We start from the raw sequence: 144,179 nt of genomic DNA, 5'->3' as shown, positions 1-144,179 counted from the left end.
GGAAATGTTTTTAGTGACTGCCAAACGCTTTATTTGCCGTTTCGACCGTTCATCAACCTTTGGAGGACGTCAATTTCTTTTTTTTGTACCATAAATTTCAGGATTTTTTAAAAAGGAACATATTGTTTTCTTGTTGCGATGTAATTTTTCAGCTATATCCCTTATTGTAGCTCCACATTCCCGCATCGTTTGAATTTTAGTGCGCTCAACAAGCGATAAATGGGTTCCGCGAGGCATTTCTAAATTAGTTACTAAATTAAGCTCGTTAGGATGGATAAATATTTTTTTGATTATTTATTTAAAACATACTCACTTTAAAAATCCTTAAAAATACAGAATAAATGGTACGTCTTGCCGATACGGAATACTTTTCCTTATTGTACGCTATAATTATTTCGCTCTGAATGTACAAGTGCGCAAATTAAACAGAAAGTAACGGTACTACAAAAGTACCGGTGTCACTAATAAGTACTGATCAACAATGAACAAATAGGTCGCAATTGCTTACATGCAATCATTTAAAAAAAAAACGCTTTTATACTTCCCAAAATTTGATTTTTTAGTTTGTACACTATACTTATTTCGGTGACTGTAGTGTGTAGAATACGTTTGGCTTTCTGAAATATGTACATAAAGTGCATTCGGCGATTTTTATGATAAGTGAAATTATTCAACAAATAAATTCCATTAAAAGGTGTGTGCGGAATAAAATTTCTGGTACCGAAATGTTCGAAATATTGGAAAAGGCCTTCGGTGTTATTTGTTTGTCGCGAGCGGGTGTTTTTGATTGGCACAAGTTATTCAAAGAGGGTCGAAAACGCCACGAAAACAAACCACGTCCAAGAGGACCTAAACTGATGATCAACACGTCAATAAAATAAAGGAATTTTGATTGAGAACCGACGATAAACAGCTTCCTTGGAATATTAGAGGATCAGTGAAACCATTTTGAAATATCATTTGGGGCTCAGAAAAGTGAAAGCAAGATTGGTTCCAAAATCATTAATTTTTTCGAGAAACAGTGTCGCGTTAACGTCTGTGAAACAATGCTTTCCGACTACCAGGATGCCATGAAACATATTATTACTGGCGAGGAGTCCTAAATCTATGCTTACGACTCAAAAACAGACGATCAATCGACCGAATGTCGTGACAAAGGTGAGCCGAAGCCGAAAAAACCACGTCAAAACAGGTCAGAAGTGAAGGTTATATTAACAGATCTCTTATCGAGATATGTGGCAATCCTGAAACCTTCACACCGGTCAAAATGTCGATAAGGAATACCACTTGAGTGTTATGTGTCCTAAAACTTGACCGGAATTATGGGCAGAAAACAGTTGGTTTTTGCATTACGATAATGTCGCGCCACAATCACCGAATTCACCTGGTTTAGCCCCGTAAATCGCTACGTGCATTGAAAACTGTTTCGAGGACTGGAAAAAATGTTGGTACAAGTGTTATTTGGGGGTTATTTTGAGGGTGATGACATAGTTTTATGAATAAATTAAGAATTTTAAAATTATGAGCAAAGTCTTACTATTTTTTGCTCATACGTATATATAAATGTTCAGGCTTATGATCGAGACGATTTGAATTCCGAGTAATTTTTGTTTATCCGTCCGTCTGTGCAAGCGATAAATGGGAAGTAGGCGTGGTTATAGTCCAATTTCGTTTGTTTTCCCACTGAAACACGGGAGAGTCAAGGAAACATTCTATACCAAATTTGGCCAACATCGTGTAAGTATGTACAGAAATATGGCTTTTCATCGTAATGTGGTCAGTAGCAAGCCTATCGTCTATTTTTGACTCAGACCCATTCGAGGTGTAAAATTTAATACCTCTAGAGTATTTATAAATGATGATGAATTATTGATAAATGATGATTATATTACGGGACGGGTTATCACCCAATTTAAATTTTCCAACGTCGTTTGGAGTGCATAAATCATTTGTTCTGATTGAATTTGAATATTGTACTCTAAGTGGTTTAAAGGATATATAAACTAAACCTCTTTAATCGTGGAGTTCAGTCCACAGTTATGCATTACTTGGTTTTACTTTCTTTTTTTTTAATATTACAAATCAGAAATAGCTTTGTTGATTCATGCTATACAAAGGTACTTAAAAATATTCATGCAAAAAAGGTATTTTACAGAAAAACGGGCTTAAATTTTAAGTTAACACTAAACTGTTTGAAATTCATGGCAAAAAACCGGATGTTAATTTGAACTTAATGAGACTTTTGAAAAATTCGGTTAGCGACATTTTTTTATTTATAAAATAAACTAACGAAATCGGAAAAAAATTAATTTCTTAAATTTCAAGATTAGAATGCCATTTGAACCAAATATACTATTTGCTAAGCTGTTCAGAACAGGTTTTAAATATTCAAAAATATACGAAAAGTTTATCTTTATTAGCGTTACTTTCCCGAATACCGTAGTGTATTGGTGCTCACTGTAACTCTCTTCTCTCTCTTAAATAGTGCTTTTCAAAATTTTCATGAAAAAACTTTTATCCATAATGTGAAAAAGCCTTTGCAAAACCGGTTGTTAAAGAGATGCCGAAGAGCTGTCATTCGCGTCTCTAAATTGGCATGAATTCAGCTTCGAATAAAATTGGGCTTAATCCCTCTTCTGCAATGCTTTAAAAAAAAATATTAAATAAAATAAATACTCTAAAGTTCGTCAATTTCACGAATTTTCAGTTCAAACAAACACACAGTTTTCCGTATGTACTATGTCGGTAGGATCCATGAATGCGAGTGCCTTGGCATTTTTCAGCATTTAATTTTGTATATTTTTATGTTATATATTTTTCAGAATTTTTACATAAGTATTTGGAATGCGCTCGCACGCTCTGCAAAGTAGAATAAATCGAACTGATTTACCATATCACATATTGCTTTGCTTAAAATGAAAATTACACAAGTGTTGTTGTTGTAAGCAAGTGCACCCTTGTTAATCCAAGTAATGCAAGAGTAGTGCAAACGCATTTTTACATTCTCTGCTGAACGGTTATGTGTTTGTGAATATTTAATATGAAAATTTCGCAAATAACAACTGGTTGCACAGCTGCATAAATAGAAAATATTATTGTGGAGTAGTATCTATATATATGTATATATGTATGTACATATATAAAAGTGAGCACAGAAGTTGTTTGTTGCACAGTTGAAATGAAAAGTATATAATGGGTTGTCAAAAAAGTCTTGCGGTATTTTTATTGAATTTTTTTTTTATTGAAATTGAAATGAATTTTTGATGACTCATACCCAGCTCTTCACTGATGCTACGCCTGTTACTATGCCGGTTTCTTTCGACCGATTCAGCGATTTTATCGCAATTTTCGACGAAAGGCCTTCCGGAGCGTGGCGCATCTTCGACCACCTCTACACCAGAACGAAAACGTTGAAACCATCGTTGTGCGGTGGAAATAGAAACTGTATCGGGTCCATAAACTGCACAAATTTTATTGGCGACTTGAGATGCATTTTTGCCTTTATCGTAGTAGTACTGTAAAATATGCCGTATTTTCGCTTTATTTTGCTCCATGTTTGCGCGACGCTATAACTCACGAACGACTTAAAAGAAAGGACAATCAATCAAACACGTGTTAGCGCGTGAAATGAGCTTTCCAGAAAGGTATAGCATGACCCGATGCGACGAATAAAACTGGAACCACGCGCTTTTAGCGCCAACTAGCAAAAATACCGCAAGACTTTCTTGACAACCTAATATAAAAAAAAAAAAATTATTTAAAAAATTAGATTTAAGATTAAATTTTAAATTAAAAAAAATACATTTTTAACAAAATTTTAAATTTTAATTTAATCTAATTTTTTTAACTGTTATAATTTTTAATTTTTTTTTTAATATTTTTCTTTTAATATTAGAAAAATTGTATTTTTTTTAATGAAAGGACTTATAAGTGGTTTTTAATACTTTTTGCACAATTTCTTTGCAATTTCTTCATACAAGTTTATGAATCTTTCAACGCGAACACTCACCATATAAGCCTATTTAACTCGCCTAGACTTATTTGATAATATTATATGTGGCACACACTATCACTCTTCTCAAGTAACTTGCATCAACTGCAATAAAATTTAACTGCAATTTGAAACTCTTCAGTTAACATAAGTATGTATGTATCTAAATCTTACTTACATATTTATTACGTGTAAATATGAAAAAGTTGTTATGCGTACATTTTCCACACAAAAGTTAGCATCCTAAACTACTTTTGTATACCTTATGTGCTTAAACAAATTACAATTACTTAGCGTTGCTTCGTGTAAAGCTACTCTAATAGGAACTTTGTGTGCGTTTTGCACCGCAGCATCTAAAATGCAGATGCAATTTCCCAGCGCTGCACCCTCTACACCCCTCACATCGCATGTTAGCTGCGTTTACTTACATTTACTTCACTTAGCCGCAGCCACAGCCGCAGTCCCATTCTAATTTTACTTTTATTTGGCCGCCCCCTAGGTTTTACACAGCCACTCAAGTTACGTATACGCACTGTGCTCCGCATAAATCTGCTTTGTCTCTACTCAAATATTCATATGTGACTGTTGCGTTGCACACACTTTAAATCTTTACTTATGACAACTATTATTATTGCATTCTTTATTTATGCATTCTCATTTTCGTGTTGTTTCCGAAATCCTTGCAAATGTGTAAGTGCCTCAAAATATAGTGAATGAGTAAATTGTGTTAGATTCTCTAAGATGCCAGATCAAAAAGCATGTGAAGTTCTTTAATGCGAAAAAGAGTATTCGCTGTCTACGGAAGGACAAATTTGAACACTCTGGTTGAGTTAACCACTATAACGGGTGTTTTTAAATGTTGTTTAGTGTTGTTGCAAATGTCGTTCACTTCTTGTTCAGTCACGATAAAAAAATTCTTGAAGGTAAAAAGATATTTGTTCACACTGCAGACAATATTTAAAATTTCTTTCTTTTAAGAAAAATCAAGATGTAATAGTAATCTAAAATGACCTTAAAAACGCGTTAAGAAGGGCTAAGTACGAGAGTAACCGATCATTTCATATGTACTTTTGCAACTTGCTAGGATGAAAGCCAAGGAAGTACTTTCAGGTGCAAAAGACTTTTAAGTTATAAGAATTGTACGCATTAGAGGTGCGAATATACGAATGTAGTTAAAAGTATGAAAGCAACATTACGGTATATAAAAATGAAAAAAGGGTTAGACAATTAAAAAAAGCGAGATTTTTATTACAAAAATTCAATAAAAATTATTTTAATAAATTTATACAAGTATAATATAAATAAGGAGTCTAACATTAATTCTAACCCTAAACCTTTTAGGAACTTTGCAAAATCTAAAAAGACGTATTCGGCCATTACCTCCGTTTCACGCTTCGGCACTCACTGCTGGTGAAATTTCCAACTTCAGCTTGGAACTACTCTTGGGATCATGGGATAATCTTTGACAATATAACAATTTGTTTCAGAAACCACATCAATTACATCACTTCTAAATCGCTTTCTGTCTTTGGCTTTGTCCGTTAAATGTTTGTTGACCACATACTGTTTTATGAAACTCATTTATTGTTATTACATCTTAAATAACTTGAAAAACGATGGTCCGTTCTCTGCCTTTCAAGAAAAGTTAATTCCTCAGCGTTGACTCAAATCTATTTCTCAATTTTACTGTACGAGAAAACTAAGTGTGCAGATAATGCCCCTCTCAAGCATGTAGTGCGATTTCTTAGAAAGTTCTACTTGATTTTTCTCACTCTGGGGTTTCCATCATTAACACCCTTAAATCTTTTTTTATCTAAGTTGTCTATTTGTTAAATTTTAATTTTATTATTTTATAAATCTAAATTAAGAAGTCAGTAGAGTAATCTGCCTTTTTGACATTTTTTTTATAGAAATTTTTTTTACAATAGAATTTTTTTCGCATATAATGAGGTATATCGTAGAATGTAAAAATTAATTTTTTCGGAATTTTTTGATGGCATCTATCGGAGAAACGGCTGGCGGAATGGGATGCGTTTTTTCACAGGCAGACACGTTTTCTCATGTTTCGAACCTCTGAAACAAAAACCCAATTTATTCTTAAAAAATACGTGAATGGTTATTATCCTTACTAGAATCATGAAAAAATATTGATAATAAAACAGTAATTAACTTCCTTTTTTTAATTTTTCCACATGTTTTTTTACATAAATTTTGTCATAGCATTGCCAATAAATTATAAAAAATTGTTAATCAAGTAGGGACGATAGCCAGGCGTTTTGTGAACATTTAAAAATAAAATTAGTCAAAGCGGTTGATTAGTTCGACCGGAATCATGTCCGCCAGTTTAAAAAAGTGTGTTTTGAGAAAAACGAGTTTAAGGGGGTATTCTCATGTAATCACTTCGAAAAGTCGATTTTTTTTTATATATTTGACAGTAAAAGCTATTGAAAACATGCTGTGAAAAATTCAGACCGAAATGCATAGTACTTGATAAGTTACAGCTTACAGTCGCCGATGTGTCGTAAGCGACTGTCTACCAGGCGCCGTGACAAGTCTCGCATTTTTCTCGAATCATCATTTTCTGAAACTGTCATGGTCCAAAAAAAAAATTATTCAACCGATTGCTTTAAAATTTACATATGTTCTTTTACTCATTGATAGTTATCGTCCCTACCAGAATTGTTTATTTTCGAAAATATTTTTTTTAAACGATTTTTAAACGATTTTCGTGACTTTTTTTGAAGTTCGACATTTCTTTTTTAATGAAATTGATTATATTTGGTAGGGACGATAGCCGCAGAACTACAGAATAATAATCCATTCCACTTTTTTATTTCTGACAACATGAACAGCCGCTATCACCATGACCAGTGAACTACTTTTTTTGTTGGAGACTACTTTGATTTAAAAAAAAATATATATATTAAAACTGCAAAAAACGAAAAAGAATTTTTGTTGTACATTTCAAAATACAAATAAAAATATATTAAAAAATTAAAATTACTGAATTTTGTTGTCGCATTTCCTAAAAGTGGTAGCGTTCACATGAGAGTACCCCCTTAAAGTTTGAGGTGTGCACTCCGAGCGCTCCGAACGTTGAGCGGTATTATTATTTTTGGACCTTTTTCGAAACTTTCCAATGGTAAATTGGGTTTCTACATTAATTCTAAGGGTATAACGGATCAGAAAATACAAGAAAAGAAAAAACATTTTGAAAAACTACTGACCCCTTAAGTCACAATTAGTCTGTAAGCATTAATGCTCATATACTTAATTAACTAAATAAATAAATTCCGACTCGTTCTATGTTTATAATATTATATATTAAGTATCGTGTAAACACGATTATAAAAAGCTTTTCTTTGGCTCTGTCAAATTGCTCGTTTCGGAAGTATTTTCCGTATATAAATATATTTTGTCTATAATTAGAGCTGAAAGAAATTATAAACAACGCCATTAAACCAATTATGAAAACAGTTCCCCTTACCTGTCAGTGGGCAATACAACAAAAATACATTGCAAATCTCTAGATGATAATAAAGGCATGGTAAGCAGGAGAAGGTAAAATTCAACTCATGGTCCAAAATGACTTTCATGAAAAATGTACTTCCGTTCAAACTATCAAACAAAACATATTTGTTGAATATCTTTAATATTCGATCTTTTAATACTAAAGTCGTTCAATACTTTTCAGGAAATATCAGAGCAAAACCATTTATTTTTTTTGTTTTCATTTATCAAAGCAGCTCAAAAAATTAATTTAAAAGTAAATTTTTGCTCGCATACAAATACTGCAAAGCAAGAAAAACAATAATTGAAAAGGCATCATTGCGTTTTACTTGTAAATATTCACATTTTCTAGTATATTTTGTGCAGCATATCATTTACTCATTTACCTTCGCTGCCCGACACAGTAAGATGTTAGTTATGTCCCAAGTGATTTTTTTTAACGACGCCAACTGAAGTTTAAGGTTTTAACATTTTTCAATATTTGACCATTTAACATTTTCTTGTTTTTTCATTAACATTTCCATAAAAACTCTCCTGTAAGATTTTCAAGCAGTTTAAACATCAAATGTACCTGGCTCATACAGTACACCATGTCGCATGAGTAACAAATAATTCGAGAGGCACTTGTATGAAGGCTCAGTACGTTTGATGTAAATATTTCTTTGAAAATTAAAAATCTTTTTTCTGACAGGAAACGATCTAAATTGAAAACAAAAAAAAAATTGTTAACTTCGTATGCTCCAAAGCTATAATGCTTTGTACAAATACAAAAGATTCCTTAGATGAATTTTGTTTTCATACGATAATTTCTATGGCTGCTGGTCACAATAGAATGACTCGATCTGCGCAACCGCTTCGCAAATTGTACTATTGGCATAGCAAGTAACCCATGCTATATATCTTAAATATATCTCGCCAACTGAAAATTTTTTTCCCCCTTTGTACATATATAAGGTCTTCGCCGTTTCCTTCTGCGTGTTAGAAACCTCGTGGTAAACTTAATATGCTCTGTTCAGAAGAACAAAGAGATTGTTTAGGTTGCTTAAATTTTGTAAGACCAAAAAAAATAAACCTGGAAAATAACGGACACCCTAATGATGCAGTCATGGCAAAGCTCCTCTATATCGCTCTTCATAAATATATCCAAACTGGTTGCTTATGCCACTTTGGTTAGAATTAATTCTTCTCTCTTTCACTTTCCAAGAATTTTCAAGTTATGTAAAACCCTAGACTCTTTAACTCTAACAAATTGGGTTATTCTCGTATGAATATATTTGTATAGTTTCTTGTTAGCAACTAAAGAACTTACATAGAATCTGTTAGCTGTTGCTAACAAACAAGTAAATATGGTATATGATAACTGCAGCCCACCTGTATGCGCTGAGAAACACCTGCTCATCTATTAATATAAATATACATACTACATATGTGTATATGTTGCTGCAACATGCAATATGTGGTTGCACGCTGTCATATTTAACTGATAAGTTTTGCTTATAACAACAAACACACACATATGTAATATGATGCGGCTGGTATAGATGAGCGTCACGCTGATCTCACGCAAGTAGGAGTTGAAGCTCTGGCTGCACACACAACCACATAAATATGCAACCATTGTCATACAAAATTCAAAAGATAGGGACATACACAGGTAGTGAGTTGGCTTTGCTTGCTTTCGCTCGGCGCTTTGGTTGCTTTGGTTACCGCTATGCCTTTAACTTGCATTTTTGTGGCTAAAAGTTAGCTATTGTTATTGCCTACCACTGGCAACATATTTGCATTGCAATTGCTTGTAGTGGAGCCCAGAAATTACTTATTACCCTTGATGCTTTTCGTGCATATTTTCAAGGCACAGCAACAATTTCTCGCCGCCAAGCTGTGTACTCATGCACACACAGGCATAAGAGCCTAGCCAAAGAGTGAGCTATTGTCGCGTAACATACTCAAGGCGTCTCATCGGCATTTGACATCATTCTACCATTCTACAACAATCATCGCTGCCGCGCTGGTTACATTTCTGCCGCTTCTTCTTCAAAACCATCTATGCTTACATGAATGGGTGTGTGCATGTACTACTTCATAGTAGTGTCTGCGGCACGTAACTTTCCTTAGACAATTTGCAACTTTCTTGTTACAAAAGCAACGCTGGCATAAATTCAGGTTTTGCTCTTCTTCTTCTTTCGTTTGCTGTAGAACAGAGAAACCAGTTCATATCTTTGCGTGTGTGTGTTTGTATGCGCGCGGCATGACTTACTCAAGTTGCACTTGCTCCACTTTTGTATCTGCTCTCCCATTTAAAATTCTCTTCATGACGAGTGCATTAAAATTCAATTTTCCGGCAAGAGCGAGCGCGCTCCCAACAACCACAACCACTGCAATAAGACAGTGCGTAAGCGAATTTGTTAGAGCACGTGCGCCGCTTGAAATAAAAATTAAGCAGAATATTGGTTAAATAAATTTGAAGATCGCATCATTGCAGCTATGAAGATTATTGCGGGGAAATTTATTTTTCCTGGCCCATAATGAGATTGCGGCGACTTATTTGACACTATTATAAATCCGTACTCAAATTAATTATTTCAACAACGATACCTGCATCGTAATATAAGTCTCAACCAATGTATATGTGTACAGTTATATGGTGTTTCTCATATATATACAATTTTCTAGCATGGAAGCTGTTCGTGTTTCACATTTATGTTCAGTTAATTTGATTACTTTTTGCGAAGGTTTGTTAAGTCTAAACTCTACAACTAACCAAATGGAAAACTGGGCTTATCTAAAAATAACCCTTAAGGCCTCCGTAAAACGCACTTGCTGTGATCTTATGCTTGGAATTCATCAACTGAACTTACTAATTTTTATACTCTTGCAACATCTTACTAAAGTGTGTAATAGCTTTGTTTAAAGTGGGTGGGCCTCTAACAAATTAAAAATAATTCTTTCTATTATAACAAAATTCGCACAGTACAAATCTTTTGGCACCGCTACCCACTAAAAATGCAATAAATCAATAAATAAATGCATCAGAGATATTAAATTTTACAAATGTTATGTTATAAGTGTGTTTTATTGTAGCTAGACAGGTTACCTTTCATACTTCGGGATTTGACAACCCTAGTGTTGCAATCTGGCAACTTACAACTTTACGGCATAGTTCGACATTTTTGATGGTATGCGTACCTAAATCGTTTTGAAATACGACCGCTATTTGGTTGCTTACAGTAACTTGAAATAGACATCTCGGCCAAAAATTCAATTTAATCACTAACAGCGATTATTTTATTATTTTCGATGTGGATTAATTCAGTAAAATTATCTCAGATTTTGGCTGTGAACCTCCATCAAGAGCAGGTAAACACTGGTGGTATGAAGAATTCAAGCGAGGTCGTAGATCACTCCAAGACAGATTTCATGAAGGTCATCCAAAATCAGTTCTGATACGGAAAACTATTGAGATAGGAGCAGCTATAGGCATTAGTGGGACTAGCATACATTCAATATTGCATAAGCACTTGACTCTAAAAAATAATTTTACTTTACACACCCACACCATTTGTCGATCGCTCAAAAAGGCTCGTGTCGATTGATCAGGAAAAATGTTAAATATGATACCTGTCGTTCAGAACACGTTAATGAAAACGTTAGAGGTCAATAGACATGAATTTAAGCGTATGAGAACCATAGTAAGCATCAGTCGACAGTATGCGTGTTTCCAGATGAGACGAATCCAGCAAAATTTTTTCGTTCATAAAGCACTTTCAAGCAAATAGTTGACAGTTTTTTTACAAAAACTTAGCATGTCGCAAACACACCACTTGAATAACGCATAACAATAAATTCTGAGTGATACACATCCATATGTTTACGAGTTGTCCTTGAAAAAATCAGAAAAACCAACCACCGGATCATTTTTCACCACGGCAATGCAAACTCTCACACATTACACACATTGTCTTGACTTGGGACCGATTGACTTACTTTGATTTCCATACGTAAAAGATGAACTAATAGGCCAACTTTTTTCGGCACCTGCAGAGGCGGTTGATGCATTTAGGAGCTCGGAAAAAATGAGTGATTTTGGAACCAATCGTGCTTTCACTTTTCTTAGGGTCAAATGATCTTTCAAAAGAGTTTTCACGGATCGTTCCGATATTGCAATGGTTCCAATATTATCTCTGACTGTTAATCGTCGATTCCCAAGCACCAATTCCTTTATTTTATTGACGTCTTGATCATAAGTTCATGTTGATGTACGTGTTGACGTGGTTCGTCGTCAACTTGTTCTCGACCCTCTTTGAATAATTTGTACCAATCAAAAACACTTGTTTCCGACAAACAGTTATCACCGAAGTCCGCTTCCAATATTCTGAACGTTTTGGCAAAATAAATTTGATTCCGCACTCAAAATTAATGGAACTTTGTTGATTAATTTCACTTATGCATGTACTTAAGAAATACAAGCGTAAACTAAACACTAATGGATATTCTAAGGTGACTTTTGGCACACGAAAATAATATTGAAAATTCTAAATCATATTTTGTGTATAGCTCGTTTATGAGATATGAAATTCTATAAATTGTCACTAGGTCAATAGTGTTAAATATTTGACTTGAGTTCGTCATGGTCAGAAATTATCTAAAAAATCCCTGACCTGAAAGTGGGCGGTGGAAGGCCTTAAATTGCAAATGACAATTATGATAATGTAAAGTTTCTATGAAAATTTTTCAAAATTTCGATAAAAGTGAGAAGGTGTTATTGAAATATGAACTCTAATAATATATTTAGGGATACGATATATGTATGGGATAAAAATGTAAAGCCCGAATGGGAATATTTTTGTGTAAAAAAATTATTTTCTTTATAATAACTCACTTATTAAGCTGCTTCGATGCGTATAAAATTAAATTGCATTTCAACGGCAAATGAATGATGTTCGGAATTAATATAATAGAAAAAACTGCTCTAAAATCGTATAGACATGTGTGCACTTTTAGCCCTGAAATAAAATAATATATATCATATACAGTTGCATCCATATAATGGGTTGTCAAAAAAGTCTTGCGGTATTTTTATTGAATTTTTTTATTTTATTGAAATTGAAATGAATTTTTGATGACTCATGCCCAGCTCTTGACCGATGCTACGGCTGCTACTATGCCAGTCCCTTTCGACCAATTCAACGACTTTATCGCAATTTTCGACGACAGGCCTTCGGGAGCGTGGCGCATCTTCGACCACCTCTACACCAGAACGAAAACGTTGAAACCATCGTTGTGCGGTGGAAATGGAAACTGTATCGGGTCCATAAACTGCACAAATTTTATTGGCGGCTTGAGATGCATTTTTGGCTTTAACGTCGTAGTACTGTAAAATATGCCGTATTTTCTCTTTATTTTGCTCCATGTTTGCGACACTATAACTCACGAACGACTTAAAAGAAACGACCATCAACACGTGTTAGCGCGTGAATTTTTTTTTTTTTTTGTTTTTAATAATATTATTATTATTATTATTTTACATTGGACCTAGTATATAAAACTAAAATACTAACAACAATTCTGGTCTAGATAATTAGAAGAGATACTTAAAAGCTAAATGTTAACAAATATATTTGCTGCTACTGTTGTCTTACTAGGTCGGAAGGCTTCTTGCGTTTCAACCGGATTTCTCACCCAGCAGTTTCGATGAGTCTGGAGGCTTCCTCATTAACGTGCTGTCTAAGCCTCAGTTCGTGAGGCTTTGCTAATTTGGAGATTTCATTTACCACTGAGTTCACGCCTAGATCACGGTGCAGGTCAGCAGATCTAATGTACCAAGGAGCATTAACTAAAGACCTTACTTTGAAAGCGCTGAATGGTGGCAATACAGCTTTGACTTGAGCAACCCCATAGTTGGGCTCCGTAGGCCCAAACTGGCTTTAGGATTTGATTATATAATAACAGTTTGTTTTGTATTGATAGCTTGGATTTCCTGCCAACTAGGTGGTAAAGTTTGCCAAATTTCATATCAAGCTTGCTCCTTATTTTTTTACATGCTCTTTCCAGCGTAGCTAAGCATCTAAGGTGATACCTAGGTACTTAGCACTGTTATGGTGTGGTATAGGAATGTTATTTATATAAATTGGACAATATGCCGGCTTTTTCAAGGTAAAGTCGACATGAATTGATTTGGTGTCGTTTAATTTTATGCGCCACTTAGATGCCCACTTAGTAATTGCGTTGATTGCTGTCTGCACTCGTCGACTAGATACTGAAGTTGACTCCCCAGCTGCTAACAAAGCTGTGTCATCCGCAAATGTCGCTGTCATATAACTGGAATCAGATGGGAGGTCACTGGTAAAAAGCAAATAAAGCATTGGCCCCAACACGCTTCCCTGGGGAACACCGGCTTTTATCAGTTGCAAGTTTGAATATGCATCCTCTTGTTTAATGCGGAAGTATCTATCTTTTAAATGCGAAGCAATTATTTCACAAAATTGTTTGGGTAACATGTATTTTAATTTGAGCAGTAGACCCGTATGCCAAACTTTGTCAAAAGCTTGAGACACGTCCAAAAAGGCCGTTCGTTACAAACGTTCTTTTTATCGATTGTATTTTCTACGAAATCAACGATTCGATGTACTTGGTCAATTGTTGAATGATGGTCACGGGAGCCTAATTGATGTGTTGGTATTAGGTTTTTATGAGCGATTATTGGTTTGAGCCTATTTATGAGTACATTCTCAAAGATTTTAGATAAGGCTGGCAGCAGCGAAATTGGTCTATATGATGTAACAGCGTGTACTGGCTTACCCGGTTTGGGTATCATTATGAATGCAGATACTTTCCAAAGCGATGGCACGTATCTTAGGCCTAAAGCACTGTTTATAATGTTTACAAGTTTTTTTATACAATTCTTTGGTAAATTGCGTAATATTTCTCCAGTTATTAAATCGTACCCAGGTGCTTTTTTGAGTCTTGTGTTCCCGATAAGATTTTTAATTTCTTTAATAGTAACGGGAGAAATGCTTATGTGTGGATCCATCCAACTATTTTCACATTTTATTTCATACCCATCGTTAGGCGTAAATGTATTTCTCAAATGATTTGCAAATACGGCAGCTTTCTGTTCATTCGTTTTGGCCCATGCAGTTTCAATATATTTTTAAATTTATACCAATTAGTGTGTTTATTACATAAAGTTGGCTTGGCGGCCGAAATAATTGGCTTTTCATACAGAGTTAGTAGCACTGGAGAATGGTCAGAGCTTAGGTCTGAGCAATCTTTTATACATAAATTGAGTTTCGGTATTTTGTTGATTATAAAGAAGGTCCAGAAGGTCTGGCAATTTCTGACTATCTGTAGGCCAATAAGTGGGTCTCTCTGTAGAAACAATACTATCTACATCCAACTGCTTGTATAGCTTTGAGAAGTTCTCGACCTTTGGTTGTGGTTAAACGAGATCCCCAATGAGTGTGTTTTGCGTTAAAGTCGCCACCAATGATGTACCTTCCGTCATATTTTTTTAATAAATTCATATAAGTTTCTATTTTTATGTTATGTCGAGGTGGACTATACAGAGCAATAAGATACAATGGGTGATAGTGCAATTTAACTGAAATTGTTGTAGCTTGAATTTCTTCCGACTTAATTGGATCTTCCTCGCAGTGTTCAATATGACTTTTGATAATTATAGCGCTCCCTCCTGGTGCCGGGTGTGGTGTGTGAGATAATTCATAATTTTTAAATTTTAGAAATGATTGGTTCGTAAAATGCGTTTCAAATAATAGACATATATCAATATTTCTGTCGTGTAGAATAACTTCTAATTAATTTTTACCTTTGGAAAGACCATTAGCGTTCCATAGCATTATTCTCAAAGAGTTACTGTTCATCAATAAATAGTAGATGGTACTCAAGAGCGTTGAGCCGCTGATTAAAGGACTTAAATAGTTTCTCTTGCTCATTTAGTTAATCCAGGATTTGGGATAACGGACTACTTTTTTGAATTGTATTTGTATGGCCTTGTTTAGCTATTTGCGCAAATGAAGCTTTAGAAACGGATCGAAGGGCGTGAAATGAGCTTTCCAAAAAGGTATAGCATGACCCGATGCGACGAATAAAACTAGAACTACGCGCTTTCAGCGCCAACTAGCGAAAATACCGCAAGACTTTTTTGACAACCATTAGCCATTAAATACTCCACTCGACCTCGAAGAAAAATATTCGATAGAACTTTTGAATTACTCGCAGCGAGACATGTTACCTCTACCTTATGTATTGAAACCAAATATATTGACTCTATAAAATGTTTATAAAAATGAATAAATTGACGAGTTGAATCTGTATATAGGCTAGCTAGTCCCTCAAATTTTGAAATATCGATCTAAAATTTTACATACGTCCTTTTCTGGCCAAGAAGCAGCGATTTGTAGGAACCGCCGATATCGGTCCGTATATGAAAAAGTTTTTATTGGACGAGATATCTGCACGAAATTTGACATGGACTTTTACCAAAGGCTTCGCTTTAATCTCCGAATATGTAATCGTGATCGAATCACTTTAGCCTTATAGCTGATATACAAAGTTCTGGTATGAAATTTTTTATTCAGTGCAGCCAACAATTTGTTAATAGAAAAATCGGCCTGAATTGAATATGTAAAAATGTACACACACATATAAAAATAATTTTGTTTAATGGAAAAAATCGGTCTGCATTGAATATATAAAAATATGAAAGCACATATGCTTTCACACAAATAATTTTTCGTATTTTTCAATATCACTCAATAAAAAGCCTTAAATGGCGCAGTCGCTATGCCTGAACGCTATTAACTATTCGCTGCAATGCGTAAACAGTAAATTCACTTGCACTGCCCACCGCTTTGCACACACACTACGAACACTCGCGTTTTATGCCATAAATACGCAAACATTTAAGCTTTGCCATGAAAATAATTGTGTGCCACACTGCGTATGAGTACTTTTTATTTACGAGTGCGCAGGCGAATATTTACGTACGTGTGTTTATGTGTGTGTGGGTGTTTGTAAAATATACTCGACGTTCAGTTGCCCGTGCTGCCGCGCTTATATAAGTTATTGCGTTTGTTTATCACTTTTAATTATTTACAAGGCTAAAGGGGGGAGGAGAAGCGCGGCGAGCGAAAGTGGCAGTGGTTGGCGACGGCAATAAACAACTGCCCGCTCGTTGCAAACAATGATGCTTTATTGAAAATTGAACATTTCCGCAGCTTTGAAATTTCTCCGCAATTCTCTGCTGTTTGTTTTTGTTGCAGTTGATTTCAACGCCACGCAATTATTGTTTGTTGCAACGCTGTGTTTTGCCACAGCTAATGGCTGTCGGCAACTTTCGCTTACTGCTGCCTGCCAAAGCAATGTTTATGTGTTTGGACTTGCAAATAGTTTGTTGTTGGCGTTGCGCTGCCCTATTTACGTGCCCATGCGTGCATGTCTGTGTGTGCTCAAGGACGCGCTGTAATTGTGGTTATATAAGTGTTTTATATGTGTTGCCGCTGCAAATTAAAATGCGCTCAAATAACACACACAACAACAAACACTTAACGCAACACTCAACTGCCATTTATGGTTTTAATTTGGCAATATTTTGGCGAAATATTTTACATTTTTCGTTTTTTGCTGGCAAAACTTCTATAAATTTAAACGTTTTTCGCATTTTCTGTGTGTGTTACTGGAATTTAGAGAAATATTGCATGCAAACACTTTTTGCCGTGCCCTCAGTGCAGTAGTGGCTAAGCGTTTGCTGAAATTCAATTTATTTCCAAAATAATTTTCACTGTTTTCTGGCTAGTTTTTAGCTATTCAATTTTCTATAAATAAATTTGGTTTCAAAGCCTGTAGAAATTTCTGGTTAATATTATCAAACATTTATTATAAAGCAGTTGAAATTCTTTTAGTCATTCAAATACGCCAGAGGGACAAATGCAATATTTATTGAGTGGCAATATGCTCACAATTGTTTAAATACAATTTTTAACAAACAATCTCTTTCGTTAAGTGCAATATTTTTATTTTGAAATAAATTGCTAAATACAAATATTTTTTTTTTTTTAATTTTTGTCTCTACTACAAAAGGATTTGCTCCAGGGTATTCAATAAATTTTGAAAGTTTGATTATTCAACAGAAGCAGCACCGCAAATTTGTAATGTTCAAAAACTAGCGACTTATAATCTATATATGCATTTTGCCAAACTTTAGGGAGTCGCGAAACGAACATAATATACAATTTACCCAGTAAATAAATTAGGAATAGTTCATAGGGAATATAGTTTACTGTAGTCGCTAGATAACATGCCATTCAGCTAGAGACTTCCATCGAACTTTAATTTGTTGAATGCGAAAACATCTGCCGAAGTTATTGAGTAGTATGGACTTTTTATATGATAATTATGGGTTGAGAATAAAAATTTTGAGATTTGAATTTTCGTATAAGCCACGTTCTCTCTTCTATCAAATTCAATAGACCGACTATGTTATCTCATCTGATACTTATTAACTCACGCATTTGCCTTTTAAGGTATTTTTATTTCGATACTATATACGAACTAAACCACCTTTCTTCTTAACTGGCGTAGACTCCGCTTACAGGGTTATAAAAGAATTTACAACAGCGCGGCAGCCGTTCTCCCTTTTCGATGATTGACGCCAATTGGAGCTGGAGTGGTTTGATCAATTTGGACGACATGACCTAGCCAGCGTAGCTCCTATTTCTTTATTCTCTGATATATATGTATATCAATGTCGTCGAATATCTCGTACAGTTCCATCGTTCCATCGACTGCGGTATTCGCATTAGCCAGTGCAGAGAGAATCTTAAATCTTCCGCAAAACCTTTCAAAAACACGTAACGCCAACTCTTCAGATGTTCTTTTCGCCCATGCCTCGGCACCATATATCAGGATGGAGATGATGAGTAACTTTTAGAATTTGGTCTTTGTTCGTCAAGATAAGACTTTCCTTTCCAATTGCCAACTCAGTCCAAAGTAAAACATATTTGTCAAGAGTTATTCTGCGTTGGATTTCGAGGCAGACGTTGTTGTTGGTGTTTATATGTATACTGGTTCCAAGATATGCGAAATTATCTACGTTTGTTTTATGACGGGATATATTTTGTTTTGTCTTCGTTCACTATGACGCGGATGCTGAGGCCAATGATACCTATATCGTCGGCGTACGCCAGAATCTGAACACTCTTATGGAAGATTGTATCTGTTCGATTAAGCTCTGCGAATTATAATAAGGATAAGGAGTCCCCTTTTTTGATATCGAACGGCTCCGAGTGGTCCTTGCCGATCTGACAGAGTTTTTGATATTGCTCAACGTCAGTTTACAGAGCCGTATTAGTTTTGAGGGGATATCAAGTTCAGACATAGCGGCATAGAGGCAGCTCCTTTTCGTACTATCGACGGCTTTAAAATCGACGAAGGGGCGTGTGTGTTGATCCGCCATTCAACGTTGTTGACAACGTCAACATATTATATATCCCCTTTTTGTGGATTGGGCAGAGCACACTTAAATTCCAATCGTTGGGCAAGCTTTCGTCCGACCATATTTTACAAAGAAGCTGATGGATGCTCTTTGTCAGTTTTTTATCCCTCTAATTGGATAGATCAGTCGTTAATACATCAGCCCGCGTTTTTCGGACGAGTAATTGCTATTCGGACCTCATCATAGTCGGGCAATGAAACATCTATTCCAAAGTTATCGATTGGTAAGTTCACCATTTCGTGGTCTTATGCTTTCACTGGCATTCAGCAGGCTGAAGCAGTTTGCTCTCCATAATTTTGTTGTATTCTGGTTATCAGTCACTAGATCACCTCCGGGGGTTGTGTATGAGTTAGATGGAATTACTATAGCACATAGCTATCACATATACTCGCCAATCACAATCATTTCTTTGTAGGAAAACATTTTTCATTTGTGAAACGTATTATAGCGTCGGGTCATCCGAAGTTGGCGTTTTTCTTGTTTTGAGGTTCAAGAGGTCTTTGAATGATTTTTGAGCAAGTCTCTGTCTTTTGTTGTTGTAGTTGTTGTTATAAAACTATATAACTAAGAGATCACATGCGTTAGTTTTACAACCTGGTTGTCGATGAAATGTTGTGATTCGCATAATTTTTCTATTATAAGAGCTCTGAACAGCCTTAACGCAATATTGCACCTAAAGGAAAACTACCTGATCCATCATTGTCATCCGTATTATCCGTAAGCACGACGTATTATATGTATTATGTTGAAACCGGTTTTCATTGAAACTTTGCTGGGAATATCATCAGGTCTTGAAACTTGTGGTAGATTGTAGTGCGTTGGAGGTTAACATTTTAAAGGTGTTATATACAGTTAGAAGGCCGAAAAAAGCGGGTGTTACAGAACTTTTTCGCATGAAATTTTATTCATCGACTATAGCGAGCATGTATCCATTGTGTGTCTTGCTAGTCCAACAGCTTTTCAGCACTTTAAGAATGGTTTTTTTTTTTTGTAATAGTGCCCTCTTGTAATTTAGTAAAGAAATAATTTTTATTCTTAAAAGACTTAAAAAGAAATATTAAAACTTGCTGTAGTTCATTTTCAATAACGAATCACTGAAATTAGTAAAACAATTACATTTATAAACCTTTCTTTCTTGCAATTATTCATCAACCAATAGCAACTCTTCATGCATGTTGTACTTCAATTAGCATCTGTTGGAATTTTACATTTCAGTTTTCCTTCCTCTTGTAGTGCTTTTATGAAAGCAAAATATTCCGTTTTACCACATGCATTCAACTTGACAATAAAAATGCAAAAAATTGGAAATTGTTAAGCAAATGGAAACACAATACTCGTGGCATGCGAATGGAATTTGTTCACCTTGAGTTACCCGCACGCGTTCACATCTTTCTTATATAATTGATTGCTTCCATGTTCTTCGCTGATTTCTGAAAACAGCACTTTTTTCTAATTCGCCTCTTTCGTTGCATACTTCGAGGCGCTGCATCAAGCTAAGTTAACGATCTCATGCAGGTATCTTCGAATAGCGCCCGAACGTACGAGCGACGCGAACGCACAAGCGAATGCGAACTTCATTAGAAATATGTCAATAGCATTCTGCATAACATTCCTGCTTCGGCGTCAGTTTCAACGTCAATTTCCTTTCTTTTCGTTTCGTTTCTTTTTCCTTTGCTTTTGTTTGAATTGCATTTACATATGTAATGCGTATTTATTTGCATATTTCTGCTTAAAAACGACGATGGCGCATATTCGAAATTCTTCTGTTGTTTCCCTCCGCTTTCTTTTGTCTTTGCTGTCATGGTGCCACTGTTGTCTCAGCTGCATTGTGCAATCGATGGAGTGTCCCATATTTGCATTGCAACGTGCGTCATTTGTTCAAGCTGCCGCTGCCGCTGCCGCGTCATATGCCAACCTAGCGATGGGGTGCTTTGTGTTGTCACAACTCGACTTTTTATATATATTTTTTTATTTTATTTCGCGCATTTTAATGCACGACCGAAGCGCTTTGTATGCGGTGTTGCAAGTACAGCTGACGCACAATGACAACTGCTATTTTTGTGGTTAATGTGTGCAACGTGTAAGGCATTTGTAAAAAAACCGAAAAATTGTACAAAGTTGGTTCGAAACTCTTATGCTTGCAGGTTCAAAGTTTAAAATCGATTTTCTTGAATAGATTATCGTTACAGGTTTTTATATAAAATGCAAAAGGCTGTTTAAACAGGGCAATAGAAAAGTTCGCAGCCTGGGAGATAGATGCTGCTATTAGAGTTAAATACGTAAGATTTTTAGTTAGCCCTACGAAAACAACAAAAAAAGTCCACAAGATACTTTAGAAGACCGTAAGGTGTAGTTGTTCGAGATAACAGGTACTTTAAAGATAACAACACAATGTGCACATCATATCATTCATGAATGGGGTATGCGAAAGCTGTATGCAAAGTGGGTGCCGCGCGAGGTCACTTTTGATCCAAAACAACGACAACTTAATGATTCGGAGTAGTTTTTGAAGATGTAAATGTAATAATCCCAAGTTTTTGCGTCGATATGTGACAATGAATGAAACATGGCCCATAATTTCACACCGAAGTCCAATTGACAGTCATTTGAGTGGATTGCATACGATGAACCCGCTCCAAAGTGTAGAAAAATACTGCAGTCGGCTGGCAAGGTTATGGCGACCATCAACAGGGACTTTTATTTTATATATTTTCGAGCTTCCGATTGGCTTTATACCACATCTATAAGTGATTATGTAATATATCTAAAAGAAGCTCAGAAATAATCTAGTCCTCACATAACTAATATTTGGGTTTCAAACACTTTATACCTTATATCGTATATTAGTCAATCTGTGTCTGTGTAATTTGCAAATTACGAGAATATGGAATGATAGTTATACCTGAACTTGGCCCTTCCTTACATGTTTTCTTTTTATTCGTGAGTGCCGCAATTACTTCTTTGCGCGGGCAGTCTGATGAATATTTAGCCTGAATCTCAACATAGTATCATTTTTGTTCGTTAAAAATGCTTCAACTGCTTTAACCTGTCTGAAAAAAAAGTTGTCTGGGATAAAAAAATGCACGGCGCAATAACTGGAGAGTACGATAAGTGGATTAGAAGCTCTACCCGAATTCGAAGATTATGGCAATGGCTATATCGAAGGTGTGCGATATATTTTAGACAATTTCATAGCAACTGCATATGGCTCATATAAAAGCGGTATGCGAACACTTTCAAACTCTTTAAACCAATTTTAAGTGGTCGCCATCGAAGGAGAAAGCTCGATTTTGCTTCCGCAAGCAACATCGATTCGCCGAATATACTTACTTGTACGATACTTGTCCGCATTTATTGCTCATACACGTTCAAATCATTGCTAAAATTCCAATTCGGTTAAACCTTTAATCATACGTACCTTGCTACACAAGGTAATAAATTTCTCACGCTATAGTAACGCTATTGGACTGTGAGGTTAAATTCTTACAAGTACCCAATCCGAATTCATAAAAGGCATTTTTGCTTTTGCTGATTTAAATTTTTAATTTGTTTCTGCAGCTAAATTAAATATTTTGAAGGATATTGATATAACTAGCGGTAAGCGCCAGTGGGCAATTTTTTCTTCAAAGCTGCCTGCATGAAATGCTCAAGTTGATTAGTAAACCGATAATTAGACTTTGCTGCTGAAATACTTTTCATATCCGAGTCTAGTTAGGTTAGGTTAGAAGGCTGATCAATAATTCCACGTGGACTACTATAGGTATGGTGTGAGGTCATAAAAATGAAGAACTTCTGTGTTCGAAGTAGTAGACAGTAAAAATTTGCTCAGGCGTTAAATTTTCATTCTCGACAGCTCGGACGCGAAACAGTCTTCTTCCATACAGCTTCTGCAGATGGCATCTGGTAGGATTGCCACCCTTACTGTGTGGACGCCAATGGAATAATGACCTGTTAAAAGACCCAAAGCTTGGGACGGTCCAGCCTTACTGAAGGCAAAGAGATCACTAAATCACTTTTGATCGACCTTGGGCCACATGGTAGCCCAGCGGTGGCCAAGCTTGGGTGAAGCTCAGTTATCTAACAACAAGAATATACAGGAGACCCGATCCGCTCCCATTCTAGCGACAGCGGTTCTAGATCGCCTCTTATGGCTACCTCAACAGCTTAACAGTCTTTTGCGATTCCGCTTTGGTTTGGCCCCCATACCAGTCTTATCACAATGAAAGCGATGTTATTTATCCTTTGACCAGCCTTGAACGCACTGTTAATGAGTTCAATGCTAGTATCGCCTAGTAACTGAGTAGATAATCACTCCTCTGAAGTAGACTACAATTCGGAGCAGTAAATCTAATGCCACCTTAGTGGCTGCAACCTCGGTCTGGAAGACACTGAAATGGTCAGAAAGTCTGAAAATGGAGTTGATAGAAAGCTCCTGACAGTGAACCCCCAACTAATCTTCCCCCCAAACTTTGACCCATCCGTGAAGACGCTAGCAGTCCCTCTCCTGCAATGGCTTTTGCTCTTTATTGGATAATCGGCATTCATTAAAGCTTCCTATCCAGGATGAGTGCTAGATAATTTTAATAATGTCATTGATTGCAGACGGATGTATGTATTCTATTTGTGGCAACGCTGCTGCCGGAATCTTATATCTTATAGTGAATAAACCCATCTCGGTATTATTTAGTTGATGACGAGACTGTTTACGACTGTCCAATTTGTTACGACGCTGAGATACTCCTGCGTCAATTCGTAAACGGTACTCAGGAGCTTTCCTTTGGCCATAAGCGCTATATCGTCTGCATTGGCAACCGCCCGACAGCCACGCTTTTCAAGTTTGTTAAGCAGGTCGTTAACGACCAGGATCCACAGAAGCAAAGAGAGACCTCCACCTTGTGGGTTTCTCCTACTCACATTTCGTCAAGTACGTGTGTTTCCCCTTTTCCGTTTCTATCACTCTGCCACACAGAAGACTGAAAATGATGTGCTTGAAATTTTATTCAACCGCAAGACTGTTCAGAGCAGTTACAACTGCTTCCGGCAGGGCGTTGTTGACAGCTCCCTCTATATCAAAGAATGTTTCAATAGCGATATCCTTAACCCTAATGGCCTTCTCAAGCCAGGACACGATAGTAAGGTAGGCATTATTCACTTAGCTTTGTAATAAACATGTTGCGCTACTGATAAATCGTCCCTCGAAATGCGCCCCTTTATGTACCAATCCATCAGTCTTTCCAGAGGTTTTAGTAAGAAAGAGGAGTGACTGATAGGTCTAAAGTCCTTGACGGTCGCGTGAGAGTCCCTGCCTGCCTCCGGGATGTACGTGACTCTGACTCATCTCCAGCCCCTAGAGGATAATATACGCTTTGTTCTATACTTTGTGTTAACTCTGTTGGGTATGTGGAGTCATAATACACTTTTACATAGAAATTCGAAATTGAACTGCTGAATTAGTCGTTCTGTACTAGTTATACTCCAAAATTTTAAAGCCAATTAATAGATATAATGCTTTCTTGGTGATAATAATTCATGAAAATGTCGAAAACAACATTTGTAGTGTTGAACTGTGTAATTATGGTAATTCACATACTTACCTTTAATACTTACATATATTAAAATTAGCAATTACATGTAATTGCATGTGGTTGAAATGAAATACACCAACAAAATTCATTATTCGAGGAAAATATATTATTTATTCGACAATCAATTTCAATGCACATCACTTACACATTCCAAATGGTTTCGCAACCTTCCATCAAAATGTTGCTTGATCCTTGACAATGCATTATTTCACTTTCTTGCCATAGTTTCTTTCATTTTTTATGGTTTTTTTTTTAATTACAATTATTTGTTTCACCTAAATTTCATTTATAACATAAAATTATCATTTAATTAGCTCAATTATGTCTTAATTATTGATTTCTGGTTGAGTTTTCGTATAGTCTCTAAATAAATCCAATTTCATTAATTACCGTCTATAGTTACAAAACTTAGTTACTAGACTTTTGTTACGAATATATAGAAGTATGTTTCATAATTACATTACTTTAACATATGTGTACATTAATATGTGTTATAAATACATACATATATTACATAAGCACTTGTTGCTTATATACATACTTGCCCTAGTGTTAGTATCTAATTTTCGTTAAGTCTTTTGAAGTAATTAGTAATTGCTAATGCATTACTTCTAGTGCCCGTTTGCAAATTTAGAATTCGCAAAATTCAATGACAGGTTGTGTGGCTAACGTGCGGGATTAAAAGTAATTAAAAGAAGGCTTTCAGAATGCTTTAAATAAAATATTGCTTTTGCTGTTATTAAAATATACTTTCATAGGTTTTTAGGGGTGAGCCGTTAGAGTAAAATTACTTTGTTCCTGCGACTAAAAAACGTGAGGATATTTTGCAAGATTATTCGAATTACGATATCTTCTTATCTTGAAACGAAAATGCGGAGTCGACAAGGCTAGACGTGATCGTCGATAAACGAGCTTTGGAGCAAATTTCGACGGAATAATTGTTTCTTTTTTATTTGATAACGTAGCATCACTTTTCATAAGTTTACAGGCGGAGGAAAAACGATATTATAGAAATCACTAATATTGAAAAAAAAATTTGAGTTTTGGTTATAAAATGGTTATATATTGGTAACCATACACTCATATTGAAAGAATATTAGATTTTTTGTTAGAAAATTGTTATATATCGGATATTATTATATATCTGACTACGATTTTCAGTTTTTTTTTCTGATACGTTGTTTTGGATTTTAGGTGACGATATGAGTATAAAAATTAATAGAAGAGATTCTTAGCGTGAAGACTATACTAATTGCATGGACTGCATTATAAGGCCGGCCTCTCCCTTATGATATTTTGACACTTTGATAACGTTAGCGTAGTGTTTTTATTTTGAAGAAGCTAGATTAATCAGAGAATTTATTATTTTTAATTTATTTGGTATATTTAGGCCAGCATTGAGGATTGAAAACTGAGTTAGAGGGAGTTCGTAAGCCAAAGAAGTTGCATACTTGACATACACGTGAAATAAAAACATTTTTGCTTTCCCAAAAAAAAAAAAATCACCGACATACAAAAACAAAATTATTTTTCTATGACTCACCCGGTGTTAGAAATTAGAAGCTCTTGGAGCCACTATATGCTATTTGTATACACAGACGTATATTATTTTTGGAAAAATATTTCAATGTTAATTAAAATAAATATGCATAAATATGTGTTGTTGCAAATTTTTGCTTTTTCCTTTCGATAACTTCTATTTGCCCATAAATATGTAATACTATAATTTGTATATTCATATTACATAAACGAGTCTATATTTACAAATACTTGCTTCTGCATGGAATTTTCACATATTTTAGCTCTCGAATGCAATATAATAACATAAGTATGCATATTGTACATATATATATGTATATATAGTATATATTGTTAAGTCTAAAATTACTTGCTATTATTTATACAATCACCCCTACCAGTACCAGTACCAGTAGCGCTTACAAATAATTCAAATAATTTTACATTACACAATTTTACTCTAATGCAACTATATTCCTTTTTTTCTGTATACATTTTCTATTTTATTTCAGTTTGTTCTATTTCAATAAATATACATATATATCTAAATCTGCAACTCATTATATTTCATATAACAGCGCAAACATTATTTGAAATATTTTAATATATGGAAAGTACAATCGTATTTACAAGGAATTCGGTTATTTGTTGCTGAAATTTTCACATAAATTTTACGTTGAAGTTTAGGAATCGCAAAGAATAAAAAATTTAAGCAAAATAAAATGCATTAAAAATTTTCACCTAGCAAAGCCAGTCTCTAACATTGCCTTAAAATACTTTAACGGCAACTCTTTATGATTAGTGACATTTTCCTAGTGCTTACTCCGCTCTCTGAGAAGTATAAAGCCGTATGCTGCGAACCGGAGCACATGCATCTGCCCAGACAAAAAACCGAGCATTTTCTCATATTGTACTACATAATGCTTCATTTTGAGAATGTTTCCTGTCAAATAAATCTCAAAGAAACAGACATATTGATTTCATATGAAGCTTTCCTACAAATGAACAGGGGTTTTCAATAAAAGTGATATGACTTGTTTTGAAAGAAATGGAGGTATTGGTCTCACATAAAGCTTTCCTATTTATGTACAGGGTTTTCCTATAGGAGTGATATGATTTCTTTTCAAATAAAAAACACACTAATTTTTAAGGAAATTCAAATGTTTTTTTATTTCATGTGAAATACAATCGAAACAATTAAGATCCAAACATAAAAGCATTCAAATGGCCTCCAAGAGTTCTGTTGCAGGAACGAATTCCATGAACGCAATTTTCGAGCACTTTTAAACCAAATCAACTCGTATGTCTGAGGACCACGTTCAGTCTTGACTACTAAAGCTTAAAAAGAGTCTGGATTCTTGTTAAACACTAATGACTTCAAATAACCCCACAAGAAGTAGTCTAAAGGTGTTAAATCACAACTTCTTGGGGCCATTAAATGTCACAATTTTTTTTAATAATCGAATCTCCCATAAAAAATTTTTTTGCAATAATTCGGTTTTTGCACATGCTGTGTGGCACGTAGTCTCGTCTTGTTGTAACCAGATCTTGTCAAGATCAACTTCTTCCAATTGCGGCCATAAAAAGTAGGTTGTCATCGATCTGTACCACTCTCCATTGACAATAACGGTGTCACCAGTTACATTTCGAAAGAAGTACTGACCGATGATTCCACCAGACCAAAAACCAAACCAAACTGTCAGTTTAGGTGAATTTAATGGTTTATGAAGAGTTTGTGGATTTTTTCGCACCAAATTCGACAGGTTTGTTTATTTACTGCACTATTCGGATGAAAGTGAGCCTTATCGGAGGAGATGATTTTCTTAAAAATACCGTTACCGTTTTCATGTTGTTCCAAGGCAGATAGCAAATTCACGACGTTTACGGTGGTCCATTGGCTACAGTTTTTATGTGAGAATAATTCTATACATATAGATGCAAGACCAATTTCTTTCTTAAAATTCCAGCAGCTTGCGGTTTGAGACAGCCCCGATTCTTGAGAACGTCTTGGCATCGACAAATTGCGGTCTTCAGTAACACTTGCCTGAAGGGCAGCAATATTTTCCTTACTTTGAGCGGTTCTTTGAATTATTGGCAATTCAACATTATGTAAAGAAAATGTAGGATCGAAATTTTCAATAATTCGACGAATAACGAGCCCATGTGGACGATTATTACGACCATAAAATGACAAAAGCACACGAAAATTTGCAATTGGAGAACGTTTATTTTGATAATAAAACTGAACAATTTGTGAACGTTGTTCTTTCCATGATGAAGTTGTAAATCTCCGAAACGCCACTTCCAAATCATATCATCGCTATTGGAATACCCAGTATAATAATAATAATAGCTGATGAAAATCTCTATAATCTCTTTAAAACATTATATCCTCAAAACACTATGCGAGACTTAATTTAACTTAATAGTACGAAAAAAATTAGCAATCAAGTATTAGCTCGAATTAAAAAGACAATAAACAAACTTGCTTGCTTACTTATTCTGAAATATCAAAGAAGACTGGGATTTGTTAAAACACACTTAGTGTATTGAAATGTTTAATTTGTAATATAATAATTATCAACTTATATAGTGTACATATTATAGAACACACGACATATAACTAGGTTAATAATGCTATTTAAATTATATAAAGTAAATATTTGGAAACGATTATTATTAACATGCCATTATGTAAGAATATTAGCGCGAGTATAGGAACCGCAAGGCAACTGCAAACCCAACATTCATTATACAACGCTAACTGCTTACAATCGACTTTAGGTCGCGAAGCAAACCTCATGGATTAAATATCGGCCACTCAGGCTCTTATAGATTACAAAAATGTTAGAAACAAGAAACTCCTCAAGACCAGTTCCCTAGAATAATCTGCAAGTTTTGCAGTTTAAATATATTGAAAATATGTATACCTTAGGATAAACAAAAATTAAATTTCTTTGAATTTCAACATTTTAAAACTCAGTGTTGATATCTGCATTTACAATTAAACTGAGATCAATAGCCATACGCAATACAAATTCCAGTTATGGTAGCCAACTTCCAAAATCAGCTGGCTTACCAAAAGCAGGGTAAATTTCCTTTTAAAATTATTTAAAATACCAAAAAAACTCAACTTTCTCTTGAACTTCTTTTGCAATTTCGTTACAATTGTCGCAATATTTACACACAAAGGAGTTACCAATTAACTCTACCACACACAGCAGCTTTCTTTAAGAAATCCATTTTGGCTGAGCTCCCACTCGGTTGTAAAATTGTCTATGATTATTGAAGAGATCTGCAAAGAATTTGAAATAAATAGAATTTATATTGGTTATAAAAACTTTAATTAGAAAGATATTTCAAATTTATGTTTATTTAGCACCATAAACACAACAAGTATACTTATTATTTTAAAAACATTTTTAATTATTTGAGGAATTGTGCTGAGTTGAGAAGAAGCTTGACTGATTTACAATATTGATTGAGCTTTAGAATGGTGGTAATGGTGAAGTTGGCTTAAAGTTGTAAGTAAGAGCTACTAAGTAGGCAACTGGCTAACAGCTCCAGCACTCACTTTTTTGTAAATAGTTATACCCATAACTACGAATCGTCTTCTATTATAGATACTTATATGGTATGGAATATCAACCTAATTCTGAATTGAATCCGTGAACTTTCCAATCGCCAGTTGGGAAGAATAATTATTTTTAAAGAGACAAAATTTAATATAGCAGCGCAAGTCACTAGTCACTCCTAGAAGTAGCAATATCAAATTTTGTCACTTTAAAATCATAACTATTCCAAATTGACTTCTTTTTATATCCTGAACAGGGTATATTAAGTTTGTCACGAAGTTTGAAACACCCAGAAGGAAGCGTCGGAGACCCTATAAAGTATATGTGACCTGGTCTACGAAAAGGGAGCTAACGTGCGAAAACTGGTTTTCTGGGAAACAGCTGTTAAAAATAAACAACTCTTATCTTCCATCCGTAGACCAGGTCACATATATATAAATGATCACTATGTTGAGCTGAGTCGATAAAGCCATGTCCGTCTGTCCGTCTATCGAACTAGTCCCTCAGTTTTTAAGATATCGTTTTGCAAACGTCATTTTCTCTCCAAGAAGCTGCTCATTTGTCGGAACTGTCGATATCGCACCACTATAACATATAGCTGCCATACAAACTGAACGATCGGAATCAAGTTCTTGTATGGAAAACTTTCGCATTTGACGTGGTATCTTCACGAAATTTTACAAGAATTACTGCTTAAGGTAATAACATAATCTCCGAAGAAATTGTTCAAATCGGCTCACTATAGCATAAAGCTGCCATACAAACCGAACGATCGGAATCAAATTCATCACTCTGAACCCAATTTTCGACGGTTATCAAGCGTAAATCGGCCGATACAGCAATTTTTCGTTCGATATTAGTACGAATCAATCGTCATTGGCTTGTTGGCATAGACCATAGACTTGACGCAGCCCCACAGCAAATAGTTTAACGGCGTCAAATTGCGCGACCGAGGCGGCCAATTGACTGGGCCATTTGTGAGATAACTCGTTCACCAAACTTGGTTTTCAATAAATCAATTGTGGCATTCGTTGTGTGGCTTGTGGTGCCGTTCTGTTGGAACCACATATTGGCCAAGTCTATATCATGCAATTCGAGCCAAAAATAGTTGGTTATCATTGAGCAGTTGCGATTTCCATTCACAGAAGAAGTACGGCCCAATGATGCCGCCGGCCTATAATAAGCATCAAAGCGTAATTTTTTCAGGATGCAATGGTGATTCATGTCGTACGTACGAATGCACTTTCACAGAAATAAAGAATTTCATTTATATCCCAAACCGTTTTTGTTTTATTAAAAAAAAGCTTTCTTATTGAAAAACCCAATTTTAAAGTTGAGGCCACTGACTCCGAATTTCGGTAGTAAATTTGAATAATTTCGACTCATTGTTGGATCGTATATCTTTCCATTATAAAATGGCAAACTTTACTGAAGGCAAATGTCGAAAGAGCGAGGAAAACTTTGTCGTTTACTGTGTCTATAGGTCTACTTTTGCAGCATCTCTATTGAAGACCTATTGTATCTAGCTTTGAAATTACTTACATATGTATATGTAGCTCCGCTCGCTCACTACCGTTTTATTTCAACTTGAATCTTGGTATCAAAAACGAATATAATTTTGCATTTTTCATTTAGCTAAGTTTAGAAAAATCAAACAATTTAAACTCGAATCTTTTTGGGTCAGAAAATCGCTCGGAGGTTAGCCATTGTAGTCGAGAGTAAAAAACAAGAAAAACATTTAATTATAGATAATTTGAAACCAATGGCAAACGTTTTGCTAATTCTTTCTTGCACACGTTTTGAAATATAAACCTTTAAGTCGAATTAAAGTATGGCTAAGTTAGGTTAAAAGGTCGATACTGAACATGTATCGCACTTTTGCAGCTTAGAACGCCAGTCCTTTGTCCTGTCTAAAACGTAAATGTAACAGATTTTAACACCCTTACAAATCGATAAAGCTCTTTGAGCCTCTTGCAAATGCATAGATCTTTCTACCTCAGCCTCCTCTACATATACAAATTTGTGAACTAGCGACTAACAAAATTGTTTGCTTTATCGAATGAATGCCTATTACACAGTGTCCTACGATTGCGTTCAACTCTAGGGCAAAACCAACCACTGCCGCACAGGAGCTGCTCTTCGAAAGAAAAAGCCGCCACGAGTAGCCTCTGCGACGCCAAGTTTTCGGAGGTTCTTTTTTTGGACTCGGGTATTTCTAAAACAACTAAGCTCAAAAATGGCCCTCTTGAAATTAAACATTGTTCGCAATTCGAACAATATTTCTTATGACCGGCATCGTCTACTGATTATATCGATTTTGGCATTATATATTCTTACATAAATATGTATATATGCATGTGTATACTTCCAGCTGCTTATATGAAAATGTTTTCATTTCCAGTTGCACTGTGTCAAACAGCCGTAAGTAACTTTATTTATCTAATTTTGACTTTACCATCTTCAATATCGGCTGCTGCAAAGTAAGGTTATCAATTTCTACTTTGCTGTGTTATGAACCTTATCTAGTTTTTGCCTTCGTGCTGCACCAAAGCTCTACTGCATCGATTTTCCGCACACCTTCTGGTCGCCCCTCTATGTTCCCCTCCAACCGTTGTGCTGCTGTCAATGCCATTTAGATTTTCAAAAAGTCACACATTTTTATGTCGCTTGTGGCAAGCTGTTGTTGTTAACACACCAACAACAACACATGAGCTGTGCGTCGTTTGCAAGCGACCGTGTTGTACAAGAACAACAATAAAGGGTTCATAAAAAAAAACAAATCGTTAGAAAAACGCAAGCAATCGGAGCGCAGACAATCGAGAAAACCGTTGAGCAGCTAAAGTAAGGAGCCAAGTAAGCAAGCAGACAAATGCGAAGGCAAAAACAACAAACTAGAAAAATAACTGAAAATTCGGAGAAAGCCAAATTCGAATTCAATTGTCAACAAATGTTGCAAATGTGGCAAAATAGCAACGACATGTGTGCTTGTTGTTGTGGCTGCTGATATCAATTTTACCCACTGTCGCGTAGCTGGCTAAAAGCCTGGGAAATCACTAGCAAATTTGCTGTCAGCTGTGCAAAGACTGTTGCAGCAGTGCTGGAGCAAAAAGTGGCAGTTATGAAAAAAGTTTTGCGAATATGTGGCACGTTACACATACATACTTATACGTGTGTATGCGATTGTGTGATTTTTGCTGTTTACCAACCACAGCTGTGCATGTATTTTTGTCGTTTTCTTCTTGACTTTTGCTGCAACTTTGGGCGTTATCATTTCTATTATTATTTAACTTTTTTATGTTCGTGGTTGTCGCTGTTGTTGTTGTTTTTATTATTTCCTAAATTCAAATGCAATGGACAACATTCTGCTGGCAGCTTGCACAATTCACAGCTGCCTTAACAAATCCCAACTGCCGGATATGCAATCGTACATGCTCACACCAACGCAAATTCACACCACACACACACACACCAATTTATACAGTCAAGTTCATGCTATCGCCAGCTCCGCTAATATGTGCCAGATCATAATTTCGTTTTTTTTTTCCTTTTATACCCTAACCAGGAAGTTTGTACCACTGGGAAGGAAATGTCGGAGACCCTATAAATTACATAGTATATACTATACTATATATATAATTGGCTTGACAAGCTGAGTTTATCCAAGCCTCTCTGTATATACGTGCTGGTTCTAGAAATATCGTTCTAAAATTTTGTATAAATACGTTTGTCCCTATGAATTATGATAGAGTTAGCTAACGCGGGGTATGTGATCGGATAGGCAGAATGGGCCCAGGAAAGGACGCAGTGTAGAGGATGCATGGTTTCATGTTTAGAATGTCGTTTGGGAGAATGTCAACAAGTATAACCTTTAGCATATTTGTTGACTTCAAAGGGGCATTTGACTTCCTAAGCTGGGATCTAGTGATGCAACGGCTGGAGGAGCTTGGCTGTCCCAAAATCACTCTTTGGCGGAGTTACTTTTCGGACTGAAAGGCCTTTCTAGTCGGCATGAACGGGAGTGTGGAGATTGGAGTTGTTCGTGGGTACCGTCTGTGGTACGCATATATGGAATCCTATGATGGACTCTCAGTGACAATGTTGCTTAATGGCAGATTGTCGCCGGTTCGTCCACCAATTGTCCGGGTGAACGGGGTCAGGATCAGATGTGTGACACCAGACAAGTTTTTCCTTTAATAAATTTTCTTTACAAAATTCGTCAAGGATTAAGTATTGTTCAGATCGTAACGAAATGCAATTGTGAAGGGTATTATAGCTTCAATATTGCCGAAGCTTAGTTTTTCTCCTTTATTGATTACGGCATTTTGTTGTTGCTGCAGCGTGTGTGTGCAAATTCAATTGTCATTTGTGTGACACTTCGGGGTGAGCCGAGGGTGTTAAAGCTGACTGCTAGCGTTTGCTGCATTTTGAACACACACTATCTTAATTTTTAGTGTTGTTGTCATTGCTGTTGTCTTAAGTATTTTTCCAGCAGCAAATGCAATTCAATTCAAAAACTCATCACCAAGTCAGTGAGACAAATTTCCATTTAAAGTGAGTTTGCTCGACGAGAAAAACGTTCTCAGCACACTCTTACACACACACAGGGTGTCACTCACACATTCACACACTGAGCGACTCACACTTATCTGCACTTATGTAAATTCAATAAAGCGTTGTGCTGCAAGACCAACACTTTTGCGCTCTCATCATTCCTCCTCTCCCCGACGCACACATAGTTTAATCCTTTTCTGCAATTCTTAGCATTCAAATTGATAGCAATTTGATTCACTCACTTTGTGCTTTGTTTTCATAAGTGTTATTGGATATGTCGAGGCATCAATGCGTAACTGTCATGTGGCGTCATGTGCGAGTGTGACAGTGACAAGTTGGTGCGCTGGCAACAAAGCAGGAAATGTGCAGCTGATAAAACACCAGTGATTCGAATGATTTATTTTCCGTTTGCATACATTGGCAGTAGCAGTTGCAATAAATTGGCTATGAAATCAATGCTGGGATGAGCGGAGAATATCAATTTCATGCCGCAAATAGTTTTATTTAAAAGTCTATGATACACATACATTATTTATGTTATGCTAAGGGCAAAGGATAACTACAAGTGAGCAATAAAATCTCTACAAAAAGTTCAGAATTGTATCTTGGATACATAAGTAAATTATAGGCTTGACATTTCCGACATTTAGTACTTCCGAAGTGAAATACTTTGGCTATTTACATCCCGAGTTATTTCTGTGGGATAAGCAGTTAGTCTATATTCTTAATTGTGTGTCACAGTTTCACTCACAATTTGCAGAAGTCAAAAATATGTTGCGTTATAATTCTACATGCATATTTTGTAGAAACCAAATAAATTAATATCATATTTGGTATTTTTATTAACTTATATTAGACTCACCTAGTTTCATTACTATATTTTGTTAGTCCGAAATCCTTATACTAATATCAAACTAATTAACTCATATGCGATAAATTTAATATGTGTGGTATGTGAAGAAAACTTCAATGTTACGAATATGAGGATTACATTTCTTTCGTTTTCAGCGCTAAATTATATTATTTTTCAGAAACTTCTATGCCTGATTTTATTAAAATATTATACAACAACATTTTGACCAACATATACGATCAACTTTTACGTCAGAACTGAAATCACTACAAAGGGTATTTTGCGCTAGGAGAGGATCTGGACTGATTGCATTATTCAATTTTGTTTAGGTTAGGTTAGATTAATCTACTAGGCCAATAAGCCACGCATTGACCAATTTGGTCCTTTGCGATACTAGATGGAGTTCAGTTGCTAAGCCCAAGAATAGTAGTTATCGTTTAGGATGCTTGTGTTTGACGCGAATTTTAACACTATCATAAAGTGGAGACCCCAGATGTGACAGCGTAGTCTTGCCAACGCTGGATAAGTGCGCAGGAGATGCTCCATTGTTTCCCTGGTAGTAGACATTTCCTGCAGTCTTCTCGATCTCTCAGCCCCATCCTGCGGGCGTGTGTCGCCAATAGGAATATTGAGTACTTCCGATCTACCGTTTTGCACATGACTTTTGCAGTTTTGCAGCCAGCTAGCTCGTTTCATCGGGTTTTGATTTTATTTACCATGCTTCTGTCCAGATAATCGTATGGACAATTCATGGGTTTCTCAATGTTGATCACGTTTTCGGGTGTTAACCGAACTCCTTTCTTGGCAATCTCGTTCTCTATTACAGTAGAAGTGGGGTTGCTTGCTTCTGGTAACACTTTCCATTGCTGTCCTGTTTCCTGAGACACTTCTGGCGCATATGCGATACGAGTTTGATGTTTGGTTGTGTACGTAGATGTTGAGTCTGGAATTGCCTGCAGGTGCATTAAGCGGGGAGCCTGCTTTAGAAACTTAAAAAAATCGATTTTTTTTTTACTTAAATCTCTTTAAAAATAATCTAAGAATATGTCCCCAAAGTTGTAGATGCGAATTCGAAATATTTTCGAAGCTATAAGGGAAATAGTGACCGAGCGTCTAGCAGATATATTATATTAGCGCTTGGGCAAAAAGTGAACACTTTGATGCGCGATTTCTCGGTTTTTCATTTTTACGAATTTTTTTAATTGGCGGGCAGGATAGAGAAAACGCTAAATGTCGTACGGAATTGGGGCAAAGTTTATTATCTTTGGCATTAACTTATCTTCTATTTAAACTAAAAAAAACTAAGAAAAGTCAAGGTTGAACATATTTTTAAACAATATAAAATAAAATTTTTTTTGGTCAAAAACCACTTTTTTAAATTTTTTCAAAAATTAGTAAAATTTTACATTCTTTTGTGAAATTTTTTTAGTTGAACTAGAAGATAAATTATTAGAAAATATGAATCTCTTTGAATTTTCTGTTTCCGATAGAAATTACGAACTGTATCCTGGCCCCCGTCGGACAAATGCACATGCGAGATGCATTGGGCAATCGCTTCCCAAAGGCAGAATATCCCAGATATCGTATCCACAAAAGTTGTGAATGATGTTTAAATATGTAGATATAAACCCTAGAAATTTCGCTTTAATCAATCATTTCATTCCCTCCCAAAAAATCATCAAAAAAATCGAGTTTATGAAGCCTCTAAAGGTCAACTCCACGGCTTTCCCAATTGCAAAGGCCTCAGCTTGAATTATGCTGCAGTGGTCCGAATGTGATTGTTTTTTGCCAGTTGAAAAGTGGGGTCATGTAGTCGGCGTTTGCTTAACCGCCATTACCAACCGAGCTTTGTCCGAAGGTTGTCTTCCAAGTTGTGCTTCCTCAGCAGTTTGCTTTCCAAGACTACCCCAAGAAACTTGGTGCGGTCCTTGAGACAGAGTTGTGTCCCATTTGTAGAAAAGAACCTACATAGAGGAATTTGGTGCTTTCTTGTGAACACAAGCAGATCCGTTTTCTCCGGGTTCAACCCAGATCCGCATGCGATGCCCAGTTCTGGACTGTTCTGAGAGTGGTGGTCCTAAAACTGTTAATTGTCTGTAGATACCTTCCCGTTATTAAGATGGCAATGGCGTCCGCATATGCCACAGTCTAGGGGTTTTGCCTTCCAAGTTCTTTAACAGTTTATGCACCACTAATGTCCATAGAAGCGGAGAAAGCACTCCATATTGGGGAGTACCTCTACAGACGTCATTTGTCATTTTAGCGGATCAACACCTATTGACTGAATACTGTTCAGAATAGATTCCATCGAGGTGTTGTAGAATGCTCCAGAAATGTCCAGGAAAGCTCCAAGAGCGTATTCCTTATATCTAAGAGTCCTTGTGGTATTAAATACCAGTGTTTGGAGTGCAGTCTCCAGTGATCAGCTCTTCGTACATGTGTTCTGTGCCTTGGACAATCTTCTGAGAGGCGCTGCGGCGATAATGTGCGCATCCTCGACATAAAGTCTTCATTGTATGCAGTAACAGATCAATTGAAAAGTCACGGGCCTACCATATTAAAAAACGTGTTTTGACAAAATTTGTTTTTAATTTATTCTTTCCAGAAAGCATTATTTTGAGATCTAAAAACAGGAAATAGTCACTGGAGCCAGATCAATTTCAAGATTAATTTATGCGTTTTTGCCTTTTCAATTGATATAATAGGGGTAATTCGTGGACCGATTTCACAGTTTTGGCTTCAAACTATACATATTTTTAATTACATTATCTTAATTTTCTAAGGTAACTATAACACACATCTAAATAGATATAAATTGAGCTTAACACCACGATCTAAAGTCTATATTGTGCCTTCCCTTCTGCCACAAATCCTCACATAGGCGCAGCACACTGCTAAATTCCAGTCTACTGTTATGAATACATGGATCAAAGTGCTTTAGTCATGTGTCTTAATACTGCTGTGTAGTATCCAGTAGCCAGAATTTGCCTCTCGAGAGGTTGATTACATTTCTAAACTTAGTGAGGTTGTAACCACCCATCAGCAATTTGGCCTAGCGCATACCTTGCAGTTGTTGCCAATAAGTTTGCCTGTCTACTGTTTTCTCCTTGCGGAGCAGCATCTTTATAGTATGAGAACCTACCACAATATAGGGTTCCCGTCCTACCATCCTAGTAGCACTTGCAGAGCAGGCAATTTCGGCTATACCCTTGTGACCTGGCACACAGTTAAGGAGCAATTGGTTACAAGGTGATCGGCTATTCAGTAGAGATTGAATCTCATAAGCTGAGATCGCTTTAAGTACCACTTGGCTATCACTGAGTATGGCGATATTCTCATTGTGATAATTTCGTTGTCGGGCACGGACGCATTGCACTCGATGCGCACATGCAGGCAAATATTTGCAGTTTTGATTGTTAAAGTCCTACCAAAGTTAGCGTTAGGTCACCGCTCCATGTGTAGCAATTTGTCTCACGCTCAAGGTGTACAATCCCCTGATAATTCTTAGCTTGCAACCCTAGGATTTCTTAGCAATTTGTTGCACACCAAAAGTGTTTTTGTAGCTTTTCACCATGCTAAGATCGAAGTGCTGCTTCCACAGAAGAATGGATGCTGAATTAATAGGAAAATTTCAATGAAACATCATATATCCTTACCGCACCATATAATCTGTGAAATTTAATTCTTCTTCACACACTTTTTTACTGATTTATTGCAATTTTAGCAGTTTGAAACATAATCGTTATATAAAATAAATGTATATACATATATGTACATCCAGATTTTGTTGTAAGGTTTTTAAGTTGCTACCGAAGGACTAATAATAGATTATCCTTATTGGCACTAAAGGCAATGTTGCTTTGAATTCTATTCGGAATCATTGCATCATCTGCTGAAGTCGCCAGGTTTCATTTGTACCAGCACTCGCTCTAACAAAAAAAAACAATTATCTGGTGGAATGTATACAGCTGTTCTGTAAAACATATGTTAACCCAACTGAGATATCATCTAAGCTGCTTTTCCTTCAAAAGCTCACTGAATGAAATCATCATATTTCTAAAACAAAAACTTTTTTCATTTGCTATTTTGAGTTATTCTATTTATTTATGCACAACACGCTGTGGCCCATACATATATTGGCGTAATATGTTAAGTGGTAAAAGTTTTTACGCCTAACGAATAATACTCAAGGAGAGAATAAAAGAATTGCCACATCAGAAGATCAGCCAGCTTAAATGGACATAAATAAACGCAAGTGGCGGCAGGGGAAACACAATAGAATTATTTTCGTTTGTATTTTCATTTTTTTCATAAAAGTAAATAACAAATAATAACAAAAATATTATGTGGAAATAAAAAACGCAGAGGCACCAAGAAATAGACAAAGCCGCAAATTTCTCTAACGTGATATGCCAAGTAGAGGAGCTGATAAAAAATTAAGTATTCCATGCAGATGAATAAAATATGCGTTTTTAAAACATTTCAACATTTAACCTTCAGTAAACAATAAAACTTTGTTGCCACCAAAAGTGAGGGTTCGGCGCTCCTCCGTGAAATGAGGATGAATCTTATTTGGTTCCAAGCAGTTTTGCCGTCACCACTCCGCTTCTTTCCCGCCCTCAGTCGCTCCCACGTTCACTGACTCTTCCGCAAACCACTTCATCTAACAATTTCTATTATTGCTCGCTCAAACAACAAAACCAACAAACATCCGCTTCCGCTAGTCTTTGACAATGGCATTATACGCGCACAGCGTATGTGTGTGTGCAGCGTCATTTGTAATAAATGCCAAAAGAGAAATCGGCGTGCAGACGGAAACTTACGAACGGCACAAGCGTATTTGCGCGCACCCACTTGGAGGCATGCTTATATATTTAGCGAGATTGAATGAGATTTCTTTGAATTTTTCATTTCTTCACTCATATTTCCCCTGCTTTGCAATCGCACTAGTTCTTCTTTTGCTTGAAAAATTTTACTATATGTATATGTATAAACTTGGGTAACTTTTATCATTACGCCGTCCATTGTCTGCCGCCTCACAGCTGTTTCCTCTGCGGCAAGCGCGCTTTTCATTCATTACTTTCCATTTCTGTATATTTCGCTCTCTATTATCGTTATTTCACTTTCTTTTTTTATATTTTATATTCTTTACCTTTAATATTTTTTTCTTTTTCTTCAATATTTTACCTTATTTTTCTGCATCTTCGTTTTGATTTTTTTTTGTTTTTTTTTTTTGCTATTTTACTTTCTTTGACGTTTTATTTCGTAACTCAGTTCCGCTGTGGATTTCCTTGTGCGGAGTGCTGACGCTGAGCTACTGTTATTTATAATGCTGCTGATATATTTGATACCTTTATTTGGTTTTGATTTATTTTGTTTCATTTAATGTGTTCGTTTGTATGAATAACAAGCAAAACAGTTACCAGAGCCCAAAAAAATTAATATCTAATTAGCAATTTCAGTGAAAACAGACAAAATTTAGACCTGCTGCAAGTAAAAAAGAGGTGTCCAGATTATTTTCAATAAGTTTTAGGAGTATCTATAAATCTGAGATATGTTTATCTGTGTTTTTTTTGGTGAATTTTGAACTTTTTCAGCAATTGAAATAGAGCAATAGACAAGAGTCAATGGGTCATCTCAAATAAAGGATGGTATTTTTATAATCATGAAGTTCTTCAGACTGAAGCAGTTATGTATGTGTTATATCATTAACAATCGTAGTGTATTTTACGCTTAATTTTTGTACCCTGAACAAGGCAAATTAAATTTGCCAAGAAGTTTGTAACATCCCGCAGGAAATTTTGGACACCCTATAAAATATATATCTAAACGATGAGCATGACGAGCTGCATCGATTTAGCCTAGTTCATCCGTCCGTCTGACTACACATACGCGAACTATGTAAACTCCCAATCTTTAAAAGGCAAATATTTTAGTGTTATGACCAAGAATTTAGCAGTATTATAAAGATAAAGGTTTTTCCTAACGAATGACTCGAAAAAATTTCAGTGGAGCAAATTTCGACCACTTTTAGCAGCAATTGAAACCGTATGCCAGCAATAACGCGTGGAATATTTTCTTCCAAGTCGTCATCGTCTCGAACTTATTTGTGTAGACAAGCGACTTCACAGCTTCCCACAAAATATTCCTACGGTGTTACATTGCACCACCTTAGTGGCCCGTTACGCGAAATAATGCGTTCACCAAAGTTTTCTTCAATGTATTGATTGTTTCGTTTGGCTTATGACAAGTAGCGTGTTAGAACCAAAGCTCGTTTACTTCTACATCCACCAATTCAGGCATGAAATAATCATTAATCATGGCTCTGTAACGTTCCCACTGGCTGTAACATTATGGCCGGCTTCACTTTTAAAGAAATTAGACTCATGATTTCCTCTGCCCGTAGATCAGTGGCTTGGGGATTATCATCACTCCAAATGCGACAATTTAGTTCATTAACGTACCTATTCAACCAAAACTCTGCTTCATCACGAAATAACATTTTCTTGTGAAAAACAGAATCGGTGGCCATCTCGTTGTGAGCCCATTCACCGAACGTGCGACACGCCTGATGGTCGTTCGCATTCTATTCTTGCCCGATTCGGATCTTGTAAGCCCGCACACGACTATACTTCTTCAATAAAGAAGATGCGCACAACTCCAGTTGTTGCACGTGGCGGCAAATGGACTCATTCGGGTCTTGTTCGTTACTCTGATCCACAACAGCAATAGCGTGCTAGGTGCATACTGTACGTCATATATGAGGATGAACACATAAGTAAGCATGGTGCGACACCGATTCATCGTTGCTCGATCTGCTGACTTTTATCTCTAAAGTAGTGTGTTCAGCAAATTTTTATGATTTATATGAAATATTTTTGGGAGCACCCATCTTCTACAAAACTTTTTAATTTGACATTGATCTTTGAGCCCTTCTTTTAATATATTTTATTCATATTTTTCATTTTATACCAGATTACAAATGAAGGAATAACTTTTTCAAAGCTATTCTGTGTTAAAACACTCGGGTGTTTGTGTACAAAGCTCTCTTTGCTTTCTTTCAGAGAGAATTCCTTTAAAATTATTCGCAACTAAAATTAAGCATCTTATGTATTAAAGTGAACATTTACAACATTCTTTTAAATTTTTTGTTGCTCATACGACATGGCGTACTGTATGAATATAATTTAAGTAGCAGACAATCGGTAAGGATATTCAAAGAGTAAAATTCGAAATGAAGATTTGGAATGCTTTCACCACAGCATGATATTTGCTTTATGCGTTTTCGGAATGCCTAATTTCATACTGACTAGTTTCTTTTGAGTATTATATAGGAGATTGTAGTCGAAAAAGTCTTTTCGTATTTCTAATCAAACTTCAACTTATTTTTTTAATATACATATATGCTAATAAATTAATAAGCAAATATATACAATATTGGTTGATTTCCTTTTGTAATTTTTCCGCTGGAGACAATATTTCATCAGTGTAAATCGCAATATCGAAATTTTCAGAACGGAAGCGAGCGAACCATTGTTGTGCTACACGAACTGATACAGCATCGTTTCCGTAAACTTTACAGATTTTATTAGTGGCTTGCGTGGCATTCTTCACTTTTTGTATAAAAATTTCAAAATTTAGCAAATTTCTTCATTATTTTCACTCATTTTTGAACAGCTATAACTTTTTTTAATTTTTAATTTTTTTTTTTGGTTAAATGAAGCTTAAAATCTCGCCTTTCCAACACTATATGATATGACACAATGAGATTGGTGGCACTGGAGATATACGACTGCAACGACATCTACTGACAAAATAGGAAAAGACTTTTTCGACTACCCAATATATTGTATGTATTATAAAAAGGTATACAGCTGAGTCCACATTTATTACGTTGCTTTTAAAATAATTAAATTTAAATAAGGTTGACGGTACTTCAGTGCTATTTCTTGCTCAGGCTAAAAAAAGAAAGCTGCGAAATACAATTTCACCTTCCCGTTGATTGCAAAGGCATCGCACTTATTTTCAACCGCACTGTCATTTGTCAAACTTCCAAAGTATTTCTTTTCTAATTTTTTTCTTTTAGTTTTTTTTCTCAGAAATTCGATGCCTTTTCAAAATCTTAATTAATTCTTTTGTCACCTTAACTGTCATGCTCTTCACTCTCGACCGTAAAAGAAACGTGACGTATATGTAATTATAATAAGTAGCTTTATATTGCCTCTTGAGTAATCCGGCAATGTCTAAGTAGACGTTTCAAAGCTATTCAATAATTAATTACTGATTAAGGGTTACTGCCATTAAATTCGATGACATCGGTTTTTTATGTTACAAAAGGTTGCGAAGGTGAACGACTTTTGTGCGCAGTTCACTGCCACACACTACTACATATAGAATGCATTATACAGATTTTTACTTTGATTGAATATATTAATTGCAAGCGGTTCTTTTTTCAGTGGCTACCTTTATTCTTTTTATTCTGAAATCGACGCGCTTATTAGTTATAAAATCTGAGTTTTTTGCTTTAGCTTGAGCTGGCACAATATTTTAAAACCCATTTAATTCAATAATATATAATTATGTTTTTATTATAACTTAAGAAGAGTTTGCGTCCATGATACTTTATATACAAAAGAAAATATAATCATTTGACTTCGGACTTTTCTAACAAGTCTCAGTTATATTGTCTTTTAGAAAGATACTTTCTTACATTTACATGTCAAGCTTAATACTATTTTAGCTTGAAATTTATGACATCCAGGAGAAATTCAATTGCGAGAGGTCTTGCTTCTGGGAGTCCAGCAACAGTCTTTCACAGCTAATAAGAGTAAAGCTTGTTTGTAGTCGAGTAACCGATTTACTATGTTGAAGGCTTTATTCAAGTCGCAAGCATGCTGTTTCCCAAGAAATTCTGTAGCCATCGATTTATAAGAACTGTACCGTGAAAATCTTAAGTGAACCACAGAGTAGTTCGAATTCGGTATTAAAAATGGAAAAATTAATCGAACGCATGAAATGAGCATTTCACCATAGAAAATTATTATAACATTTCAAGTAGGAAGATTGGATCTCTATCCTTAACTAATGGTTATATGACATGGAAATGAAATTGCCTTTCTATTAGCCATACAGGGAAGTGATCGGGAAGTAATATGACTGAATGGATTTCAAAAAATTTATTGAACCAATCGTTAAAATTTTTTAAAAATTTCAAAATAGGCTCCGCTGTCAGCCCGATTTTCAATTATTGAAAGCGTCACGGAAGGCATTCTCCGGAATAGCCTTGAAAGCCGAGGCACATGCTGCTTCGATCTCCTCCGTTGTCTCAGAATACTTGCCTTTCACCAGCCTTTTCAGGCAAGGAAGCAAAACAAGTCCGGTAGGGCCACATCTGGCTGTAGGGCGACTGCGGAAGCATTGGGATGCGGGTCTTGATTAGGTAGCTGTTCACAAAAAAGGCGGTATGAGCCGGGGCGTTGTCTTGGTGCAACTTCTAATCGGCTGCAATGTCTTGTCGGTCCCGATTCATCTTTCGCTTGAGTCTCTTCATTACTTCCACGAATACTCAGTCGACGATCTGAGTTCAAAACTGTGCGCACTCGAGTCACAATGTCGGCGTATGTCGAGGTCGCAGGTCTCCCATCCCAGCACGGTCTTCATCAGTGACCTCTTCTCAGCACTGCAAAAAGGTCTGGTGCCACCGAAACACACCACTTCTAACTGTAAGAAGAATAAATCGGTTCCACAGTAGTCGCCTGCTGACTGCTGCTACTGAGGGTTAGTCAAGGCTTACCAAAGATACCGAAGTAAAGCTCGCGTTTCGTCGGCGATATTATTCGTTAAAGAAATCTCCTTTTTAATATATAAGAACAGGGCGTAGTTACTCGATTTAGGTCACTTTCTCAAATTTATGTTGTGCAATGTTCATTCACAAACTGACGATACCAGCTTGCTCATAGTAACTGTAGAACCAAATTTCTTCTGATTTAATTACCAAAACATAAAATTAAAGCACAATCTACAAATATCCGTTACATTTAAAGGGCAACTTATAGTTATTCCTTTTTTAGCGACAGCCGCACCCACAGCTTTCTCGGAAGTAATTAGAGTATGAAAAAAATATAGTGACGCCAACGGAGCATCAACTACTAATTATACGATTCCAGCTGAATTCTCTCAATTGCGAACTGCACAAATATTTCCGTAGCAAAGATTGCAGCACTCGCTTTTGTGCATTGCGTGAAAATTTTAGCAATTCCACTTTGCTACACTCCGGCCAAAGAAACAGCGCTATTACAGCACCATATACACACACACCACGCCAACCCACGGCTATGCTTACACATAGTCGCTTTGTACACCGGTGCAGCGCAATGCATCGGCAGTTTATTGCCGACTGTAAAATTGACCCAGTTTTTGGCGATATTCGCAACGCCATGAAAATCAAACGCCACCATCAGCAAAGGCAACACACCGCGCCTGGTGTGTAGTTTGTTGGTGTCGGTGTTGGTGTTGGTGGCGGTAAGTGGAACTGTAAACGCAAGGCATTCCTGCAGTTCTTTGGCTGACACCCTATCTGCTCCAGCTTTGCTGCCATGCATCGCACTCTCATCACTCGCATTTCGGCCATTTTGCATACCTTTGCAAAAAGCGTTTGCATTGCTGCTCGCAGCGGCTGTGTGGCTTTCAAATAGCGCCGGCAACCGCCACACAATGAAAACACACACAACAAATTCTCCGACAATAACAGTCAATGCCTGTTGTTGTGAGCAGAGAGTGCAAAAGCAAAAGTGAAATATCGCCGGAGTGCAAAATGAAATGCGAAAATGGCGTTGCGCTCGAATGGTTCAATGACAAATCAGCAATGCAAGTTACCGCGTTTTGCTGTTGTGCCATGTTGCAAACGAAATGTGCAATCGTCATCATCATCATCCGCAACACACCCACACACACACACTCATCTACTTGAGTGCATTCGAGCACTTGCACTCATACAGAAGCACATACTTACGTGCCAATAACTGCACCCGGCTCAGCTGAACTGTCCTAAATATGAGCGAACAACATTTAGATGAAAGTGTTTTGCTCAACAAGACATGTGTACATGCATGTGTGAGCGTATAATCTTGGCTAAAGATATCTACAGGATATGTCGTTTGTGATCTGTTGCAAGTATGTTGCAAATATATGCTAAATATTGCGCTCAAAGGGATTCCACAAGTGTGGCAAGGGTGCGAATACATTTCCTTTTTTTTACTTTTAATCTGCTTTGATGGACCGATATAGAGATTGACATGCTGGTATATATACTCTTATGCATATAAAAACCTATGTGCCCGTCTCTCAGGACTTATCACTTTAGATCACTAATGGCCTCAAGTAATAAGTATTTTTGACTTCATCTGCAAAAATGAAGCTATCATGTTGCAGAGTCCAAGATTTTTGTTTCACTAAGAACTGTTTTGGAAATCTCTCAAAGCGAAATGTAAATAGATTTACATGCATTTGAAAAATATATTCATAAGAGGCATATTTGAGACAAAAGTGGTGACTCGGTGACTTCCACTCAAGTAATCAAGTAATTTTAATTTATTTGTCATTTAGTGTCAAGTTGTGTGAATTAAGTTTTGAGTATAATATCTTTCTAATCGCCTTCACGACTTCTTTGGCAGGCAAAATTCGATTAACCCAATCTTTGGATATTTTCGATATTGATTTTTACAGCTTGAAGAGAGTTTAGTTTATTGCTAAACACCAATGATTTCAAATAATCCCAAAAGAAGTAGCTTTATGGTGTTAAATCACAACACCTTGCAGGCCATTTAATGTCACAATTTCTTGGAATATTCAAATCTCTAAGCTTTTCTTACAACAATTGGGTTCCTGCACATCCTATGTGGCACGTAACTCCGTCTTGTTGTAACCAGGTTTTTGTCAAGAACAACTCCTTCCCATTGCGGACATAAAAAGTAAGTTATCATCGATCTATACCGCCCTCCATTCACAGTAACGTTGTCACTAGCTTCATTTCGAAAAAAGTACTGACCGATCATTTCACCATGCCAATTTGTCAATTAAGGTGAATGAAAGGTTGTTTACAAATAATTTCTGGATTTTCTTCGCCCCAGAAGTTTTGTTTATTTTATCAAAAATTTTGGTCACCTATCTGATAAAAGCAGCCTCATAAGAAATAATGATTTTCTTAAAAAAATAGTTTTCGTTTCCAATCTGTAAAAAACCAAAATCAGGAAACTCACGACCTTTTCGGTAGTCTAAATGCTTCAGCTCTTGAGTGAAAACAGTTGCATACGCATGAAAGTCCAAATTCTTTCTCAAAATTCGCCAGGTTTTGGTTTGAGGCATTCCTAATTCTTGAGAATATTTTGGAATCTACAAATTGCTATCATCAGCAACACTTGCCTGAACAAGAGCAATATTTTCTTTACTTCGAGTGGCTCTTTGTCTTATTGGTACTTGAACTTATGTAAATAAAACTTCAGAAGGTTTATCTCTCCTAAACCACTGAAGAGAAAAATACCAAATTTGGTGGGAACAAATTCTTTTAGCAACGTACACCATAAAAATTGATGAAATCGGGTTTGTTAAAAACTACTAAAAGCGCATTAAATGATACATTAAATCTTACATCAGGGATTGTATGAAATTACTTTATAAAAGCCGTAGTCAGACAACAGGCGTCGCACCGCCCAGATTTAAATGAAAACCCTTATCTTATGACCTTCTCTACCGATATTCACCAAATTTGGTACATAATATTATTGTGAAATTTTTATGTTCCAGTACGAAAATGACAAAAATAGGACTACAATCACGACGACTTTCCATCTACACAATTCCATTTAATTCTTTCACTTTCCAGTATGCAAATCTACCACCAATGAATGTATCGAGATACAATTTTGCCGCAAACCCGCCTTCTAGTTCCCACAGCAAACATTTTATGGAAACTATATGTCAATCTGTGAGATATTATTGAAATTCGGAGAAAATCGTTTCTTGATAACGGCATGCCTACAAGTCATAAATGGAAAAGATTTTCGAACATATGATTATTTTATACCACGTAGTATTAATCGGTACATATGTGAGCTATCTGAGTGAAAACGAGAGAGCCAGTTTTTCTGATAATAATGTATCTTTGTGCCTAAAATGGATAAAATCGAGTTAAAACCTGACCTAGCCACCATATAACTATTCACGATTACATGTTCAAATATTGAAACTAAAACTAACCGTTTCATATCAAATTTAAATGAAATAGGTATAACGGGTTGTTGATGGAAATTATAAGATATAACTATTTCATTTCCATAACAAAAGAAAAAATATAGTGAACAAATAATGAAGTGGTGAATTCGGGTGAATTCGCACATTTTATAATCTTGCAACTTGCCAGAATCCAAGCCGAAGAAATACCTTCAGGTGTTGGCAGAACTTTATATTAAACAAAATTGTGAATGGATTATGATCAATATCGGTATTTTGTTAAGTTATATTATGGGTCATAGACTCACTGAGTTATATGGCTATACTTTACATCTCGCAAATTTAATGTGTAGAGTTGATTTGCGAAACTATCAACTAGAAAATCGGACTTGATATTAGGGATATGACGTTACCATAAATAGGGAGCGTTATAATACCATATTGACCGACATTTTTGGCGGAATTTAATGAAATCGACGCGGACGATCTCCATTTTCAACCAAATCGTGCGCCGTCTAATGTTTTCATCTAAAAATGTGCAGATTGCATACAAAGTTTGGCCACACGTTAATTTCGAGAAATGGCCCAAGATCATGCGTTTTAAGACCTCTAGATTTTTTTCTCTGGTATATGTTAAGTCGAAGGTGTAGGCCAATCAACCAGCAACACTCGCTCGAAGTAACGACTCAGGGCACAATAGTCAAAATTCCAGGCGAAACGATGCTTCAGATCATCGGAAATTGGCGTAAAAGGGTGGGGATATGCAAGCGAAATCGTAAACCATTAAGCCGACAATTTGTGCAAATTATAAATGACATAAAATTATGTGCATAACAAAAAATAACCAGAACCCATTTGCAACAAATTTGAGTGTCTCCTTTTATGTTACACTATATAAGTCGTAAAGTCAACTGAAAATATGAAAATTCTGATTTTAGTTATATGGGCATAGAGCAAGTTTGTATCCGATTTTATCCATTTTAGGCACAGAAATGCACCGTTAGGTGGAATAAATAATTTAATAATTTGAAAAGCTCTCACTTTTAGATATATAAGGGCTAAAAGAGATATTGACACACAGGCATAGTATTATCAGTATGGCACATTTGCCGATATTTTTGGTAAAAAGTCTCACATGGGTCTTATGGACTACACTTCCGGTACATAGAGGTTTAAATAGTTATGGTTTGATTTTGACAACTGTTAGACCTAAGATGGCATACCTTAAAGACACTATTTGTGCACTTAATTAATTGGTGCTTGATTTGTGTACTGGAAAGTGAATGTATCAGGAATTCTCCCATTTTCGCAATATAACATGGGAAAGACAAAACAATCCTTGATACATAGAAAAGTGATCTAGTGGGTCCGGAGACATGTGATTTCAGCTAAATGTGGGCGGTGCCACGCCCATTGTCTAACTAGCTCCAATAAAGATCTATTCACCGTTAAAACTATTGTACTCTGTAAAAACATCTTCGGTGAGTATAACAAATTGGGTTTTTGATCTGAGCAAAAATCAAGTTTTGGTAAATGAAAAATATAACAATTTTGGGTACAATTTAACTTCTTTTTCAGTTTCGAGAAAAATAACTTAGTCTAAAATTGTCTTTTTTATCGAAGTAAGAGTGGATAGTTTTTATGATATTGATATCACCTATGCTAGGGACTCTGAGTTAGCATAAAAAGTGCACGTATTCTTTAGTTAATGGGTATCTACGATTGTCGATTTATGTGCCAGGTACTGCGAAAAACGGGATATTTTTTATACTCTTTTAAATTGCATCTATTTTAGTAGAAGGTCAGAACCAATATTTTTTTAACAGTCCCTTTTTAATGAATTTATTATAAAGTTTCACTTACCATGCCATTCTCCAGTCCGCAACCGCCTGTACAAATCACCACAACGGTGCGCGTCGCTTAGAGCAACCGCCCGATATTCTACCTCAGCACACCCGCCTGCGTCGACAATCAGAGCAGCTGCCGTTGGGGCGCCGCATTGCCCCCGTAGCCAGTGGTCGTAAGGAATTGTAGTGATGAGGATGCTGTCACAATGGTCTGACGTGCGCCATCGCCCATACCAACACCGCCCCCACCACCATAATTACTGCCGTTTATTGTCTCCCGATAGCCAAGGTCCTTCGTCGCGCTCGTTTGTTCGTTATTCGGCTCACTGTTGATGCTGGTTCGACGCTGTAACAGCTGTAAGCCGCTCGCAGTGCGATGCGCCGAATTGTAAGGTGGCGGCGGTGGCTGTCGATACTCGTAGCCATAACCGGTGCTGCTGCTCGACACTGCCGCTGTCACAGCATGTGTATCGGTGGGTGTGCGCGGCGGCAGCGCAACTGATTTACTGTGTCGTTGTAGCGTCGAGAAGCCACTTTCCGCTTGCGGCGCCACGCCACTGGACGCGCTAACAGTCGTCGTTGGCATTGAACCGGTCGTGGTGAGGGCGATGCTGGTCGTCGCCACCGCAATCACGTCACCGCGGCGCAATGTCTTCTCGTGCGGCTTGCTGGCGGCACCATACCTGGACTGCAAATACTCTTGCGCATTGATATTATATTTACTCTTGGCCACAATGGGTTGTTGTTGTTGGTGTTGCTGCTGTGACATTTGCTGGTCATCGTGCAGATTTATTGTCCTCGTTGCTTTTATCGGACTATAAAGCTGTCCTTGCTGCTGATTGCTGACCGCACTGTTGGCATGACCGTTAATGTTACTGTTGCTACAACTATTGTTGACGGCTTTGTGGGTGCTGTATGCGGGCAGCAGGTCAGGTTGGTATTCGCCGGCGCGCCCACCGCCGCCCAGTTGACCTTCAGTGATCTGTACTTCGGTGCGCCACTTGCTACCACCGACACCGGCGTGCGCACCTTTGCCGCCAACCGTCATGTCCAGTGTTGTTGTTGATGTCGCATTGAGAAGACGATTTATATCCGCTGCGGACGGTCCATGCGGGTACTTGATGTGGAGCGTATCTGCGGCAAAGAAAGAAACAATGACAGTGAAAAGCAGTCAGTCAGCGGCGCGCTCACATTCAGCTGAGCTGCGTGGGTTGCACGAATGAAATTATGTGGCATGAATGGCCATGCAAAGGCAAACAAACAAAGCGTATAAATAAAGACTGCCACAAGAATGGTTTGCTGCATGCAGCATTTCACATTGTTCCATAAATAGCTTTAGTTGTGCGGCTTTTACATAAATCTTTTGCAAATATATTCTCTACACTCTTTTTACTACTTGATCACCACAGTACTCTTGCAAACACACACCTAAATATATAACAGTGAGTCATGATTCTACTCTGAATATATATTTTCGTTATCCTTGGTTCTTTGCGCTTTATTTTATTTGCTTGCATTTGCATGTCAGGCGTAAATTTATTGTGGCATCTTGTTAAATATCATCTCGTTAGTATTGGAGCAGTTTTGCAAATATTTGCTACACCATATTAAATCGCTTGCTTACATACACACACAGGCGTGCAAGTGGTTGCGTAATCAGCCGTAATCGCATAACAGAGCATAGCGCCGACATTTTAATCAGCTTTTGAATCGTTAACGGCATCGCATTAACACATACCTGCATAATCTAAGTACATTAGGGACGTCCTAAAACTATTCTCTAAGGTGGCATAACTTGTTTATTATTACCACAATAATTTTTTCGCTGAAATATGTCAAACTTTGTGCCTCAAAAAGTTTTTGCGGAAGTTCTTCTTCAAGTTTATAAAATAAAGCTAAGCCGAAAGTCATAGTATTTTGGTGGAAGTTTATGGTGGTCTTGCTCTAGCTTCCAAAACCGGTTAGCAGCATTAAAAAGCGGCCGCTCAAGAAAGTTTTAAGATGAAGAACTGGAACATTACACGACGAAGATTTTTGCCAAACACATGAAGAGTTCACAGAAACTTTTGGAGTCCCTCAAACAAAGATTTCAAAGAACTCGAGAGCAAAGAAATTAAGTTTGGAAAGTAAATTGGGTGCCATTTGAAATGAAGCTAAGCGACGTTGACAGCCTATCTTTTATGTCAGAAATGCTGATGCTATAAAAACAACTAGTTTTTCATTGGATTATTACTGTCGAGAAAAATAAATCCATTATGACAATCCCAAATGCAAAAACCAACCACAGAAACGGTAAAGTAAAATATCCATAATACAAATAAGAAATATATGTTATATACTATATAAATAATATTCCATTTCTGAAAGGTTTATCGAATCAAATGTACTGCTCCGTCATACCAATCGATATTTGGAACTAAGCAAAAACTTTTTCTACATTTTAGAACTATCCTAAATTATAAATAAGTACACAAATCCTCACAAAGCTCTAATTCAAGACTCATCTCTCTCGTTATGTCATCCAACAAATAATTGCTTTTATTACAACGTACATATGTGTTACTATATAAATACGTGCATATGTAAGAATGATAATTTATCGTCACTTAAAATGCAAAATAACATAACATCACTTTTACTAAGTTTACAGGCGAAGGAAAAACGATACAAAATTTGAGTTTTGGTTATAAAATAGTTAAATATTGGTTACTTTATTTGACAGCGTTTTTCATTTTGTGTGTTTTTTTTTGATGATCCATTATTTTGCATTTTAGGTGACGATATTTTATGTATGCTGAAGTCAAATAAATACTAGATGAATAAGATTATTTTCCGTTTAAGTAGTAGACTTCAACTCTACCATTTTTAGGGACGGACTATCCTTTCAAATAAAGAAAAGCAGTGTAATTAAATTTTTATATATGTATTAAACATAACTTATACCTTAGAAAAAATGCCTGGTCGCAATCCAAGGTACGGGAGCAATATATATTTTGAGTATCTAAACGTAAAATGGCCCCTGTATTGATAGTTAGCTAATAATACTTAATGCTTAGGTCAATTTAAGGCCTTGTTACTCTTTTAAAATGTCTTTTTCTACCAAACATTGTAAATAAAACTTCACTGTCTAACTAGAAGAACAAAATACGTGTAAACCTCTACTCGCCAACGCAACTCTCTCGACCGAGTATCATACTCGGCCAGAATACTGTCTCGCCACTGTACACGTTACGTGTAACAAGAAAATTAATATTAGGTTGTCAAAAAAGTCTTGCGGTATTTTCGCTAGTTGGCGCTGAAAGCGCGTAGTTCTAGTCTGATATACCTTTTTGGAAAGTTCATTTCACGCGCTAACACGTGTTTGATTGATTGTCCTTTCTTTTAAGTCTTTCGTGAGTTATAGCGTCGCAAACATGGAGCAAAATAAAGAGATATACGGCATATTTTACAGTACTACTACGATAAAGGCAAAAATGCATCTCAAGCCGCCAATAAAATTTGTGCAGTTTATGGACCCGATACAGTTTTCATTTCCACCGCACAACGATGGTTTCAACATTTTCGTTCTGGTGTAGAGGTGGTCGAAGATGTGCCACCCTCCGGAAGGCCTGTCGTCGAAAAATGCGGTAAAATCGCTGAATTGGTCGAAAGAGACAGGCATGGTAGCAGCCGTAGCATTGGTCAAGAGCTGGGCATGAGTCATCATAAATTCATTTCGATTTCAAAAAAAAAAATTCAATAAAAGTACCGCAAGACTTTTTTGACAACCCATTATATAAATCTAATTATTAAGCTCGGGAAACTACAAAAGAGTTATATACAGTAAATCAGTAAATCAAGATTAGTATTTATTTCACTCCTCATTATATGTGTGCTTAATAGAAACTAATCAATACAAATATTAAAGAGAGACTAAAGGCCCAACACTCGCTATTTCTCAATTTATTACCTTTCTCACTACATACTATAATGAAAATGATCCTCCATTTATTCCTCCTTTCGACTACTTAAAATAGTCAGACGAATTAACTTATTGAAAGCACCTGGAAATTCCCAAAGTTTCCAAATAAATTTATTAAAACCTAATTATACAGACACTACAAAATTTGAAAGGCTCTTTACTCGCAATGTAATGTTAACCGGCATAACAGCCTGTAGAATTAACATCATTTAGGTACATAACGTGCATGTAGCTAACAATAAATGACAAGACAACTAATCTAAAACCTTTGTACAATACGATTGTACCAACAAATCAAAATACTATTGCATAATTCAACAAAACACAATGATATGAAATCGAACGTTTGTTGTTTGACGTTTAATTACGTTTACATAATGCTAATTATAGATAACACATGAGCTTATGATAGAAAGCAGCTTTATTTAGCATTAGTCAGCGCAAATGTACGGCATACTACGAAAACATAAATTTGTTAAGACACTGTTAAAATTACCAATCAGGAAGCCTTTTAAGCAGCCAAAAATCAAAACTGGCCCTTCTCAAAGGCACGCAATTACTTCTAATAAGAAATATTGTTTTAATCCAATTATTAGTAATTTTCAGCAAATTAATTAAATTGACAAGGCAATTAAGAAATGAAATGATAAATTGATCTTTTTTATATACAATTCATGTTACAAGAAAAAACGTTAACTTCGGCTGCACCGAAGCTAATATACCCCTCACAGGTGCATTTCCTTTGTGATAGTTTATGGTGATCATGTTCTAGCTTTCACAAGTGGTTTCCAGGATTTAAAAGCGGCCGCTCAAAATGTTTGAACATGAAGAACTGGAACATTATTCGACGAAGAGTTCACAGAGTCTTTTGGAGTCCCTCAAACAAAGATTTCAAAACACTCGAGAGCAAGGAAATTAAGCTTGGAAAGGGAATTGGCCATTTGAAATGAAGCTAATAGTAGGAGATCCCACCATAGTACGACCATCACCCATCGTATTACGGGATGAAAATAATTTTTATATAAAATTTGTTAAATTAAAATATTAATTTCGAGGAGGTTGCCTGGAAATTGTGATGCTAAGTGTAATTAATTCATAATTAAAAAAAAGATTTTTTTTTAACATTACACCCACTCTCTTACGCAATAAGCAGTAGACTAATCGAAAGCATATATATAGCTTGTAGAATATGAAAATACTGGGTTGCCTTCTTTTTCCCGGTGCAATTATTGGGTTGCGAGGTACATACAGGTAACTTAAAAATAGTGATTTGCACCTATCGACCTGCGAAAAATTGGTGCTGAATCCCGGTTGCCGAGTTTTAAAAAACGAAATATTCGTGCGGCTGAATACGTGCGAAAGATACGTCCGAGGAGTGGATGTGGAGTGCATTAATTGCACTGAATTAGCGTTGAAGTTGGGATACGTATACAAATTTTGCCTAAGTATTCCAGCTTTCCATGCATTTACAGGATGTGATTATACGGCTGCATTCTACAATAAAGGAAAAGTGAAACTATATAAATTATTTTCCAAAAACGAAAAGTATCAGACAGTTTTTTCATCATTGACAAATGAACTGATGTTTTTATCAACGAAAAAATGAACACAGCTCAAGAGTTCACAGCTAATATGTATGGTATAAAAAACTGCAATAGGGTGAATGAAGCGAGATATCGAAATTTTGTGAAAAGTTATTCTTGAAAAGAAGACAACGAAAAATTGTTAAAAAAAAATTAAAAGTTTTGACTCAAATACTATACCACCGTGCTGGATATCACTTAAACAAAAAACTTTAAGAACAATTTTTGTGAATTCTAACCAAATGCCTTTAACAGTACAAGATATTGCTGAAATGACAGAAAAAGAAAATAGTGACGACGAATGTTCAGAACTTGAAGATGCCAGTTTTTCTTCGGATGAATCAGATTTTGAATAATGTAAATTAATTAAAAAATATTTTTAATCACTATGTTATTGTATTTATAACAAATGGCACTGAATACGTTCCTCGGACGTATCTTTAAGCACCAATTTTTCGCAGGCAACCTTATATCATTATACTCGCAATAAAATTATCTTAATTTTGATATAAGGTTTATCGCGTAAGTCGATAGGTGCAAATCACTATTTTTAAGTTACTTGTATGTACCTGGCAACCCAATAATTGCACCGGGAAAAAGAAGGCAACCCAGTGTTTGCATATTCTACAAGCTATATGCTTTCGATTAGTCTACTGCTTATTGCGTAAGAGAGTGGGTGTATTGTTAAAAAAAATCTTTTTTTTAATTATTAATTAATTACACTTAGCATCACAATTTCCAGGCAACCTCCTCGAAATTAATATTTTAATTTAACAAATTTTATATAAAAATTATTTTCATCCCGTAATACGATGGGTGATGGTCGTGCTATGGTGGGATCTTAGACTATAAGCGACGTTGAGAGTTGAAATGATAAATTAATCTTTTTTATACATAATTCCTGTTACAAGAAAAAATTTAAAACAATAAAAAACGTTCACTTCGGCTGCACCGAAGCTAATATACACTTCACAGATGTATTTTTTTTAGTAACTATGTGTTCAGTTTGTATGGAAGCTATACGCTATAGTAATCCGATCTGAACAATTTTTTCGGAGATTATATTGTTACCTTAAGTAATAACAGTAATCCATGTCAAATTTGTGAAGATACCACGTCAAAAGCGAAAGTTTTCCATACAACCCCTTGATACCGATCGTTCGGTTTGTATGGCAGCTATAGTATGCCGATCTGAACAATTTCTTCGTATATTACATTATTATCTTAGAAAATAATCTGTGCCAACTTTTGTGAAGATACGTTGCCAAATGTGAAAGTTTTCTATACAAGAACTTGATTTCGATCGTTCGGTTTGTATGGCAGTTATAAGTTATAGTAGTCCGATATCGGCAGTTACGACAAATGAGCAGCTTCTTGAAGAGAAAATGACGTTTGCAAAATGTCAAAACGATACCTTAAAAACTGAGGGACTAGTTCGTATATATACAGACGGAGAGACAGACCGACGAACATTGGTAAATCGACTCAGCTCAACATACTAATCATTTATATAGTATCTAGTATATACTTTATAGGGTCTCCGACGCTTAATTCTGCGCGTTAAAAAATTCGTTTATATCCTGTTCAGGGTATAAAATGTGAGTGCGCTCTAATACAATACAACAATAAACATGTATAATGAAAATCTCTAAGAGAATATGAATGTGGCAACCTTAAGCTTCTTACAAATTTATAAATTTTCTGTTTCTCGGGTCACCTGCTTTGTCAGCATTCGCGCATCTCATTTGAAAATTTTAACTTTTCCCTTTTTGCAAAACAAATTGAATTTGTTTAAAAATCTTTGCATCTGCTTATTGATTTAATCGAGCGGTTCATAATTGATTGACCATATTAAACACAACATAAAGCTAAAACCCATCTGCAATGAAAAAAGGAAAAAAAATCAACATTAATAATCATTATGCTAATGTGAAATCGACTGAATTAATTCGAATGCCAAAAAGAAAAAAATGCAAATTGCGAAAATCAAAACGAAGAAGTCACTTGTGAATCGAAATTACGCTGGAAATGAGGGGAAAGTGTGCGAGGCAAGCAAAAACGACAGACAAATTTGGATTTATTTTTTTTGCTAAAATTTGCCACCACACAAGCACCGCAAAACGATGTGGGCCTTGAGAGTGGCGCGGTGCGCCACAGATTGCCGACTCAGCGCCAAGCAGGCCGACGCCGCCAACTCACCAGCAGTCTGTGCCTAAAACATTGCCGAAGGTCGCATTGCCGAGCTATTATGGCTGACTTGCTTCGTTAAATTGATAGGCCATCTAGCTGCTAGTGCTGGCTGTTGGGGCAAATGCGACTTGTTGGCTGCGGCAAGGAATGATTCCGATTTCGGCCTAAAGTGTTTTGCGCGAAATAATTTGCAAATGTGTTATCAGCTGATGAAATCCACATAAATTTGCGAATGCTTGCATGCTTTCGGCGTACACACAGCGTGGCATTCAGAGCAATGTAGTAGCTGCTAACCACGAGCGCGTTATTTAACGTGCACTGAATTGAAGTCTGCTTTTGGGCGCGTATAATACTTCGTCTCGAAAATTATTTATTACGCTGTCTATGTGTATGTGAGGATTTCAATAAACGAGTACATTTAGTTGAAGGGCTATCCTTTGTCACACACACAAGATCACACACACACATTGCTGGGTATATTGACTAGCAGTGCTTTGGATTCGGCGCAAAAAGAACAAAGCAATGCGCTAAGAATTCAAGCGGAGTTCGAAAAAGTGGCGCGTGTAACCACGGCGGGAATAAATCAAAAATTTAATGAGCTATAAAAATAGCAATTTTAAGGCGAGAATAAAATAGAAATTCTGTGATGTGAATAAAGTCACCGGCAACCAGCCTTTGCTGAGGCGGCAAACCAAAAAGCCGACAGGATATGAGTAAATCGCCTAAGTGCGCTGCAAGGAGTATGTATGTGCGTATATTTATGTGCTGGCGTGTTCGTGTATGCCTGCTGAGCGGCTTTGGAGTTGGTGTTGTTATATGAAATCGTTTAAGCGCTCGCTGTGCCGCTTCGACTCTCCGGCGCATAAACTATGCATGCAGAAATCTTCTGGATTTTGGCGCAAAGAAAATGGCGCAAAGAAAATGGCGCAGAGCACGCGTATGCAATTTTTTGGCATTGTCGAGATTCGCCTGCTGCTTGTGTGGGTTAGCTACTTAAATTCTATTTTGCAGAAGAATGGCAAAATGAGAAAATAATAATAACAATAATAATGGCTAAAAGAAAGCTTCGAACGCGCGGCAAAGGCAGCTGGCTGCCATCGTCGGATATGCAAAGCAGCGCACACAGTGAGCCCTTTTCGCAAATGCGCCAGACATAAATAATAGCGATAATTAGAATTACAAAGCGATGGTGCGCATTTTATGGTTGGGAAATGATTTAAGATAATGGAATTGCAAGCAACGAAATGGCATCACGTGTTTAACGAAAAACAAAATATTATTAAAATTGCCACACTGTGGGGCACTGAACGCAGTGCTATAATTATACTCATTTCCCAGACTTTTCAGCAATAAGTTTAGCATACGTAGTGTCCTTCCATGGGGTCCACTTCAGAGCAGGCATGCTGCAGGTGGACTGAAAGGACAAGAAGTCCGTTACCTGGCTGCGGAAGATAGCTCCCAAGAAAGGCCCCGCCCTCCGCGCAAAAATAGGAGAAGACATCACGTCCACGCATAGCGTGACGGCGTTTCTCCCAAGGTGCGCAGGCAAGCCATACGAGTATGCTCACGGATATCAGAATGAGTGCCTTAGCAGCTCGATTTTGCGTGCACTCAGGAGCAAAGTGGAGGGCTCCGGATGGAAAGTAAACCTCTGTACGAGTAGTATGAATACATCCGGGGAGCAAGATTCCGCCTAAACTATATCATGAGGTCTTATGAACCTAAAATGGCCACCGAGAGCGAAGTAACTGAGCAGAAGCTGGCAGGTGAGGTTGGCACTCATTCCCCCTAGCACGTCAAATCAAGCTGCGACTGCTGCGAAGGGAGCTACCCTACATACAGGAACTTCTAAAGGGACTCGGGGACGCAATGGGTGGGAGAGCGGCCGACGCCCTGATCCTAGGAAAGGGATAGCAAACTGGGATAACTTCCGGGATACGCTAAGAAAGAATGTGACCGGGGTAGGGGAGTTTAATAGATATGTTACGCGTTCAGGACTAGAAAGCAGATTAACTGTGCTAAACCAGTGCATCATAGACGCGTACCACTGCAGTTGCCCTCCAAAAGGCGGCCAAGCAGACTCTCAGATATTGGGAAAAGGTACGTAATCTCTTCAATAAGGCGAAACGTATGGGGATCTGAGGAATATAGAAAACTTAACCTCACATAAAAGGGATATTAGGTATGCAAAATAAGCAAGCTTTAGGAAGTTCTGTGAAAACGTCACATCTACACCAGAAGCAGCTAGTCTACAGAAGCCTCTGGCCAGAGGCAAGACTGACACAGTATTGTAGATCAAGAGATGCGACAGGATTTGGACGACCAGTGCGGAAGAAGGAGCTACAGCACTTCTGCGGGCAAGCTTTCCGAAAACAATTTGGGAAGATTAATGTTTATCCGTAGCTGAACACAAGCCGTCTTGAATCTCTCTCTGTATAAAATCGATCCCATAACTTTCAAGGAAAACCCCGTTAAATATTATATATAGATTGTGTTAATCAAAGAACAAATAGAAACTTCATATGATCAGGCAAAACAACGGCAACGTTTCTCAGACACATTATATGATATAAACAACCTACAAGTCGAATCAGGATTACATAATTAGTAAAAAAAAAGAACTGAGCATCTATACTCATATCCTATATTTTCTCCGATATTGGCTGTTCTGGAACAAGTTCGTGTAATACAAACGGACACAAAGACAAACATGCGAATATAGCTGAATCGACTCAGTGGGTCACGCTGATCTTTCTGGTTCATATACCGTCATTTCTTTCAGCTTATTACAAACTTATTGGTATAAATATGTTTATCACACACTAGACTAAGTCATGACTGAACCTATCGAATCTGATATTCGCATTAAAAACGTTCTTTGAAGTTACGATTTCTCAACAATTCCTTTAAATACGCTGGGCCTATTCATAACCGCAGACGGTCATTAGGCCCAAGTAGTGAGAATAGACTCGAATTTATAGCCGGTCACAAACTATTACCTCAGTAACATTTTCGTTATAAATATTTTACACAACTAGAACAAAAGCAACAACGCTATAATTTTATATAATTCAGGTAGCACACACATACTATGTAGAATATGCTACCACAATGTGGGTTCGAGTCTGTGCTAAATATGTAATTTAAATCTTTCAAAAAAAAATTTTTTTATTTGCTTTTTCGATAACTTATATTTCCACAAATATCCTGTAAAAACGGGAAGATCGTATCTCGAATAGTTTTTCGATGGCAGCGTTCTAAAGAGCGACCGCTCGGAGGAGCAAACATATATATGTAAGTGAAACTTAAAACGCGTTTTTCTCAAAACGACACTTTTCAAAATTGCTGGTGTCATAACTCAACGACAAATTAACTGATCGACTTCAAATTAAAACTGAGTGTTTTTGGATACATTTACTTTACAAGGACCTACGATCTTTTGATCTTTTTTTGATTGGTTGAAAATCGTCAATTTTCCATTAAAAAACGTTCATTTTTTACATAAAAAACGATGTTTTTTTCAAAATTACGCTATTTTATTAATTTTTGTTATTTTTCAAAGATCGTAAGTCATTGTATAGGAAATATCTTTAGATTTAATAAACTTTTCAATTTTTTTTTGTTTCAGCTACTCGTTCGGCCGGAATCATGCCAGCAGTTGGGGTATTTTTCAACATTTTTGTACAAAAAAATCTTAAAATATAGCACAAAATATACCTTATTACGTTCAAAGAAGTTCGAAATATTCAATAGCGTACTTTCTTTAAAAAAATTCACGAAAATCGCCTAATTTTTCATTTGTTACACTGTTATAGCCCCTTAAGCTATGTTAATATCTACTATAAACCAATCAAATACGTCTCATGGCGATATATATAAACTTCATAAGGTACACTGATCAACTGAACAATTGAAAATCCTGTACCTTGTATAGAGGTCTGTAATGCAATCTAGAAATCAAGCCCTGTAGATATTTTTACAAAATTTGGAGGTACGAGTATGGAGTCTTACTACTTTTTTATTGATTGGAACAGCAACGCTTGACCATTATTGGTACTTTATAGTATTCACATAGAACTTTAGTAATAAAAGTAAGACTCCTGGTATTCAAGCAATAATATTTGTGGAACTTTATGATTCGGCAATGAGATTGGGTTGTGGGCTATATTGCCTGGGTTTGAAACAAGGATGTATGAGAGAAAACGGAAAATCTCATTTACGTTTAGAAAACATAGCGGATAAGCACTGACCTCAACTTATTCTAAAAACAAATTGCAAAATGGAAAAGCTAATGAAAAACATTTAGAGGAAAACAGAATGACAGATACACCGTGAAGACTTAAAATGTTGGGGGTGTGATGGCAAAAAATATTAAAAAATTTGAATTTTGAACTGCTGCTTACAACACTGTACGTCAAGCATGCCACACAGCAAATATATGTGCACTTGTAATTATTTTGAACGAACAACCAGGAAAATAAGTCTGTTTTTGTAGCAGAAGCAATCTGAATTCACCAGAATGCTCGCATACATTTTTCATGTTTTCATTCCAGCCGCCTGTATGGGAGTGCATGTTGTAAATTATGCAGAAATATGGCAACACAGGCAGCACAAACCGCAACATAGCACGGCACCGCACAGCGCGGCAGAAGGCAATGCCAGTGGCGTTGGTTGATTCGTTTCTGCACAGCGAATGCGGATACCGAAGACCGCAGAGAGATACACACACACACACTTATGCATATTTACCCATACACACACATACACACTCTTAGTCAGCGCCATATTCCACGGATTGCTGGTGATTTTTGCAATGCCTTTGGTAACAACAACAAACAACAATTCTGTGCTAAAACAAAGCAACACTTGCCATTTTCATTGTTGTTGTGGGCGGAAATAAATTTCATTGTGAACGTAAATAAAAAGTTAAAAAGAAAATTCTACAAAAGAAGCGCAGCAAAAAGTATGCTGAACACTGTAAAAGTGGAAGCGAAAACATTATTTGAAAGTAGTCAGCAAAATTACATAAGCTCTTTTATGTGCTACGCCAGTGTATTATTTCTTTTGGCTTTCTTATGGAAAATTAGATTTGGAAATTGCAACGCGAGCGGAAAATTTGTATTCAATGCATTAAATATACGAAATGGAATTCATGATGAATAATGAGGCGGAATGTGCTGAAATGGCGAAAAGGCAGTGCCCCACAGATTTTTAAGACTAATGTACGTACATATGTACATATATGTTGGTGTACAAATGAATGTGGACTGTATGGGTGTCAAAAATAACTCCGTGTAGCCAGTTACCGGGAGATGACGTTGAAAGAGTTCCATATCACATGTAAAGCTAAGCAATGACTTAGGTTTGTACTGGAAATTTTATCCACACCTATTATGTGTGACTACTAGCGTAAGTATAGTAGATGTTAGCCAACGCGCAACAATTGAAGAGCAAGTGAGTGCCACTCACTACTTTTGGTGTTTATATTACCAACATAGTTTGTGTTCGTTTGCAGGAAGTCAAACTCAGGCAAAGGAAGTCAAAGTCGGTTGCCTACATATAGTTAAGTGCGTGTTTCATTGTTCACTCGTCGGGACCGCCAATATCGTATCACTATAGCACTGTAATAAACTCCGAACCATAAAATTATATTCTTCAAGAAATTTGGCATGAAACATTGTCCAAGGCAACGATATATCGGGTGATCCAAGTAAAGGTACTTTTTTCAATAACCCTTTTTGACAGATCACGCGTGAGTCTTGTCAAGCTTTTATGTTATTTTTATTCAATATTTCTTGGCATTTCATCTTGGAAAGACCTACGCCTGAACAACGTTTACAAATAGTTCAAGTTCATTACGAAAATTTACGTTCAAATGTAATGAATGTGTTTTGCGTGCGTCGCTCATCTTACGGTCAGCATAATCGACCTACTGAGCGTATTATTCGTAACACCATCGTCCATCTGGAGACCCAGCATTCAATATTGGATAACATTCGACCGAACAGACCACGTTCAGCATGCAGTGAAGAAAATATAGCAGCCGTAGCTGAGAGTATACACGAAGACCGTAGAAAGTCAGTTCGATGCCGTTCGCAACAAATCGGACAGACGTATGGAATGACTTGGAGCATTTCACGTCGAACTTACGTTGAAATACAGCTACAATTGAAGCCGCTTGACCTTCTCAAGCAACATCACTTCGCTATATAGGCTCTTATTCAATAATGCTTGAAATTGAAGCTCGTGATTTCGGTGACATTTGGTTTTAACAAGACGGCGCCACTGCCAACACATCATATCAATCAATGAATTTATTGAGGAAACACTTCAGTGAGCAGATAATTTCAAGGTTTGGGCCGGTCGATTGGCCACCAAGATCGTGTGATATCACTCCGTTAGACTTTTGCCTGTAGTGATATGGAAAATGTCTGAAATTTATACGGGCAATCCCGCTTCGATTCAGGCCTTGAAGCAGACTCTTCGAAGGAGTGATCGAAAATTTTACTCAACGTATGGATCATCTGAGCTGTTGAAAGCGATAATCTTCAAAACATAAATGCCAAAGAATTTTCTTTCGTATGATAATAAATAATCCCCATTAAATTTGAAGTTTCTGTGTTTTTTCTTTAAAAAAGTAGGTAACCTCGAAATGGATCACCCTATATTTAAAATTTCTTTTTATTAAAGGGCACACCTAGTGTGAAATTTTGCGAAGTTTTATGTCCGAATATATGGATGGTCAGGTTCATTAGATTGTTTTTCAACTCTTTTCTCGAAACAATATCTATAGAACTTGCTTGAGGCATATGATCCGTTCACTTTCCAATCAGATTCTGCATGTTCCGTATATACATGTACGTAATTGTCCATACGGTGTTTTGATCTGATCAGGCAAGCCAAAAACGACAATAATATTGGGTAATAGGACGCCACTATTTAAGCTATTTAGAAACTCTTCGACTAATATTTCATTTTTTTTTAAGTTTTAATCCACGGATAAGGTCGGAATCACGGCAGCGGACCTTTTTTTTTAGCGCCGTCATATAACGGGTTGTCAAAAAAGTCTTGCGGTATTTTTATAAATTTTTTTTTATTGAAATTGAAATGAATTTTTGATGACTCATGCTCAGCTCTTGACCGATGCTACGGCTGCTACTATGCCGGTCTCTTTCGACCAATTCAGCGATTTTATCGCAATTTTCGCGACAGGCCTTACGGAGCGTGGCGCATCTTCGACCACCTCTACACCAGAACGAAAACGTTGAAACCATCGTTGTGCGGTGGAAATGGAAACTGTTTCGGGTCCATAAACTGCACAAATTTTATTGGAGGCTTGAGATGCATTTTTGCCTTTATCGTAGTAGTACTGTAAAATATGCCGTATTTTCTCTTTATTTTGCTCCATATTTGCGACGCTATAAACGCGTGAAATGAGCTTTCCAAAAACGTATAGCATGACCCAATGCAACGAATAAAACTAGAACTAGCCAATTAGCGAAAATACCGAAAGACTTTTTTGACAAACCATTACTATACGCTATACTCGAAAAATATTTATTTATTTTTTTCTTCAAAAACTAGCTATTCTTAAAATATTTGTAAAGCTAAAAAATAATTTTTTTTTAATTCCTAAAAATCGCCTTGTTTTAGGTTGCCATACTAGGTGTGTGCCATAATCAAGGTCTCTATCATAGTAATTTTTTCCAGCACTTATAACATGTTATAAAGACAATTAACACAAAACACTGCAATTTTTTTGAAAACCACTGCATACATATTATAAACATATTTTATTTAATTTGTAAGTATATTTATATTATTTTAGCATTTTATTATTTCTTAGTAATACTTTAAATCTTTAATCCACACACTTAACTCTCCCATCGCACACACCATTATAGCTTATATTGACGCACACACACGCTCGCTTCTGCGCATAGGAACGCGCGCAAATTACCAATTTTCTTATTGCCAGCCGTAAAAGTTATCGCCTTGTTGATTGGCAAGCACACGAAAAATTAACGACCTGCTTCCTCTCTCCTCTACATATGTATATATACAAAAGTGGAAAAGAAAATGAAATTCCCTCCATTTTAATGGACACGATTATGCTGAATTATTTCCAGCATTTTAAGAATCTTAGATTGCGCTTGTTAGCACGCGGTCGGCTCTACGAATCGTTGGTATTATTTTCCGTGTTTCTCACATTTGTATGCCATTTTCTAACGGCCAAAACAGCACGCACGGGCATTCACACGCACACACGTTTACGCATACACGCAGGGCATCCGCTCATAGGCCATAAAAACGTTGCAAAAACGGCTCAAGTAGAATTTGCGGAGTGCGGTCCTAAAATAATAATAACTCAGCAATAAATCCAGCTTGAGTGTTTCGTTTTGGTTAACATGTAGTAAACAGCTGTTGGCCGCGAAATAAAACGCAGACGCGTGCTGTGCATATTAATTCATAATTTACACTGCGCGCCTACAAATAAGATGTTCTACCGACGGTGACAGCTCGTCAAATATGTATAGAGCATTAACTGCTTTTTTTGTATTTCTCATATTTTATGATTTAAAATAAAAACAATTTAATTACGCGCATATAAAAACGTACACCGGTAATATTATTTCTCTTAAAAAATAAAATAAATATAATTTTTAATTTCATCTGGTTTAAAGGAGGGAGCCTTTTTGGAGGATGCTAAGTGATATACTGATTAGAAATGAGGATGAAATTGAATAGATAAATAAGTTATAAATCTCTATGAAAGCTATCTTTTGGCACTGCTCTCTGATATATCTTTTCAAAAACTAGATATATGAAAGCACACACCATTAGAACGAGCAGAGACCAAAAAAGAGAGAGACCGAAATGCGTGAATATGAAAAGCTTGACAAGCTGGCCGACAAGAGTAATGCTCGAAAATTCTATGAAAAGATGCAGCGACTAACCGGAGGTTTAAAGACTGGAGCATAATTTTGTAGAACGCTCAGAGGTGATCCTGTGACTGATGCCCAGAACATACTAAAATTATTGAGGGAACACTTGCCGAATGGCAGTAAAACAATAACGCCAGCACATGGTGAACCCGATTCCCGAATCGGTGACGATGGAGCAGATGTTCCATTGCTTGACCATTAAGAAGTTCGAATAGCAATGACCCGTCTGAAGTATAACAAAGCGGCGGGAGCCGATGGATTGCAGAGCGAGCTATTCAAACACGGCGGCGAAGAACTGATAAGGAGCATACATCAGCTTCTTTGTAAAATATGGTGGGATGAAAGCATGCCCAACGATTGGAATTTAAATGTGCTGTGGTCAATTCACAAAAAGAGAGACCCCATAATCTGCGCCAACTACCGTGGGATAAGCCTCCTCAACATCGCGTATAAGGTTCTATCGAGCGTACATATTATGTGAAAGATTAAAGCCCACCGTCAACAAACTGATTGGACCTTATCAGTGTGGCTCTAAACCTGGCAAATCAACAACCGACCAGATATTAACCATGCGCCAAATTTTGGAAAAGACCCGTGAAAAGAGAGTCGACACACACTACCTCTTCGTCGATTTCAAAGCTGCTTTTGACAGCACGAAAAGGAGCTGCTTTTATGCCGCTATGTCTGAATTTAATATCCCCTGAAAACTATTACGGCTGTGTAAGCTGACGTTGAGTAACTACAAAAGCTCCGTCAGGATCGGGAAGGACCTCTCCGAGCCGTTCGATACCAAACGAGGTTTCAGACAAGGCGACTCCCTATTATGTGACTTCTTCAATCTACTCTTGGAGAAACTAATTCGAGCTGCAGAGCTGAATCAAAAAGGTACCATCTTCTATAAGAGTGTACAGCTGCTGACGTGTGCCGATGAAATTGATATTAGTGGCCTCAACAACCGCGATGTTAGTTCTGATTTCTTCAGAATGGATAAGGAAACGAAACAAATAGATCTGGTGGTGAACAAGAGCAAGACGAAATATCTCCTGTCAGCAAACCAACAGTCGTCGCACTTGCGACTTGGCACTTTACTTGAGAAGTAAAGTTCTCTCTCGACGAACAAAAGCCAAACTCTACAAGTCCTTCAACATTCCCGTCCAGTTATATGATACGGAGGGTACAATGAGATCATCTGATGAGTCGCCCTTTGGGCATTGCCCACGGCGAATATCACATTCGATGTAACGATAAGATGTACGAGATATACGACGACATTGATATACAAAATGATTTCCAAAGGAAAACAGGACTTTTTAAATATAGCGTCCCGTGGTGGCACCATCCGTATGTCGTTAGAATCTGCTATCCTTATCAATTGATAAGTCCAGTGAGAGTTTCATGACATTTCATGGACTGGAAGTGAAGTTATTGCTTTTTAAGTGTCAGTATGTTTGTGTTATCGGTGCGAAAATGAGCTTCGAACAAAGAGCTAACATTAATTTTTTTTTTTTTATATTGGTAAAACTTTTACCGAAACGTTTCAATTGATAAAACAAGTTTATGGCGATGATTGCCTATTCCGTAGCAGAGTGCACGAGTGGTTTCAACGTTTTCAAAGTGGTCGTGAAGACATAAATGATGATCAGCAGGTGGGTCAATCAAAATCCGTGATCACCGGAAATTCCATCGAAACTGTGCGTGAATTCATCAAAAATCAGCCGAAATCATTATTGAAATTCATGGAAATTCTTCTTCTGTTTTTTTTAAGTCCTGTGTACTTTGGAACGCATTGTAGCGAATGTCAAGTAATTTTCGAGAATATCATAACGTAGTCTTATTGTAAATGTTTGACTTTCAATGCAATCTTTAACCATTACTTAAATATATGTATGTATGTGACTTATTTCCAACGAGCCATTACACCTTTTGATTCAATATCGCGCATATTAACCTCATTAACCACTGATTACTTAAGGCCGAAGCGAACAACGTAAGGAACTGTTGGCAGATGAAAATAAATGCAAATTGTTTGCAAACAGTGGAGACAAAACGATTTGCATAATGCCCAGATATATGAAGTTTCTTGTATAAACAAATATAGATATATATATATATATAATTATGGGTAACATTACATCCAAGAGACAGATAGACAGACTAATAATGAACCCAGTGCAATTCATCTCGACGGATTCAACCGTACCAAGGCACTTAAGTGGTCGCGCATGATAAATGTGATAATTACAGAGGCGTGCAAGAAATATGCATTCGAAAAACAAAAATGAAAAAACGAGAAGTCCACATTGTATAAGTGCACAGCTGCGAATCATTATTTCGGACATTAAATAAATAATATAACTTTTTGGTACGAATATTATCTCCAGCTTTGTGTGCGCAAATGTGAGGGCGATATGTTATTGTTTAAATTTTTATGCCACAACAAACCCAAGCCCCTCGAAACCCGCTACAAACCGTGAAAGCAACGCTGAACGGTGAAAAAAGCCATAAAAATTTCCCACCAAAAAAGACTTGGAGCGTGCTGCTGTTTAATTTTTTCGAAAGTAGGGCGCGGCAGCGGTGAAAACATTTTCATTTTCATTACGGCATTTCAACAATTCGCTGCGAGAATTAATTACCATATTTATCATTGAGACAATAACGCGCCACCGGACAGGCGGAAAAGACTGGAAAATAATTGTGTGCGCATTGTTGAGGGCACAGCTGTGTATGTGTGTGGGACTGGGTCCACTTTGTGTATGTGGTGCTTCTAGGGGAAGAGTTGTGTGCGAATAAATTGGCGTGACGTGGCGTGCCATTGCTTGGCTTGGCTCACTTGGCGTGAATGGTCACGCCATAAACGAAGGATTTACGAGAAAGCCACCAACTACAGCAATAATGACGACAATGATCACGTCAAAGAACACGAATGGCGACCGCAAACGTGAAAACCCCATTACGACTGCAATAACAATAAAGTCGGTGGTGAAAGACAACAAAAACAGCTGCGATAATAATAAAAAAGGTTGGCTTGGCAGAAAAACGTGAAAAATTACTTATCGCAACAATTGCATAAAAACACCAACAAACTGCAACAATAATTGCAATCATTATATGCGAGCTCAAGTGTTGCAAATGCGATGGCGCATCACAAGGAAAAAAGATAACAGAATGAGAAACGGAAGGCCACAGGTTAAGTTGCATGAAAGCTTCAAGTAGTATGGTACACCATTCGAAATTGTAAGAACAACATTGTCACCACTAAGTAGCAGTTAGTCTATGTAGATAATTAATGATTATATGAGCAAATGCTTTAATATTTTCCCACAAGTACTCCACTTATTAAGCAAGTTAATTTGTAGAAGTAAAGCGAAAAGAAAGTTGGAGTCATGTGTTGAAGTTCACGCAAGTGAGAAAAGTGCTCTGAGCGGCATTTACTTGGGAGTGGCCAGAAACGATTCTGTGATATGGCTCAAGCAGCTCACGACTTCTGGTCTTAGACCAAGTATACTCTGGATAGCCAAAAGACATCCGCTTGAAGGCTGGCTAAAGTGAGGTTGTGCGCTGGGGACGCGTGTCATAAAAAACCCCTTCCTTAAAAGAAATAAGGAAACCGAAAACCGAAAACCAAAACAACAGGGAATAAGAAATGATCTCTGACCTATTCATTTTCATAACTGCTTTGCTGATAGAAATTTCGTTACATTTCCTCTTCGGAGAATCCTGTGAATGTTAGAAAAAATCGGATGGTTCAGGAAACGCTGACCGTTTGGAGCGGATTGTGGTACGGCGGCTTCATCGGGCCTAACTTTGCGTGGAAAGTTTGCCGACCCATTAATTTTCCTAAATAGCCTAAAATCATGCACTTTAACGCCTCTAGTTTTTTTTGCACTGGAACATCGAAAATATACGTAAACAAGTGGAGATATGCAGACGGTGCCATGGCCATCATTTGGCCGACATTTTGTTCACATCTTAAATAGCATAACATTATCTGCATAACCAAAACAAATGAAAAAAAAACAAAATAGAACCAATTTTTACCAAATTAAAAACACTCAAATTTCATTTCATTTATCATAGATCCATAACAAGGGTTTCACTTAAGCCAACAAAGTTAATTGCCTCGAAAGCTGCATGTCAAAAAGCGTATACAGTAGATTGCTAAACTGTTACGAAATTTTAGAACAAAATTTCTAGAGTTACACATAACTACAATAGAAATGCCTAAAAGATAGATGTCCTCCTAAGAATTTCACGACCCTTTTTTAATGTATACTCTGAACAGTGTATACTAAATTTGCCACGAAATTTGTAGCAGCCGGAAGGAAACGTCGGGAACCTCACTAAGTATATACATAATAGCAAACTGACCGATCGAAATCTTTAAACAGAAAGTTTTTGTATGGAAAGCTCTTTGATATGCCAAGATATTCTCACGAAATTTGGAATGTATTATTTTGCAAGCCAGCGCTACAACTTGCGAACAAATTGTTCAGATCGGACCAAACTATTGGGTAGTCGAAAAACTCTTTTCGTATTTTGTCGATAGATGTCATTGCAGTCGTATCTCTCCAGCGCTAGCAATCAAATTGTGTTATACCATATAGTGTTGGAAAGGTGAGATTTTAAGCTTCATTTAACCGAAAAAAGTAGTAGTAAGGAAGTGGAAAAAAAGTTACAGCTTTTCAAAATTGATTGAAAGCAATGAAGAAATTCGCTATATTTTGAAATTTTCGTATAAAAAAAGGCGAGAATGCCACGCAAGCCACCAATGATATTTCCGAAGTTTACGGAGACGATGCTGTATCAGTTCGTGTAGCACAATAATAGTTCGGTCGCTCCCGTTCTTGAAATTTCGATGTGAAAGATGCACCTCGCTCTGGTCGATCTATCGCTGAAAAAGTCGATGAAATTATGGAAAAGATTGACCAGAACCGTCATAGAAACAGCCATGACATCGCTTAACATTCGTCATCAAACGGTTTTGAACCATTAAAAAAAAGGCTGGCTACAAAAGGAAGCGCGATATTTGGGTACGACATGAATTGTCTTTGAAAAATTTAATGGACCGAATTAATATCTGTGATTCTTTGCTGAAACGAAATGAACTCGAACCATTTCTAAAGCGAATGAAGACGAAAAGTGGATCAAATACGACAATAATGTGCCAAAAATAACATGGTCCAAGCGTGGTGAAGCTCAACAAATGGTCGCAAAGCCAGTGTTTGGTGGGATTGGAAAGGAATCATTCACTATGAGCTGATTCAGCCTGGTCGAACGATTGACTCTACATTTTACTGTCAACAACTGCTGTGATTGAAGCTAGCAATCGAAAAAAACGGCCAGAACTGATCAACAGAAAAGGCTTCGTCGTCCATCAGGGCAACGCTAGACCACCATAGAAATCAGAAAGATTTACACTGATGGAATAATGTCTCTTGCAGAAACATGGCAAAAAGTGGTCGACTAAAATGGCACATACTTGGTTCATTAAAGTTCATTATATATAAAAAAAAATAAGTTAAAGTTTGATTAGAAGTACGAAAAGACTTTTTCGACTTCCTAATATAAAGCTGATATTCAAACCGACTGATCAAAATCAAGATATATCTTTTGACGATTCTTTATATTAAACATCTTGGCTAGAAAGACCTAGCCAATTGGTGGGCCGTTACGTTCTGATGTTAAGTTATTATAAGAAATGCACATGTAAAAGGTACATAATGTTTTTTTCTTGTTTTATATAGTAATATTTAAATGCAGTAAAACCTCAAAATTCCCATATACTATCTTCAGGAACGGTTAAAAGCGCGTCCCACATAATTAATTATACAGATGGGTCCTCAAACAGTTCGCACTGTCAAATAAAACAATGGTTTAGAGTGCGAGAAATAAAACGCTAAGCTGACTAGTGCTTTGTAGACACATAAGTTTGAGTCATAATTCTGGCATCATAATGTAATATGATAGATTTGATATGTAGAACTTCTTGTGGATAAACCATAGAAAATAATCTCACTTCAGGTTTCACAAATACTAAGGAACTGATTTAGATATTCTAGCAACTTCATCTATATAAATTCAAAAATGTATTTTCACTGCATACAATTCTATAGCACACACTCACAGATAACTTCACTGGTCGTTATGTATATACATATTTCAACATATTGCGCAACAATGTTCCATTAACTTAGCCACTTACCGTCATTGCCTCGCTCCAAGTACATTTTGTCCGCATGTGGGCCACTTCTGTGCGCACCAGTGCCATCCACTCCAACATTACGGCCGCCGGCGCCTGACAGCACGCCGCCATTATCCATCACAGTCACGCCATGTTTTATCACCTCCGAGTATTTGCCACTACCTACGCCACCACCAACACCACCTTTTCCTTCAACTACATCACCATTCGCATTCTTCTTCTGCAAATGATGTTTATAACTGCCTACTGTATCATCCAGGCCGAGCACCACATCAGTGCCACCGGTCACCGTAGTCGTCGTCGTATGCTGACCATCCATGCCGGGCGTCAATTGGTCTGCGCCATCAAGATGGTGATGATGATGCCGATGACTTGTGGGACTCATTGCCTTAAAGCGCTTATAAATGCAGCAAGTGACGAGCGCGAGAAACACGGATACGCCGAGCAGGCCAAGCGCCATCAGTGAAACAACAACGACTAAATTGCCTTGCAACAGCAGCTCGCGCGGACTCGGCCGTTGCACCAACAGATTAATTTGCACTGCATCCTTGCCACCGGCATTCTCCGCAGCGCACGTGTACGTACCTTCATCACTCTTTTCAGCCGCCACAATGGTAAGACGCGATATGAATACATCACGTCCGAACTCCTTCTCCTTCGATTGCTCATCGCGCAGCAGTTCTATATGCAAACGCTGCGCCTGGCCGTTGGCGCAACAACTAGCGCCGCTGTTGGTGGTGACTGTATTAACGCCGCTGCCGCCAATATTACTGGTGGACGAACGATATTGTTGGCGGTTGTAGTCCCAGGTTATGTGTGTATTCGGCGACGCATGCACGCGACACACCAGCGTTACATTCTCCTTCGACGTGCTGATGGAAGCACCGCGCGCCGGAAATATGATGCGTGGCTTACACGCAAAAGCCTCGGGCTGATCTTCGACCCACAACATGCCACGCAGATGTATGGGGTAATAACAGGCCGTCGGCGGTGTGTAGAGATTGCGTTTCAGCACAAAGTCACGGAATATTTGCAGTTCGCAGGTGCAGTTCCACGGATTCGAATCGAGAGATAGCGCTGTCAGTCGTTTGAGCGATTCGAAAGACTCCTTACGCAGAAAGCTCAGACGATTGCCATCCAAGTAGATCTGCGATAGGAGCGGTACATTGTTGAACGCCTGCTGTCCGATACGCATCAGCCGATTGTGTTTCAGCTCGACCTTATGCAGGTACTTGAGGTTCTGGAAGACACCATCAGAGAGCGTCTCCAAGAGATTACCATTCAGCACAATTGCGCGCACTTTCACCAGTCGCGCAAAGACATTCGCTTGCAGATTACGCAATAAATTATTGGAGAGGTCCACTTCGATCAAGATCTCGAGTTGGGTAAACGTGCGCGGGTCGATTTGTTGCAGCGATGCGTTACGCATGAAGAGCTTGTGTAGATTATGCAAGTCAGCGTTGAGAAAGGCATTCTGCTCCAGTATGGCAACACGATTGAAGGAGAGATCCAGCACCTGTACCTCATTGCTCAGGTTCTCCGGCACGGCGTTCAACGTAAGATTCTTACAATCGGCGGTCTTCTTGCCGGACTGCCATTTACACAGGCAGTCGCCGCAGTCCATCAACCAGTCGCCATGCGCTTGCGGCGGCATCGTGCAGCAAAGCACGAAGAGTATGAGGAATCGAGGAACGGTGTACAGCAGCGGCTGTGGAAAGTGTGATGGCGCCGCAACAGTGCGTGTGTGGTGACCACTCCGAGTTGTAGAAAGTTGGTTTACTGTGGGCTTCGCTGTGTGTCTTCGCTCTGCCAAAGTAGTTTCTCTTAGTTTAGCTGCTGCTGCTGCTGCTTCTACCGCAAAGCGCGTCCTTTCCCTTCTCACACGTTCAATACTTGGCTGCCGTTCAATGAATTGCTTGACTTGCTGTGGTTGCTCTCTTTGCTGGCTGTTTTTATTACCTCGTTGCTGGCGATTTATCGCTGCGTCGACTTCGTTTTCGTTGTTGTGTTTACTTTTATTGCTGCATCGTTGTTGTTGCTGTTGTTTTAGTTTTTGGCGTTTATTGCCCTGCAAACGCATTTTTCCTCAGCTTACACATTCGTTTCGATTTTACACTCACGCACAACAACAACTCTTGGTAAACCCGCAAGTGGTCAGGGACATTTTGCGCTCAGCTGTGGCTAAGTTGTCTAAGCGTCGATATAAGCGCGAATGTTGGATATAACTGTTTTTTTCATTTGTTTTAGGCTGCACACTTTTTAATTGCAACCAACTTCCGGCGGTGTTCACAGCATTTGTTGGCGGCTTTTGTTGCTTTTTTCGCTTTCTTTTCGCTTTGCTTTTATTGCGCCAGCAAATGCTGTCCATTTACTTCGTTTATAAGTGCGGTTTCTTACGTAATCATTTTTAAGTAGCTCCTTTTATTTTGTTGCTCCTATTAACGGTATCTTATTTATGGTCGGACTTACCGTTCGTTAATATTTTACTATTGCCAATTCATTTAGCGTCTTTCAAGAGTTCAAAGTTAATTGGATGCGCACTGGATTGCTGAAAAGACAATAGAAAACAAAAATAATTATAAAGGAATTTTTAACTAGTTTCCATGTCCAAAAATTAAAGTTCCCAAATTATAATAATTAAGCGACTAATTTAATTTTTTTCACCGACCAAAAATTTATAAGTTTCTTTACATTGTCATTTGCGCATTTTTGTTGGCTCTTCTGAAGTGAAAAAAACAACATTTTTAACACATCCAGGAAAGGTCACCCCTAAATTAAGAATCATAATTAGGAATATTTCCATCAGTGCTAATTAATTGAATTCATCAAATTAGCGGGACAGTGTTCTATACACTATAAAATTGCCTATAAACTTTTGTGTTAACTCATCATTAGCTTACTGTCTTTGCTAGTCATATTAAGTTAGACGATTTTAAGCCTTTGGGAATCGTAGATACCATTTCATTTCGAAAAACGTTGTATAACTTGTAAGCCAAAGAAACTTCGTATACATCAATTTTTTTAACTTTGACAACAATACAAAACCTTCTACCGAATTCTCGTCATGAAAAGTAGTCTCATCTCATCATAAAACCATTCAGGGTCGATTTTAAACTTGTAGGATCCTCTTTTTATAGAAGAACTTCAGGGCACATTTGTGGGGGGGCCGACCTTACATTAAGACTAAAAAGCCCCGGAAATTGTAATTAAATTTCCCCAATTAATGATATTTCCAAAAAATGTATTTTGCTAAGTTGGTAGGACTGTCCTTAGTTACTACATATGCCGAATAAGAGCGCGACCTGTCAATCAGTTAGTTTACAACAGCTGCTTAAGTCGGTACACCTCAGTAGTGCATTGCGTTTTTAACAATGAATAAAAACATCGCACAAAGAATTTATATAAAATTTTGTATTTCTAACCAAATTTCGTCTGCGGAATCATTGCGAATGTTGGAAAAGTTAGTCATGCCGTTTTATCGAAAACACAAACCTATGAGTGGTACAAAGCCTTGAAAGACGGTCGAAAGTTTGTTAAAGACATAACTCTTTTAGGACGACCTCCGACTTCTTCAACTGATGAAAATATTAAAAAAGTGAATAAGCCTGATGATTTTCAAGCACAATTAGTTTATGAGTTTAACATGCAAACAAGTCAACCACCATCGTAATGAAGGTAAAAAACGAGCCGAAGAAAAAAAAACAACTCAAAGCAGCATAAAAAATCAAGGTGATGCTCATTGTTTTTCGAGATTAGTGGTTTGGTGCATTTGTGAATTTGTTCCGGAAGAACATACGGTCAATAAGGAGTTTTATTTGATCATATTGTGACGTTTACGTGTTAGCATTCGACGAAAACAAAATAATTCATTGATTTTACGAGTCACAATTGTGACCGAATAAAGCCACAAAGGCAGATAATACTATCGGTCAATTACCGTATTCACCAGATTCGGCTACATGAGATTTTTTCTTGTTCCCCAAACTGAAACTGCTGCTCCGTGGAATCAATTTTCAGTCGATCGAAGAGATAAAACAAAATTCGCTGAAGGAGCTGAAGGCCATCCCAAAAAGTGCCTTTAGAAAGTGTTTCGAGAACTGGAAAAATCGTTGGCATAAGTGCATAACATCTGCTGGGGATTATTTTGAAGGCGACAAAATAAATATTGATGAATAATTAAATATTTTTCGTTTTATTTACAATATCCGGGTACTTTGTATATTATATATCTGGCAGTGGAGTAAATTTAAAATTTATATAGTAATTAACCTTTATTTCTTCCATGTTTGTATTTTATCCAAAATACTGATGTTGTTGTTGTAGCGTCAGGAGAAGGTTCTGGAAATGAGCGTTCACTAAGGTTGGATAATTTAGAAATGGATGGAGGACTAATATATTTGGAAGGCAAGCATAGAGGTGATTAGTGTGAAGCGGGCACTCCTAGGCCGATTCTGGATAAATAGGAGTTTGATGTGGTATCGAGAACGATGTTGCAACTTCAGCTGTTGTCCTTGCAATAGATTGTGATTAAACTCCAAGGACGATATTAATATTTGTCGGTCTGCTGTGGAAATCGTTCAGTACATGACTGAATTTTTTCACGAATGAAGTTTGGTCGGTGAGGTGATATATACAGGCAAGGAATGCTCCAGGAAAGCAATTGCAAGGTTGATTTGTACAAAAACACCAGAACTGACACTGTTGAATAGAAGTTTATTGTGTACTTTACTTGGAAGCATACATGACTCGATATAAAGAGGATACCAAGATAGAACTGATGACTCTCAGAAGACGGGCAGATGGCGTCACAAGGACAACAAACTACATATTCAAATTTTGCAAAGAAAAAGCTAAGAAATTAATTGAAACGTAGACTTTTCATTTTACGTTAAGCCTACAACGTTTTTCAACACACACAATATTTGCATTACATTCGAAAATAAGACGTGCTTTGATTAAAATACTGTAAAAATGCTTTCCAGTCTCTCCACAGTTAATCGAAAATAACAGTTTAGTAACGGATCCATTTTTTAAATCTGTGAAAGGGTCGACTATATCTTTCAACTATCTCGTTTTGGGTTCTCGGCAACAAAAACAAAGGAAGCAGACAATTTGTAGCTACAGACTGACGTATGAAACGACTTGAAGCATTTTACGTCAAGACCTTAAACTGATTGCGTATAAAATACAGCTTGTGTAAGAACTTCCCAACCGACTTTGCTTCGCTCTATGAGCTCTTGAAAAGTTCCAAGAAAACCGATGTGTTCGAGTCAAATTTTGAGCTTCCCAATCCTGGCTCAATTGGTATGCAAAGAGGAACCTGAAGTGTTTCAAGTGCGGCCAATTACCCAAAAAAAAAAAAGGTTTGATGTGGGTTGTAGGCTGGTGGAATCATCCGTCCATATTGCTTCAAAAATGATGCCGTTGAGAACGTAACCGGTAATGCTGACCGTTATCGCATCATGATAACCGTCTATTTGATGCCTGAAATTGATGTCGGTGGTCTCAGCAATGTTTGGTTTCAACAAGATGCGCCTCTTCCCACACATCGCATTAATTAATGGATTTATTGAGAGAACACTTCGATGTGCAGATAATTTCACGTTTTGGGCCGGTCGATTTACCACCAAGATCTTGTGATATCAAACCGCTAATAATTTTCTGTGAGGATATACAAAGTCTAAGGGTCTATGCGGACAATCCCGCTTCCATTCAGGCCTTGAAGCAAAACATCACACGTGTCATTCCCAGCTAACAGTCGAAATACTCGAACGAGCCATCGAAAGTTGGACTAAATGGATGGATCATCTGAAACGTAGCCGCAGCCAAAATTTGAAAGAGATAATATTAAAAAAAATGCAAAGGAATGTTCTTTTGAATGATAATAAACATTCTCAATTAAGTTTCTGTGTGTTTTTTTTAATCAAAATATCAATATTGATAAAAATATTTCATACTTCCAAATTTTTCGTAAAGCCTGAAAATGACAAATTTCTTTCCTTTTGCTAAAATAAACTGTCAAATTAGGTTCTAGACTGACTTAACCCCTTAAATGAACTTAAAACTGATAAGATATTATTGTTCATTGTATTTTTATTATTTTAATTTCTGATAGCCAAATATTTATAATTAGGTCATTGAAGTGAATAAAAGTATCAGAATAGGAGATGCGTGTAACACTATTTTATCTTACAGCTAAATCTTTGGTTATAAATATTTTAAAAGCATTTCGTCAAAATATTTCATGAAACTAAGATTTCAAATTTGATTTCTGAGTTTCGTGAATGAAGCAAGCACTTGTTATTATAAAATTCAAGCTATGCTAATCTTTATTTTTAATTTTTTTTTTATTAAATATTTCCTATTTTTTTTATAAAATTATTTTTTTTGTAAATTCATTTTTTTTATAAAATGAAACAATTATTGTGTGATCGGGTACTACTTATTTTTCAATTCAATTTCATTTCTCTAAGTGCAATAAATTGCATGGCCACACAAATATTTATCGTACAACATTAGCCTCAAACACGCACACACAACTGCTTGAAACGTCATGTAAAAGTCTTAAAAGAAGTTTTTCTGCAAGAAATAACTAAATCAATAACTGCAGCATTCAACTTCAAGCAACAGCATTATGAACAGAACTAACACTGCCTTCACACCAGTGAGTCATTGCCGAAGATAAATTTTGTTTTATACCCACCTGAGTCTGGGCATGGGTCTGTACGATTTCCATTGACTGTCACAAACACACACCAGCACAGAAGCATAGCACATACAGGCGCAAAACTAAAAATAAACATTGCAAAAATGCTTTGTGGTTAAGTTGTTTGTTGTTGTTGTTATTGCTGCTAAACGAGTATACGCCAGCAATGCGTCTAAGGACACAAACGCAAACACAACCAAAAGAAAGAAGAACACATAAACAGAAGCCGTATTATTTAGCTCTCAACTATTTTCCTACTTTCGCACAACTTTGACTGCACACGGTCTGCTTCCTCTTGCGCAGCTCAAATTTGTCCCATAATAGTTGTTTGTATACTTGTTTATATATAGTGGGCATGTCGCTGCCGGTCTTCTTCTTCTTCTATTTTTGCTTCCATTGTCTATTTACGCGCTTGACTGCGTTCCACTCGTAACCTACATACGCGCGCCTTAGCTTTTTGTTTGAACTCGCTGACTGCCACAAGTCGTGTTTGCTTTGCCTGTCGGCGTGCGCTGCTTTGGCTGGTAACTCATACGCCATGGCATGTCTGTCGCACTCTTGTTTGCCTTGTCGGTACGGTGCAGTTTGCGGTGTTTTGGTGCCGGGCACCAAAGAATACCGGCCAAATGTGCTAGGAGTATTTTCAGTTGTATTTTTCTTTCACTTAGATAATAACACGAGCAACACACGACAGCAGCAAAGCGACGAAAGAGGAGTGTACACCAGCGAGTGCTTTTAACCACGTCGCCAGACACATGTCATTGCTGTAAGTGTACTTAATTTACAGAAACTTGTAAGAAAAACAGACTTATATTTAGAAATATTTTTTGTCAAGATTCTCGTTTTTCTTTCTGATAATTTCTTTTCTATACTTTTTCACTAATACTTTAACTTTCATAGCTCCTTATTTACGACTGCGTAATTTATTGATTTAATTAATCATTGATAGGTGTCAGTATATTGCATTATTATATGTATACACATACTTGTATAACATATTTACATCTGTGAGCATATACAAGCGACCACATACTATTTATTCAAATACCATTAACATAAAGTGGCCTGCGGCATTTGTTCAACTCCCAAAGGCCCACAAAGCAATTACGTTAAAAGAATTAATTGTCTGCTTTATTAGCTACAATAAAGCTTAACTTGAGAGCAGATCTTTATATGCATATGTATGTATGTATATATAGTATAAGCAGCCTTTTCGACAAGTACTTATGAAATAGAAAAAAATAATTTTGTCTTTATGGCATACAGGGTGAACCAACTTTTTGTTTTTAAATGAGCTGGTGGTTACAACTGCGAAACAAGTGCACAAGAGATGCTCCATAGTTTCCCTGGTGCTTTGCTCTAGACATTTCCCGCAGTTTTCCCAATCTGTTAACCCCATCCTGCGCGCAGTAAACAGTTAGTATTCCCATCCTAAAGTCTCTTCTATCGAGTGCCAATAGGAATTTTGTGTACTTTCGATTTACCGTTTTGAAGTTTCGCACTCAAGTAGCTCGTTCCATGTGGTTTTGAATTTATTTACCATGCTTCTTCGAGATCGTCTTATAGACAATCGATGGATTTCTTATGGTTGATCAGGTTTTCGGATGTTAACCGTACAACTTGGCAATCTCGTCCTCTATTTCATTGCTTTCGTTGCCTTTGTGGTCTGGCACCCAGTAAAAGTGAAGTTGCTTGCTTCTGGCAACACTTTCCACTGCTTCCCAAGACACTTTTGTTCGATATGCGATAAGAGCCCTGATTGCTGCTTGGCTGTCTACGTAGATGTTGACTCTGGATTTGCCTGCAGGTGCATTAGAGGCTAGCTTTCTTTCCCAGTTGAAAAGTGGGATGATGCAGTCGGTGTTTGCCCAAACGCCATTACCCACCGAGCTATGCCCGAAGGTTCTATATGTAAATTCGCCTCTAACCAGTAGTCGTTCTGCCGATTTTGCTGCGCAGTATTCAGCAAAGAGGCAGGTTTAGTACCAGTTCAAGAGCCGCCGTTGCAGTTGCTCTTAAAACTCCCGTAATGCACAGCCCAGCGAGCCTATGGACCCATTCCATAGGCTTCCGGTAGGTGGATTTCCGTACGCCTGTTCACCATACTATTGCACCGTAGAGCAGAATTGATCTAACAATAGCTGTGTAGCACCAGTGCATGAGAGAGGGAGAGAGCGCCCAAGTTGTGCCGAGCATCTTGCTGACTATTCTCACTCTTTTTTCCACGGAGAGCTTCCACAGCAGTTTATTGTCCTTGACTACCCCAAGGTACTTGGTGAGAGAGAGAGTTGTATCAAATTTATCTAAGGGAAACTCCATAGAGGAATTTTTTTTCTCCGGTTTCAAACCCAGACCCAATGCCCAATTCTGAACTGTATTAAAGTGGTGGTTAAGTGGTTCGAAATAATAGCAGTGTTATAACCAGCAAATCAAACGAAGAATAAATAATAATGTATTTGATTTTTTATAGTTCATTATTATTTCATTTAACTTGCTGATATTCAACTTGCAATGATTATGGTTTTTTAAAAAATAACACGAAGTGCTTCATTAAATAAATAACAAAATGTGTGAAAAAATGTTCAGACAGCTCATAACCTCAACTCTATTTGAAGTAAATCAGTTTTTTGCCAACTTGCTGGTATGCTTGGCGTAGCAGGGGAGCATAGCCGACTCCATTATTTTAACGTACAATTTGGCATACATGTTTTCTTTAAGCGAATATAGCGGACCTGTACAATAGTAAGAGAAACCGTTCCCACGACAGTCGGGTCTAAGTAATCAGAACGGACCCGAATTTTTATTCGGCCAAAGACTGTGAACCCGGCACCATTTTCGAAATTACTTCAGGACTTTTTTCCGCCGCTACAACAACATAGTACGAGAATTACCCCTATACTTTGGTATTGTCACCTCCATGTTTTACTGTCTGACGTCTGGGATCAAACCAAGCGTTTTCTGGCTTACATACCTACTCTCGGCCCTCTCAGAAACAACATGAAATTATTTTCATTTCGTCGGACCACAATTTGTTGCTCCATTTTGCAACTAACCAATGCAAGTGCTTTTCAACGTATTGTGTTCGGCTCTGCACATAGGGTTGAGGTAGTGGCTCCCGTGTCCCTGACGAAGAGTTTTTTTTTTTTTTCAAATAACTCAGGAACATGAAAACTTAACTTATATTATAGTTTTTGCTAAACATCAAATGGCTTTTCTGGGGTTAAAACCACAACTATCGTCAACACTGATTGCCTCTTTTCCTCCGCGTTTTTCGTGATTTGCATTCCATTTTTTGCATTCGCGTTAACATTTCAGTCAAAATCTTTCTAATAATCTGACTATTTCTCCGCCACTGTTATTTTAAACCACAGCAAGAAATAAGAATGTAGCACAAAAAATAAAATGACTCCATGAACCAGATAACTACCATAATACAGAACTCAATTAGAACAATATTTGATGCTCTCTTCTGGCATAGAAAGAATTAAATGACAAGAATCCTTTAAGTGCAAAAATAATTTAAATCAATTTTCACAAGCCACTCCTATTATTTCGAACACAGTTGTATAGCAGCAACAAGGCCTGAAGCGGTGTGGTTACAAAAAAGCTTAATGGGAAGTCAGTATTTTAGCATCCATCAAGGGTTGTGTAAATGAAGATGTGTTAAAGAAATTATATCTAAAATTCGACCTTTAACTTATTCAGAAATTAATGTTATGTAGGATGTTAGCTGAATAAGGTTCCGAAAGACTTTTATTTGTATTAAAAGTAAAAATTGTCTACACTATAAAAAAGTAAGTTTTCAGACGAAATGGAAGTTTGGAGTATGTTGACGACATCGAATCCTCAGGTTGTATCATTTGTCAGAAATAGATTAAGAAATGTTATTTTTCAAAACAGGAATGGTTGACAACTGGTCATAGTGACATTATTGAATTTGTGGTAAAATTTTCAAATCCTTAATTATCATCCATTAATCTGTAGTTTATTTAATAATTAATGTGCATTAATAGCATTTATATATCTAATCAACAGTTAGCATGCCAATCACGTCAGTGTGGAAACTGCATTCTTTGGCGCCTTCCGTTATGTCACCAACATTCCTACCGCATTTGCGTGGTAAAGCTCAATTAATGCTTAAATATTTCGGTTCCTACCACAACGCAAATGGCAAAATATTTACTACGAAATTATAAACAGAGTAAAACCACACCATTTGCATGGGGTTAACAACCGAATTTATTTCTCTAACTCATTTATAAAAAGTTTTGCTCTCTTTTATTGAGCCGCGTACTTGTTATTTACCGTCTTTGCGGACACATTACTGCTTGGCAGTCACTCTGTCACTTGTCAAGCTTATTTGGTTTATTCCATTAGATTCTTTGTACTTTGAACAGGATATATTTCATTTGCCACGAAGTTTGTAACACCCGACGGAAGCGTCGGAGAAATCAAAAGTATAGCTACGTCTCTAAGCCCATCCATAAGATACATAGATTGCTAATGAAACGCGTGATGTTTTGCTCCAAGGCCTGAATCAAAGCGGAATTGTCCATATAAACTTTAGACTTTACATAGGCACACAGGAAAAAATCTGACGGTGTGATGTGACACGTTCTCGATGGCCAATCGGCCGCCTCAAAACGTGAAATTATCTGCTCACCGAAGTGTTCTCTCAATAAATCTATTGATTGATTGATTCATCGCCGAACAATATTTGGCCCGAAAATGTCGAATTTTATTGGAACTTTTCAAATCTTCAACGAATTTGGCATGGGATATTGTCCAATATTCTTCACAAGATATCTTCTTGATATATATTATTGTCCATGGCAACGCTACAATCTCCGATTCAGATCTGACAACTACTTATTACTGCTGCAATTCAAACGGACTACTCAGAATATACGATAAGGATCTTTTTGTACCCTTTTATGCTATAAGAAATGCACTTGTTAGGGGTATAGCTTCGGTTGAGGGAACTTTTTCTCTCGTTTTTCGTTTTATCTCTTACTTAAATTTTTGTTTGTTGTTTATTTCTTACAGTTACTTTAATATGCCTTTTTGTTACATTTGACTCTTGTTCTTCTTGTTTTCTCTACACTTCATCATTTTATATTCCAGTCATTTTTCTATTCACACTTCTTCGCTTCTTGCATCATTTTCATTTACCTTACCGCATTTCTTTACCATTTTTTATGCATTTCCTCTTCCGCTCACTCATTAAAACTTTGGCCCGCTGCTTGCAACTTTTGTTGTGTGTGCTTTATGTTGACATTGTTTTATGTACACGCAGTGGGCATGTAGTTGCCTCTTTTGTGCTGCATGCAACAGCAGCGTTTTCACTTTGTTGCCACGAGTTTTGTTTGTGACTTCAAGTTGTTTGCTCTCGCCGTTTTATTTAGTTCGTGTGTGTGTTGCCACTTTTGTACTCACGAGTGTACATATTTACAGAAATACATGTGCTTTTTCATTACTTAAGTGTTGCTCTATAAACATGTAAGCTTGTACTTACGTGGGTCATAAGATGAAGTAGATGCCCCCACATGCCTAACATGGTGATATTTTCTTCAGACGATCCGGTTGTTTTTTATTTATAGCTTAAAGCTGCCTGGAATGAAAAGTGAATAGGAAACGAATTTTATTTATTAATAATTAAATCAGTAAGGTAGTGCAATTTGTCTGGAGAAAAAAAATGTATAATTCACGTTCATACGTATACCTATATATAAAATAACAAATTCTACCTATATATTTAACATTTTTATTTATTAAGTTTCAAACGAGAAAATCCTCGGAAACTCAAGAATACTGCTATAGTTTCAAGATATTTCCGCCAATCGTTCTCAAGATATTGGTTGCAATGGAAACCGGAGAGTATAACGGATTCGAATACACTATAGTCGGTTGGTGAGGTTTGATCCATTTTATCAAAGTTATAGGGAGGATAGCGCGGCAAACATCAATCAACATCTACACGAACGGATCTAAAATGTGTGATGGAGTGACGCTGGCATTTATTTTTGTCAGGCGACCCGCCAAACTGCCGGAATATTGCAGTATCTTCATGGCAGAGCGGTCATGAAAGTAACTAACTAAGAACAAAAACCAATATAAAAGTCAATAAAACAATAACGTCGGATCGCACTGTGTCAGAAAATGTCTTTAGAAGCAGAAAAACAGTAGATATAGTGGCTGACGGAAAGCGATTGCAAATATACTGGTTTCCAACCCATACAGGCTTTCCGCGAAACGAAATATGAGATTGCCAAAAATGCCATCCGCCGGGCTACCGAGCCAGTTCGGGAAATATGGAAGTCGCTAAAAACGATACACAATAAAATTTCCCAAAGGGCTGACGTATCAGCATCAGATAGAATACTTTAAAGGCATGTAGAATACCCAAAATCATATATAAGAGAACGAAATAGCAATCTTAAAAGTCTTAATAAGACTGAAGGATGGTTATTGGCCTAGTCAAAGGTACGAAGATGCTAGCATCACCGGCATTTCTGTGACCCATACGGTCATTATTAACTTGTGTCACATGTCGAAAGTGCAAGGAAATAGACGTGAGAGAGACGCTGGAACACCTCCTCTGCATCTTCGCAGTTCTAGCGACTGTATAAAGTATCAGATCATCATATCAACTCTATATTAAACTCAACATTATAATATTAAATTTATATTCTCTTTTCATATATATGATGGAAAAGTGGTGATGAGGCTTCTGATGTGATGATCGAAAGAAAAATTCTATTTTCTATGCATAAAACTTTTATAAGAGGCTGCGGTTTGTTAGAATATGAAGGATACGAAAACGTGAGGCACTTTTAATTAGAAAAAATGTATCGCAACGAACTTTCAGAAAGTCACTTAGAGCTTACACAGTAAAAAAATAAGAAAATAATTTGAAAATAAAAATGATTAAAATATTAAAGGCTTAAAAAACAAGAAAATTTGGCTTTAGATGGCTAAGAAAAATTATATATACTTAAAATGTACATATGTATATGATTTACTTTGCTAAACATTTTCTAAGAAAATCATCGTTCAGCTTTATCATATCCTCTTATCAAAAAAAGGGAAATAAATGCCTTGGTACACAACAAACTGCCGACTCTTTTTATCCAACTTTAAAACCAAATACTTGCACCTTGTTTAGCTTATGTACTTGTAGATATATAATAAAAACTAATGAAATTTAATTTTTATGAAAGCATATTTTACTTAATAGTTAAGGTATTCTTATGAGCTCATTCTGCTATTCATCATTTATGCAAAAATGTGAAGGCTCTCATGCTACTCAAGTATTACTAAATTCAAATTTCTTAATAATAAAATACTAAAATATCAATAAAACAGCTTTAGTTAAGAAATTGTTTCGAAAGAATTTTATAACGTGTGTCAGTATGCTCTAGATTCACAATACGTCGTAAGCACGAAATTATAATTGGAACTATGAAGTTAGGCAGCGGCACGCAATAAAGAACTTTCAAAGAAGAATTAAAAACGTATGTTGTTGTAATTAATAAATGAATTAGGTAATCGTTACCAAACAGGTACTGAAATCATCGATAGGGGCGATCAACAGCTTGAAGGCGTATTCAAAATAATGATTAGCGGACTACTTCTAGAGTTTTATAAAAATTGTATTGACTTAGGTATTGAAATAATATGATAGAATCTATTAGCGATAATCTATACCATATCTCTTGCGCTTTGAGAAATTTTATCATGCTATTTGCTCATTACAATAATTCCCCGAGAACTCTTCTCATTATACTCTCGCAACAATGTTGCTAAGGAGAGTATTATAGTTTTGTTCACATAACGGTTGTTTGCAAGTCCTAAAACTAAAAGAGTCAGATATAGGGTTATATATACCAAAGTGATCAGGGTGACGAGTAGAGTCGAAATCCGGATGTCTGTCTGTCCGTCCGTCCGTCTGTCCGTAACTTGAGTAAAAATTGAGATATCATGATGAAACTTGGTACACGTATTCCTTGGCTCCATAAGAAGGTTAACTTCGAAGATGGGCAAAATCGGCCTACTGCCACGCCCACAAAATGGCGGAAACCGAAAACCTATAAAGTGTCATAACTAAGCCATAAATAAAGATATTAAAGTGAAATTTGGCACAAAGGATCGCATTAGGGAGGGGCATATTTGGACGCATTTTTTTTTGGAAAAGTGGGCGTGGCCCCGCCCCCTACTAAGTTTTTTGTACGTATCTCAGAAACTACTATAGCTATGTCAACCAAACTCTATAGAGTCGTTTTCTTCAGGCATTTCCATATACAGTTCAAAAATGGAAGAAATCGGATAATAACCACGCCCACCTCCCATACAAAGGTTGTGTTGAAAATCACTAAAAGTGCGTTAACGGACTAACAAAAAACGTCATAAACACTAAATTTTACGGAAGAAATTGCAGAAGGAAGCTGCACCCAGGCTTTTTCTAAAAATTGAAAATGGGCGTGGCCTCGCCCACTTATGGACCAAAAACCATATCTCAGGAACTACTATACCGATTTCAATGAAATTCGGTATATAACATTTTCTTAACACCCTGATTACATGTACGAAATATAAGTGAAATCGGTTCACAACCACGCCTTCTTTCAATATAAGGCTATTTTGAATTCCTTCTGATGCCTTCTCTGTATAATATATAGTACATTAGGAACCAATGATGATAGCGGTATAAAACTTTACAAAAATACGGTATTTCAAAAATATGTAAATGACGTATAATGAAATCTTGATTATCACTTTATCATGCCAGAGTATAAAATGTTCGGTGACACCCGAACTTAGCCCTTCCTTACTTGTTTTGTCGTGGGTTTGTAATAGTTAAATAAGGCAAAAACGTTGCCCTTATTACCTTTTATTATTCATAACCTAGCTTTTTCGTTGATTGCTAAAGAGTTTGCTAAATAATAATAATTGTTTGCTAAAGAGGAAAAAATCAAACTCAGAAAATCAAAAATACAAATAATGTTGCTAGAACGAACGAAATACCAATTCTTTTATCGACATGACGTAATGAAGAATTATTTCAAGTTCGCTTCAACTGAAGCAGTTGTCAATGATACTGCATAAACACATCAAATTGCGCAAACAATTTCAACCACATAATAAATAAATTCGAAGCATAAAAGGAATAACAAAAACAATGCAGGTGGAATGTTCATACCAATGGTTGAATCGATACAGCATTAATAATTCATGCAGCAATAACGGAACTTAAATGGTAATGAGATGTAAAGCAGCGGAAAAAATTGAAATATTCAAGAACTTTATATGAACTGTGTGTGTGTTCCAACGAGCGGCATGTAAGAAGAAGAACGCTACAAGTAAATTGCTTAATATGACAAAGAACTTTATAAAGTTTAAATTGTGAAATTGATTTTAGAATAACAAACACGAAATTTACATATTGGTTGCTGCAAATACACTTAGAACCGACTTGAGGCATTCGGAGGGTATTTTAAAAATAAACATGTGGCACGAAGTCTGCATGCAAAGAAGAATGGCTGAGTAGATATCTGACAAAGGTCACACACATGAAGGAGAAGCCTCTCTAGGAAAAAGGTACACAAATACTAAGCTCGTGCTGTCCGTTGAAGTTGGCGCTGGCGACTGCATTAGAGAGGATGATGTCATCTTCAAGAAGAATGGAAAAGGGAAGCTGCGGCCATTTCTGCGGTTCTCGTTGGTACGAGGGAACCAGGGGCCACCTCCAAGGTGTAAAAGTGCCAGGTGGCACAATGGCTTCCACAAGTTTATACGGTGTGATGATGAGCGATAGACAACTCTCTATAAGAAGGCAATGTCTCTTATGGAAGAAGTATTGAAAGGCGTCAGGTTGGAGGCTCCACAAAAAAATTGACGAGTGTTCAAAGGGCTGTTCTTATCAGTATTTGTACTAGCCAAACTAATTATGACTGTGAACGCCTTGCTGCTATAGCACCAATGGAGCTAACTTCAATGTGTATGACCGCGCATGCTGCCCTCAGATTCAGATAATCTGAGTACATTGTCGGAAACTTTGTTTTAGGCTTTCTGATCACTGCAGCGTTTTCCAAGCAGATGTGACTGCCATTAAGGTAGCATGAGATCTTCTGCTAGTAGCGCAGCCTCCCTCAGAGTGCTGACTATTCACTTTGATAGTAAGACAGCCATAATAGCCACGAACAGTATGAGCCCTACGTCGACATGGATACGGATAAGCGGATACAAATCCAACGAATGCAATGGTTAGGCCATGGCTTTGCATTGAAGATGGTGCTACAAGGCCAACTGTCGTGATCCTATAAGGTTTTGAGTTCTCGACGCAAACTAACCCACGGTAGTAATGCCAAAGGAAACGACTGGTTTTTATATCATGCGATCGCCTCAATTAACTTGTTTCAAGGTAGACGTATGAAACGACGACCGCAAAAGAACAGGGTCAAATTAGAATGAATTATCTAAATTATATTATACATATCAGGGACTTACACCTTTATTTCATAATTGCCTAACCTTAAATTCCATACATATTCTTGACTTTAATATTGTTTTCCAGCAATATTCAGTATTAATCACTCGTGAAGAGTGTAAATAAATATTTATCCATAATAACCACAATATTTACTTACTTACATGCGAGCAAAAACAAAGTAAACACCAATAAAAGCACAAATGTCAAAGCGGCAAAGTGTATAAATAATGCAGAATGCTTTTGGGAAACAAAGAAAAACATGAAATTAACGCCAGACGGTAGACAAAATACTCAAATACGTCTAATGACGGCTCAGAATGTAGATGGTGAGAAGCAAAAATATTAATAAATAAAACAAAAATGATATGGTACAAAAAATATTCGGTAGATTCAGGCATTGCACGACGCAACACCATGATATTGTGACGCTTTCGAATGCTATATTTTTTTTTGGTAGCAGGCTGGTGTACATGAAAATAGGTGAACATAGGAATAATACAAATGTGGGTCTATACGTTTGATCCTATAAATGTCAACATGAATGTCAATATAAGTACAAATGAGAAGAAAAACAATGAACCAAATATGACCATGAAAAAGATAATATGAGGTGGAATACGGTTTTAATATGTGAGTAAGTGTATAGATAGGTATAGTAAGTTGTGCATTAATAGTCATAATATTGGATCATTATCCCAACTCTGCAGGTATGAAAATATAAAATTGAAAGAGGATATCATTATGAATAGTTATACATACATATGACTACGAAAACTATTAAGACTATGACATGAATACATAGGTGAATATGAAAGTAATGAAAAAATATGAATATGAATATATCAATAATAATATGACCTGGGATATGAGCATTAACCTGAAGATGTAAATAAGGAAGTTAAGGCGACTCCCTATCAAGCGACTTCTTCAATCCACTCCTGGAGAAAATAGTCCGAGTTGCAGAAATTAATCGAGAAGGTACAATCTTCTGTAAGAGTGTACAGCTGCTGGGCAATAGGAAATATCTCCACGTCACTGTTGACAGTCATAACTTCGAAGTAGTAGATAATTTCATCTATCTTGGAATCAGCAATGACACCAACAAAGACGTCAGTCTTGAAATCCAACGCAAAATAACTCATGCCAACTGGTGCTACTTCGAACTGCGTAGACAATTGAGAAGTAAGGTCCTCTCAAGACGAACAAAGACCACAGTGCACAAGTCACTCATGATCTCCGTCCTGCTAAATGTAACAGAGGCATTAAAGATGAGAACATTCGGTGAGTCGGCGTTACGCGTTTGCGAGAGAAAAGTTCTGCGGAAGATGTATGGTTCTTTGCTTATTAGTAACGGCGAATACTACAGTACATAGATGGAACGATCAGCTGAAAACACTCCGGGTCTCAAAAGGCCTCCACTCCGTTGGAAAGACTAGGTGGAGAAGGACTGGCTACACTTGGAATCTCCGATTAGCGCCGAGCAGCGAAAAAAAAGACCGACTGGCACGCTGTTCTAAACTCGGCTATAACTGCGTAAACGGTGTCCACGCAAATAAAGTAGAAGAACAAACGAAGACCAAAGACCAGGAAATTCTCTCAGTTACGTAAAAAATCGTGCGTAGAATTAATATGCCGCAATCACCAATTGAGTAAAGTCAGCGGGATGTTTGAAAATTCTGATGTTGGTTATATGAGGGCTAGGTCAAGTTTTCGCCCAATTGTACCTATTTTAGGCACAAAGATATACTCTTTTGTATTAAATACGTTCTCTGATTTTCATTGAAGGAAGTTTCAAAATCCATGTCCACGGAAATATTGACATGATTCACTCTTATCATAATTTTAAGTAGAATTATAAAAAATCTGAAATTCAATTATTTTTACCCAAAAATTGTAGAAGTACTCTTGTTTCTACAAGATAAAACATTAATCTAAGCAAAAAATGTCTTTTACTTTTGATGTGGGGGAGACTGAAATTTAGCATGCAGAAGTCAGACCCCTAAAATTGTGTTGATTTGTGTAAACGACGAGTCATTTTTAAAACCATTGGGTTCTCTTGATCCCATAGTTGAGCTCCATGAGGACCTCGAAAAAAAGTCTTTGACAGTGAGGACAATGACTCCACTTAAAATTATCGCAAATCCAAAAGAAAGATTAATAAGAATTTAAAAAAAAGAGCTTGTTTGTGAAAAAATTAACACTTCAACGTGACGTAAAAAAAATCGAAATTATTATCACAAATCTTAGTTCTACGAGTGAACTTTTCAAAGTAGTGAAATATTCAAGTCAAGGTTTTAAGTCGTTGAAAACAGCGCTTCGGGAAAAACGCGGTTCCAGTTCTAAGCGACCTCGAAACTATAACGCAGATCAGCTTGAGAATTTAGGACAATATTCTAGATGGATAAAATTAAATAAGATTGTACATAAAAAAAAAATTGTTTAAACCATGAAACCCATGTTACCCCGTAAGTTTGTTGCACACACATAATTATTAAACTGTAAGTATATGTTTCTATATATATGTCAAACTTTGAGTTTTCCAATGACCAGCATAGAAATCAACAAACTACTTTCGCACATGGAATTCCGCAGCAGAATTCAACTACCGTCTAAAATGGAGAAAAATTTGTGGGTTGGAACTTCCGCACAATTAGAGAGAATGACAATTTGCCATTAGCAAGAGCGCAGGCGATGACTTGATAGTTACTTTCGCTACAGCTGCGAGCATGTGAGACAAAGCAAGTGAGACAAAGGAAAACCACAAGCAGACAAAATAACATTAGGAGAGGATAAATAATCAGTACTATTTAATCGAAGAAAGTCCCTTTTACTTATTGTGGATAATAGAAAGGCACACAAAATTTCCGCAATCACTTCAATTGTTTGTCGTAGCAACAACAAACAAACGAAAGCAAAGACAAAATGTGTAATTGTCATGAAAAAGCAATTGGAAATTCACCAAACGTATGCGCAATTTCCAAACGATGGCAATCATTACCTGCCGAACGCATCTTGATTAGGCGTCTGCCGGTCCCCATACATACGAATAGGTAGGAGCATATAACACATGTACTATATGTATGTATGTACGCGCTGTCAATATGTAGCAAGAAGTTTAGAGCCAAAAGGCAAAGTATTCGTATGTAACAACAATAACACAAATCCCGAGCAGTAAGCAGCCGCAAAATAGCAACAACACGCGTAGTGGCAAAAGTCAATTTGCCAGGCGGTCGAGTGTGAAACCTACGGGAGCAGGAAATAAACTATTCATTGCCAATGCGGCGACCAGCGCACTCACCGAACTCAAAGAGAGTTGGAAAAGTGGCTGTTGTTCAGCCGAAAAGTAACCACAGTTGCAGAAACCACCGACAGCCGCAGGCACCGCATATAAATATTTGCATATGTAGGTATTTAATGTTACGTATACGCCTGGACTGACTAGCCTGCAGCCGACTTGCAAATTTAATCCAATGAAAACGATGAAGTTTTGTTTGTAGGGAAACAGTTGCTCTTATATGCATATATATGTAGTGCGAATGACAACAGTTTTAAAAACTACGAATTTATGATTATTTTAGTGCATAATTCTTGAAAGTTTTAAGGTCATGGCCAGTTCATATTATATGTATGTAAAATAAATAATTCGTACATTAGTTAATTTGCTTTCATTATAGTGATAATGGATTGTATCATATAATTAGAGATATCATCTCGGAATTTATAGTCGAAAAAGTTGTGAAAAAAAGTATATATAATTTAGGAATAAACGCTGTACATCTGTATCTTTTATTCGGCCGAACTTCGTTGGTTGTTAGCGCTTTGCCAGCAAGAATTAACTGGAAATGAATTTTAGGATTTTATAGAAGTCTGCTTTACATATTATTTGATAAAATTACAACAACAACATTAATATATGCTAATTAAGGTTGATTTGTTGAAATATAAGCCACTTAAAAAAATCAGAGTTAACTCCACAAAGCAAAATTAGCAATGCAGAAAAAATATTTCTGAAACTTTTATAAGATCCCGATTGTTGTCGGAAAATAGTAATAAATTGAATTTCACTTTTTTTAACTCAGGAAGATGGCTGTCGATTATGAAAGAATGCGATTCATATAATTCTTTGAAGTTACTAGACCTTCTTTAATAGTACAGAAACAAATATTTTATTTAACTTAATATTTGCAGTTAGAAAATTCCGATTTCTGTCAAATATACGCTATCTTCGCTAATCTGTTGCCATTTTGAGATAGTACACCTCATTCCTTAGGCCAAAAAACTTGTGTATAAGCTTTCCTTGAGGCGACTTTTCCACCAGCAAAATCATTCGCCTTAGACAGTAGTAAGTAATAATCATTTGGTGTCAGGCCAGAACTATAAAATGTATGCATAAAAATCTCACACCCAAGCTCATGGTGCTCCTGGGAAGTCACTATCGATATCTGTAACCTGGCTTTATTCTGATGGAACACAATTTTGCCCTTATTGGCCAAATTAACCACTTCTACTCGTAGGAGATTGCTTCCTTCAGACGGTTCAATTATTGAATTACGACTATCACCATAAGAGAGTAGCTAGAGCAGACCAAACACATAGTGAAATTTTCACGATCCTGGCTTTGCCGGCTTACCGCCATTTGACCGATACCGTTTTCGTTTGATGCTGTCGAAAGTGACTCACTTTTCATCACCAGTAAGCATCCGCTTTAGAAATGATTTAACAACATATCGCAGAAGTAAATTCAGTTCATGAGATTTTTTTTCCTTAATTTCTGTGACTTATACAGCCAGGGGGAATTAAAATAGTGCTTAGATAATGGCCGGACCCGAAGATTTCTATTACTTTATCAACGATTTCTATTATCTTCATATTGCTATCTAACTGTATTCCTTATGGCAACATCTTCATTCAAATGACATTGAAACGGACATTATGAGAGAATTAGAAAATTGTGTTTTGTTATCGTCAAAGAAATATTTTACAAGAATGCAAACGGGATTCAGCTCCAATAAAAAAAAAAAAAAAACAGTCACAAAAATCCACAAATCAAATTTAATATATATAGATACCCTTTACATGGTGATCAATTACGAGGTGCCCTGCTTCTTTAAAGACTTGGTGGCTAATAGACCAACCCAAAATGTGAAATTATCTGCCCACCGACTGTATCCTCTCAAAAAATCCATTGGTTGATGCAATATGTGGAAAGTGGTGCCGCCTTGTTGAAACCAAATATTGCCGAATTCCCGAACTTCAATTTCAGGCATTAAATAGTCGACTATCATGGCGAGATAACGGTCGCCATTGACAGTTACGTTCTGACCCACATCATTTTTGAAGAAATACGTATCGATATTTTTTCTTAAAAAAATTGCAGCTTTTGAATATCTTTTGGCTAATCTTCGTCCCAAAAACGATAAATTTGCTTGTCTACATAGCCATTGAGCCAGAAATGGGCCGCATCGCTGAACAAAATTTGATTCGAAAACGTCTGACCTTCTTGGAACTTTTCAAAACACCATAGAATGAGTTATGTTGCTTAGGAAGGTCGAACGACTGCAGTTCTCACAAAAGCTGTAGCTCAGTCCAAGTTGCTGCGAACGGCGCCGAATCGACTCTCCACCGTCTTCGTGTACACTGTAAGCTACGACTGCTATATTTTCCTCACTGCGTGCTAGACGTGGTGTATTCGGTCGAATATTATCCAGTAATGAATGCTGGGTCTCAAGATGAGTGATCGTGTTGCGAATAGTACGCACAGTAGGCCGATTGTATTGACAATAAGTTGAGCAAAGCACCCGAAACACATACTTTACAGAACGTGATTTTCCGTAATAAAGTTGAAAGATTGGTAACCTTTGTTCAAGCGTTTTGTCTTTCCATAATGAAATGCCAAACAATACTGACCAAAAATAACATGAGAGTAACGACTCACGTGTGATAAAAAAGGCACCACTACTTGGATCACCCATTATTTTTCCGAATGAATTCGGTTGTTGTTAAATCGAAAGTAAGCTTAATTTAGAACTGAACACAGCTTACCAAAATGGGCTACAGTGGCCGGAAAGTCGCAATCAAATAAAGACTACAAGTTATCGTCTACGTTGTTGTTGTTAATTATAATGTCAGCAACAGCTGATAGCGGTCTAAACACACAGGAACCACAGAAAAAAAGCCGCAGGCTTGCAGAGGGATCGAAAGGGCTCGAAAGATACATATGCAAATAGACAAGTGTGTGTACATAGGCAGATAAATGGAATCAGCAAATGCACGTTGACGTTACGAAATGACGCCTCGGGTCGAATGTTAATCGGACGAGCAATGTCTCAGTTCAGTTGTTGTTTACATGTAGCTTTCCTACTCTGCAGTGGTTAAGCAAACTTTTGCGAAAACAACAACCAACAAGTCACACACACACACACACCACTTTAACGTTTGGCCACACACACACACACACATGCAGCGACATTTTGCATGGCATAAACAAATTGACGCCCATTTAACACACTCCCAAGGGGACAACAACAAACAGCTGTAAGCAACTGAAGAAAAAAACACTACAACAAAAATGTTTGGGCGCTACGAAGGGCGGACAAGGGCTGACAAACAAAGCATTTGCGTTATCAGCCTCGCCGCAGGTTACCCGCATGGGAGCCGAATACCAACAGAGCATGCCTTCGCCTTACGTAACCTTTTATCATGGAGTTTTTTCCGTGATTTGTGTGTGTGTGTGTGGCACGTTGCGCCTGTCAGATTAGTGTAGTATTTATAGGCTAAGCCTGATTGTTGTCTTTATGGAAGCGTACGCATTGATAAGTGTGTGTGTGTGTAATTGCGTTGGTGTTTGTGGCCTACTAAAGCCGTCCTCGATAGGAATGCTATTAAAACCTTTTGGAAATTAGTTTACGCCTTATGTCAAATAAAATTCTTGTTTCAACCGCCCAACAAATGACCCAAGGATGTTCGGGGCGGCATGCCTTGCAGTCGTAGAAGTCACATGGGACGAACTTGGACATGATAACATACAGGATACATAATTGAACTGGCTTGAAGTAGCAAACTCTGCACAGTAGCAAGCGGCTTCTATCACCACACATATATGTATATTAGGGTGTACATTATTTCCCTAGTATATTTTTAGACGCCACCTGAACTTTCAGTTTTTGCCCTAAAAAAATATTCAACGTAAACTAGCTATTATATTGAGTACTAACCATGCCTAAATCAGGATTGACGCCACGAAAGGTTATGTTGAGTGTTCGGTGGGATTGGCAAGGAATTATCCCTTATGAGCTACTCCAGCCTGGTCGAACGATTGATTCTACATTTTACTTTTTCAACAACTGATGAAAAAACGGCCAGAACTGATCAATAGAAACGGCTTCGTCTTTATCAGAACAAGGCTAGACCACATACTTCTTTGATGACTTGGCAAAAACTGCGAGAACTTGGCTGGGAAGTTCTGATGCAACCACTATATATCCCAGACTTTGCACCATCGGACTACCATTTCTTTCGGTCAATGCTGAACTCCCTTAATGGAGTAAAGTTGGCTTCAAGAAGAGCCTGTGAAAATTACTTGTCGCAGTTTTTTGCTAAGAAACCAGAAAAGTTTTACACTGATGCAATAATGTCTCTAGCGGAAAAATGGCAAAAAGTGGTCGACCAAAATGGTACATATATGAACTAAATATAATAAAGTTCATTATAAATATGAAAAAAAATTAAGTTGACGTTTAATTAGATATACGAAAATACTTTTTCGACTACCCAATGTATGCACATATTGTTGCCAAGCGGTTTTGAAATCAATAAAGTCTCTTAGGATTTCATCAAACATAGTGAAGGAATGCCTTGATTTGAAATGACTACAAAACAAAAAATCAACTTGGGAAATACGAGCATCTTAATGTGTATAAATACGTATTTGGTAGAAAGCGAAATTTACACTCCGATGAATCTGACAGCAAACCACTGATGATCAATGATTTCTCGTTATTGATGGCAGCGCTGAAGCCCGTGACCTTGGTCGGAATTCTTATTGAAAACGACAGTATTTGCTAAACAAAAATTTTTCTTTTCGTTGTTAGGGACCATCAAAGTGTCACTTACAAATCACACTCACACATACATTTATCTACAATTATACATACATATATACATATAAGAACATGTGTAAGCATCAGCTCACACTCACACTGTGGTTTTTCATCTTTTATTAATGATTTTCTGATGCGCGTGTACTATATATATTGCCAAATCTGGTTTCTGGGAGGAGCAAAGTAAAATATATAAATAGCAGAGCGGCTCAGATTTCATTGGGGTCCTTCAACCGTTATATTAAGCTACTACACACACGCGCTCGCTTTCTGTTACAAGCTCGTGTAACGAAAACAGCACTGATTAGCTCCCACACACACACGCAAACACATGCATACTGATATGCCTAACATATGTACACTTGCTTGAACGACAGCCGCTTCCACACATTCCTGATTTAATTAAAAATTCCGGACAACGCATTTTTGGCACACAGTTTTCAAAGCGCAACTTATGTATGTGTTATATACGAGAATACACACACATATACATGTGGGTGTTTGTTTAGTGTAACTCAACTTTCACACAAAAAACTAATAAGAACAACAATGCTGGCTAGTACTTGTTGACCTAGCATAGTTTTTCGCCTGTCAAAGCATACTTTTCGGCAAATAATAATGGTTTATTTTAGAAAAGTGAAAGCTCCGAAATCCTGCCCAAAATGAGTTAATGAAAAGCAAATTTTGACACTGAAGTTGTTAATTGAAATTGCGCAATATACACTTGAACACACAAACACTTATACATATGTATATATATTTATTGTGTATTAAAACCAAAATTAATTTCGGTTTAGCATTTGTTGGGTTGTGAAAGTAATAACAAAGCTTTTCAGTGAATATTTGAACTATGGCTATAGATGCATTAGAAAATGTAATTTATGTATTTATATAAACTATTTAAAACCAAAAAAAGTTATTTGAAATTATATAGCATTTCCTTATCAGTTTTTTGTTTTTGTCAAATAGTTTATTAAAATCCATCACAAATGCACTTTTAATTATTATAGATATTTTTCTTCTTATTATTACATATTCCGGATAATTATATCAAAAATATGCCATCTACAGAATTGCTTTTAAATTTTTCAGCCATTTATATACCAGACTGATGCATTAACCACAATGAAAATATGTTTGCCAATATACCAATGAAGTTATGAAGTATAATGCAATATATTAGGAAATAAGAATTAGTGAAAGATGAACCCATTTAGTCTAATATTTTAATCAAAATATATTTGTTTTTATTCTATTGAGTTGCCTCTTATACTAGCTGAAAAATGAGTGCTCAACCTCCAAAAAATTGGTATATGGAGTGTAAAATTATCGATGAAACTTGGTGCGAACTGATGTCCTTCATTCGCCGTTCTAAGAACACTTAAATTGAACAATTTTATGTAACTTTGTTTATGTATGTGCCGAGATCACTATTACCTTTCAAACTCTAAACGATATATGCTTCTCTAACCACTGTGTAGGTTTCAAATAATGTGACTAAATTTGTAATAGAGTATTTTGCAATAATGTCGTTATTTTGGGAGAGATATCAACATGGGGAGCCAGGAAACATTTAAAAAGAGTTCCATCTTGATATCTAAATGCTAGTGACAAGTGGAGCCATCCCAAAAGATCTGCTCGCAAAGGAAAGAAGGCCACCAAGGCTATTGAAGAAGAATGGAATTGAAATACACATGACGACAAGCATCAGGCAAGGATGCAAACACATTAACGCTGTCAAGATCGGTGGAAAAGGGAACGCAAAGGAAAATTGACCGCTAAACTAATCAAAGATATAGAGATGAGGCAGAATAGGAAACACGGCGAGGTAAGTTACTATTTAGCACAGATGCTCTTCTGTCACAGGTATTTTCGAAGATATCTGTACAACATAGGAAAAGCAAAAAGTCCTGCATGTATTTACGGAGATGAACCACTTGTTGAACCAAACCACACCTTTTTTACGTTCCGCTGATGGAGAGATGCACGGAGAACATTAAAAAACAAGCTTGAACAACTCAAAACAGAAAATCTAGTTAAAGAAATTGTAATCAGTAACTAAAACTACCAGCAAGTAGCCTCGTACGAACAATATGTACTATTCAATGGACGCAGACTCCCAAACCCCGGATAATTCCAGTCAATAGAGGGTGAGCCAAAAGGCTTAATGCTGGCTACAGAGCCGTCGACATCCTTGGATGCAGGGTGAGTAGAAACTGACCTGCAATAAGTACACCTTGGAAAACGTGAGAAGACATTTCAAACCCATCCTAAAAAAAGAATAGTGTTCTCATTTAACTGAGATCTTATTTAGTAAAGAAAAAAACTTCATACTATTTTCAATATAAAAAAAAGAGCAAAAATGCTCGTGATTATGAATGATTCGATATTCGATGCCTGTCTGTCCATTTGTTTGTGTGCGAACCAGTTAGTACCTCATACAAACTGAGCGATCGGAATTAAGTGCTTGTATGGAAAACTCTTTCATTTGGTGAGAAATTGTCAAGAATTTTGACGGGGTCTATTGCCCAAAGAAATGTTGCAAATTCCGAAGAAATTTTTTAGATCGATGAAATTGATCGATCAAAATCAAGTTTTAGTAAGAAATTTTTTGTATATGTGAAGGGTATTATACTTTCGTTTCGACAGAACTTAACGTTTTTCTTGCTATTCGTTATTACGGACTATCGTTTTCTTCCTTTTGATTGCCTTTCATTTTATTTAATCTTGCTTTACCTCCTCGACCTTTAATTCTGTTTTTCATTCCTTTTAATCTTGCTCTTCTTTTTATTCTTTTTTTCGCTCTTTTTCTTTTTCTTCTAAAATAATAAAGTAATTCCTGAATCCTGAAAGAAGAAGAAATCCTGAATCTACAATATTTTTTCTTCTTATTCTGAGTGAAAATAATTCAGTCACAAGCAGGCACTTTTGGCAGTCGGTTCTTCTATTAGAAGGTACATAGTTCTCAATCCTAGATCCAAAATTGTAACTATTAAAACAAGTAAGGAAGAGCTAAGTTCAGGTTTAATCGAACATTTAATGCTCTTGCAACTTGCCATTAACAAGAAAGGTTTATTTCTAAATTTCAATTATGTACTATCTCACACACTGATCGATATTTTCAAAACTTAAATATTCTGTATACTATATAAGGGCTTGAACAATTTTTTACACATCTCAAAGGAACAATTCGTGTAAAGTTTTATCTCGATATATTAATTGATCTGTGATGTGTAAATTGGAAAGTAAAAGTTTTAAATGGAAATTAAAACTGTGTTATATGGGAAATAGCGTGGCAGTGGTACGAACTGTTCCATTTCCACACTATAACAAAAAATGTCAGATGAATGTCACGTACCAAATTTGGTGTAAATCGGTCAAGCGGGTCCCGAGTTAAGTAAGTTATTTCACCTAAAAGTGGGCGGTACCACACCCGTCTTCCATTTTTTAAACCGGCTTCATTCGAGCGCTCTCATACCATATTCGGAGTAAAATTTAATGTTTCTGGCAAATTTAGCAATTGATTTATAGCGCGTTTAATAGTTTTTTCGCCGCTATATGGCGAGGAGGGGTTATCATCCGATTTAATTTATTTTCCCGCTGTCGGTAAGAGTTTCTATGGTATTTTGTTCCAACTTTTCTGCACACAGTTGCCCTTGCAACTGCGATCACATGTGCGAATCTACAGTTCGATATCCTAATTTGGTGCGTAGGTATGATACTTTATAGGTTTTCGGTTAGTGATCTTTTGGGGGCGTGGCATTGGTCCGATTACGCCCATCTACGAACCCGCCCTATTTTGCCAAGGAACCCACATACCAAGTTTCATTAAGATATATCGATTTTTAATTACAGCTTGCACGAACGGACGGGCAGACAGACAGTCACCCGGATTTCAACTCTTCTCGTATTTTGATCATTTGTATATACTATGTATATATCCCTATATCTATCTCGCTTAGATGTAGGTCAGACGTATAACCATTAGGTGAACAAAACTATTATACTCTGCATCAATATGTTGCAAGTGTATAAAAAAAATAGTAATGCATAATTTTAATTCTATCTTAACTATTTCATCATATACGAACTAAGATTTAAGGTATTTGGGAATTTTCACGATAATTCATTAAGCTGTAAGTTTTATTAAGAAAATCTTAATTAAGCTAGAAAAAAATTTCATAAATATATCCAAAAGTAGAATTGACTGATGGAAAGTTTGAGCTCTAATTAACATACTCATATAAAACATTGTTGAGGCCAACAACATAATAAATATTAAATAATCTACAACAATTACTAATATGACACACTCCATAGCAACATTTGTTGTTACGAAACTGAACTGTGCGGACCGGTAAGAGCACATGTAAGTAGAACATATTCTCATTCTAATCGCCTTATTTACATACTTTATTACCTATTTAATACAACAAATGAACATTATCCTCACACACAAGCATAAATTTGTATAAATCCGCCTACGAAACGGAAAATTATATGTTATTGGCACACACTTATACTGCCGGAAGTACAATGGACACCAGCCAATTAAGGTAAATAACGGGCATGTTTTTCCTTAAAAATATACGCTTTTACACATGTACATTACGAAAGCGTTGGTATCAAACAATTTCAGCCCTATTTCAAAAATAATTGTGATGTTTCATTAAATATTTGATATTTCGACACGCACGCGCTGCTAATGACCGGAAGTGGCAAATGCTTACCAAGGACAGCACTTCAACTAAACCGCCAGTAAATACTACTTATGAACGTTAATATGCCTGGGGAGCTGGGTAGATAGTTTTCGAGAACAAACAAAAAAAAAATCACAGTAGATTGAAAAACACAAGAAAAATTTAGATCAAATAACAATTATTAAGGGAAAAATAATTTAGGGGTCATCTAAGGTCGGGAAAAGCAAAGAGAGAGCCAAAGCTCGTCATGTTGATCATTTAAATATGTAAATATTTTAGACTGCGTTGTGTCCTACTTGAAGTTACACACTTAGAGGCAAAGTTAGTACACCCTGTCCACGGTATATGAAAGTCAATATACCAAACAATCATATAACCCTTTAACATAAGCCAACTGATTGTAATTAAAATATTTGTAGGTATCATTTTCCACATAATTGTATGTTGCCCTACTTTCAGCAATCACTCCCCCAGTGCATATAAACCCAGTTGTTAGGTGATACCGTTCCCAATTACTTTTCTCATCAATGAGATTGCTTTGCTTTATTGAGAAAACTGCATTCATCTGACACAATATACATACATACATATGTATGTCAGTATATGTATGCTTACATTATGAGCACAATAAAACTGTTTTATTGTACAATGTAGCTAACAATAAAAATGCGCAATTGAAACTATTTGGTAGTAAAAGTTTAGTAATTCGTCATAAAGAACTTATTATGATTAGAATCTGACCCAGATTTTTGCTTAACAACATTGTAGAGAAACATTAGTAGAGTAAATAGATCAGCAGTAATAAAGGCACATTATGAGATAACTGATTCTTTCTGTAGATTATTAGAGGCACATCTAGTGCGAAATTAAAATAAAAATCAATTTCATATGTGAGAGCTCATATTTTTAAATATACAGGGTGATTTCCAAAGTAAACAGGACTTAAAAAAACTGAAAAAATGTTTTTTTTTCGGCAAAATCAATTTATTTTATTCAAAAAAGTCTCCTTCTGCTTCAATACAGCTTTTTGCACGGTCCAAAGCATGTCGAACGAGTGTTTTAGCTCGTTGGCCGGTATGGCTGCCAGAATGCCGGTGCAAGCCTATTGAATGGCCTCTACGTCTGCATAACGCTTTCATTTCATGGGCAAATGCATTTTTCCGAAAAGGAAGAAGTCGCACGGTGCCATATCAGGTGAATATGGGGAGTGGTTAAAATGTGATTTTTGGTCAAATAATCGTCCTTCGAATGTTGGATTCTGAGCAATTTTTAGTCGTCAGTCAATTTGTGCACACACCTTTCGTAAGCCCAAATGTTCGGTCAAAATGCGATAAATCGATGTTTTGGAGATGTTTAATTCCATTTTCATGAATTTCAACAATGATTTCGGCTGATTTTTGATGAATTCACGCACAGTTTCGATGGAATTTCCGGTGATCACGGATTTTGATTGGCCCACATGTTGATCGTCATTTATGTCCTCACAACCACTTTGAAAACGTTGAAACCACTCGTGCACTCTGCTACGGGATAGGCAATTATTGCTACAAACTTGTTTCATCAACTGAAACGTTTCGATAAAAGTTTTACCATTTATAAAACAAAATTTAATGTTGGCTCTTTGTTCGAAGCTCATTTTCGCACCAATAACACAAACAGACTGACACTTGAAACGCAATAACTTCACTTCCAATCTATCACTGGACAATTGATAAAGATAGCAGATTCTAACGCACCAGTCGACATATAAATGGCGCTACCAGGGGGCGCTAGATTAAAAAAGTCCTGTTTACTTTGCAACGCACCTTGTATGTACTTGTACTCCTTATTTGTTTTGAGTTACATCTAGAACTGAGTTCAATCAGTTTATCTTTAAACCAGTTTTTCGCTTAAGAGCTTTTTTTATAATTTCTTTGAGTGTTTATTAGAAGACAAATAATCCGAGCTTTCACCTCTCTCTCGATCCTCGCGGGAATTCGAGCTCTTCCTTTGCAATGGGTGGTGGATTGACTCCAAAGACGCCATTCACTGAAAGGGAGTCAGTGAAGGTGTTAAGGGGTCCACTGTGAATGGCAGAAGGTGCATATCTGGACTTTGTTGCGTCTGAAATTTGGTCACCGTATTGTTTTCTGTCGTAGGCGTAGGTCCTCTTGATACTCCTAGGAGACGGTTCCGTTCCGATGCGGTAACAGGAGAGATGATTTCTGCGAAAGCACTCAGCAGAAACTGCTTGGAGAAGAGTTCATTACTATGTTATACTGGGAGCATACGGTTAGAGTTGCACAGCCTACCAGAAAAGTCGTTAACTAAATATAAACGCTCGATATCGTCATTGCATATAAATTACAAAATTTTATATTCAATTAACACACCATCGCTCAGGCAACAGTCTCGAGTAATAAATTGTTGGCGTTCGCCATAAAAGCTAACAAATTATTCCATTAAATTTTCACATTATGCAAATTGTCGGCCCTATTTCACTGTCGCTATCAATAAAGAGTTCACCACCAACATCGCCAACTAATTTCATGGTCAGCGATGTGCGAATAATTCAAGGCGAATAATTACCTCGATTATAGATAACAAATCGTTGTTCTCTTTTAAGTTTGCAATTTGTGGGCTTTAAACTCACACGACGCGACTTGGTGTGAAATATACGAAAGTACCTGCGTGTCTGAGCGGAGTCAGTGAGTACGAACACGTATGTACATGCTGCTTGTATCTCAAATGTGCATATAATATTGTATATACAGGGTATTATTATAGTGAATGTAGTTTTATAAGGGCATACATTAGCAGGCAAGTTTTGAAATTATAGTGTCTACACACTATATATAAATGTACATATATTCATTTTAGTAATGAGTAAGTACTCTTGTATTAGACACTATGCCGTCAAATTTTCAGCTGAATGCAGTAGTTAGCCCTGAGTTCGAACTACTACATTTACCGTACAATTTTAAATTAATGCGTATGTGGCTCCGATTTTTTTTCATAATTTCAATGCAGCTGAAATACAATACAAATTTAAATTTATATCCGTTTCTTTACACAAAATCTGAACAAAACTTTTATACAATAGATGACACTGTATTTTTTTGATTTTGTAGAGGCCCTTATATGATGCAATAAAAAAATTATATTTTTTATTTTTTTAATTTAATTTCATTTACACTATAATTGAAATTAATATTTTATTTTATTTTTTCTTAATTTAAATACGAAGTTTAGTCGGTGTATCACTTTAAAAACAATAAAATCGGCCGCTTTTGTGTAAGCACAGAAAAGCTAATTTGTGTTTTACTCATTAAACGTAATAAATTAAAATCTACAATTATAATTAGATAATATAATTTAGTTTACTTCTGCTTACTAAAAACATAAAAAAAGCCAAACTGAAAAAAATCCCGAACGAACGAAAAAGACCGAAAAAAAAATTTAAGAAAGTATAGTGGTAAGGTTTGCGTGGCCACAAGTGTACTTGTAGAAGGGAATCTTATATGAAAGGATTTAACATTCCCGGAAGAATTCATAAGGCAGAAACCGCTTAATATCGTATTGAAGCGCAGTATCATATCTGGTGATATAGTAACTTCAAGTCGTTTTTTGAGAAAAAAAATTTTACCTCCAACAGTTGTTTGAGAAAAAAGAGTTTAAGGGGTTACATGGGTGTACGGGTTTCAAAAAATCGATTTTTTTTATTTTCTTATTAAATTCTACAACATCCCTAGAATATTATCCATAATTTTCAAATTGATGCGAGTAATAGTTTCGGAGATACAGCCAGAATTTGTGCGCATTTGGGCTAACTAGGCTAAGTGCGCCGTTTTTAAACGCGTTTTTCACGAAACTGTGTTTTCGAAGTCGGTTGGCAAGATCTCGAGAACTACTAAACCGATCTTCATGAAATTTTACACGGGTCTTTGAGATACAATTCTTAAAGATTTGGAGGAGAGACTTTTTTTCGTTTACAACTATTTTAAAAAATTTTCGCGAAATTTTTACCGAATTTAAAATATTTTTTTGCCAAAAATTTCAAAATTTCTCTGTTAATAGTATATGTTTGAAACAATAAAAATTCCAATAAGATATATAATTTTTTATATGGGAAAACAATTGTTGAGAGATGGTGTTTTTCACTAGGGAACCCATGTAACCCCACAAGAAAAAAATTTACACTTCCCAAAAGGAAATACCACCTTAAAATATTTTTTGTAATGGAAAATGCTTTTCAAGACACTGTAAAAGGATTTCAATGCCGAGGATGTATAATCAAGTTAATTAATTTTAACCTTGTTTGTTGGCAACCCTGTCATTAAATTTTTTTTATATTGCATTATGACATTATTTCTCTAAGATCTCTTCGAATTAATTTAAATTTTTTAAATTTAACTAAAAAATTAAAAATTTAATTTAAACAACAAATTTAAAATTTGAACAAGCGTGTAGTCTATAAGCTTAAATATAAAATCATTTAATATTTTCAATACTCTGGTGAAAATACCTGACTCGCGTCGCACAAAATAGAGTTTTAGTAATCAGACACGAAAGATTTTAGTAACCAGCTGAGTAAATTAAAAAATCCCTAACGGAATACAGTAAATTTCATTGCTGCGTTTGAAAGTGAAAATAAAACTGAGAATATTCTTTAAGCTTTAAATTCCTTTAAATTTTCAATCACCAAGCGAAACAGCCTGTATACAATCGTATTTCCACGAGTAAGAGATATAATATAAGCTAGTTCTTATTTATGTAAGCACGCGAGTAAGCAAAAAGATAAATGGCTAATCGTCGGCACGAGTGAAGGCGTGCGGAACAAGGAGTGGCGCAAGACAGAAGCCGGAGCGCCTAAATAAATTACGCGCATAAATAAACAATAAAAACTGAAAAGGGTGAAGAAAGCGACGACGACGACGGTATGTGACGGCGGTTCGAAACGCTTTAAAATTTCAAAGCAAATAAATAAAAGTGTAAAGTAATTCACGACGAACGAATTGAAATGTTAAGAGTGCGCCTCAAAGTGACGAAAGGGTTGCGAGTGCAGGAAGTGCCATCGAAGCAAATAAGGAAGATGAAGATAAAATGAAATTAGGAAGAACTTTTGGGACAAAGAAGCGAAAACAGCGAATCACAGCAAGGCACTAAGTGTATGAAAAGGGTTAAGCGGTTACAGCGGGAGGTCGAAAAAACCAACGGTTACAACGACCGTGGGTAAACAAAGTGGGCAAAGCAAGAGTGCATTAAGGGAATTAACAGGTTGAGAAGTACATGATTGGGGACAAAATACTGAAACAGACCATTTGTGAATGTAAATTAAAGAAATGATTTCACGTGATAGGGCAAAGGCATATTGGGTCTATTCAAAAGTAAAGTAAAAAATAGGAAAAACGTGCTATTTATCTTGCTGAAGTTTAAATTAGGATGATAAATTTGAGTTAACGCCTTGCTGGTGTCAAAAATTCTTGAAGACAAAACCTTCACATATCGACGAAACATGTTGTAATAAAACTGCAATGGCGAATAAGTCCGATATTAAATAGTTTCCCTAAATGAATGAAGCAGTAAAGATATTTTTGTCAAGCAAAAGCGAAATTATCAAAAAGGTAGTCGGAGATAGCTCTGAGAGTGGTGCCACATCAAATTGTCATTTTTTACCGCATGATCATTAAATAGGTAATGATCAGTCAGAATCTTTAACCAGAGGTATATGTGGAAAGATTCATAGTTATGTAACGAGTCACCCGGATCATAAGAACATTGTTATCATCCAAGTACGTGCAGTTATCCAACGCGGGCTAAGCTCATGTGCCGGTCCAGATTTGCAAGCATCGACGGGCCCGGTAACCTCATAGTGAGGCCAGGATACACTCAACTCCAGCGATTCTGCTTTGACCCATATAAATCATATCAAGAAATTTCACACAAACAGTGGGATTGCGAGAAATTTCTTAAGCGCATCTGCTCTAAAAAGGTGTTCGATAGTTTGAAACTAGAGTTCTGCAGGTTTTACCCCACTAGAATGTGAGGACAACTAAAAAACCTCTATGAATCAGTACTGCTATAAAGAGAGCTGAATGTGGGAGGAGTCGAAGAATGTGGTAAAATTGAATGAAATCATAGCTCTTAAGAGAGTTTCAGAGCTTAGAAATCTAGACTCCATTAAATTTTTTATCGGCGAAAACCTGATCAGCAATACTCGTATCTCCACCGACGGGTACTAAAAATAGCGTTGAATGCTGCAGTTGATATAAACCATAAGACCTTTTAGGCTTAAATAAAAGGAAGACAACACAACGTTCAATTTAAGTAATCCTCAGATGAAAAAGAACTGATTCCGGCCGAGAAGGTAGGACGAAACCATGCCCAACGATTGGAATTTAATTGTGCTCTGTCCAATCCACAAAACGGACAACCCCGCAATCTACACCTCCACAACATCGCATATAAGGTTATATCGAGCGTACTGTGTGTACTGTCGACAAACTGATTAGACCCAATCAGTGTGGCTTTAGGCCTAGAAAATCACCACCTGACCAGATAATCAAAATGCATCAAATCTTGAAAAAGAGGATTGACACACACCACCTCTTCGTCGATTTTAAAGCTGCTTTTGACGACACGAAAAGAAGCTGCCTTTATGGCCATAAGTCTGAATTTGGTACCCCTGCAAAACTAATACAGTTGTGCAAATTGATGTTGAGAAATACCAAAAGCTCCGTCAGACAAGGAGACTCCTTTTCATGCGATTTCTTCAATCTACTCCTGGAGAAAATAATTCGAGCTGCAGAGCTGAATTGAGAAGTTACAATCTTCTTTAAGAATGTACAGCTGCTAGTGTACACCGATGACATCGTTATCATTGGTCTGAACACCAGCGCCGTTAGCTCTGCTTTCTCCAGACTGAATAAGGAAACAAAGCAAATGGGTCTCGTAGTGAACGAGGACAAGACAAAATATCTCCTGTCATTAAATAAACAGTCGTCGAACTCACGACTTGGCTCCCATGTCACTGCTGACAACGTCTGATTGTGTTTAACGTGGGATCCTGCTGTCGACAGCTTAACTCCACTGGGTAAACATTTTCAGTACCAATTGGCAGTGTGGCATGGACACACTAATCACCTTGGTAGGGCTCGAGGCCCATCTAAAACCTCTGCCGTACTTTGGGTCCGACACCCGGTTGCAATGCAACTCCACATTCGACTGACAAAGTCAGTTCTTCCCGCGATTTGGGTTTTAACCACAGCCACCACGAATCTCCACAAAGGGCCAAACCCAATGAGCAGACAGAGCGAACTCCAGGGGCTACTGCTCCCCGTGGTACCAGGTTAAAGTCTTTGGTATGACCTTATAGCCGAAGCTACGACCAGTTGAGCTTCCATACTGCTCTGGACTCTTGGCCAGGATCTTAGTCGCCTCTTACGACAGGCATAACTTTGAAGTCGTACATAATTTCGTCTATCTTCGACCAAGTATAAACACCATCAACAATGTGAGCCTGGAAATCCAACGCAGGATAGCTCTTGCCAACAGGCGCTACTTCGGACTAAGTAGGCAATTGAGAAGTAAAGTCCTCTCTCGACAAACAAAAACCAAACTCTATGCTCCCCTCCTGTTATATGGTGCAGAGGCTCCGACAATGACGACAACTGATGAGTCGGCGCTACGAGTTTATGAGAAAAAAGATCTACGGAAGATTTATGGTCCCTTGTGCATTGACAACGGCGAATACCACAGTCGATGGAACGATGAGCTCTATGAGATATACGACGACATTGACAAAGTTCAGCAAATTAAGAAACAACGGCTAGGCCGGCTAGGTCATGTTGTCCGAATGGATGAAAACACTAAAGCTCTGAAAGTATTCGACGCAGTACCCGCCGGGGGAAGCAGAGGAAGAGGAAGACCTCCACTTCGTTGGAAGTACCAGGTGAAGAAGGACCTGTTTCGCTTGGACTATCCAATTGGCGCCACGTAGCGAAAAGAAGAAACGACAGGCGCGCTGTTGTTAACTCGACTATAATCGTGTAAGCGGTGTCTACGCCAATTAAGAAGAAGAAGGTTTTCGAATCGAAACTATCAGAGCATGTTGTTGTTGTTGTAGCGTCAAAATGCAGGCGAGCTAACAGTTCTTTGCCGGATAAAAAGCCGAGTCCGTTTCGGTTACGTAGACCCGACTGTCATGGAAACAGACTATCATCAAATCTATCAAAGCATCAACAGTTAGGATACCGTTTCAACAACAATTGGGCATATATGGTTCAAGTGGTACGAACTCGAAGTAGTGTGGGATACTAACTGACAACCCGAGGAGTTCATTGAGATTGCATGGAAAACGTTTTCTGGCGCTACTACTGCAAACAGCTAGACGCGAGCTGACCCCTCAAACGCTTTACTGAATCTGCAGAAAATACATTAGCCGTAGGCATTTCGATTATTTGGTCTAGTTGTGCGCAAATGTTTCTGTTTCTGCTTAAAATTCTGCACACTTCGTCACATATTTGCAACCATTAGTTCACGCCCCATGTGCTTTCTATTCACACAGTGCATCGAAGTAGCTACAATAATAAAACACTATTGGATGGAAATATACTAATTTCCATGAGGGAGAAACAGTTACCGAAATAGCTATGCCATAATGATATAACGCAGCGATTTCCAAAAATTTGCTTCCGCCTCGACGGTTGCAAATGATTTTCCACAAGCGAAAACATTAATTTTCCCACGCACGCCCGCGCTCAGCAGGCCGCAAAATGTTGCGGCAAATTGCAATAACGCCGTTAGAGATATACAGCTATTTTGCGTAGCGACAACAACTTATGCAACAACACACTGACCGAGAACAATAAAAACGGTCATTTAGAAGCATTTATTTGACTATGCGATGGCACAAGCACACACACACGCACACAGCTAGAGGCAAATATAGTATGTACGGGAATATATAGACACTATTGTAGTGCGCGCCTGTAGTGATTGCATAAGCGTGCGAATTCCGGTGGCTTTTCAGTGCTTACTATATTAATAAGCGTTTTAAATACGCAAGCACGCACAGCCACACACACACACATGCTGGCACGTATACAAAAGCACGCATATGCGGCAGCAACATTAGGCAGATTAAAATGTGCCAACCAAATGGGCTGGCAATCTGAATAAAAGTCAACACAACAACAATACAGCCAACTAAAATCAGCACTGCTAGCATAGTGACAACAACAGGTTGGGCGCCCTTTATGGCAACGGGCGGTCACAGTGGGCAGTAATGGCAATGGCTTGCGTAAAACTAATAGTCAATGCTTACGCATGGCAATATTTAATATAACCACAAATGTGCTAAAGATAATAATGCCGCATAGTAGCCGAATGAATAGCGAATAGAACACACGCAGCTAAGCAGCCGTGCGTCGACACGCACACATACGCAGATGCACTGCGCTTAACTGAACTGACTACAGGCAAATGAATATGAAATGTGAAGGAGGCAAACACGGGATATATATTCCACTAGTGAATATCAATGGAAGTTGTGCATTAGGGTGAGCCAAAAAAAAAGAATAATATTAGGTATTTTAGCTTAAATAAAAAATAGGCAGTAATTTTAGCTTAATTTTAAATAGTATCAGTGGGCATTAAAAGTTTTTCAGCAAAAGCTGGAATTCTTGTCTTGTCGGTATATCCTTTCTCATATGGAGGTTCCACTTTTCAAAGCTTCTATCAGATTCAGAGAATCTGGGTTCTTAAAAGAACACGTATCTGAACAGTCTGATATCCTCACACACTTTAACTTCATACCGGATCACTTGGATCATAGAGTCGCCAAACCAAACTCTGACGGCTCCTTTTCTCCCCATATACCGATGAAGGAGTTTAGGGTGGGAAGAAGCCGTTGGAGGAGAGTGACAGTGAGTTTCTTTGCGGATAGATCAACGCTTAGCTGGAATGTTGGTGAAGGGGTTTACTGTCAGAAGCTGCCTATTAACTCCAGCTTCAGAGTTCCCGACTATTGCAGTGTCTTCCAAGCCGAGGTTGCGGCAGTAAGTAAGGTAGCAGTAGATCTGCTGCTCCGCAGTGCAACCTTCTTCAGAGAAGTGAGCATTCACTCCAATAGCAAAGCTGGCCTTGAACTCATTTACAGTTCAGGGTTGCCTAATCTCGCTATCAATAGCATCAAGTGTCTTTGTGATAAGACTGGTGCCGGGCTATTGCGGAATCGCAGGAATGGTGACCCTTACAATTGAACAGCACACCGTAACTGGAACAACTACAGTGTAACAACACTACATCACCTAGCCGCCCAGTTGCGCCTACGAGGCCGCGCAACTGTAACTGGCGCAAACGACCAACGCAATACGTCACCTGTACGTCTACGGCCTCGGCAGCGGACAAGATATCCAATGGGCATCCAGCACCGGTCTTACGGGTCTCTCGCCAGCCATCATAGAGGCGCCAGCCGCCGGCAATGGTGCCACGACCTACTACACTAACGCCAGCGATTTGTATCAGCCGAATTTGACTGGTTCAGCGCAACAACATGGCCACAACTATCAACAACAGCAAAATCCGCACGTACAAATGCAACTGCAATCGCAGGTGCAACAGCAACAGCGCAGTAACAGCAACAACGGACGCTACAACTGCAGTTGCCATTTCAACATCACCTATATTAAACTTAAATCACTATCTTTTCAACAGGACCTGTCGCTGGAGCAGCGCACATAAGTACAGTACCGCTTATCTACCAACAGCAATCATCATCATCATCTTGCTAGCAACAGTTCCTCCATATAATGATGTACGAACTACCCAACTTCTGACCTCATCATCAACCAATATCACAACCTCCGACCACATACCAATTGTCGCAGGCACTACAAGCCGTCATCATGCAACACGCACAGCCAAAAATGACGCTACAAACACTGCAGCACATGTCAACGGTACATATGATCGACATCATTTAGAGTCCACAATGTATCGCTTCATCTGCAGTGAATACGGCTCAAAGCACTTTGCATCAGTCGCCGCCTCCACGCTACATGCAACACTATCAAGTGCACAACGCCACAAAACTCAGTCTCATACGTTTAGGCTCCTATGCAACCGTCATAGCCCTAACCGAGAACTGCACAAATATCCAATCGGTCGCTTGTAGACCCTAACCCAGTCTCGCACGTGTAGGCTCCTATGCAACCGTCATAGCCCTAACCGTACGCCGCACAGCCGTACTCTCACCGAGCAAATAAATTCGCAACAACTACTTAACCATACCAATTGGCTAGTGACAACAGTACGCCGCACAGCTGTACTCTCACCAAGCAAATGAATTCGCTACATACATCAACCAGCCTAACTGCACCAAGCACCCGGACTAGGATCTAGTAAAGGAACTCAACCTTAAATAAGTCCAGCAGGACTTAATTTGAGGGGGAATACTGTGGGCACACAGACAAGTCGTACCACATCTGGCAGCACTGTTTGTCAGTTATTCTATTATTTCATTCTCTTTATATTCTTCTTGGAAATTTACAGTTTCAACTGAATTCTAAGCTTTTAGTTTTAAGAAGCGTCACTTCTTGTACAGACGCCAACAAGTGAAGAAGTCTTTTGAGTTATCTTAATAAATAATCTGTAATTTTATAATAAATGTGGTGCATTAGTCGCCACATAATTGGCCGCTATCGGTAGAATGGAAACAAGTCGGTGCTTGAATATCCTCTTGTGTTCTACTACTAAATAGCTGGGCTACGCGGAAGCTTGGCAAGCGCGGGACCACTATCGGTACATGCGCTGTCGCAAAAGTCTTTTGGCCCAGGATCGATCGCAAGAGATCCAGAGATCTTTTTGCCCTCAGCAAGACCAGCCATTCCTTAGTTGTGGAGCTTTTAACAGTTCATAACCCTATTGGCGTCCATGCTGTAAGGTTGGGAATCTTCAGAAGCTGTGTGGAAGAAGATGGGGTGAAAAGAACTCAACACTCCTTAACCGCCTCGCGTTTGGGAGGTCAAGCCTTAAGCATTTGGGAACGCATACTTTCAGAGATTATACTCGCGGGAATGGAAATTAAACGACTGTGCAAATTTGAATTGGCTACTAATATATTTATATATGTATTTAGCTCATTTATAAGTTCGAACACAGAAGTTCTTCATTTCTATGGCTTCACAAGGGACTACATATAGCAGTCTACCGATCTTTGATCTGCCATCTAACCTAGCCTAACCTATTATAATCTAGGTTCGACTTAACCATAAATTTGACAGAAATCTTTTTTGGCACACCCTAATATGCATACATATATATATATTACGCCAGCTAATATATACTTATGTTTCTGTGTGATTTCGCAGTAACTCAATTTTCTTATATTTTTCGGTCATATGTGGCGCATCTCTGCTTTAATAAATAATAAAGAGGTAATATAAGGACAATAACATGCGCACATATATACATACATTTATGTAGTCATAAACACATGTACTTACAACATATTATCTGTTTGTGCCATTTAAAATACTCCCTGCGGTTTTAGTCCATATCACGCACACACTGCTCATACCAAACACACACGCCGCATACATTCTCCACCTTTCATCAACTTTTTCAGGCGCCGCAATCTACGGCGATGGAAAATCAAAAGCAAAAAACAACAGGACAGGGAAACAAGTATCCCCAACATATATCCATATGCATACTATATATATTTTGCCAGCTGTCAGCAGAAATAAAATGGGATGTGATGTTAACGAAAATTCCGTAAAAAAGCAAAGCGAAATATATGACAAAAATTCATGGCACAGGAGAATATGAAAAGCGGCAGCAGAGCAATCAGTTAGACCAGCTGACAAGCGGAAAACCTAGCCAGGCATGCAGACAGACGGCACAACAGTGGAGACACAGGCATGCCGAAAATTGGTGTTTAGCAACTTTGGTGGCAAACTCACGCGTTTGTTGATAGCCACAGTGGAGGCGTGGAGTAGCCATTAGACCCATATAGATCTAGGTATTTGCATGAATATAATTTATATATGTGCGTATATTTAGCATAGTTTTGAATGCACAGTGTAGCATTTCGTTTAAATTAAAATTAAATTTGAAATCTGAAATTACCTGAGATGTATATGTGGCTACTCAAAAATAGGTTTTCTTTTTGAGCAGTGGAAAACACTATGACTTGACCTACCTAATGCACTAATATACGGCGTACAAATATCTGATTAAGTGATCTGGTTAGCAGAGAAAACACAACCTTTCGCTCTGCTTGAGTCTATCGAAAGGTACATGTATGTTTTTGTTAACATCGAACCGCCAGCAACATGGAAACATAATTTGTCTCAGTTTTCAAGCAGTCATGAGAGATAGCACCCTCTAATTCCATGTAGTGCTTCACAAAGCAGATATATTTACGTAAAATTCTAGAATAATATATACCAGAGCCAGTGTAACCACTAATTAAACAAAACATATCGCCCAGTAGTACCTCGGAAAGAAGGTCAGTAGTGAAGAATGTCGCTAGAACCAAGCGAGTTCACTTCAAGTCATAAAGACATCGAAGGGAACGAGATAGTGAAAGAGTAATTGGTATACTCACTGGTCACTGTCAGCAGGTAGCACACGCCCGCATAATGCGGCTCATAGATCAAGTAGACTATGGGAAATGTCAAGAGCAAGGCACCGGAGAAACACTTGTACTTGTCCCGTATTGGAGAGGTTATGCTTTACGAGGTTATAAACTGTTAGAATTTACAAAATTTTTTTTTATTTTTTTTTTCTTAATGTACATCTATTTAAGAATACACATAGAAAATTTCATATCGTTCCAGTAAATATTTTGGAGTTACACGCAATATTGAAAAAGCGTTTCACATTGCTTGGAAGTGCAAGACCAAACTTTAAACACGCTTTTCAAAAAATGGTGACCAACATTTGAAGACATTGAAAGAGGTATCGTTAATGAGGCCACATAATATGTTGAAATTCGCGTCAAGTGCAGGATCCCAACCTATACAAAAAGCATTGCAATTTTCCTTAGAAGCAAGAGTTTTGCTAAAGTTGTCTTAAATCTAACACTTTAAAGCCTTGGTGAATAACTGTTTATGACTTAGTTAAAAAAATATTATTTTAATAAATGGTTTAAGGGTTTAAAAAAATCGATTTTTTTATTACCTTTAAATTCTACAACACCTCTAGATTATTGTTTGTCAAGTTGATCCGAGTAATAGTTTCGGAGATACAGCATTGAGAACTTGTGCGCTCGAAGCTAGCTAACTGTCTTTGAACGCGTTTTTCTCGAAACAGTGTTTTCGAAATCATTGGGCAGGATTTCTCGAGAACTACTCACCGATCTTAATGAAATTAATTATTGAAAAAGTCTTTGAGATACAATTCTTAAAGACTTGGACTTAGATTTTTTTTGCGATTGCAACTATTTGAAGAAAAAAGTGTCGAGAAATTTTCACTGAAATTTTTATTTTTTTGTAAAAATGTCTGCCAAAAATTCAATTTTGAGTTATTTTTTCCTTCGTGAAAGTTCTAAATTAAGGTAGCAACTAAAACACGTATTTTGTAACTTTAGATGATCTTGTAAGAAGCTATCGTGCCAACGTGGAGCATCTTTTTTTCTAGAAATTTTAAAATTTCTGTGTTTATAGTGTGTGTTGGTAACAATGAAAAATTCTAAAAAAAATATTTAATTTTTTATATGAGAAAAAAATTGTTGAAAAAAGGCTGCTTGTTATCCAAGGATACCCATTTAACTCTTTAAATTTATAAATAATGTTTTAATTATTTACATTATTTGTTAATGTTGATTATAATAGAGGTTTTCTAAGCTATGCACTTGTTAAATCTCAACCGTTTTAACTACATCAGTCAACTTTTAGTGTATATCAGTAAGAATTAAACCTTTTTTAATTGGTGGGTTTATATTCTATGTTTGGATCAGTACGTATACTCTACTTATGAACCTGATCTGGATATTCATACTTGATTTAAAAATGTGAAAAAATTACTGTTATCGCCTGAATTGCTTCGGGCTTATGTAGGAAGTATACAATAGGGTTTAAAGATCCATCTTTTATTCCTACTTTAATGTCAAGCAATTCGAACATTAAAAATTGTAAGTGCTTTCCACTCATTTATTAAAAATATTATATATTATATTCATCAGTCTTTCTTAAATTAAAAAAGGAAATACTCGGACACTAGAAATCAGTAAAAAGCATAAAATAGTGAGATAAATAACGACAAAATATGTATGAATCTGTGACGTCAATCGAAAATATTAATTAATCACGCTATGTACTCGCTCGAAGTGAAAGCGGTTCATAAAAAAATTTTATAAAAAATTAAAAAAGGTAGTGTAGAATTGAAATCCCTCATATTTTATAAAAAAAATATTTTTTTTTATTCTTTTGAAAGAAAAAAATATTATTCCAAACAAGATTCAAGATACAATTTATAGGGTTCTTGTTCTACTATTGATAATTTTGCTGTTGTTCAGAAAAAAAACAATTTCAACAACTAACCATTATAAGTTGTGAATATTTTTTGTGAGGGGCAAGATAAAAATATTTTAGTAATAAAAATTTAATCTGACATACATATAATTTTTGTCAATTTATACACCTATACATCCAAATTACCTGAGACTAATACTACAGAAAAGTCTTGCCACCCAAAACTTAAATTTCGCGAATGTCAAAGATATTAAAATCTTCTGAGTTATAATGATTTAGCAACTCTTCTTATTGAATTAAAAAAAAAAAATTACAAAAAAATATAAAAAAATAAAGAAAAAACAAGCATTAGCAAAACCATTTTTAGACATAAAATTCAAAATTAATCAACTAGCATTTTCCAACTGATATAAACTCTGGGAACTAAGAAATTAATTGAATTTCATATACACATTTCTATTGAAATCGTGACCGGAAACGGAACTACTCAACATTTAAGTAAATCACAGTTGGAAACTTCGCAAATAAAAAACGAAATGAAAATTAGTATGCAAATTATCAAATTAATATTGTTTTCTACGAAATATTATCTATATAACCGCCGACTACAGCCATTTCTCAGAAAATCTTTCACTTTGAACTTTTCCACTTAACTTAATAGACAATAAAACTAAAAGCAGAACAAAAATTTTGCGGCCTCTTAAACAAACCAAACCCAACAGTGTATATGTGTTACATACTGTGAGAGTGGAAAATTCGAAAATCAGCAAAGGCAATCCTAGGCTTAGCTCGGCCGAGCTGTTGTACAAGTATTTAAAGGCGATGCGTGCGCGTGAAAGTAAAGGCCGCCTGTGCAAAGAGTTATGCGCAAATAACACGCGCGTGCCCACCAGCGTACATGCAGTACAACATAGCTGTAATATAGAGAGCTGTGCCGTCACCTTGGCGTATACGTAACATTTGCTTTGCACAGTGTATACAATGTATGGCACATTGTTACGTATACGACATGGTGACCCAAAATTAAATCCATGGTGCCAGTAAAGTGTTGTTGCTGCTGCAGCACAGCACCTATTTGGGTGTGTACACATATATAATCAGCTTTTAAACTACATAAAGATATATATGTGTGGGTGTGTATGTATGTAAGTGTTATCGCATAACATGAGCATTAGGAGCGTGCGTGAAAAAAGGTTGCCATTTCACGAAAATGAATTTTAGGCACGCACAGCTCGCCATTACACTATTACAACTAAAATACTATGCGGAATGTATATTTTTATAAGCTTACAAAATTAATGGAAAACACAGTGCTTGCCGCTGGCCTAACATTATCTAGACTACGCTTCTCGGTGAAGTTATGTAACGTGAAAGGCATGCGTTTATGCTAAGTCCGCATACAGCAAATTACGGTACAAAAGGGTGGTGAGATTTATTTCTTATAAGAAGCAAGCAGCATTAAACCACAAGAAAACAATGGCAGCGAGAGAAATGAAAAATGGTTGAGACATATCTGCAAACACATATTTATGCACATATTGGTAATGCAAGCTTTGGTAACTGAACTTGTTGTTATGTACTCGCACAGTAGTTTAGATATTTATTACTCAGATAATTGAGGGCGTGCGATACTTACAATATTTCTGCTTCAACTCCTCGCTCACTCGTCTTGTTAGAGCGCACATTATTATATTTAATGGGCGTATGCTTTGTGTTCCGGTTGCATACACTACACTAATGATAGTGGCGTAGTAGTTCAATGAACCGTCGACCAGTTTGTCAAGTATTTCACTTTGTACACTTGATGTGCAGTGTTAAGGTCATCAAAGTGTTGTGTTGTCTGTATTTATATTTTCTGGATAAATATTGACGCGTGCACTCGATTATTGATTAGCGCAGTTGTCATTTGTGGCAAGCACATGTGTAAGTGTCAATAAATAAATAAATAATAATGGAATTGTAACTGAAGCCTTACAAACAACTAGTAAACAGTTCTTTTTCTTTTGAAATTATTACAACTTTTTTTAAAAACATTTTACTGCTGATTTTTGTAATAAAAATTTCACCTTTTTCGAGTCGGACCATTGGGGAAAATTTATATAAATCTATAATAGAACTGTAAGTAGTTTTTTAGAAAGTCTTTTTGAGACTAAGATTTCATCATTTTATTTTGTTTCAAATTTCACGCGGTACGAATATCAGCTTCGCCGATGTTTTCGAGAATCAAAATTCAACATTTTTTTTTATAAATTTTAAGGTATGTCTAATAAAAAATAAAAAAAGGATAAACTTCATTACTTTTTCTTGAAAAGTGGCACAAATTGGCGAAATTTGGTCTCTTTATCTGGGCTCTGTACTTGGTTCTACTCAGGAATTATTATTTTTTTTTTACTTTTTCTTTATTTCATAAATGTTTTAATGAATCTCTAGAGATCATATTACATTATTTGGACCTAATTGTTATATTTCGCAAAAAATTATAGTTTTTGCTGCATAATTCAGTAACCTATACTCATTGCAGTTGAATTCCAATATTTTATAGTTCGGCAGTTGAGTTGAGCGCAATAATAGTTATAAATTAAAATTTTTGCGAATTCATTCAGAAGTAATTTGCTTTTTGCCTAAACTAACTTACAGTCTGTATGTAAGTCGAAGAATATTTCCCAAACAAAAAAAGGACTTCATGTTCTCATGATACATGTATAGCATTCAGGTTGGAATCGAACCCGAAGAATGCTGCTCAAAGCGTCAATTACATGGTTAATAATAATAGATAAAATTCGTTAAGCAAAATTTTCGAAAAAAACAGTTCACGTAATACCCGAATCCCATCAGTTCTGTCCATAATTTATAGAAAAATTATTTGCAATATTACTAAAGGTTGCCTTGCTTGGTAAAAAGGTTCTCGAAATGTTTTTTTTAACCCTCAAATAGTTAGATACCACAAGTATTATATGAGAATTCAAAAGGGCTGACATTTTTACAGCATTTTTATCATGAGGGAAATCTGTTCCAAGAAATCTGTTCATTTAAAACATATTTTCTGAAAACACACAAAACTTCTTTAGTCAGCAAGATTATTGCAATCATGAGTCTATTATATACTATAGATATCTAGAGGTACCAATAATCACAATGAACCAGCATTCTTAGCTGTCCTAGTGGAATTCGTATAGGTCTTTGTCTTAAAATAGATTTCTAACCTAAAACAGCACTACTTTAAACTTGCGAAACAACTATATACATATTTAATGCTTTTCCATTATCAAATATATGTATAATTACTTTACTAAATTCAATTAATAATCAAAATGAATTTTTGAACGCCACCACTTCTATTACTTCAATGAGGGTAAATCATATGATTAGCTAGCCCTGAAGGTGAGTGTATATTTTGTATCAAATTATTAGTTTGGGAATTAAATCTGTTTGAGTGTTGCACATTTTGCCATTGTAAAAAAATTGATAAAAAAAATTTGCCGTCTTGAAAAAATATTGCTTTCTGAAGAAAAAAAAAGACAGTTGAAGCAAAAGCTTGGCTTGATGACGAGTTTCCCAACACCGCCCCAGGAAAATCAATCATCAAGAACTGGTATGCTAAGTTTAGACATGGTGAAATGTACACCGAAGACTGCCGAAAAGACGTTGTTTCCAACGAAAACGCCAAATGTTTTTGAATGACCGTAAACTGAAGTTGTTCAAGATAACCCGCAGTCTAAGCAGATGCCCAACTCGTCTCTCATTGGAAGTGACAAAGCAATTGGAATCTAGGGATGGCCAGATTGAAATCTTAACATAAAAATATGTAAAGGAAGGGATAAGGCACAATAGACCCTAGGTCGCGGTGCAATACCTCACTAATAATATCTAATAAAGGGAGGGATCTGTTACATTGTTCAAGACCACTAATAAAAAATGTAAAGCAACAAAAAATTAGGAAAATGTGAAATTTGAATGTGTTTAATGAAACATTTTGTAATGTCTTGTATCGTAGTATTAATTTTCTGTGGAAAATTATCAAAAACATTTATTAATTGAGAGCTAACAAGCTTAAATACTTCTACGCAAAACAACCTCTATATGATAATTTTTAATCATAATAAATGTTTTGTTTGTTTAATTAAGAAGAAGAATAAATGTTTTGTGTTTTAATTTAAATGCCGAAAAGTAATTACTTTGTTCGATTTGTCCGATTTGACCGTAATGGAAAATTTAAAAAAGGCTAATTTTGAGACGCTCCCAAAATGAAATAGGTTGGGCATCACTTTATCACTGATATCCACTGAACGTATACATTATAGAATTTATGATTAGTTGTATATGAGGAAGCTCTGTGCAAAGTGGGTGCCGCGCGAGCTGACTTTTGATCAAAAACATGGACGATTTGATGACTCGGAGCAGTATTTGGAGTTATTCGAGCATAATAAACCCAAGATTTTGCGTCGATATGTGACAATGAAGGAAACATGGCTCCATCATTTCACTCCGAAGTTCGATCTACAGTCATCGTCGTGGACTGCACGCGATTAACTCACTGCAAATCAATATAAGATTTGAACAAAATATCGGTCGAATAGCCACAGCGGCTCTATTTGCATATATCCACCCATTTACGTCAATTTTCGATGACCGGGTGAAACGTTTCGGTCGGAATTTCCCCAATTGTACGTTGAACGTTATCTTCGAGGTCGTGAGCATTGCTGGTTGACGGGCGGAGAAAACAATCTAGAGGAGTTAAATTACATAATCTTGGACCGTTTCTCGAAATCAATAAATTGCCAAATTCTGCATGTAATCTGAACATATTTTGACGCGAAACATGTAGCGGCGCACCGTATCGTTGAAAACCGATACCGTCTGCGTCGATTTAATCAAATTCCAGGTAAAAAAGTCTGTAGACAATCTTATACGGATGCAACGACAAAACTCGACATGCTGTCATCGAAAACACTAACCCAGACACAACTGTGTAGAATAACGTTAAGCCGCAATATTGGCCTGAACGGTATAAAGCCCCCACTACAGGTTTTTCTCAGATGGCATACTATCATGAAGATTATAAACATTTTCGAATTTTGCAATGAAACATTGAATAGTAAGGTCAGAAGGAGTAATATGTTGACCCTGTTTAGCGTGAAGGGCAGATACAATAGTTCCCGAGAAAGTGAATTTGCTTAAGGGGCTATACCAGTGTGACACTTTCAAGAAAAAAATTTTTTTTTTGCTTTTTCGATAGTTTATATCTCCAAAAATATTGTGTGAAATCGACAAGGTCGCATCTTGAATAGTTTTTAGATGGCAGCGTTCTAAAGAGCGACCGCAGGTGCAAACATATACATATGTATGTATAAGTGAAACTTTAAACGCGTTTTTCTCGAAAGGACATTTTTCAAAATTGTCTCAACGAGAGATTAACCGATCGACTTCAAATTAAAACTGGGTATTTTTGATCTTTTTGATTGGTTGAAAATTGTCAATTTGGCATTAGAAAAATGACCAATTTTTACATAAAAAACGAAATTTTTTTCAAAATTACGCCATTTTGTTAATCTTTGATAAGATCATAGGTCATTGTATAGGAAATATTTTTCAGTTTAATAAACTTTTTAAGTTTTTTTGTTTCAATAACTCATTCGGCCGATATCATGTCAGCAGTTGAGGCACTTTTTTTTTGGTACCGCCGAAGACAGCACATAACTCCGTTATTTTTCAATGTTTTTGTAAAAGAAAAAATATTAAAATATAGGTGAATATATACCTTATTACGTTCAAAGAAGTTCGAAACATTGAATCGAGTACTTTCTTTTAAAAAGATGCACGTAAATCCCCGAGTTTTTCATGCGTCACACTGGTATAGCCCATAAACATTCTTGAACAATTTCCAATCATTTTATCGAAAAGAAACGTGACATTGCCAAACTTTAGTGGAAACCTCACAGAATACACTGCTAAACTTTCACACATATTAGCTAAATCACGTCATCCCTTTTGATAGACGCTGTAAATTCATATACACACACAAATAGAACAATAAAAAAGAAGAAATAAAAAAATTCGAAAATAACAATAAAAAAGGAGAAATTTAAAAAATAGATAAATTTTTGTATTTCTCTTTTTTACAAAAAAAATGTTTTTTTTTTTAGGTAGCAATCAGTTAAAGTGCAAAACCAATTAACTTATGGCTGCAGAAATTAATAATTTTTTGCAATTTTTTATTTTGTTATTTATTTATTGTTTTTGAATCAATGAATAACTGATTTCTATTAAAGCTGCTACGAGCTTTTAATTAATAAATGTTGAAAATGATTGAATCACATAAATTTTTAACGAATTTCTTTTGTATTTTCTCTAATAAATTTTGCATGGCTTATATTTCATTAATTTGTGCAAACATATAACTTCACTTTTACTTTCGCAAGCAATTCATTTTCACTCTATAAAAATTTCCAAATTTTTCACTTCTACTTTCAGCCAGCACTGCAGCAGCGTTGAGCTGGCGGATATCGCATATTATAATTTATAATCTCTTAAGCTGCCACCAGCATAATTTTCAGCCACGGCACGCATTTGCACTAATGCAATTTTATATGTTTGTTTATTTTCTTTTGCTGTGCGCTTTTTTATTTGCAGTTAACCTGCAGCGCTGGGACGCGGCCTGACCTTACACGCTTAATACCACTTATGCAAGTATATATAATGTTATAAAGTAACAGTTTTTTGTAACTGAGCACACGCGCGGCCGCTCATGGGCTTATGTAAGTGTTAGCGTTGTATGCATGTGTGAGTGTGGGTCAAAAGTTAGCGCAGCGCATGCAAGCTCTCGGGCCTGCTGGGATATTTCAGCCAACAGCTTTCACTTTTTATGGTGTTTATAGCGTGTTTTTTGTTTTTGTTTCTCATTTTAATCGTCAACACGCCCACATGCCACAACATAGTTTTAAGTGCAGCGCGCGTGTTAAATTATTGTTGTAGTCATTACTTATTTTATATCTAAGCTTGTTGTTGTAAGCTGCACTTTTCTGTGCCCCGTTTACCCACAATTACGGTGTTGTTGCTTGCTTTTTGCCGCCTACACATTTACATTGTGTTTGGAATTTGGTTTTTTATGTTTTTATGCTTTAAGTTTTTGTGAGAGTTTTCCACATCTCCTTTGCTGCATTAACATCTATTTTTGCTCTCAGATCCTTTGCGCGCCCTATGTCTACACGCCGCTTCAATTTGTTGGTATTTTCTGTGACTACGAAAAACTTTTACATTAATTGAAACGTACACAAGACTCACTTTTTAGCTTAGCTCAACGCTCACCTTAATTTTCTGTGCACTTTTTTCTGATTTTTATTTTCCTTTTTGCAGTTCTTAATTTACGTCACCTTTTTCTTATCCGCCTGCGCCGCCTTTAAACATTAAAGTTTCCTTGTTAGGCAAGAGCACAATTTGGCGCGTTTCGCAGGAGCCAGCGGTTAGCGAGAAAACTATATAAATTTCTAAAAGCAAGCCTTACGGTTGCTAACTTTTCTTCTTATTTCACTTCATTTTTGCTAAACAAAAAAAAAACATATTGAAAAAATATATACAATATGTTTTTATATATTCCTGCTTAGAAAAATAACTGCCATTAAAAGAAAAACCGCTGAAATAGAATTTTTTGCTCGCTTTTCAACGCTTGCAGCCAGAGTTCGTAACGGCAGCGCTCTTTAACTGTGGCCATATAACGCCGCTAAAGCATTCCACTCCATTAACTTGCTGAGTTCTTGCAACTTCAACTTTAAACTTTCCGCTAGCCACCTCGAATGCTTTGGTGTGCGCGCAGCAGCGTTTCCGACATACTCACTGATTGCATACTTATAGTTTTATTAGTTTTATAGGCTTGCTACTAACCTCAATCGCTGGCTTGAGCGCTTCTTCCAAAGTTATTTGTAACTAAATACTATATAGTTTCTTTAAACCTACACCTAGACAGTTATCTGCGCATATACTTTTTCTATTATTACGTCCTAGTTTTATTTTTTCGGTCTTTTAACTTTGCTCCTAAATAACTGTGGCATGTGGCACGCTTAAAATTTTTTAAAACCAGGCCAAGTGAAATTATGTGCCGCACTCAGGCAAACTTAACGTAAGCGAAAAAAATGTTCAAGCAAATTTTTTATTATTATTTTTTTTTTATTTATTTCGTTTTGAATTTCACTTTCGAAACCCTTAAGCTCATAATAAATTTTGTCTAGATGTATGTATATGTGTTGTATGTATGATTGCATTTCAAGAACATTAACAGGTTAGGTTAGGTTAATTTGGTAGGCCAATAAGCCACGCATAGACCAGTTTTGGTTCTTTGCGATACCGGATGGAGTTCAGTTGCTAAGTCCAAGAGATGTTCTTGACAATCTCGCCCACTATTTCATTGCCCTCGATGCCTTTGTGACCTGGCATCCAGTAGAAGTGAAGTTAGTTTCTTTTGGCAACACTTTCCACTGCTGCTCTGCTTCCCAAGACACCTCTGGCCGATATGCGATACGAGTTTACTGCCTCCCTGATTGCTGCTTGGCAGTCTACGTAGATGTTGACTCTCGAATTGCCTGTAGTTGCATTAGAGGCCAGCTTCGTGGCTTTCGCAATATCAAAGACCTCAGCTTTAAATATAATGAAGTGGTCTGACAATTTAAAAGGCTGTAATGCCTAACTGTGGACAGTATATACCCGCACCAACTCTCTCGTCCATTTTCGAGCCATCCGTGTAAATTTTAAGATGCTCTTTCTCAGTTGAAAAGTGGGATCATGTGGTCGATGTTGGTGCAACTGCCGTTACCCAGTGAGCTATGCCTAAAAGTTCGGTAGTCGTCCACCGATTTTGCTCCAAGAGCGAAGAGGTCATTGGTGGCAGCTTTAGTACCAGTTCAAGAGCCGCCACTGGAGTTGTTCCGTGAGTTTCCGTTATGCACAGAGCAACGAGCCTGTGAACTTTTTCTTTTGGCTTCCGGTAGGTGTATTTCCGTTCGCCTGTACACCATACTACTGCACCGTAGAGCAGAATTGGTTTTACAATAACCTACACGCATATAAAGCACTGCTAGCTTTCCTTACTCTTTCTTCCACGTTGTCCTTCCACAGCAGTTTGCTATTCCAGATTACTCCAAGGTACTTGGTGCTGTCCTTGAAGGAAAGTTGTGTCCCATTTATAGAAGGGACCCTCCATAGAGGAATTTTTTACTTTCTTGTGAACACAAGCAAATCCCTTTTCTACGTGTTCAACCCCGGATTAAGAGTGGTGCTCACAATGCTGCTAATGGTCTGTAGACACCTATCAGTTATTCAGATGGCATTGTTGTCCGCATATGCTACTATCTTGAGGGCTTTGCCTTCCAAGTTCATTAGCAGTTTATTCACCACTAATGTCCATAGAAGCGGAGATATCACTCCACCTTGGGGATTATCCAGAGGTCCAACGGCTTCTGGTCTATCGTTCTATAGCAGAATCAATACCTATTGGCTGGATACTATTCAGAATAGATTCCGTAGAGAAAACAATCCTAAACGACGTGGCATGAAGTATCCATCATAGCACGGTACGAAGACGGTAATTATAATTATATACTGAACCTGGTATGGCCACAATGTTTGTAGCACCCTGAAGGAAATGGCTGAGACCCTATGAGATATATACATAATGGGACAATGTGCCGAGCTGAAATGATTTAGCCATGTCCATTTGACTGTCCGTTCGTCTGTATAAATACAAACTAGTCCCTCAGTTTTTGAGACTTTGCACACGTTCTTTACTCCCCAAGAAGATGCCTGTTTATCGGAATTGTCGATGTAGGATCACTATATTACATAGCTTCCAAACAAACTGAATGATCAGAAACTATTTCTTGTAAGGTATTTGTGAATGGGATTATAGCTTTGGTGTCACCTAAGTTAATGCTTTTTCTTTTTTTCAGATCAATTCAATTAAACATAATAGCTGTTCATAAAACTTAGAACCAGAAGAGCATAATAATTTAACAAATGATTTCATTATTGTTGTAATCAAACAAATTGATATATTTGAAAGACAACAACATATTTGCCTTTGAATGTCTCAGGCTACAACGAAGGAACTAATACATTTCGGATAGTGGGGGAATTTAGCGTAGACTTCACTTTTCAAGAGAATTTAGTTATTTTCGGAAATTTAAAAGCTTTACAGTGCCATTATCCATATATCTATATATAAATATATATATATACATATATATAAGTATATATATATATATATATATAAATATATATATATACATATATATAAGTATATATATGTGGCGTCTAGTGGAAAAACTTGAATCCGCAGGCACAGTAAAAATGTTCCCGTGCTGCCGCTAGCGCACCTATTGAGAAAGACCCAAATCAGTCTCTCACACGTCGCTCTCAAGCGTTGGGTATTACTGTGACGTCTTTGTGGCGAATTTTGCAAAAAGATCTTGGCCAACATCCTTCCACGAAAGAACTAAAGCCACTTTCGATGCTTTAATTAGTAAAATGCAAAAGAAACTACGAACATTTTATTTGAAAAGCTATGTCGCAAGAAATCGCCCTATGATTTCCATAGCGAATAGGAAACCAAACTGGAATTTGCAAAACAATATTTAAATATGCCAACCACATTTTGGGACAAAATAATTTGGTTCGATGAATCCAAATTCAAGCAAAGGATTCCAAAAACAGGTAAGCAAACACATCTCTTACTTGGCTACTCGCTTTTTCGAAGAAAGCTTAATTGAAAAACTGAACTGATCAGCTTAGTCACCGGAATTAAGTCCAAGTGACCATTTGTGACCGATTTTGGACTCCAAAATACCAAAAAGCAGCCATTCTAATAATTTTTCTTAGAAATGAAGCGTCAATGTGATAATATTCCAATGAAAATATTAGATAATTTGGTTCAAGGCATACCAAAACGTCTCCGTGCAAAAAATTCAATTTCAAAATTTCTACTAATATTTGACCACCTTTGCTTAAGAATTTTTATTTTAAAGTGAAACAAAATTTTTTATTACTTTTCCCGGAAAAAGATGTATTAATTTGTAACTAACTTTCTTAAAAAACTTTTGTGAATTTTTCAATTCTATGTAATTAGCCGGGTTGCTTGAAACGCAGTCTTCTTCAAATATATTTCAATTTTTTTTAGTAAATTGTTTTTGCACAACAAGTTAATATAATAGCAGGATTCATCTAGCTAAACAATATTTTTATTCATTTTTCTTTTTTAGATCATTTGGAGGCTTGCAATCAGGACGGACTTGACATACATTTTGAATTATAATTGTTTATGTATTGCCACACTGTGAATAAATAACATATCTTCTTAACAACTTGATGGTAAATAACTTTTTTGCTTTCTTTTAGACCCAAAAAAATTTCAAATGCATGCCTCGGCCTTGGTTACATGGATTTACGAGTTTGAAAAAATTTATTTTATTAAATTCTACAATACCTCTAGAATATTGTTCTAAATTTTTAAGTTGATTCGAGTAAAACTTTCGGAAATACAGCCTTGAGAACTTGTGCGCTCGAGGCTAGCTGGGCTAAGTGTGCCGCCTTTAACGCGTTTTTCTCGAAACTATGTTTTTGAAGTCGGTTGTCAAGATTTCTCGAGAACAACTTAACTGATCTTCATGAAATTTTACACAGCTCTTTGAGATACTATTTTTAAAGACTTGGGCAAACGATTTTTTTTTCGAATACAACTAATGCGGAAAAAAATGCCGCGAAATTTTCACTTAAATTTTCATTTTTTTAATGTCCGCCAAAAATCCTATTTTAACTTTATTCTATTTTTAAAGTCCTAGGTTAAGGTTTTAACTAAAACACGAATTTTTTTGACTTTAGGTGATCCTGTAAGAAGTTATTCTGCGAAAGCCACGCATCTGTTTTCCGAGGGGTAAGCGAAATTGTCGTCGCAATAGCCAAGTTTAAAATATTTTTTTCCAAAAGTTTCAGAATCTCTTTATTCATAGTGTATGTTTGTAACAATAAAAAATTCAAATAAAATATTTTATTTTTTATATGAGAAAAAATTGCTGTTTTTAAGGGATATAAGAGTTGTGAAAAAATATATTGCCTTTAAATAATTTAACAATAAATATAATTCAAAAGTTACACTTTTGGCAGATCAATGATAGATAGCATACCTTGGATCTCACACTTTTAAACATCCAGGGGAATCAGCGGGAATATGTAGAAGTAAAGCATTTAAGCAGATTAAGAAAAATGCTTTGTCGAGAACTAATAACTAAAATGCGGAGTTTTTATCTGGCTTCACAAAGCACAGTACCTATCAGTGTAAGCGTGATTCCGCGCCATCTTGGGTATCGACCAACTAAGTAATCTAAGCTAAACAAGTTTTCAAGACAACTCACAATCGGATTTTAAAATACTTTAATAGCATTTTTGAACTATTTTTAAAATAAATTTAACAATTAAGCATAGTTTTGGCTTTATTTTATTTTCCATAGTTTTCAGCTATTAAAAGAGCAATAAATGAAAACTGATAAAATAAGAATTACAATAATGCGCATATAAAAAAAAATAAATAAATTATAAAAATTGTTCAAGTAGGTACCAGGCAACTTCAAGGAGAAAAGGCTTTATTTTTACCTTGGCCTTGGCATTTAAAATAGAAAGTGTCTTGAAGATTTGTAATCCTAAATAATACAAGACAGAAGAACCAGTTCCGATAGTTACATGTATGCATGTATAAAAAATCCTGAAAATTTTACTTATCTCAAAACAGTTGTTTTTGTTTTTGATTCCAGAATAATATATATTGTTCACTTGCTTTAAAAAATTACCTAATTATTTTGTTAAATTATATAAATTATTCTGATTAACCACCTGCTACATGTAGCCCAATGTAGAGTCATATTCACTTCACTCAAACGTCTGTAGTCTTAAATGTTTTATTTCGACTACATTATTCGCGCAAATAAAAAGCAATTTACAATCCATTACAAATTACATTACCATTCCGTGCAATTTAACATACAGAGCACAGCGCGAGAAAAGTACACATTTCCACCCTGAGTTCATTAGAAATTTAAACGCTGAGGCGCTAACTGCCAACACTAATACATTTACAATGAGTATGCACAACGGTCATGCTAATATTAGTCCGCTAATCTAAGCTCAGTGTCATTCAGAAATGGCAATTTGCCATAATCTGCTTTTTTCATGCTTTGTTTTCCTCTTCTACTTCTATGCTTTCTATTTGATTTTCCCTCCCACTTAAATGATCCATTTAAAAAATGCTACAATGTTACATACCGGTGGGTGCACTTGACCTGATTGTTTGATATGGCGCTACTTTTCGTACTTCGCTTTTATTTTCTTTTCATTTCTGAGCTCAACCTCCAACTGATTACTATTTGGGCACTTGCAGAGCTTCGTTCAAGAATGAAAGGTGAACAAGCGCATACTACATACATATGTATAGGTGAGTACGTGTGTCTCAAGTGCATTTGAATTCAAGTATTCTGTATGTAAGTTGTCCACTTGACCTTCGTGAGCATAATTAGCGGTCACTTTATTAAGATTCCGTAGTTGCTGGTCAAGTGTGCACAAGCTTTTAAGGGTAAAATACTAAGCTCTTTATGTTCGTAAATTAGTAGAGGGATTTATTGGAAATCGAACTACAAATAGAAAGCTAGAACGTTGCTAATAGTTCGATAGAAAATAAAGTCCTTTAAATAACAAAAACTGCTAGGAATTGTTACCAGTACTTGAAAGTATTTTCTTAGTAATGCTTTCAATGAAACAAGTGTTTTCAACAGCGTAGAAATTCGAGAACGAAGCAACTAAAGTAGAACTGTGAACTCTAGTAAAAGTATATGTCGTCACTTAAAATGCAAAACAACGTATAATCAAAAGAATCGAAATTGATTTTTTTTATTTCTTACGATTCACTACTTCATATTGCATATACAGTATGTCTCATAAATCTTTTCATATGACAACATTTGACGGAGTAATATGTTCAAAGTGAATTTTGAAAGTAACGCACATACATATTTATTTAAGAATTTTTTTATAACATAATAATTTTCATTATATTTTTTTATTATTTCTGAATCAAAAACAATTATATATTTAAAGTATATTAGAAGAAATAAATCAAAAACAAAAAATATCTTATTCTGTACTGTCTCAAAATTCTTTGCACATTTCACCACAATTAAAGTTTCAATCAGTACACGCGAGCATTTTTATGTTAATATTTGGTGTGACCACCTGCAGCGTCTACTACACATTGTAGCCTCCGTGGCATCGTTGAAATTAGCTTTTTTATGTCATATTCCTGTGGGATCTTCTCCCACTCCTCTTTGATGCACTGTATTAGGGTGCTTTTGTTTGTAGGGCACCGTTTTGCCACTTTTTTTTTCAAATATGCCCATAAGTTTTCTATAGGATTGATGTCTGGGCTTTGCGCAGGAGTATCTAGCACTTTTGAGCAATTATATAGCAACCAAGTCCTGCATATATAAGACTTGTGCTTGGGATCATTGTCTTGATATAATTTGTAATTCAATTTATTGGGATTGTTTGGATCCACTAGCCCAAATTTTTGCACACTTCTTTTTAAATTGCTACGTAAAATGTCGAAATATATTTCTTTTGTCATATTATCTTCAATAATTCTGATTTCGCCAACACCTTTGCTACAAATACAACCGCACACCATAACACTCAGCTTTCCAAATTTTACTGTGGGAATAATGTTCTTGTTTTGTAGGGCTGTAAGCGGCTTCCTCCAAACTCTTTGAGGTCCATCGTGGTAGTATTATTTTCGTCTCATCACAAAACACTACATCGTCCCAGTATTCCAGTGGATGTGAAATGTGAGTTAGAGCAAAAGAAAGCCGTTTTTCAACGTTAATTTGTGATAGCAATGGTGTTTTTCTTGCACTTCTTGAAGTATATTTGTGTTTTAAGAGAACTCTTCGCACGGTTTAATTGCCTACTTGCACAATATTGCGTTCCTTCAAATCTGCAGCTAACATTCTAAGGCTGCACTGTGGTTTATTGTCAATTTGTTTGATTATTAACCTTTCCATCCTTGGTGTAATCTTTTTTGGCCTGCCACTGGGTTCTTTTAATTCTAACCGATTCTCTTTTTCTGCGCGATATATAATGTTGTACACTGTCTTAACATTTAGAGAAAACATTTTAGCCAATTCTTTAGCTGATTTACCTTTATGAAAATTATAATAAACTAACTGTATAATAGTTTCACTTGTACGATTACACGGCATTATTGCTAAAAAGTTTTCTAACGGATGCAGTGTCGCCACCTACGCGAATTACATGTAACTAAATGTTGCCTCAACTCTAAGAGCAGCGACAATCAAACAATGTACAAAAACATAGTTTACCGTTAATTATCCGGTATTTTTTTTGCGTTTCTCTGAATTGTGAAAAAAGTTTCGAGACAACGAAAAACATGACGCATTATTGTTTACTCATAATTTACTCATAAAAAAACAAAATACTTAAATATTGCATTGTGAAAAGAATTATGAGACATACTGTATGTAGCATAAAATTTAAACTATATATAACCAATATATACTAATTTTATAACCGAAACTCAAATTTTATTTCAATATAAGTGGTTTCTATAATATCGTTTTTCTTTCAACTGTAAACTTGTGACGATGTGAAAAAAGGTAAATTTTAGACGATTAGTATTTTTAGTTTACTAGTTATAAGCTGCAAGCAATGATTTAAAAGTATTTAAAGAAATGTCTACTGTGAAACCTCAGAGCGTATTCCTGTAATCAAAAAAGTTATCACGCACATTTTTTCTTTTTACATATTGTAGTTTGTCTTAAATGCAGTAAGTAAAGGTAGGAAGAAGAACGTGTTGTGTTTTTATCGAAAGCTACAAAAATCTCAGGAACATCAGCTGATTTTAGACAGATATGAGGTACTTAAAAAGAAAACTATCATTTGTTATTCAAGCAACGACACGTCACTTATGTATAAAGTTCCTCAGAGTTACTTTTTCATATACGAACAATATTTTTCAACGCTGAAGAAACCTTTGAATATAAGCAAAATGACCAATGAAAAACTATAACTAAAACACGGCAAGGTTTTGCCGGCTGCAGCAAAGGAAGAGAGAAACACAAAAAAATGCACCAAATTGGAGAAATAAATCGACAGTGAGCTTCTTAAGCCTTTAACGGACAAAGGTGAAACGAAAATCCATTGACAAAACGACAACAAAAATCGGAAAAATACCGACAAGACCACATTGCAGAGTTTATACAAATTCAAAAGCAATTCCTTTTCCAAAAACAATCTCGATTAAGTGACTTTGAACAAAAGGTTAAGGACAGTTTCACGGAAGAAATATTAATGGAGCAAATCCAGTATTTGTTACAAAACAAAGTATTGAGTGAATTGGATACTGAATATTGAATTGAAATCTAGAAAATATGTTGAGTTCAAATAGTGTTCTACGGAACAGAAGATACGAAAAAATATAAACGCTGCTAAATCAGACTGACGCTGTTCTCACTTCGGTAAATTGAGTTATCTTGGACATAAGTGAAATTGGAAGATTACGAATATTGAAAGAATTTTTACTCTCAAAACATTAATTGATATGATATAATAAAATCCACTGCTTAGTGATTACGTGTTCATATGTGAAATAAATAGAGTGAAATCTCCCATAAGCGGACATTGGAGGTATCAGCCTGTTAAGAGAGTTTTCCACTTAATGTATTGTCCTTAATAAAGATAAAAAACTACGGATGGCCATAGTGCTTTATGTTTATTTATGCAAATTTATTTTTATATCACAAATAAGCTAGTATTTCTAACTTGAAAAAAAAAATAAATGATTTGAGATCTAATAAAGGGTTAAGCATTAGTTATTTAATTACTCTCGTATTTGACTTACTGAGACAATATATTTAATATATATTTTATACATACGGATTTGCCTGAATTCATAAAAAATTTCAAGTAATATTTGGACATACAAAGAACTTTCTTATTTCATTCTTAGAAATCTTGTATATAATATTTCAAATAATATTTGGACAAATAAACAAAATTTCTTAGTTCGCTCTTCAAAGTCTCCGAAATATGCTATGTATGGTATTTATCTATTCGAATATCGCTTAGATTTCGAAAACTTTAATTTCATCTAACAATTTTTTGAAAGCTGTTGAAATTTATGGAACTAAAATCAGTGCTGATGATTTTTTTTAAAACGAAAAATTTTGTAGTTTAATTGCATATATATTATAATATATATGTATGTACAATAATAGAGTAATGTTACAGACAGTCACATACAAATATGACATAAACGAAATTACAAAACAAAAAATATTAATGACTCACCACATTAAGAGTTTGATCTATTCTTCGTTTATTTCAGCATAAACTTTTTCAGGCATATTTGTGAACATAAATTTAATTATGTTTGTTTGTATTTTAACGACTGAAATTATTTTCCTCCTGCAGCAAGTGTTATTTACACGATGAGTACACGCTTTCACTGTTCACTGATTTTCAAGTATTTTGAACACACTTCATTTATGATATTTTAAAAACGTCCGTTCATTTTCTGTGATAAATTTGAAAGATATATAAATACTAGTACGGACGTATTATTTATTATAAATAATTTTCACTAAACTAAATTGTCGTTTTTAATATCTTTGAAATCTGTCTGCATATACCCGAGTTAGTCCCTCAGTTTTTGAGATATTGATATGAAATGTTGCACATGTTCTTTTCTTCTAAAGGAGCTCCTCATTTGTCGGAGCCGCCGATATCGGACCATTTTAGCATATAGTTGCCATACAAACTGAACGATCGGAATCAATCAGTTGACGAAATGCACGAAATTTGGCACGGACTATTAAATAACAATAATAATAAAAATGCAATCACTGAAGAAGTCGTTCAGATCCAAATTAAGTGCTTGCAAAGAGCAGATATTTTCACGAAATTCGGCATGGATTATTATCTAAGTCACGAAAAAATTGTTCAGATCGTGTCACTATAGCAAATAGTTGTCATGCAAACTGACCGATGAAAATGAAATTATTGTAAGTTATCTTTTGCATTTATAGATTGTAGTAGTTTCCGACGTTTTTTTTCGTTTTTGTTTTTTAATTTTTAATATTTTTTGCCTTAGTTATTGTTTATATCTTGGATTTTATTCAAAAGCATTCATTTTTTACATTTTCTAATTAATAATAATTAAATATGTCATGATCTGTCTCAAACCACAACCTGGCGGATTTTGAGAGAGGATTTGGGTTTGCATTCATATAAAATTGTTTTCACATAAGAACTAAAGCCATTGGATCACAGTAAACTTTGCGAATATGCTGATTTAGCCTTGGAACAACATGAAAACGATAACGGTATTTTTAAGAAAATCATCTCCTCCGATAAGGCTCACTTTCATCTGAGTGGTGCGGTAACTAAACAAAACTTTCGATTCTCGTGCGAAGAAAGTCATAAATTATTCATGAACAACCATTAAATTCACCTAAATAGGCAGTCTGGTGTAGTTTTTTGTCTGTTGGAACCATCGGTCTGTACTTCTTTCGAAATGAAGCTGGTGACACCGTTATTGTCAATTTAGAGTGGTACAGATCGATGATAAGCTACTTTTTATGGCCGCAATTGGAAGAAATTAATCTAGACAACATCTGGTTCCAACAAGACGGGACTACGTGCCACACAAAATGAGCAACAAGCTAATTATTGCAACAAATGTTTGGAGTTTCGATTATTTCTAGAAATTGTGACATGGAATTGCCTTCAACAAGTTGTGATTAAACATTATTAGACTACTTCTTGTGGGGTTATTTGAAGTCATTGGCCTGTAGCAATAAATCAGACTCTGTTCAAGCTTTAGAGATCAATATTGAACTTGCTATTCTTGGCATGTGACTTGATTTAATGAAAAAGTTGTCGTAAATTGAATTCATCGCATTTATTTATCCAAAAAAAAAAGTCGTAGAGGTCATTTAAAAGTTGTTATATTCAGTACTTAATTGTATCGATTATGGAAAGTTCAATGGAAAATAGGAAAAAATAGAAAACATTTAAATTTCTTTAACAATTAATATTTTTTAAAGCAATCATATATCTCTTATTGAAAAACCCTGTATTTAAATTTGTTTGTTGTTCGACACTATTACTTTTCTGCGCTTTTTATAAATTTAGCTATTTAAGTTGATTTTTACAACGGCATTTATATGTAAAGATAATTATTATTTGCGTCTTTTTTAACCATAAAATGTATTTACCCAATTTATATTTATTTTTATTTTTTTTTTAATAATTATACTTGTTTTTTTATGGTTTATATTCATGTTCATGAATTAATTTTATATTACATATTATTTTCTTATAAAAATTCTTTTAAATTTCACATTATTTTTAAAAATGTATGATATAACGGTAATTTATAATCCTTTTTCTTACAGCTTTACACAGCAAATTTATATTTTTTGTTAATAAATTTTTAATAATTTTTTTTTACTGTGTACACAACTTTTGATTAATGTACATTGGTTTGTCGAAGAACTTTTTAATATCGACTTCTTGAGTTGAAACAAAATTTTAGTTATCATTCAATAGTAAACTTGCTGAAATAATTAAACAAATTATTATTTTTTTTCAAAATTAAATCTTTTTGTTCCATTTATGCAACTTCTTTTAACCATCTTTGTTCCATTTTTCAACTCTTTGTCACTAGTCGAAGCTAATTATACACTTTCAGCGTCATTCAAAAAATGTATTCACCAACTGATGTCACTATATGTTTATTTGCCGTTTATCTCGCATTATCTCTTTTGAACCAAATTTGAATAGCGCCCATTATTTTTACAAACAAAAAAAAGACGTTTTCCGCTCATCAGCGGCGCCAGCGAAGCGTAACTGCCCAAAGACAAAGCGGAAGGCAAAAGCCGCCGAATCATTGTACCGTGACACTGTGATTGTGCGCTGGAACGCTTATGCGGCTTCAGCACAAACGGAACCGCCACAACAACAACACCAACAAACACAATGCACAACACTAAAATCAATCCGAACAAAGTGACAAAGAAGGTTAATGCAAGCAGACGGAGTCAAGTGCTTGAGCTCACACATGCTTCTATGGACATACATGTATGTAGGTATATTTCTTTGTATATGAACATAGAATGTTGTGTTGCTGCTGTGACAAACGCGACCGCGAGCATGCGGGTTTTGTTGCAACTCGTTCTGCACCCTACTGACGGCGTAAGATTCGTCAGCTGTTTTACGCTCCAACACGTTTCTGCGTATTTGCGGTTGTTTTATGAGACAACTCAACCTTTGCGACTGTTGGGTTGCCACATCACTAGCACCTGTCACCACCACCAACACGACCACTGAACGGCACTTGCGATGCTTTGGTATGCCACCGAGCATATACGCCTAATTGCATGCCACAACAACACGAATTATATATGTAATTTTGTTTTTGTTGTTGTATAACTTATCGATTAGCGCAGCAAGCCACAATAATAATACCTTTGCGTAACTTCACAAAGTCATTAATGGCCTCGAGCGCTACACAGCGGAAAGCATAGTGCAAGGAAAGCAACAAAAATTGGGAAAATGTGAAACAAAAAAGCAATAAAAAAAACAACTTGCACAAATCTGCTAAATCACGCGCACACACCTTGGACTATCCTTTTCTGCACGCCCAATTTCCAAACGCAACTTTTTGTTGTTGTTATTTTTATACACTATTTTATTTGTAAATATGTAAATATGTATGTATGTATGTATAATTATAATATTTTCATTTTTTTTACTGTCACTAGACGCACTTCAATTGAATTCGGTTCAATTTCCTGGCAGAAATTGGCCGCGCTTCCGCTCACTTAGGCGCACAACAACAACACACACCCGCGCGCGCACATCGACAGTTAACAAACGAGCTTTCCGTCCATTACTATGGTATGTGTGTGTGTGTGTTCAACACATTATATTTCGTTTTTTCTTTCTTCACACGCTCGTTTGCGTATGATTTTTATTTTTTGCTTATGTGCTTTTGTTATTGTTGCCGTCGCGGTTGTCGCGGCGCTGATTTTCGGCTTTTCCGCTAACATATACCGACAGCGGCGACGTTCACTTGGAGACTGTTTTTGCCATGTAGAGTCGGCCACATTTTATACTGAAACGAATTGAAACGAGCAACGAACAACCGAGCCGTGTAACAAACAACCGATTGTCAAATGAGCCGAACAAACAAACAACAAGCAAGTGTGCAAACGGTTTTGGCCAAAAGAACAACCAGTAGGGCAGCTGAATTGTAGGGCTTCCACGCAAATCTCTACGGTTATTTGCAGCGCTTGCTGCCTTACCGACGGGCGTTAGACATTTGCTCTTTGACTGAAAATCATCAAGGACACTGCTCTTAAGTTTACACGGGCTCTCTTTATATCACACTTTGCGACGCTAAAAACTTTTGATTTATGCATGTTCAATGCACCGTTATCCTGTTTCGACGCTACCACCCACAATGCTTTACTCGCTCTCAGATCTCACGTCGCGTATTTTGGTTTCTCTCGCTCGCAGTGTCGGTAAAGTAGTTGTGTCTCTTCGTTTTTTGTAGACTTTTACCTTGCGAAACGAACACAGTTTAACGACTGCACGTACCGCCTCGTTCTATTGGGTTCTGCACCGTAACTTGGTTCTCGCCACTAGCACGGCGCGCCAGCCAGTCGGTGCACCGCTGTTGCTGACTTTTATGCTCGAGAATCAGTGCCAATATGTCAACACGTTCAAGAACATGTTGACATCTTCATAAGTGCTAAGACAGCCATTGAATTAGTTCCCTTACATGGCCACTTACAAGTTATAAAATCATATGTTGCACAGACACACACACACACACTCACAAAGATAGAGACGCTTGCTACGTTTTGACACTCATGCCGGCTTTTCGCCGCTTAATACTTGATCCTTTTTCTTCGGATAAGTGGGAAATCTCTTTTTGGATTAGTGACAATTTATATACAATTCAATATACATACATATATATGTATGTATGTACTTATGTGCAGACAGGAATATATAAAAATAAGCATATCCGATTATACATATACATATGTATATTCGAGCAATATATGGGACTTCAGGCAGGTCACAGCCAATTTACCGGCGTCGACTATATTATTAGCTCATGTGTTTCTTTTGCTGCCTTCTTCCATTCTTGAGCGCTTTTAGTTACACGAGAGTACTCGCTGTTATGTAATGCAATTCAGAGCGCGATACCGAGTTTCTTCATCACACATAATACAAATTTACCTTGATCATATGAAATCATTTGCATATGTTAATATTTCGAAGGTATTAGCATTATATTTAGTAGTGCACTACAGATGTATGGTAAAAATATACAGTTGGGTCGCAATAATAGCTACAATTAGTAGATACAGAATATAACATAGTAGTTTTGGTTACTAGCTAATCATTAAAATGATAAAGAGGATGAGAAAAATTACGTTCCGCATGATGCTCTGTTATTTTGGGTTGAAATTGAGTTATCTTCATGGCACTTGGCATACGTGTTCCTTATCACTCTGAAGAAGTGTGTATTGCAGATGGAAAACATAGAACTATTCCTAAAGAAAATCGTTAAAAACAACAAATTAATTAATATAAGACATTCAGTGCCTTTTGCTGATGGCTACATACATCGCAGTGAAGATCAAGTAAGCAACACGTCTTTAAAAATGCGCTTAATATAAGCAATTAACGCGTGATAAAAAATTGATTATTTTTAAGTTAAAGGAAAAAGGTATGTTGGTTCGCGAGATATTCAGAAAAATAAGACGTAGCCATCCAACAGTAATCAATTTCCTGAAAAATTGCACCAGGACGGTCGTTTGGAGCGTTTCAGTAGACTTGCGACTAAGAGGAAGACATCTTCTTGAACAGATGGTGTTAAGCATAGAATCTTTTTAAGGGGTTGTATGGGTTTCCTCGGATAAAAACAGCCTTTTTAGAATTTTTATACTCTCGCAACAAAATACTCTCCGTATTATCACATAACGGTTGTTTGTAAGTCCTAAAACTAAAAGAGTCAGATATAGGGTTATATATACCAAAGTGATCAGGGTGACGAGTAGAGTTGAAATCCGGATGTCTGTCTGTCCGTCCGTCCGTCTTTCCGTCCATCTGTGCGTCCGTCTGTCCGTAACTTAAGTAAAACTTGAGATATCATGATGAAACTTGGTACACGTATTTCCTGGCTCCATAAGAAGGTTGAATTCGAAGATGGACAAAATAGGCCACTACCACGCCCTCAAAATGGCGAAAACCGAAAACTTATAAAGTGTCATAACTAAGCCATAAATAAAGATATTAAAGTGAAATTTGGCACAAAGGATTGCATTAAGGAGGGGCATATTTGGACGTAATTTTTTTTTGGAAAAGTGGGCGTGGCCCCGCCCCCTATTAATTTTTTGTACATATCTCAGAAACACTAAATTTTATGGAAGAAATGGCAGAAGGAAGCTGCACAAAGGCTTTTTTAAAAATTGAAAAGGGTAGTGGCGTCGCCCACTTATGGACCAAAAACCATATCTCAGGAACTACTTCACCGATTTTAATGAAATTCGGTTTATAATATTTTCTTAACACCCTGATGACATGTACGAAATATGGGTGAAATCGGTTCACAACCACGCCTTCTTCCAATATAACGCTATTTAGAATTCCATCTGATACCTTCTCTGTATAATATTCATATACATTAGGAACCAATGATGATAGCGGAATAAAACTTTACACAAATACGGTATTTGAAAAATATGTAAATGACGGATAATGAAATCTCGATTATCACTTTATCATGCGAGAGTATAAAATATTCGGTGACACCCGAACTTAGCCCTTCCTTACTTGTTTATTATTATACACTTACACTATTAACAGAGAAGATCTAATTTTTGGGAAAAAAAATATTTTCAACTCGGCCATTGCAACGCCATTTCCAGAGACCCCTCGGAAAATGATGCGCCCGCGTTGGCAGGATAACTCCTTACAGGATTCTTTAAAGTAACAAAATACGTGTTTCAGAAAAAACCGTTACTTAGAACTTCAACTAAGGAAAGAAATAAACTTTTGGCAGACAGTTTTACAAAAAAAAATGAAAATTTCAGTTTAAATTTCGCGACTTTTTTTTCAAATAATTGCAATCGAAAAAATTCTTCGTCCAAATCTATAAGAATTGTATCTCAAAGGCCTGTGTACAATTTCATGATGATCAGTTGAGTAGTTCTCGAGAAATCTTGCTGACCGGCTTCAAAACTACAGTTTCGAGAATAACGGGTTTAAGGGGATAGGCTGCTTTAGAGTCTACAAAAAATCGATTCTTTTAAGGATATTTTTTTGGAGGAAAGGAAATGATTGATTAAAACGAAATTTCTAGGGTTTATAGTTATATATTTAAGCTTCATCCGAAATTTTTTCGGATACGAAATCTTTGATATTCTGCCTTTGGAAAGCAATTTCCCGATGCATCTCGCATGTCCATTCGTCGAACGGCGGGCAGGCTGCGGGACGCAATTTCTATCAGAAACAAAAAATTTAAAGAGATGCATATTTCTTTCTAACTTATCTTCTAGTTAAATTAAGAAAATTACAAAAAAAAGAGTGCAAAATTTTAAAAATTTTTAAAAATTGAAAAAAATTGGTTTTTGACCAAAAAAAATTTACTTTATGTAGTTTAAAAATATGTTCAAACTTAACTTTTCTTAGTTTTTTTTTTTTTGTTTATATAGAAGTTAATTTAATGCCAAAGATAATAAACTTTGACCCAATTCCATACGAAGTACTTTTAGTTTTTTTTCTATCCTGCCGCCAATTAAGAAAAATTTTAAAAATGAAAAATCGAGAAATCGCGTTTTCGTTTTCAGCCCAAGCGCCCATATACCTGCTAGACGCTCGGCCACTATTTCCCATCTAGCTTCGACAATATTTCGAATTCCCATCGATAGCAAGCAAATTTAAGCAAAAGAAATGATTTTTTGAAGCCTCTAATGCAGGCTCCCTCCTTAAAGGCGGTGCACTTAGCCTAGCTAGTCTCGAGCGCACACGTTCTCAAGACTGTAACTCCGAAGCTATTACACGGATCAACAAATATAGGACAATATTCTAGATGTGCTCTTGAATTTAATAAGACAATAAAAAAACCGTGTAATCCCTTAAAGGATCGTTTTAAGAACCCTATACTGATAGGACAGTATTTAGAGAAACAATACAAAGTGGCAATAAGTGCGAGAATAGTACAGAGGAGGTTGCAGGAGTTAGTTTGTATGCGCGGAAACCAGCTGCTAAACCGCTTTGAACGAAAAAAAATGAGGCTTGCTTGTTTAGAATGGGCGAAAACGCATCGCAACTGGTCCTTGGAGCAGTGGAAATGGTAATATGGTCGAATGAAAGCTGATTTAATTTGCACTGCAACAACCATTTACCTTGTGTCGGTCGATTTCCGGAGGAACAGTTCGCCGAAAATTGTGGGACGAGAACGTTTAATCATCCTGAAAGCCAAATGGTCTGTGTGTTTTCTTTAATATCCTGTGACTTTTACTTTTTACTGTTGAAATGATCAACGACCAGAAGTAT

General features: G+C 36.5%; 1 protein-coding gene across 1 annotated transcript; it reads right to left on the bottom strand.

Annotated features, from left to right (window-relative positions):
- Positions 1 to 28,323: 28,323 nt before the first annotated feature.
- Positions 28,324 to 139,656, bottom strand: LOC120773849. The gene is made up of 6 exons (XM_040102988.1): positions 139,222 to 139,656; positions 135,891 to 136,116; positions 85,272 to 85,367; positions 73,051 to 75,598; positions 50,186 to 51,303; positions 28,324 to 29,411 (listed from the first exon to the last, which is right to left on the bottom strand). The coding sequence occupies exons 4-5, from the start codon at positions 75,128 to 75,130 to the stop codon at positions 50,294 to 50,296; spliced, it is 3,090 nt and encodes a 1,029-aa protein (XP_039958922.1). The 5' UTR covers positions 75,131 to 75,598; positions 85,272 to 85,367; positions 135,891 to 136,116; positions 139,222 to 139,656; the 3' UTR covers positions 28,324 to 29,411; positions 50,186 to 50,293.
- Positions 139,657 to 144,179: the final 4,523 nt, after the last annotated feature.

Source organism: Bactrocera tryoni, chromosome 4 (genome assembly GCF_016617805.1).
Source record: "Bactrocera tryoni isolate S06 chromosome 4, CSIRO_BtryS06_freeze2, whole genome shotgun sequence".
In the NCBI taxonomy this organism is placed as follows: domain Eukaryota; kingdom Metazoa; phylum Arthropoda; class Insecta; order Diptera; family Tephritidae; genus Bactrocera; species Bactrocera tryoni.
The sequence above is the reverse complement of the archived record's forward strand: the minus strand, read 5'-3'. Positions and strand labels throughout refer to the sequence as shown.

Excerpts from the sequence above, each read along its gene's own strand:
- LOC120773849 (XM_040102988.1), bottom strand. The coding sequence starts at position 75,130 with ATGCGTTTGCAGGGCAATAAACGCCAAAAACTAAAACAACAGCAACAA. Across the intron at positions 51,304-73,050 it reads CTTGGAGCGAGGCAATGACG|ATACGCTCCACATCAAGTAC; the intron begins GTAAGTGGCTAA and ends TCTTTGCCGCAG.